Source organism: Magallana gigas, chromosome 3 (assembly GCF_963853765.1).
Source record: "Magallana gigas chromosome 3, xbMagGiga1.1, whole genome shotgun sequence".
In the NCBI taxonomy this organism is placed as follows: Eukaryota; Metazoa; Mollusca; class Bivalvia; order Ostreida; family Ostreidae; genus Magallana; species Magallana gigas.
The window spans coordinates 34,097,289-34,219,184 of record NC_088855.1 but is presented as its reverse complement, the minus strand read 5'-3'; the positions used below and the strand labels follow the sequence as shown (position 1 = coordinate 34,219,184).

General features: G+C 33.1%; 9 protein-coding genes across 13 annotated transcripts; 4 read left to right on the top strand and 5 right to left on the bottom strand.

Annotated features, from left to right (window-relative positions):
- Positions 1-1,501: 1,501 nt before the first annotated feature.
- Positions 1,502-4,979, bottom strand: LOC105342113 (ankyrin repeat and SOCS box protein 8). Its single transcript, XM_066079385.1, has 4 exons — positions 4,850-4,979; positions 4,575-4,734; positions 3,821-3,946; positions 1,502-2,527 (listed from the first exon to the last, which is right to left on the bottom strand). Exons 1-4 carry the CDS (start codon positions 4,916-4,918, stop codon positions 1,860-1,862), a joined length of 1,023 nt encoding a protein of 340 aa, XP_065935457.1. The 5' UTR covers positions 4,919-4,979; the 3' UTR covers positions 1,502-1,859.
- A 59-nt stretch (positions 4,980-5,038) lies between these two features.
- LOC105342114 (dehydrogenase/reductase SDR family member 1) lies at positions 5,039-20,408 on the top strand. 2 transcript variants are annotated; one of them, XM_034481653.2, is made up of 10 exons: positions 5,039-5,060; positions 6,803-6,927; positions 7,235-7,302; positions 8,016-8,159; positions 8,986-9,065; positions 9,278-9,410; positions 14,666-14,827; positions 15,147-15,237; positions 15,493-15,573; positions 19,555-20,408. In XM_034481653.2, the coding sequence occupies exons 2-10, from the start codon at positions 6,819-6,821 to the stop codon at positions 19,677-19,679; spliced, it is 993 nt and encodes a 330-aa protein (XP_034337544.2). In that variant the 5' UTR covers positions 5,039-5,060; positions 6,803-6,818; the 3' UTR covers positions 19,680-20,408. The 2 variants fall into 2 exon arrangements, with proteins under 2 accessions (XP_034337544.2, XP_065935458.1); XM_066079386.1 differs by lacking the exon at positions 5,039-5,060 and adding an exon at positions 5,136-5,212.
- Positions 20,409-21,491: 1,083 nt separating this feature from the next.
- Positions 21,492-36,143, bottom strand: LOC105342117 (cleavage and polyadenylation specificity factor subunit 1). 2 transcript variants are annotated; one of them, XM_011448977.4, is made up of 37 exons: positions 36,002-36,143; positions 35,682-35,832; positions 35,565-35,601; positions 34,977-35,107; positions 34,640-34,720; positions 34,333-34,484; positions 33,962-34,105; positions 33,451-33,590; positions 32,729-32,839; positions 32,454-32,547; positions 32,192-32,279; positions 31,904-32,020; positions 31,599-31,653; positions 31,355-31,452; positions 30,676-30,924; positions 30,097-30,192; positions 29,620-29,761; positions 29,186-29,361; positions 28,763-28,905; positions 28,323-28,418; positions 27,862-27,940; positions 27,518-27,618; positions 27,143-27,242; positions 26,568-26,939; positions 26,189-26,305; positions 25,759-25,849; positions 25,546-25,630; positions 25,287-25,428; positions 25,125-25,193; positions 24,727-24,810; positions 24,018-24,194; positions 23,432-23,498; positions 23,233-23,280; positions 22,865-23,023; positions 22,360-22,489; positions 22,058-22,196; positions 21,492-21,904 (listed from the first exon to the last, which is right to left on the bottom strand). In XM_011448977.4, exons 2-37 carry the CDS (start codon positions 35,823-35,825, stop codon positions 21,857-21,859), a joined length of 4,302 nt encoding a protein of 1,433 aa, XP_011447279.3. In that variant the 5' UTR covers positions 35,826-35,832; positions 36,002-36,143; the 3' UTR covers positions 21,492-21,856. The 2 variants fall into 2 exon arrangements, with proteins under 2 accessions (XP_011447279.3, XP_011447280.3); XM_011448978.4 differs by having other exon boundaries at positions 30,097-30,189.
- A 306-nt stretch (positions 36,144-36,449) lies between these two features.
- Positions 36,450-44,250, top strand: LOC105342118 (U3 small nucleolar RNA-associated protein 4 homolog). The gene is made up of 19 exons (XM_066079384.1): positions 36,450-36,524; positions 37,554-37,670; positions 37,818-37,872; positions 38,124-38,243; positions 38,401-38,469; positions 38,760-38,844; positions 39,126-39,294; positions 39,689-39,764; positions 39,928-39,975; positions 40,308-40,479; positions 40,699-40,772; positions 40,970-41,069; positions 41,216-41,376; positions 41,511-41,706; positions 41,843-41,943; positions 42,224-42,319; positions 42,527-42,709; positions 43,548-43,640; positions 43,747-44,250. Exons 2-19 carry the CDS (start codon positions 37,567-37,569, stop codon positions 43,861-43,863), a joined length of 2,019 nt encoding a protein of 672 aa, XP_065935456.1. The 5' UTR covers positions 36,450-36,524; positions 37,554-37,566; the 3' UTR covers positions 43,864-44,250.
- Positions 44,251-46,276: 2,026 nt separating this feature from the next.
- Positions 46,277-47,460, top strand: LOC105342119 (collagen alpha-1(VIII) chain). Its single transcript, XM_011448981.4, has 2 exons — positions 46,277-46,776; positions 46,962-47,460. Exons 1-2 carry the CDS (start codon positions 46,365-46,367, stop codon positions 47,423-47,425), a joined length of 876 nt encoding a protein of 291 aa, XP_011447283.4. The 5' UTR covers positions 46,277-46,364; the 3' UTR covers positions 47,426-47,460.
- An 8-nt stretch (positions 47,461-47,468) lies between these two features.
- Positions 47,469-50,891, bottom strand: LOC105342120 (glutathione S-transferase omega-1). Its single transcript, XM_011448982.3, has 5 exons — positions 50,576-50,891; positions 50,190-50,295; positions 48,973-49,195; positions 48,709-48,835; positions 47,469-48,385 (listed from the first exon to the last, which is right to left on the bottom strand). The coding sequence occupies exons 1-5, from the start codon at positions 50,601-50,603 to the stop codon at positions 48,147-48,149; spliced, it is 723 nt and encodes a 240-aa protein (XP_011447284.3). The 5' UTR covers positions 50,604-50,891; the 3' UTR covers positions 47,469-48,146.
- Positions 50,892-52,710: 1,819 nt separating this feature from the next.
- LOC105317162 (adenosylhomocysteinase A) lies at positions 52,711-57,573 on the top strand. Its single transcript, XM_011413703.4, has 9 exons — positions 52,711-52,850; positions 53,389-53,579; positions 54,209-54,337; positions 54,568-54,667; positions 55,127-55,239; positions 55,453-55,660; positions 56,284-56,489; positions 56,695-56,889; positions 57,189-57,573. The coding sequence occupies exons 1-9, from the start codon at positions 52,823-52,825 to the stop codon at positions 57,318-57,320; spliced, it is 1,302 nt and encodes a 433-aa protein (XP_011412005.1). The 5' UTR covers positions 52,711-52,822; the 3' UTR covers positions 57,321-57,573.
- A 5,248-nt stretch (positions 57,574-62,821) lies between these two features.
- Positions 62,822-64,198, bottom strand: LOC136273372 (neuropeptide Y receptor type 4-like). The gene has a single exon (XM_066077790.1). It carries the CDS (start codon positions 64,166-64,168, stop codon positions 63,002-63,004), a length of 1,167 nt encoding a protein of 388 aa, XP_065933862.1. The 5' UTR covers positions 64,169-64,198; the 3' UTR covers positions 62,822-63,001.
- Positions 64,199-81,654: 17,456 nt separating this feature from the next.
- Positions 81,655-97,705, bottom strand: LOC105317163 (probable G-protein coupled receptor No18). Of its 3 annotated transcripts, none has more exons than XM_020062748.3 (2): positions 97,483-97,705; positions 81,655-83,329 (listed from the first exon to the last, which is right to left on the bottom strand). In XM_020062748.3, the coding sequence occupies exon 2, from the start codon at positions 83,316-83,318 to the stop codon at positions 82,020-82,022; it is 1,299 nt and encodes a 432-aa protein (XP_019918307.2). In that variant the 5' UTR covers positions 83,319-83,329; positions 97,483-97,705; the 3' UTR covers positions 81,655-82,019. The 3 variants fall into 3 exon arrangements, with proteins under 3 accessions (XP_019918307.2, XP_034337541.1, XP_065935455.1); XM_034481650.2 differs by lacking the exon at positions 97,483-97,705 and adding an exon at positions 95,369-95,495; XM_066079383.1 differs by lacking the exon at positions 97,483-97,705 and adding an exon at positions 95,404-95,483.
- Between the last annotated feature and the right edge of the window lie 24,191 nt (positions 97,706-121,896).

The following is a 121,896-nucleotide window of genomic DNA, read 5'->3' as shown; positions in this document are numbered from 1 at the left end:
ATTAATGCATTGTTAATACTTATAAAAAAACCGTCATTTAAATAACTCACTTTATTGTGAGTGCAATGACTCAGTGGTTAGAGCACCAGACAAACGGTAACCTTACATATATACGCTTTTTATGTTGTGGCATCGATATCACCAAACCACATGGCAATATATTTTTTTTTACTTATCGTTTGTTAAAATATTTAAAACTTAATATAGTTAAAAATTGTGCTTTTGCAAATTTATATTATAATATTATAAAATAGATTTAATTGAAATTTTTTTTTATATTATGACTAAACCAAATGCATGGGCATTTGCGCTATCTTATCTCCCACCTTTTTTTAAAATAAACTTCTTTTTCATAGTCATGCTGAAAAAATTTGGGTCTAATTTTCAGCATTGCAAAAATGCAGCAAAAAAGGCATATATGCCTTTTAGTAACAAATATTATCAAATATTATCCCATAAGCTACAATATTCACAAAATATAATTAAAATATATGCATGTGCTGTATAAACATGGAAGGCACTAAAGAGAAAACATTTTAAAAAGTTTCCTTTTTTGCACTATCATGAATAACTATTTATAAATGTTTTTAAATTCAGATTTTTTTTTTAATTATAGAGACTGTTATGTTACACAAATGCAATTTATATGCAAAGATTGCCTCTTCAGTACCTCTGTCAAGGAAAACATATAACAGAGCCTTTCTTTTGTAAATTTATTCTGTGGTTTTGTTAAACAACCTTCTGCTAATTAGAAGACTGTCCTTTAAAATCTCCCTCGACCTGATTAGTGAAAAATGCTCCGACGTGTCACAGCAACATAACAATTTAAAGTCACTTCCAGCATGCACAATATGTTTTATAAATAATATTTAAATTATAAAACTGCATGGAAAATAACACAAGTTACGCAATTGTCCATTACAAAAACGTTTTTGTAACCAACCTGTATCTTAAATGCTGTACTGGTTCCAAGATATATGTGCGCATTTAAGACATTTTAAAATAGCGAAATCATTCATTCTTAGATATCATTGTTAAACAAATAGCTAACGAGTACAAAAGTTTAAATAAAAAATTGAACAAACAAGAGAGAGAGAGAGAGAGAGAGAGAGAGAGAGAGATACGGAGAATCAGACGTTATTAAATTTGCACTAATTTATAAAATCATTATCTTGAGGCCCACTCCTTGTCGTAACATCATTAATGGATGGAAACGACTTGCATTTAAAATAAATTTTGAGTTCTTAATTTACTTGATGATTCATGAACTATGAACTAGGAACTATGAACGATTACCCTTTAATGCATTAACGGTCGAACTCGCAATGGGTGTGTGTAAAGGAGGGTCAGACCTACCATAAATCTTAAAAAGCAAAATACCTCACAAAAACCATCACCGATTGTGTTGGTGGGTACTGGGTAGGTGAATAAGTCCTAACATAAAATTCTTGACATTATTATCAAGACTTTAAGTATCCCTTGAAGTTTTTAACGCTGTCCATGAGAATGGGGGAAAGACGGTCATTTTATTTATGACGTAAATTATAAAACAATTAAGTTGAATAGTACAATGCATGTAAATTTGTAATTACAAGAAATGATCTCATGAATAACTACAACATAATTATCTAGTTATTACAAAAAAATGATTTTTCAAAGTATGACATCTGTTATTACGGCATTACTATCTCTTATTGAAATCACATTGTTATAGCCTAATAGACTAGTTAGAGCAAAGACATCAACTTAAATCATACATGTATTTAATCTAGTAAATATACTTGTACATGTTACCTTACAGGGTACAATGTCAGAGAGGGTCTTAAGAATACACATTTGAAAGCTTACTTTTTAAATGTTCATGCTAAATCACATAAATTTAAATAATTTGCTAATAATTTAGGGATGGGTAGCTTATATATACTTCTAGGGTTACAAGTGTGATTGTTCTGTAAAATGTTGCGAATACTAAGTCTGCAGAGAACTTTCAGGTCTTTGGGTTGATACAACCAATCATTTATAATTTTACAAACATCTTTAACAGTCCTGTCAGTTTCCCTCTCAGATTTTCGACTCTGACACATGTCCATCATCTCACTGTCATTACACACCTCATATCCACCGTTTAAAAGAATGTTAACACACCTCAGCAGACTTGACTGTGTTTTTTTACTCTGCTCCGGCGACCCCCGCTCATCATCTGGAGTAAGCTCATCAAAATCTAACATCAGTCTCAGAGGAGAATAGTCCGAGTAAGAAATCGGCTTTGCACATCCTCCATATCTGACCAATGATAAAACAGCGTCACTGTAATTGTACAGCATTGCAATCTGTAGAGGCAACATGGACGAATCGTTCCTGATGTTGTAGTCGGCACCGTTCTCTAGGAGAATGTCTATCACCTCTGGATCATAAAACTGGGAGTGCAGCGCAAAATCCAGACTGCAGGACTTGGAATTAAAGTTCATACTGCCTCCTTCCTCCTCATTCTCAAACATCTGTCCAGAAAATTTGTTTACATCTGCACCTAATACATAGAACAAAAAAATTATTCATTAGAAAACAAAAGATATACACTAACAGAAACATTTATACATACTAACAGAAACATTTATACATGTAATGTACTAACTGGTACTTAGTAAAAGATCTGTATGAATTACAATAAAATGCTTTCTTTGGTGCATTCATGAGGGATATAAAAGTGGCAACATTGCAGAAAAAAAACATAACTCACCTAATGATCCCTAACTTCATAACCCACATAAATCATCAAAGAAAGCATTTTGTTGATAATATTTACACTTTTATTTTAACAAATTAATAACTTGATTGTAATATGTACATGTAAGTAAAATCGACTAAATTACTGTTAATGTACATCGATGTGTTAGCTAAAAATACCACCTGAATTGTCTTCTACAGGAATTTGAATCTGACATCATTGTGATTATTTCGTACAGTCCGTACCAAATTTAAACAAGTGAAAAGCTGTCAATATGACAGCAAACTGGGTTTTATTTTATGTTAACTGTATCCATAATCCATGTCAACCCTGAATTAATAAACACTACCTACAGTATCCAGTGAAATATGCAATATTTTGCAAAAAAAATGACTAAGTTCAAAAGCTGGTATTTTTTTCAGAAATTATCAGAAACCAAAATACTAGCAATATGTGCACCTCTGATATACCAGTATATACAATTGTTCTGCAATAGAACCACTTCCTATCTTGAAAGCTGTAGGAGGAGTTATCGATAAAATAAGGGTACCCTTTATGTAATAATTTTGCCAAACAAAGACTAAGTTCAAATGCTGGTATTTTTTTCATAAATTATTGAAAATCAAAATCCTAGCAATATGCACACCTCTGATATATGTACAATTGATCTGCAAAAGAGCAACTTCCTATCTTGAAAACTGTAGGAGGATTTATTTGTACAATGAGGGAACCCTTTTGACAGCCGCCTGCCCGCCCGCCATTTTCACCATTTTAATTACCGGATTTCTCCGTTGGAAAACCCGGTTACAAAAACCACTCATTTGATTGTAATTATGACTGAATAATAAATTTGCTTTGTCTAATAGAGTTCAATCAGGTTTGGACCATGATGCAATCTATGTGACTGCAAACTTAATCAAAATTTGTCAATTTTCAAACCTACTAAGGCTACTTGAATCACCTTGTTTCCATTTTATTTAGCATTTGACAGCACAATACCAACCTTAAATCATATGTTTAGATTGGAACCATGTTGTCTCTCTGTGTATGTCAATTACCCCCATATAGTGCATGAAAGAAGTATTATAGTTATACCTGCAGAAATCAGATGCCGTAGTAGTTCCTTGTTACAACTTTTACTGACAGCATAATACAATGGAGTCACCATTCTCTTTCGTGTGGGATTAGAATACTCATATCCTACACCGTTGACATCAGCTCCTGAATAAAAGGTATTCAATAAGTAAATGTTGCTCATTTTACACATTGTAAGGAAGTACAGGCCGGGTCTCTGATTTTTAAAAGTGTTTTTCTAATATCGTGCCTTTACAATTTATTGATTTCTTCATGAAGTTTTATAACTTTGTAATTAAATATGTTCCTACATTCACTTTTGCTAACTTTAAATTAGGGCACTTTCAAACATTTTTTGAAAAATTGATCTAAAATGTCACTTTTACTATAGTGACAAGATTACACCCATGCAATATTTCATTAATTTGTTGTTGTGACAGTGCTTGCAGCCTGTACAATATGTTGACAATGGTATGGTAGGTATAATGGCAGGTACATTGACAGTATGTTCAGAGGTATAATTTGAGATGCTAACAACTGCACTGTATTGTATTTTAATACTGTTTTAAATTACTAACAGGATGGGCGAAATCGACAGACCAGACAATAATACAGGGTATGAACCTAGACCCCCATAATCTCTTGTCAGGTGCTCTAGAAACTGAGCTATACAACACAGGTGATCAAATCAAATTACCATAACAAAAAGTAACTGAAAAATACAGTTTTTGGAATGTAAACTTTAATTCTTAAATAATAAAATATGTAGTTATACCTGATGCTATCATCTTCTCTGTGACATCTTCTCTATAACAATATTTGATTGTCAACAAGAATGCTGTCATTTTATCACCTATATCATGCAGTCTGTCTTTCCTTTGATAATGAAATTTCTTTTTCATGCTTAACTGTCTATTTGATACAAGATCCAAAATCTGAAAAGAATTAACGTTAATGAGACAAAAAGTTGAATGCTTTCAAAATCAAAACCAATTGCACGAAAAAAAGTCGCAATCACTTACGTACTGTCCAATTATATTTACATCATACCTTATTATGATCTTTATTTTTCAGAGCTGTTATAAACTCCGAACTAACCGAAGTAGTTGATGTTGTCATAGTTAACAAGATAAGAAGATAACATCAGAAATGTATCGAGTATGTCCTACTTTCGATTTTAATGCATTCGGATCTCTCTTATGTTACTCTTAAGTTATTTGAAAAAGACTAGCTATTCATTTTAGACAGTGATTCAAAGAAGGTATGACTGAATACATATTAGGAAAAAAGTATAAAAACGATGGCGTGTAAATACGCAACTTAGGTAAACTTCGAAACATTACAGAAAAACATTGCATAACAGCAGGCTGACCTACTTTCAGTTTATCAGCTAAATTGATGGCAAACGAATAGGTCAGTCATTTGATCATGGCCAGAGACGTAAATAACGTTATGTTGATAATAATAATAATGTTATTTATGTCTCTGATCATGGCTATACATTTTTCTGTGATATTTTGCTATTTTAAATATATTTACATATGTGATAAGTACTTTAAAAAAGAGAATAATTAAAGAATCAACTTAACATGCATCTATAGATCTGCATTACGTACAGTATAGTATATATAACAGTGTCCAAGGTCCAATCACTAGATTTACCTACGTATCTTGAATTACCTAAATAGGTTTTTTACCTACATGAAATAGGTTTATTTAGCTACTTTTATGCAATTTCGCTTTTTATGTAAAACAGACAAAACGTGGCAACTAGCTTTCAACCTGTATCTGTACTGCATGTGTAGTTTACAAAGGCAACCCATCGCAAATATAGTTTAAACATCGCTGCTTTGGAGTAGTTTTAAGCAAAACATGAATTTCCATTCCACTTTGTGTGCAATGAGGCATAGGTAATTGTGCATTACTTCACGTTGTGCTGAATTAATATATATTAATCAATTAATTAAAAATCCGACTGCTAATTAACCAGAACTGTTCTTCTTTGTTATTTTATTTATAAGTAGCTATTTGTTTGTTTGTTACACATAAACAGTTATTAATAGCCTCAAAGCTTTAGAATTTTTAGTGTGATTGCGCTGAAAGCGCAAAATTTTCAAGAATTTTTTTTCATGAATTGTACGTTTTCAGATATCAGTTCAAAGTTTGAAAATTATTGCTCAGATGCTCAACTAAAGTATGACTGAGTAGCTAAATAAACTTACTCAGGTAGGTAAATAAATTTAAGCTATGTACTACAGTTGAACTTGATATCTTGAACACCATTATCTCGAATACAATGGATATGTCGAAGTGATTTGTTAGTCCCAACAACTTTTAAAAAAAAACCTCTTTTACCCTTGATATCTCGAATACTCGGATATCTTGAAGTTTTTAAACAGTTCCATCTAGTTCGAGATAATGAAGTTTGACTGTATTAGGTAATTCAAGCTACGTAGCTAAATCTAGTGATTGTACTCAACTGGAACCCCTGTCCTCAGATCTGCCACTTGTTTCACCATTTCCTATAATAATATTAATTACAATGTATTATACAAGTGGGTATATTTTATTGCAGAAACATACCTGTTGTATTACCCAAAACCAAAACACATACACAAAAACAAACAACAAACAGACCATTTTTACAGCTGTTGAAAAAAAAAACCAAACCAATTATTTCTTATATATAATTAATAAGTTGTAATACTGTGAATGATCTATAGGCTCAGTACTGCAACGCTCCTACTAGTATACATGTACTAGTGACTAGCTAGTGGGTTAACCCTTTAGCTCAGTCGGTAGAGGTTGGTTTTTAAACTGAAGGGTTCGGAGTTTGAGCCAAGTCGTGGTCATTCCTCCTCTATTAATACAGAATTATTATTTGTTAAGGTCTACCGTAATAATATTTTATTAACATTATTTACTTTGGGACAAACTTTATTGAAGAAAAAAGTGTCAGTGAAGGAAAAACTAAAAAATTACTTGATTTTCTCAATTTTTAAGGTACTTGCAATATTAAATGATGTCCCTGAAGGGTAAAATATGTCTCGTGACTGGGGCTACCAGGGGTATAGGACATGGTATCGCTGTGCAGCTTGGGGAAGCAGGGGCCACTGTCTACATTACAGGTAACAAAACATACAGGTTTTGAGAATCTTAGGTATATAGTAATTAAAGTTTTTAATTTGGTTGTTCAAGGATCAATATTTACTAACTATATGGCGATGGCAGTTATGAACTTGTAACATTGAATTACTGGGAAATAAGTTTTAAGAAATATTACAAGTTGTGACCAGAATGTTTGAAACAAGTTGATTTGAACATAATTTATTGCAATACTGTATGATAGAATTGGTTATTGAAAAAATAAGACATACATAGATATGTAATTAATTGCATAGGTGGATCTAATATATGCATATATTTTACGTGTAGGTAGAACATTAACAGCACCAGCTGGAGATAACAGTGTGGGAGGATGTTTAACAGATACAGCAAAGGAGGTAATTACCATCTAATTTTCATGTACAGTACAGTAAAACATGATTATAGCCAACATGCTTATAAAGAATTGACGCTTACAGTGAAGTCATTTTCATTCCCTGTAACTTTATTATATGTTTATTATATGTTGTAAACTTGACGGATATAACGAAATCGACTTATAATGAAGCAAAACCGCCCGTCCCTGGCACTTTTATAAGCGTGTTTTACTGTACGTTACTGTACTACATTGATTATATATATAACTGAGGTTTTTTTTTTTACAATTAGTTGATCTGAAGAGTACATGCATTAAGAGAGGGATTTTATTATTGCTAAATTGGCAGGCATGGATCAATCAATAGATCTATGCAAACACAACAACAAAAACATGATTATATAGGTTGATCACTTGGTTGCAAAAAAATAAATAGACCAAACTATATCTGAATTTGTTTATGCAGTTTAATAGAAAAACATTAATTTACATATTACATCCCTCATTGTGAGCCAAAAAACAAACTTAAAATTATTCATGTTTTGTTGTGATTTACATGACTGTATGTATGAACTTATTATTTCATTTGATGTGTGATAATCAATATTTATAAGATGAAAATATTCAAAATAATATACAAGTATATGTACACAAACTTTTCATTTTCTAATTTTAAATTTATTGGGACATATGATATTTTCACAACATGATACATGTAAATTGTTCTGATTTCAGATTGAGGCACGAGGGGGGAAATGTATTCCAGTACAGTGTGACCACAGCAAGGATGAGGAAGTGGAGAAATTATTTGAGAGAGTCAAGTCGGAACAAAACGGACAGCTCGACGTTCTTGTGAACAACGCTTACTCTGCTGTGACAGTGAGTGCATGTATCAATTTTTTTTTTTAATATAATGATATATTTTGTTTATAAACATACAATATGTAATTTATATATCATTTTATACAGTTCACTGTAATGTAAAATTAATATTACATCCATTCTAGTCACAATAATGAAATACTTGTTTTAAAACAATTTCAATGTAACATGAGAGAGAGAGAGAGAGAGAGAGAGAGAGAGAGAGAGAGAGAGAGAGAGAGAGAGAGAGAGAGAGAGGAGAGCAGAAATGCAGATGTAACATGTTCTTTTTTTACTTTAAGACAAACAAAACTCAATGTTAGGGCCATTATTTATACACAATATCTAAATCATTACATGTACCAAAGACCAGCTGTAATATCAATGAAAAAAGTATGAATATATGGCATAAATCAGAACTTCAATATATTATGTAAATATTAACTAATATTGGTGTACAATCAATATTGGAGTTAATTAACTTACCAGGTAATGAACAAGGGAGATAATTTGTACATGTAATATATGAACTTTTATATCTAATTACCGGGTACATACATTTTGACATAAACTTATAATTATATAATGTATATTTACTATTTAAACAAAACCTTAAGTTTGATTAAAACCATCCCCTTCTCCTTACACTCGTCTGACACATGTAAGGAGAAGGGGGAAGGTTTTAATCAGACTTACAAACCGGTTAATCCCAATTACAGATACATATTCTTCTGATGTTTTATTTCTACAGTTAATTTCCATGAAGGAATACATAGACATTCAGATAGACAGTGAGTTGACCAATTATTGACAGACATGAACCAAAGATTTTTCAATTTTTTAGGCAATTATGAAAAACATTGGAGTACCATACTGGGAGCAACCCCTCGACATGTGGGACACAGTCAATAATGTGGGGCTCAGGTATAGATTATGTTTTTTACTTTTGAAAAAAAGCTATTAAGCTTCAATTATGACTACATGTATTTACGTGCATGTGTAAAAAAAGGGTCATTGCTGCTTTAAACTAAGTTTAAAGTCAGTAATATTTTATATTTCTTTCATTTTATGTAAGGTTTTATTCCTGTATTTTTGTGTATGAATAAATGTACAGTAAGAAATGAATTCAAATCCAGAAACCACTACCTCTGTGCCGTTCATGCTGCCAAACTAATGGTGCCTCAAAAGAAAGGACTGATCATCAACGTTTCTTCGGTCGGAGGACTGAGATACCTGTTCAATGTACCCTATGGAATTGGAAAGGAGGCTGTAAGTATTACGGCAAAAGCATCCTTTCAAAAAGAGAATATTTTCTAGCAATGTAGAAATTATCATTAAACCATGCAAATATTTAATATAGTAAAAGTGGGTCAAACTTTATGAAATTGATTTATATGAGATTTATATCTATTACTTTAAGATTAGGAGGGGGAGTGTTGTCCATTAATATGAATAAGCATGGATGCACAACTGTATTGTATATTTGCATTGCTTGTAGTCATGCTATGATACATAGTTTTTTCCTGGAGGTTGAAAGGACTGATGGATAATATGTTGGGGGGGGGGGGGGGGGGGAGGGGGTAATTGTTATGAGGCCTTTTTTCACTTTATTAGTTACTTTACAATGTTAATTTAAAAAGTTTGAATTTCAAATTTCCTGTGGAATTTGGGGGGGGGGGGGGGGGGGGAGGGGGAGGAGGGTCCTAATACACCTCCACACCCCTATAGATTCATTTATATGCTTGTTTTGAATTAAGAATATAGAATTTTTTAGCTCACCGAGACAAAGCCAGGGGGAGCTTAGGCTATACCCTCGGCGTCGGCGTCGGCGTCCAAACCTGGTTAAAGTTTTTGTTGCGGGTCCTGTATCTAAGCTATTACTTATCCTATCTTCACCAAACTTGCATGGATGATGCATCTGGACCTACTTATGGACTTGAAAGACTTGGAAGCTGAATCTGAGTCCTAAATTTCAGATGCTGGAGGAGGTAAATGTTGTTGGACCAGGTTAAAGATTTTGTTGCAGGTGCCCTTTGATAGCAATATCTAAGTTACTGCAGGTCCGTACTTCACCAAACTTGCATGGATGGTGTGTCTTATGATACTGATGCACCAGACAGGCTTGAGTGCTGAATCTGAGCTATAGGTTACAGATGCTGGAGGAGGTTAAGGTTTTTGGGGCAGGTTAAAGTTTTTGTTGCAGGTGCCCTTTGATAGCAATATCTAAGTTACTGCTGGTCCGTACTTCACCAAACTTGCATTGATGGTGTGTCTTATGATACTGATGCACCAGGCAGGCTTGGATGCTGAATCTGAGCTATAGGTTACAGATGCTGAAGGAGGTTAAGGTTTTTAGAGCTGGTTAAAGTTTTTGTTGCAGGTGCCCTCTGATGATTATATCTTAGTTACTACTTTTCCTAACTTCACCAGACTTCCATGGATGGTGCGTCTTATGATACTGATGCACCAGACAGGCTTGAATGCTGAATCTGAGCCATAGGTTTCGGATGCTGGAGGAGGTTTAGGTTTTTAGAGCTGGTTAAAGTTTTTGAAACAGGTGCCCTCTGATGTTTTTATCTTAGTTATTACTTGTCCTAACTACACCAGACTTCCAAGGATGCATACTGATGCACCTGACAGGCTTGAATGCTCTGTCTGAGCCATAGGTTTCAGATGCTGGATATGGTTAAGTTTTTTGGAACAGGTCACATGTTTAATAGATAATAGTACTATTTCAAACTTGCATAGTTAATTAAACTATAATATGAATGAATCACAGAGGAAGCTTCAGATGCAGAGCTTGATCTCCATTATCAAGGATGCTAAAAAATATATCATAGTAATTACAGGTCCTAACTTCACCAAACTTGAATGGATGGTGTGTCTTATGATACAAATGCACCTGACAGGCATGAATGTTGAATCTGAGTCATAGGTTGCGGATGCTGGAGCAGGTTAAGGTTTTAATTGCTAGTGCCCTCTGATGATGATATCTTAGTTATTACTGGTCTGAACTTCACCAAACTTGCATGGAGATGCGTCTTATGTATACTGATGCACCTGACAGGCTTGAATGCTGAATCTGAGCCATAGGTTTCGGATGCTGGATGAGGTTTAGTTTTTAGCTCACCTGAGCCAAAGGCTCAAGTGAGCTTTTCTGATCACAATTTGTCCGTTGTCTGTCGTTGTCGTCGTCGTCGTCGTCGTTGTTAACTTTTCACATTTTCATCTTCTTCTCAAGAACCACTGGACAGATTTCAACCAAATTTGGCACAAAGCACCACTAGGTGAAGGGGATTCAAGTTTGTTCAAATGAAGGGCCATGCCCTCTTTAAAGGGGAGATAATTGAAAATTATTGAAAATTTGTTGGTATTTTTCAAAATTCTTCTTCTTAAAAACTATTTGGCCTGAAAAGCTAAAACTTGTGTGGAGGCATCCTCAGGTAGTGTAGATTCAAGTTTGTTCAAATCATGGTCCCCGGGGGGTAGGGATGGGCCACAAGAAGGGGATCAAGTTTTACATAGGAATATATAGAAAAAAATCTTTTAAAATCTTCTTCTTAAAAACTATTGGGCCAGAAAAGCTCAAATTAAAATGGGAGCATCCACAGGTAGTGTAGATTCAAATTTTTTCAAATCATAGTCTCCGGGGGTAGGGTGGGGCACAATTGGGGGATCAAGTTTTACATAGGAATATATAGAGAAAATCTTTAAAAATCTTCTTCTCAAAAACTTTTGGGCCAGAAAAGCTCAAATTAAAATGGGAGCATCCACAGGTAGTGTAGCTTCAAATTTGTTCAAATCATGGTCCCCAGGGGTAGGGTGGGGCCGCAATTGGGGGATCAAGTTTTACATAGGAATATATAGAAAAAATCTTTAAAAATCTTCTTCTCAAAAACTATTTGACCAAGAAAGCTCAAATTGGCGGGTAACCATCCTCAGATAATGTAGATTCAAGTTTGTTCAAATCATGGTCCCTGGGGGTAGGGCGGGGCCACAATGGGGGATACATTTTTATACATAGAGAAAATCTTTAAAAATCTTCTTCTCAAAAACTATTAGGCCAGAAAAGCTCAATTTAAATCGGAAGCATTCTCAGATAGTTTAGATTCAAGTTTGTTCAAATCATAATCCCTGGGTGTAGGGTGGGGCCACAATGGGGGATCAAGTTTTACATAGGAATATATAGAGATAATCTTCTTTTCAAAAACTATTAGTCTAGGAATGCTCATGTTTGAGTGGAAGCATCCTTAGATAGTGTAGATTCAAGTTTGTTCAAATCATGGTCCCTGGGGGTAGGGTGGGGCCACAATTGGGGGATCAAGTTTTACATAGGAATATATAGAGAAAATCTTTAAAAATATACTTCTCAAAAACTATTTGACCAAGAAAGCTCAAATTGGCGGGTAACCATCCTCAGATAATTTAGATTCAAGTTTGTCCAAATCATGGTCCCTGGGGGTAGGGTAGGGCCACAATGGAGGATACATTTTTATACATAGAGAAAATCTTTAAAAAATCTTCTTCTCAAAACTATTAGGCCAGGAAAGCCCAAATCTGAGTGAGAGCATTTCCAAATCGTATAGATTCAAGTTTGTTAAAATAATAGTCCAGTGGTATGGTGAGGCCACAGTGGGGGGTGAATTTTTACATAGGAAGATATAGAGAAAATCTTTAAAAATCTTCTTTTTAAAGACCATTTGGCCAGAAAAGCTTTAACTTGTGTAGATTGAGGCATCCTCGGTTAGTGTAAATTCAAAATCACAGTCCCTAGTGGTAGGGCAGGGCTGTGATGGCGGTTTGAATTTTTACATAGGAATATATAGAGAAAATCTTTAAAAATATTCCGGGAAAGTTTTTCGGTCCAAAACTCAGTACTTAGTGTGAAAGCACAGGTTATGCAGATATAAGTTTGATGAAACCATGATACCCTAGAGAAAAGTGGGGCCACAAAATGGGGGGGGGGGGTATATAGGAATAGAGAAAAATCTTCTTACAGGTACAACAACAAAAGGGGCTTGGTACTTACCAAAAGAAAGAGGTGGATAAAAATTGGCAGATTTTCAATTTTTTTTAGCAAGATCTACTGTACTTAGTTGTCAAGATATTTTAATACTGTAATGCTAATTTGATCAGAATTAAGGCAATTGTTGCTCAGGTGAGCGATGTGGCCCCTGGGCCTCTTGTTTTGGAACAGGTCACATGTTTAATAGATGATAGCTTGCATAGTTGATTTAACTATATTATAAATGAAACGCAGAGGTTGCTTCAGATGCAGAGCCTGATCTCCATTATCAAGGATGCTAAAGAAATCTCCTACCTCACTCAAACCTGCTCGATAGATAGATGTGTTTGTTGATAAATGATATAACATGATTCCTATGATAAAGTATTGTATGGTATGAAACAATATTGTTTAATATGATACAATATAATATCATATGTAATATTATAAAAAGTTATATAATACGATATGATATTGTATCAATTTTTTTGATATTTTATGTTATGATATTGTAACATGATATCATCATGTATAGTATTGTATATTATGATACAATATTGTATAATATTATATTGTATTATTAATCTCTTATTTAATCACATGATACTATTACATAAGATATTGCAAAATGTAATATTGTATCCTATTTTACAATATTGTATCTTCTATGATATTGTATCGTACGATAGTGTATAATATGATATTAGTTTCTGTTATATAGAATTATATCACATGAAATTGTATAATATAATACTGTTATTTTATATATAATATCATATCATACGATATTGTATAATATGATATTGGTTTATAAAATGATATATTATCACATCACATGAAATTGTATTGTATGATATTGTAAAATATATTATTGTATCATATGATACAATATGTATAATATAATGTTGTATTATATATTTTACTTTATCACATAATATTGTATCATTTGATATGATACAATGTTGTATCAAATTATATTGTATCATATGATACAATATCATATTATGTTTAAAAAATGATAACAGTATCATACAATATCATACTATATTATACAATATAATATCATATGTTTCAATGTTATGATGTATTATGTAATATGATATTGTAATATAATACTATATTGTTTGATACATTATGATATTGTATTATGTGCAATTGATCAAATACAATAACATATAACACAATACAATGTCATATCATACATTACAATATCATATCTCATCTTTGTTTAATATGGTATTTTATTGTATTATATGATATATGTTGTAAATATGATAGGATGCAATATTTAATTTTATATTATTGTATTGATTAACATATGAACATATGATTATCATACAATTTTTTAACAGATGATATACGATATTGTGTCAAAACAGAATCCATGAATATCCAAGATCATAAAGTATGATTTTCATTTAATATGATAAAGGTGGTCTCATAAAGGTGAAGTCTCATAAGGGTGATGTCTCGTCTCGGTGAGCTTTGTAATCTGTGATTACCTATGTTTTTATTTTAGTGTGACAGAATGGCAGCTGATTGTGGTTTGGAATTAAAGAAGCACAATGTAGCTTTTGTTAGTTTGTGGCCAGGACCAGTCAAAACAGAGCACATGCTGAATGTTACAGAGAACATTGCAGAAGACAAAAAATTTGAAACTGCAGTCGGACCTGATCCACCAGTTTGTCATTTTCTTAAAAATTAAAAAAAAAAATTGTTGCCACTTTATCACTTTCTGTTTTGATATATATGTAATATTTTTATATTCAAATAAGAATAGCTTGAGAAAAGTTTGTTATGACACTACAAATAAGATTAGTGTTCCTCAAAATTAAACATATTTATGAATTTCATCACCTTAATTGATGAATTTCATCACCTTTGCTTGTCATCAGATATCATATTGAGATTATAATATTATAAATACAGAACTTTCTTAGTCATAGTACCAAAATTATTGTGCATTACATGCAGACAAAGATCATATTGTTAAATTTCAGATTAAGGTAGATGCCAAACTGATGAAAAGAATTTTGGAAAATGCAGAGTCTCCTGAATTTTCTGGAAAATGTATCGTTAAACTTGCAGAAGGTACATGTATATGCAATCATGAAGTATTTTCATAGTGTCACATTCATGTTTAAAACAAGTTTACTGTTAATAGCAGATATAGCCATATCAGCAAATCAATTAGATGAACCTTTGGTCTTCAATCAAAATCAAGACTATTACTAGATTGATGTACCATGCAATCTTTATGGCTGAGTGTCATCACAAAAAGATACATGTATGTATGCAGTTTGTGAAAAAGGTAAATATACCAGTACAAATATATTTCATTTTCAGATCCAGACATTATAAAGAAATCTGGTCACATTCTGATGACAGCTGAAATTGGAAGAGAATATGGATTGAAAGACATCGACGGTAAAACATATTATACATGTATACGAAATACCAGTGGAGAACATAATAAATTAAAGTTTTGTTTTATAGGGTTTGTATTTCAGAAATGTGTTGGACATGAAACTTATATAATTTTATTATGTTCTCCATTTTAATCCAGCTTTTTTGCATACCTACATGTACATTAAACATGTACATGTATAACAATACATGTACCGTACATCAGGTTTTTTCCGCGTCATGTTTTTACCCGAATCAGAAGCTAGAACGGTATATAAAATCTACATGAATTAAATTTTCACTAGTCCAAAGTCATAATGAAAATAAAATTTATGATTGTTTAAACCTGTGAAGTAAGAGGGAAAAAAGTATCTAAATTGTCACTCTTAAAGGGGCATGGTCACGATTTTGGTCAATTTTTTTTTCTGTTTTGATTATTTTCAATGCTTTAGGAATGCATTTCTAATGATCAAATGAAATTTGGGTGCCAGTCAATTATAGTTTTAAGCAAGATACAGGGCGCACAATTCTTCGCATTGTAAACAAGGCTCGTGCCCTGTTTTTGTTTACATAGGTTCAATATACCAGTAAAAAAATTTTTTTAAATCTTATTTGTCTATCTTGTTCATTTTAAGCATATATAAACAGTTCCTAACGATTAACACATTCATTTGAGGTCTTAAACTGGAATTTTCACTTCAACATTTAAAATGTAAACAAAAGCTTTGTTTACATCATGAAGAATTGTAAACTCTATATAATATTTGGACATTAAAACCATTTACACGATTTTCTCAATGTAAAATAATTACCGATAATTATTTCATAGATGCAAACAGTCATAGATCAATAGATCATGAACCGTTACATATATCAGTAGCTCAAGTATGATTAGACATCGGTTAAACAATAAGGCTTGTAACAATATACCTGTTATCTGGCACTTGTCCTCTGATCTTGCTATATCTACCTCTAACTAAACTTTCTGAACTCAGTTCATGGGTACTGTAATTTACCCAATTAGTTTATAAGGAAGGAGAGAACAAAATTTTGTATCAAATTTACGCTGATTTATTTTCTGCAATTTGGAAATCGTCGCGAACAAAGCGGAAATTGGATACACACGAAAAAAACCTTATATACGGTATTTCATCCATAAAGGTTTTGAACTTTTTAATAACATTATGATTGTTAAGGATTATTATGTATATAAGATTATAGTAGATTTAGCTGGAATCTTTATTTGGTGAAATATTTCATTAAATGCTGAAAGTTTTGGCCATAGAATGTAAAATTTTGTTATATATAAACCCATATACAGTAAAATAAACTCTGAAACACCCAAAAATAAAACATGGCAAAAATTTCAAGATGCCTTTATCCATAGTAAATCACTTTTTTAGCTCACCTGAACCGAAGGTTCAAGTGAGCTTTTCTGATCACCCGTTGTCCGTCCGTCCGTCTGTCTGTCCGTCCGTCTGTAAACTTTTCACATTTTTGACTTCTTCTCAAAAACCTCTGGGCAAAATTTAACCAAACTTGGTACAAAGCATCCTTATGAAAAGGGGATTCTAAATTGTTAAAATTAAGGGTTCAACCCTTTTTAAAGGGGAGATAATTATGAAACAGTGAAAATAGGGTGCATGTCTTTAAAAATCTTCTTCTCAAGAACCACTGCACCAGAAATCCCAATATTTACACAAAAGCTTGTATATATAGTGAAGATTCTAAATTGTAAAAATCGTGACCCCCGGACCAAAACTGGGGCCCCAGGCGGGGTTCAAAATTTAACATGGAAATACATTGGAAAAATGTTTAAAAATCTTCTTCTCAAGAACCACTGCACCAGAAATGCCAATATTTACACAAAAGCTTGTATATATAGTGAAGATTCTAAATTGTAAAAATCGTGACCCCCGGACCAAAACTGGGGCCCCAGGCGGGGTTCAAAATTTAACATGGAAATACATTGGAAAAATGTTTAAAAATCTTCTTCTCAAGAACCACTGCACCAGAAATGCCAATATTTACACAAAAGCTTGTATGTATAGTGAAGATTCTAAATTGTAAAAATCGTGACCCCCGGACCAAAACTGGGGCCCCAGGCGGGGTTCAAAATTTAACATGGAAATACATTGGAAAAATGTTTAAAAATCTTCTTCTCAAGAACCACTGCACCAGAAATGCCAATATTTACACAAAAGCTTGTATGTATAGTGAAGATTCTAAATTGTAAAATTCGTGACCCCCGGACCAAAACTGGGGCCCCAGGCGGGGTTCAAAATTTAACATGGAAATACATTGGAAAAATGTTTAAAAACCTTCTTCTCAAGAACCACTGCACCAGAAATGCCAATATTTACACAAAAGCTTGTATATATAGTGAAGATTCTGAATTGTAAAAATCATGACCCCCGGACCAAAACTGGGGCCCCAGGCGGGGTTCAAAATTTAACATGGAAATACATTGGAAAAATGTTTAAAAACCTTCTTCTCAAGAACCACTGCACCAGAAATGCCAATATTTACACAAAAGCTTGTATATATAGTGAACATTCTAAATTGTAAAAATCATGACCCCCGGACCAAAACTGGGGCCCCAGGCGGGGTTCAAAATTTAACATGGAAATACATTGGAAAAATGTTTAAAAACCTTCTTCTCAAGAACCACTGCACCAGAAATGCCAATATTTACACAAAAGCTTGTATATATAGTGAAGATTCTGAATTGTAAAAATCATGACCCCCGGACCAAAACTGGGGCTCCAAACGGGGTTCAAAGATTAAAATAGAAATAAATATGATAAATGTTTTAAAATCTTCTTCTCAAGAACCTCTGCACCAGAAATGCCAATATTTATACATAAGCTTGTATGTATAGTGAAGATTCTAAATTGTTAAAATTGTGACCCCCTGGCAAAAACTGGGCCCCCAGGCGGGGTTCAAAGTTTAACATATATAAGAAAAATGTTTAAAAATCTTCTTCTCAAGAACTACATTGCAACAGTTTGGGATATTACTATGCATACATCCTTGGCAATTGTAGATTCTAAAGTGTTAAAATCATGACCCCCGGACTAATACTGGGGCATCAAGAGGGGTTCAAAGTTTAACATAGAAATATATAGGAAACATGTTTTTAAAAAATCTTCTCGAGAACTACAATGTCATTCTTTGTGAGATTACTTTACTTGGATCCTCAAATAATGAAAAATTAAAATTATAGAAGCGATCTAATACTGGGGCTCCAGGAGAAGGGGTTCAATGTTTCACATAAAAAGATAGGAGGGAACATGTTTAAAAATCTAATGGAGGAGAACTACAAAGCTTCAATTTGTGAGATTACTATGCAAGCATTCTCAAATTGTAAAGTTTCTAAATTGTGGAAGCCGTGACCCCTAGACTAATATTGGGGCCCAAGAAGGGGTTCAAAATTAACATAGAAATATATAAGAAAAATGTTTAAAAATCTTCTTCTCAAGAACTACATTGCAACAGTTTGTGAGATGCAAGCATCATTGGCTATTGTAGATTCTAAATTGGTAAAACCGTGACCCCCCGAACTAATACTGGGGCCCCAAGACCCCCAGACCAATACTGAGGCCTCAAGTGGGGTTCAAAGTTTTACATAGAAATATATATCGAAAATGTTTAAAAATTTTCTTCTTGAGAACTACAATGCTACAGTTTGTGAGATTACAATGCAAGGGTCCTCAACTAGTGTAGTTGTTAAAGCCAACCATAAACCCCGGACCAATACTGGGGCCCAGAAAGGGGTTCAAAGTATAAAATAAAAATAACATATGCTAGGAAATAGAATGTTACAAGGAACTGTTGTTCAGGTGAGCGATGTGGCCCATGGGCCTCTTGTTATAAGTAAATCATTGTGGACACATTTTTGTGTGCTGCAGTATGTTCAAGATTTAAAATATATTTACCCATAACTGAAAGCAATTAAGATTTTATATAGAGAAGAATACAGTTTTATTGTTATGTTTTTAGGGCGTGTGGTTCAGAGTATGCGACAGGTGAATCAGTTTCCTGGGGTTCCTGGTATCCGTTGGTTACCAAACTGGGTGCGGATCCCATCATGGATGCTTGCTTTAGGTGGCAACAAATTTAAGTGACTGGATACCAAAATCAGTCTCGCACACAATCAAATGAAATTAGTTGTTTGTTGATCATTAATAACTGTGCATAGTTGTGTGTTTGATCCATGTCTATGGTGAAAAACAAAATGTTTAAAAAGGTTGTCCCTAAATGTTTGTTTACAATTTTTGATGCATTATTCTTTTACATTTGAAGAGTAAATTTTTTGCATTGTAGTATTAGAAATTATTAGATGTATTTCAATTTAATTAATTATAGAATAATTAAATCCAAGATGATCCTAAACTTGGTCTGAAGTTGTAGGAATTGCATGTATTTTAAAGACCTACATTCCTAATTGTGTACACTGAGAATGTTGTTCAAATGAATTCACTACATGTAGATCCCAATAGTATCCTCAATCTAAGCAAAGACTATGTTCTCAATTTGTTTTACCATGCAGTTTGTGTAAATATAAAATGTACATGTATTTACAGAAAGCTGTACAGAGATGTATGTACATGAATTATAAATCATATGACATAGTATTGTACTGTATTTAAAAACCATTGAACCTTACTGTGTGCTCAGGTAAGACACTTTCTTCAAAATCTTTTACCAGGTGGTTTGTGTGAATATAAAATGTAAGTACACGTGTATGGACATGTATTTAGAGAATGCAGTATTAATAGGCATGAATTATACATGTATGTTCTGTAAATTGTCTATTTTTATTCCATTAAACCTGACTACTATGCAACTTGAAAGTTTATTCATTATTTGTCACATACAGTTCTTAAAGTGTATAAATTTTGCCTTTGTGAAAAATATGTCAGCCATTCAGTCAACTAACATTTGAAATTTAGGCACAAAAATGAAAGCAATTTGAAATGCCACACCAGTGCACAATTTATAAAGGTCAATGCCATAATGCACAGTATGGTAATCAGTTTCAAGACAGAATTAGAAGATCTTTGCATACTGTGCCAGTCAAGATGACTTCAAAAACATACAGTTGTAATACCGTTCATGTATGTATTAGGATTAACAGATTTGGTTGGTTAGTTGCAACCACAGCACTAGTTGGGTAGGAATTCGTTAAACCGTCGCCAAGCACTGATGATAGAGAGAATGAAGGCTGTGTGTCATATACCTTTGAAATGGAGGTCTTAGCCATCATGATATAGAATGCTGCCTGAATGATTGCAAAAAGGACTTAATATATACATGTACAAGCAAGTCTATATTTAAAAGAAAAAATTCACCATCATCTGAGGAAATTTCAGAATGTGCATATGAACCTCAGTTAATAAAAGACTACAATTGCATAATCATTTACATGTATTATGTATATCTAATGTAATGATAGGTGACTAATGGGTATTTCCACAAATGCTTTGAAACAAAAAAACCTTAAGGTACCTCACTACACCTACACTTATACTTTTTAAGACACTACGTCACAAAATGGCGATTTAAATGTTTTGTTAAACTGTTTATATCGTTCAATTGTGTTGTATATCGTCGTAGCTCAGTGGATAAAGTTCAGGTATTGGGCTTCTGAACCACAGATCATGAGTTCGAATCCACCTGGAGCTTTTGTTCATGTTAACTGAATTAAATTTTTGAAAATGTAACTTTTCATCCAAAATTGCAGTTTTTTGCCTATTAGACTTAAATACTTCTTATCCATTATGATATCTATCATAATCAAGTAATTTTCTGCTGATTTGAGAAAATATATCAAGGTGTAGTGAGCAACCTTGATGAACAGCTGACTACAAAGTACAAACTTATTGAAATGTAAAATACTACCAGCTTCCTTTCTAAAATAACCAATCTTGAAACAATTCTCAGTAGTCATAATAATCTTTTATTCTTCAACAAAACATTTATGCCTGATTCAGGAACAGATCCTGAGGGAGTGGACCACAAAAAATTGTATGACAATGTACACGCATTTACAAAAGATGAAATTAAATGTGTCATGAAATATAAATGTTTAAAACACCTCTCTTGTGCAGTATTGTACTTGTATAGTCAATCTATAGAGCTAGGCTCCATTGAACAAAGCATTGAATACTATTACATGTATAAAGTTTGGGGTCATTCCATTGCCTCGATTAGAGACTTATGTACACATAGCACTTCACAGTCCTGTGGGTTAATGTCCTCAATCCTTGTCTTTCACAATGAATTCTTTGGAATAACATGTTCAGAAATGAGCAGTGAGACGGTCAATTTCCATCAAATCATCCATGATCTGAAACATATTTACAAATTAAAGTACTTTAAATGCAGGTTAGAGAAATTATTTATTCACCTGTTAGAGAAGAGCTTCTTATATACAATATAATTTTCATATTAACTTTACATGTGCATGTGTGTACATACAGTATATATATACTATACTGACCTGATCATTGGATGTTCCCAACCTCTTCGCTATCTCTATCTTTTCCATGATACTTAAGTTGGTATATTTCCAGAGAAGTTCTCCATCAAGTATGTTTTTCTGAGGATTTCTCAGTTCAGGAAAAGTTCCAATTACATGCCTAATGGAAAAGAATTTGTTTGATACAATTCATGTTTCAATACTAGGGCCAAAATGATGTTACATATATCAAATATTCATTACAAGACTAGCGCATATAATACTTTGATATACATGTACATTGTATTACTTTTGGCAATCATTTTTCATGTACATGAACTGACCTGTAACTTCTGGGGTTGAGGCCGGCTACGTGTGGAATGTGAGTGACCAGGGCATTCTGTAACATGAAGAGTCGTCTGTAGACCTTCTCCGAGAGAGGCAATACAAACCCCAAGCTGCCATCCAATGTTGCTGCAAAATATGTAAAGAGTCTTATATTCAATTAACAAGACAGATTATTTTCAAATGAGCAAAAAAGGAGAATTTTGGAATACATGTAGAGGTACAATCAAAGGCAAAGATAGAATACCTTCCTCTAGAGAAAAATTAGCTTTACACATTAACAGGGTATCAAAGATTACTCTCACCTATGCAAACATTTTTAACTGATACAAGTGTATATGTACCAGTAACTGATTTCACATGTACTGCAACTACATACTTGTACATGTACCTTGTATCAGAGATATATTATTTTTTTGTGACTTTTATCTACAAGATTAAAGTAGAAATTTCTACATGTAATGTCAAGAAATACATGTACTGTCAATTCCAAGTGTTACATACCAAAGTAGGTGATGTGCCTCTTCTCGGGAGCGCCTGTCATGCGTTTGTCTGAGGACGGATCGTAGAGCTTACAGCGAACTCGGAACATACTACTGACGTTGGAGCCAGCATTAAAGTCCGCTTTACGAATCAGTCGCTGTCCACCATGGCTCTCTCTCGCTAAAAAATTAATCTCAAATTGACAATCACATGTAAACACATGTATAATCTGTATTTTTCATGTCAAAGCTTCAACCACTGTTTTAATTGTATGGTAACACAATGTACTTTCACTATTTAGAAAATGTTGAATTTTATAATTAGCAGCTCTGTTATATTCAGAATAATAAATAAAATTAATATCCATCACCAGTGTATGATGACATTACCTTCTGGTTGATAGGAGTACACGACCAGGTTCTTCATTCTGTCAGACACTGAATCAAAAGATGAATAAAGAAATAAAGAATACAGTCATATATTATGATAAGACTATAACTTTTGATCAAGGTTTTATAAGAAGCTGTCATGTACATGTACAGAACACATGCTAGTCTGAGCCACTTGAACGAAAATTTGCATCCTTACCTAGGCAGCACAACTGTGTGTTGTCTATCAGAAAGTCTGCAGTGTACACCTCTAAAGGCCTGGGGTCCTGCAACATAATACAGCCTTCCTAACCACACTCTGTAAGCCTTGTTTATTATACATGAAAATACCAATGAAGTATACCGGTACATAAAAGTACATGTACCAATGAAGAAACAGAAATAATTGTGATAGCAGGGGTTTTTTGGTTGATTTTTTATATAAAATGGTTTTTTAGGGATTTAATTATGTTGTGTCAACCATAAGAAACATGCATGTACAACAAATATACTGATGTAACGTTTCCCCCTTACAGTGCCCCTACTGACCCTGCTGACAATGGCATACAGTAATTTATATAAGCTTTCTTTCTGACAATGCCCTTACTGACCCTGCTGACAATGGCATACAGTAATTTATATAAGCCATCTTTCTGACAATGCCCTTACTGACCCTGCTGACAATGGATATTCAGTGATTTATATAAGCCATCTTTCTGATAGCACTACTACTGACCCTGCTGACAATGGATATTCAGTGATTTATATACACTGTAAGCCATCTTTCTGATAGCACCACTACTGACCCTGCTGACAATGGACAGGACTTTGTGCTCCTCCTGGTACTGGTAGACAGACACACTTTTGAGAATGTCCCCGGCCAAGATGATGTGTTTGATGGTGACCAGGGTGTGAATGTAGATGTGGGTGTCAATGAAAGCCACACCCATCAGATCATTGTCCTTTAGCTGCCAAATGTACAACTGAAAAAGAATTTCATTCATTATTCTAACAATATAATTAATCTATAAATAGAATGTCATTACACTTCAATGTGGGATGTACTGTGATTAAACAACTTGTGTGTGAGAAAACCTTTCAAGCTCATAAAGAATCTCTTCATAATTTCATAAATAAAATATCATAAATTATGATAATTAAACCAATTCCTAAATGTCTGTTTTACATAGCAAAGATTATCTACAACAGACTTAGGAATTCTTTACAGTTTGTCTGTTCTGTTATATTTAGCTGCAATGATGTACATGTAGCCCTCTCCGATTTAGAAAAGTTGAAAGAAAAATACCATATTTATGATGAATAAAATACTTTTGGGCTGAGGATCAAAAAAAAAAGAAAAGAAAAAAAAATCAAATCAGGTGAGGGCTACATTATTGCAGCTAGTTATATTGTTCTTCAATCATGAAAATAGTGTATGCACATTTTCAACAGCAACAATAAATTGTCAAAAAACATGGGACATAGAACAGAACACAAATCTATCTCGCTGGCTACCTTCTGCCCTATGGCTGTGATCAGGAGACCGTTGATGTCCGCTAGAGCTGTGACTGGTCCCTTCTGTTCCTTTTCATACAAAGTCTGCAAAAAATGAAGTTAATTTAATAAAATGCTAGATGCAGGAATTATAAATGATACATGATTTGATTAAACATCACCCGTTACTAAATAAAAAGGATATAGTATATAATGAAGTAGATATACTTGTACAACAACTTTACAGACAAAATTTTTGCAAATTTCTTTGATTACAATATGTATAGAGAATAATGAAAGTCCCTAGTCCGTGACCAATGTGCCTCCGTGTGCATGGACTAGGTGGGTAGGTATGTATGAAGGTAGGTATGTAGGTACAATTTTTTTTGCTTTATTGTTGTTATCTTTAACATCCTCACCTTAATTTTGTGCTTGGTCAGAGGCATGCCTGGTTCAGGCACAACTTCTATGATATCTGCAATGATTACCTACAAAACAAATTATTTTTGAATTAGGAACACCTATTCGATGTACAATAATATATACATGTAATTTGTGATATGAACTATAAAATTGCATACCCTCCCTCTAGATGTGACCTCCTCCCCTAGTGACAGGTTGGTCCCCATCACAATGTATGACTTGAACCCTGACAAGGTTTCTTCAGATCTCAGTCTAATGGTCTTCATGCTCACTACATGCTCCCATTCTTCACATTCAATTCTTCAAAAAAAAAATATGAAAGAATTTGAGAGCACTGAAATTGACAAAACATATTTAATGGTATATAGTTCAATGATATTTGAAAGAAGGCAAAGAAAATACATTTTCTCCACTTACTTTGTATTTGGCACAACTTCCCACGATGTAGGACTGTACAGTTGTAAGGTGAATCGCGGAATGGTTGGATAGATGAACCTCTCATCTAGAAATCAAATATGCACAAGAATAAAATTCAAAAGCTCAATAAATGACAATGTCTGTATCTTATATTGAGGATTGTAAGGGAAGTATTTCAATCATTATCATACAAAAGTACAGGTGTGTTCTGACCTTTCTCTATGGTATCCCACTCCCTGTCCTCTGTAGTGGTCTTTGGGAGCTTGTTACAGATCTCTGGTGTGCTCGTCACTACAGCATATATCTACAGGTACAACATAGATGACATTTATTTACTTATTTACATAATTTAAATGTTCATGAATATCTTTTTTCAAGTTTCATACTGTATCTACTTGTATATTAGGTTAGAATCTGAAATATATGCAAATGTATGATTCTCAAGTTGGTTATTACATACTATATTTACATAAAAAGAGAATCTGAAAAACGTGTAGGTTTACATGTATTATAAATTAACTCAAGGTAAAGAAAAACGTGTAGGTTTACATGTATTATAAATTAACTCAAGGTAAAGAATCTTAAATTGTTACTGCAAAATCCTCAAAATACTACAGATTAAATATTTATTCATGTCCCTTACCTTATTCTCAAAATGATAGGCCACAAAGTGAGGTGTACAGCGGAGGGGCACCTTGCGAACGGGCCAGGGGGCGTCATAGGTCAGGTGGGTGGGCAGCACACTGATTCGCAGCTCTCCCTGAGATAAAAGTAACCATGTCAAGTGTAAAAGTAATCATCCATGTAAAATCTATGAAAAAAATTCAAAATACATATGCTGCAAGCACAGTACAGGCAGCATACCATGTTTAAAAGTAAACTTATGAACCTAAAATTCTTATTTTTAAAATAAATATTCACAGGTAAAACATGCATACTGTCTATATACATGTATTTAGGAACTCTTTTAGTCAAGTTACAATAAGTCAACATGGATATAATTACAGTAATAAATATTATACCATTTTGTTGAAATATAGAAATCCATGAGGACAGTTGATGTTGTGGAACTCTGAGAAACACCAGACTGGGCCATCTATCCCCATTGGGTGGATCCTTAGACTGCCCCGCGATGTGACAAATATCCAGTGGGGATAAGCACCACAAACAAACACCCCACTGTAACCAGCTACGTCTTTGAAATATCTCATTTTGCCCACTTTCTTCTCTTCCTTTTGGAACTCCTCTGGATCCTTTTTCTTACTTTTTGAGCGCTTCTCTCTCAGAATGAGATCATGTTGAATTTTCTTAAATCGCAGCTTCAGGTGATTGTCAATAGAGGACTGGGGATAGCTGAACGCCTCGTAGATATATAAATCATCCTCAACTCTGGCCTGAAAATAATTCATATCAGGTATTTAGTAATCATTACATGAAAAATTCTAACACTGTCTGATACCAACACAAAACATGTTGGACTAAACAAATTTTGCTCTAGTATTCTTGCATAATCATTTAAAACAGGCAAATTAATATTAAAGTTAACTACATTTCCAACAGTTCTTGATAGTACCAGTACTCAAGTATTATAGCTTACCAGAAGATGTGGGCGTGAATCCTTATACCCTAGGCCAACCATCAGTAACTCCTTCAGGGCGGGGCACTCTGCATTCACCTTCTCTTGTCTCTCTCCAGAGCTATTTCAAAGCCAAAACATGTACATTGATACTGAAACTTACTTGTTCAACATTTAAACTGATTCTTAAATATGTTGACACACATAATGAATCAAATACCTAGAATTACGGTAAACAATTTTCAGCAAATCTGAATTGAGAAGTTACATGTATTAAACTTGAAAAAAAGAGAAATACTGAATTGAGACCTCATTCAAATTCCACTTTGAATTTGTGACTATAAAAGTGTGTAACTTGTAATACACATTTAAAATGGTACATGTATTAGAATGTACCTTAATTTATCTGTGACCTGTACAGAGTCAACTAAGAGCTTTTGACCCATTGGGAAATTCTTCACATAGTACACCTTTTTATAGTCAGGGATACTGTATATCTACAAAAGACAATGTGACAAGTAAGACAAGGTGCTAATGATTATGATCATTATACATATCAATACTTTTTCTAAAATTTGTCCATCACATTCTCTTACGTACATCATATTTATACTGTTTTAAAAAATTTAGACTAGTTTAAATTTTAAATCACCCAAAAGAGCTAGATGTGGGAAGAAACGTTCAGAAAGGCATGTCACCAAATTTATATTTAACAGAGCAATGTACGTGTAATTAATGACCTCTAAGACTCCGTTCTCACGACACAACAGAAGCCAGTATGTGGGTTTAGCCTCAGTCTGTTTCTTCTCCTTTGTGGGACTGAAATTAAATTTTCATGTAGTTTATACCACAGTCATCAAGATGCTAAATAAACTACATTTCAATTGCTGTAACTCCTAAGGTACATGTAAATCAACTGATGGCTTACAGCCATTGGAAGAATCACTTAAAAAATATACACAGTAGCTATGTATTCCATATCAAAATTTACTTAAATTAACACTTATTGTACATCATTTACAGCAATGCGTTGCATGTACACAAAAAGGGCATTAAGAGGCCCACACAAACTTCTTTCAATAACAGAATTACAGCATCCATTATAGCACTCCCAGTCTCTTTCAAAATCCCACATAGTTGATTATGGGGCATTTTTTACAAAGACACAAATTATACATTTTATATCACATAGAAGGCCTACCTTTCCATTTCTGCAGTCTGTCCCATGTTAAATGAGCTGTTGAACACATTGCTTTCGGTTTCTCCATACAAAAGCTCATCCTCCTCATCTGCCGTTCTAAAATAGCACATTAAAAAAGAGGTTCATCAGATTTTTTGCAGAATAAAATCTGAACACTTAAGATTTAACTAACAAAAAAGTTTTTGTAGACATGTTACACATACCAGGATAATACATGTATTTTAACTTAATCGCAGTATACAACATTATTTCTAAGCTCAAACAATTCAAAATTGAACATACATTCATGAATCTTTATTAAATCTTATCTACAGTATCCCATCCATGCATTATTCATTATTAATGTCCTTCTCTACAACCGTTCCTCTTGCTATAGGTCTCTCTACCCCCCCATTCCCTGTACCAACATGTATATACAAGGCATCCGATGAAGAACTTACTTGGCATCAATGCTGAAGGACCTCTCGGTCACTGTTTTGGTTGCCTTGGTGTCTGGGGTCACCTGGACGTCTTCCATCTGATTCATACAGGTGAACAAACCACTCACATCTTTGTAGGCACTGATCACTTCTACCTTGGAGTGCTATATCAAACGAAAAGAACTTACATATATAAGTATACATGTACATATGTACATTTAATGAAAGTATGTTTTTATGTTCTCTGTTTGTGGGACAAAGTCTAGTGTAGGTATACCTCTTCCTTTTTAGGTACAAAGTCACTGTGTGAAAATAATCTCCAAAAAGAGAAATGAATCATTCATCTTATCTGTTGTTTGTATCAGATATCTTTTTTTTGAAATCCTCAACATTCTGACTCAATTTCTAACTAGAAGCTTAGCTATAGTGGATTATGTGACCTACCTGAGATATGGACGGCTTCCCCACCACTAGACGAACCCCTAGCCCCACAGACTCGGTCCTGAGGGTGAACATCAAGATCTGACCCTCCTGGGTCAGTAACACAATGTACGGGTCAGCCAAAGAGCACTGCACCACAGGGGACCCAGTGTCCAAGGGTATGTGTTGAATCTGTCTCACTATAAACAAATGAAAAATCTTCACGGAAGTTTCTAAACATCAAAGAAGAAATTGCAAGTCATTTTGCAATTGTAAACTTCTTTTTTTTATTTTTTTATTTTATACAAAAGTCAAGTAATCTGACAAGATCACATGACCAGCTGCTCTGCTAGAACAAAGTTTTCATGAATAAACTTTGACATACATGTACAAACAAGGCTAAACAAAGAGTATTAACTTGAAGTACATGTAGTATTTTTTTTTGAATTGACACTCACCTCCTTCCAGGAGCCTGAGACTGGTGTCGGACACCTGCACAATATACCGGTCCCCACCAATGTTACCAGCGAATATGGTAGTGGTCTGAGTGCTGAAGCCACTGTGGTCCAACTCATTCATTTCCTGACCAGTCTCCAGAATCTGTTGGTTTTTTGAAAAATATACAGTACATTCAACAAATATTGCAAAAAGTCAAATCTCAACCATAACTCAAACACAAGGCCTGTAACATACCAAGCCAATGCTCTTACTGCTGAGCTCACAAGACCGGATGAATTAAATGTCGCACACCTGTTAATCAGGTGGCAAACAAAGAGCAGTTATCACTTGCACAACGCAATTGCCACTGCTTAAATTAAACAATCAGATGGACATAAAAAATACAATTCTTTGCCTGTAATACATACCGTACATTTATATTTGGCAAAAAACAATTAAATTAGCATCAGATATAAGATATAAGAAGAGATCAATACCATGCTAGAGTCGCTGCGACTCAGAATGAGGAAAGAGTGGCCTCCCTCTATATTATCATCGGAATCGTCCTCCATAGAATTCTCCTTGTCTTCCTGCTGAGCCAAATATATTCATTTAATGGGCAATATATAAAATTAACAGGTATTGGAATGATTTTTTTTTTGTATAGGTTGGGGGATAAAAATAAACATTGCAATTGTTTTAGATTTTATTCAGTATCAAATTAAGGGAGTCCAATTTACAACATAAAATTAAACTAAAATGTGTAATCTAATGACGTAATTAGTAAACCTTTTATTGTAAATACATGTGTTGTACTGGTAGTCATATGCTATTTGTAAAAATGCACTAAATAAGATACATTTTACAATTTAAAGCATACCTGTCAACTTTGCATTATTATATTTCTGTAAATTTGTAACCTTATCCCGTATTCTGCATAAAATTACACATGTATATATACAAACTCTATATGCAGAGTACATGTACTTCTTATCTTTAAATTTCCTTATACTTGATATAAATTGAACACAGAAATATACATACTAAAAGACATGTACCGATACAAGTATACTTACTGACTTCTCTTTTGGGACAAGACTTTTCACTGTCCACATATCCAGACAGCCCGGTAACTCGAACGTTGTGACAACCTGGGGGCGAATGCTTCTCTGTAGGACAGACAGCGCCCCGTTCTTCCCGTAGCCAGAGGTCATGACCATCTCTATGTCTGGGTCCTCACAACTACTGAACTCCTCCGACAGGAAGGCTGGCTCACCCATCACAATGTTCCCACAGGGACCAATATTCCAGATGTTATCACAAACCTACATTAACAAATTGTACAGAAAGTTTAATTTATTATTTACTTATTAAAAGTTGGGAAATTATCTACTATGATTTATTTCCATGAGCTTTCTAGTTTCACATAATCTTTGTTTTTAATGTGCTAAATAGTAGAACATCAAATCCCATGTAAATAACTTGCTTAATTATTTAATCTTTTACTAAACATTTCTTCTTGTTTTAAACTGCTAAAGAGAATTATATGGCATCCACTGTTTCAACACCGTCAATACTTTAGTGAAATTGGTTCTATCAAAATAGTCAATTCCTTTATGTACATGAACATGGTTTCAAGCAGTTATTAAAATCATGTGTAGACAGATATACAAAGAACTAAGTAGATTGAGGAATTTTAAGTAAAAAGATCTGATCAATTTAAAATCCTTGTACAATGTACATGTATCTGCAAACCTCAAATGTGTAGCTGGTGATTGTGGTACTGGTCGGGTTCTCAGCACTGCCGTACACCTCTAAATCATACAGGTTCTCTATCTGAGATACATCAGATGCTACAAGGGAAAACAGCTTTAAAAATTTCATACGCAGCATATATATATATATAACTATGTAAATAAAAATGTTGGAAACATTTTTAGACATCATATTAAGAAGAATATTTCAGAAGCTAAGCTGGCTCTATAAAAGTAATTCATACCTATTTCAGTTGAACCTTCAACTTTCTTCTTCTTTGCAGCTGGCTCATCTTCCTTCTGAGTAAGAAAAGGACATTCAATATACATTCATATGTAATAATGTACATGCTTATTTCTGTGAATACTGGTATATTTTCCATACACTAGTACATGTGATTAGATGGAACAAGGCAGTCAATGCCTGTTGCAGTTATGTTCTTTTAAAATATTCCATAATGTGTTCATTTGAAAATGAGTAAATAAGACAATTTTCTATATTAAATCAAAATGCATGCTTGTTCTTTTATTATCAACTTGAATTATCTACCTTTTTATCCAGATCTCCATTTTCTAAACTTTCAGACGCCTTTTCTGTGTATTTCAAAAGAAGAGAATTTCCAAGTCTAGACCCAAGGAAGAGGAACCCATCTTCACATATACACATCTGTTCAAAGAAAAATGTACACTTGAACACATCAGTGTTTATAATAAAAAAAAATTATCACTCCATCATTTCATATCCTACCACCAATCACAAACGCATGCTACCTGTACAATGAACATGTATTTATATACAACATTATTCTGTATATTTCACAGGATTGACATTACTTACACACGACGTCAGAACACTGGCAGCTGATTTATCAAAGTTAAAACTACGAACACTTCTCATTCCATCCACAACCAGGGTTAAAACATACCTAAATATCAAAACAATATACATGAATAAGAGTTTAGCTATCACTTCAGCTATCAAAGTGGGTTTTTTTAAAAAGTCTTTTTAAGTACACGTATGTACAATGTATGTATATGTGCACGGTTAAAGTATCCATAAAACTCTGTTGGGAGAAGTTATAGCACTGAGTGCAACTCACAGTTCTCCCCCTTTGAGGGATAGGACAATCTTGTCATAAGACATGAAGGCGGCCTGACAGCAGTCCAGTGCAATCCTCACACCCTCCTGTACACCTGTCACAAAGAATACAACACTTCATTAACAGGTAAAACTATCATCTGTATGCATCAGTAATCTAAATGTGTACATAAGCATTCAAAAAACTTTTTTGACAAATATTGATCACATAAACAAATTTTTAAATTTATATTTCCATTTAAAAAACAAAGATGCACTAAGGTGTGGTGTACTGACGTAGTGGGAACAAGGTGCTCTGGGCTGAGATGCTGTTCAGGGACACTCCATAAGGTGGAACACTCTGATTCAGATACAGCAGGGAATTCACAGCGATGATTATAACTCCACCTACAATCACGCAATAATTAAATATCTATTTGTAACACACCATTTCACTGTTTAAATGAAAAAATTTACTCTTGAACTTTTTGGATGACACCTCAATGGCTTGCACCATAAAAACTTTACAATCCTGCATGATGTAATGTTTGAATTTTGTACAATTTGTTGTTTTTTATGAGGACAATTTGTCTTAAATTCTCCACTTGATAAAGGAATGAATTAAATAGCTACAAGATTTATACTCATATAAATTTACCGGTAGTTAAACCAGTTTATGCTTATTATATACTGATTCATACATTGTCCAACCAAGTTTATACTTGTAAATTCTGTAGCTATTGAATTACATGTAATTGTCAATATAACACTTGTATGTAAATTAGAGCTTAGATATAGAAAAGAAACTTTTAAATAGTATGTCCCTGTTAATTCATTTTTCACAGGTGATCATACATTTTACATTTTCCAAAACATTTTGATTGAAAAAATACTACAGACTTAAGTTAAAGAGTTAATTCGTTAACTGTTGAAAATTCTGTAGAAATCTAGTACATGTATTAGAAGCTTAATAAATAAAAATATAAATATGTAAAAACAATCAAGCAAAATTCTTTTACCAATTGGTCTGGGAACAGCTAGGACTTGACAGCAATCAAAAGGGAGACTACCCAAGGACCAGATAACAGGGTGGACCTTCTCCTGAAGGTTGAGAGAGATGGCAACAATACTGCAAGTGTCAGCCCGCACAGCTGTTCTCCTACAAAGTCAGTAAGATTTCTTATCTACTGCATTCATTGTATGCATATTTGGTTTTATTGCTGAAACACATGAACAATACATGCAAGTGCCTGTTTTACTGCACCTGCATTTATCACATTGTGTGTACCATACATGATGAGCAATGTACATGTATACATATAAATAAAAATTTTCTACAGTGAAACTAATTGCATGAGCTACATGCACATGTTTGAACATTTACAATGATGTAAGTTTTTCTCCTACAATGTATGAATGAAACTCCTTTATGTAATGTAGATACAATAAAACTCATCTTATGATACTGGTACATGAACATACAAAACAAAGCCAAGATCAGTTTCAAAGATAACCAGTAATCAAACTTACCCTGCCCAAGTTTGCAGAGGTTCAAACAGAATAAACACAGTTGGTTCATAGTAACCATGGAGAAATTGAAAGTCCTTGACATTGATAATCTTCTCATCAAAGTTCCTCAGGTCAATGATGTAGGAGGAGAGAATTGGTGACTTACTGAAAATATCATATAAGATTTGTGTACCATATTTATATACATTGTACATGTACATTTTATTTATATTTAGCTTTATCTAATGAAACTCGGAGCAACCAAACAATTACACGAAAAACACAAATTAAACAATTTAATCTAGAAATCAAAAGTAATGTTTTACTGTAGTAAATTACAATCCTTTGGAGAATTTGTAACATCACATTTATTATCTCTAACTATGAAATACCTAGTGCCTGCTAAATTGTCCCCCTCTTCCACCATGACATCCCGCCTGAATGGCAGAATCACCATGTGGGTGCCATAGACAAGCATTGCTGCACAGCGTCCATCTGGGTCCACTCTAACTTCTGGGATACAGTAGTTGGTGAAAAATCCACCCTATGAAAAACATCACAATACATCTTTTCTTGCTAAGGGTGACATATCATTATTTAGAAATATGTAAAGCTTTTTCCTTCCGTCAACTTCTCTCTGACATAATATAAGTATTAGTGCAACTTCATAGATCATTTTTTCTATCAAGACTGTAATACCTTCATTGATGGCTCTTCAAAGAAATGCAGTGATGTTGTTTGTAAGTCGTGCGTTCCAGGATCATATTCCACTACAGACAACTGTTCAAACAAAGACCACAGTCTGAATGAGATAACTGTGTCAACAGGGGAGTAATATACATGAAAACTGGTGAATTTTTTTTTTACAATGTTCTTAAAATTTCTTTGATCTTTAACAAGTTGATTTTCACTGATCACATAAAAAAATGTTCTATAAAGTGACATCAATTAAGATCTTATATGTTGATACAAATGTTCATATAATTTATCATAATTCATAAAATGGTTATTTTCAAACTTATGAAACAATTGTTACCTTTGCCTCTGAAAAACTCAGTAATAAAGAATCTCTGAGAGCTCCAGGCAATTTCACATATTTCATGGACATGATGTTTCCAAACAAAGTAAATGTTGCAAGACACTCCATTTTCTGTTTCATTTTGTAATCTATTGGATTGAAATCATTATATATAAAGATTTTAAAAGATAGAATGTACATATCCGCTTTTATAATATCACCATCAACTTTTTGAAATTGATTTGAAAGTGTGATATTATCTCTGTGATTTTCTTAATCCACCACTTTCATGACTTTCTGATCACTTAGTCACAATAAACAACCTTCATGTTTTGGCACATTTTTAATTTGAAATGATTTCTGTACAAAACTTAATGGTGTTTTCTTTTATTAGCTTTTTTTACACCTTAATCATGTTAATGATGGAAGGGTATAAAATAAATTCATTGTTATCCCAGTACTAGTAACTTGACCCAAAGAGCTAAATAACAAGACATGATCCAGCTTTCCAAAGCCAGTAGTTCTTCTAAATATGTATTCAACGTATATATATTCAACATATGAATGCAAAGAAGTTAACCAGAATGAATAGTTTATTATATCTACCTGGCTTTCTTGGTTCATCTTTTTCATTCTTTTCATCCTAAAAATGATCGACGATAATGTATGATTTGCTTAAAAAAGTTAAAATTTAAACCCAAAATGCATAGAAAACACACCTACCTCTGGATCTGGATTGAGTCGATAGACATACAGCTTGTTCACAGCTGCAAGCACCAAATTTCTTTCTGATGTGTTAAAGAAATTACAATACACACAATGTTCTATCCCAGTTGGAGGATGAGTTTGTTTGTATATTGAATACATCCTTTAACTACAATTAAAAAAAATAATATACATTACTAGAAAAGTGAAACTAAGGAAGATACAAAAATAAAACTACATGTCACTCTCAGGTGTAACAAGTGCCAAATGAACTAAAATAGGAACATGATGAATGCTAACTTTCCAGATTTGTTTGCTTTTTATTGAAGAATCAATACCTTTTTCAATGAGGGCTTGCTTCAAATTACCAAATGCAACTCAAAATAGAACTGAAACTTATAACAGATTTCATAAAACAACATTTCTCCTTGTTTTCAGATGTTTTCTCTGCACGCCTTTCTTCACAGGCGCCATATTTGTTATTCATTATTTTCGGATTCCTTGCAATCAAGTAAAGCAAGGTAGTTGCAAAGAGACCTGTTATCAAATCATTTAGTAAAATTCAATTATTAATTTATACTGTTTTTCCACATGGACCAATTTAAATAATTTTAAATAGAAAAAATATTCGAAACTAAAAATTACTTATGACAATTCGTTCTTAGAATTTTCTTAATATCATACGTCCCTTTTTAAAATTATATTCTTAGCATTAGGAAAAAACTTTCATAATAAATCATGTCGACATATCTCATATGGATACATAATCACATATAATGTCCCAGCAACGCCATTTGTTTTACAGAAAATCTGTGTAAAAATTAATAAAAATTCAAGATGGTCGCCTACAGTAAGAAACATGTGCGTTAAATCTTCATACTTCTATTTTGTACACTTTAAGGGCTTAAACAAGTTCAAAAGAATCATGAATGATTCAATACATTATGAATAATCCATTTTCAATTCAGTATAACAATATACTGCATTCATCATCATTTATTTTAGTTAAATATCCATACGCAATCGGGTTACCAAATCTTCAGTTGTTAAGGTGTTACATGCACCCCTGCGAATGTTATTGTCATTTAAATTTTAGACCACGTGGTTTTATTTGACCCTTTCAGTTTCGCAGTGCCTCTTGTTCATAGTCTATTTTAGAGAATCTAGGCAAATATAAATTCTAGAGGTTTATTGATCTTAAACTTTATCTTCATTAATTGGTGGATAAAATGTGTTCTAGAAATAGATGTGACAATACAAAAAATAGTTTTTTCTGCTGTTGCGACAATTAACATGCGTAGTAGAGATCCCACCCTAAGAATGAATTTTCGATCCGCCCTGATCTAGTAATAACATCAATAGTGAAACAGACTGTACTATTTTATGCAGAATGTTTCTTGAAAATGGCTCGATACACTAAGCTTTTATGCAAAATATTCACCCATTATTTTTAAAAAAAAACGGTATTGCACACCACAAGCATCAAACATGGCTATGATTTTATTAAGCAACCGAATGTTTATATTATCAACCTCTCTACACGTGGTTGAACACGAACGATAACTCTGTTCTGAATATCATCGTTTAATTTAAGAAACCACTAGATTGTGAAATAAGACATACATCTTAAAAGGTGTTGATGTCTTAACATAAATCAAAGTAGAATATGATATGAAAATCGACCAGCACTTACGTATTTTGAGAAAATTATCCGAACACTTATACTTCCGCTCGAAATTTCACAGGAACTGAACAAATCTCGGTGAAGTCTCGTGAACTTTCATTCGAGCACCTCTGGATTTATTACATACTTAGCAACGATAAAGAAAACATTCCGAACACATTCGCAGGGGTGACATGTATTTCTCATGAATGTTTATTTTTCTCTAGAACTGAAGCAGCGATGGGGGAATTCAGAGTTCATCGAGTTCGATTTTTTGAGTATCAACCAAAAGCGATTCAGTGTATTGTTTATGGAAAAGAAGTAAATAAGGTTGCATTATCCAGGTAACACACTTACAGCTGTCAATCTATCTGTGATTCCTTAAATTGAATATTCTGATACTAATCTTATACATGAAATACAAATTTACATGTCGAATGAATGTAAAAGTGTGAGTACATTAAAAAAGTTTTTTATTTGATCTTTTATAGGTCTGATGGATGTATTGAGACTTGGGACTTAAAAAATGATTGGTATCAAGATAAAGTGAGTTTGATTTTGAAGATTATTTAAGAGTGTTTGAATTATTAATTTCAAAGGCCGACATGACATCTTAAGATCTCTATATCCTTAAAAAATGGGTTTAAAAATGTCTTTGATCAAAAATCAAACTCAAAGATTTTGAATTGGGTTCAAAAGAAATAAATAGATTGGATTCCTAAATATTCTGAGTTGATTTGCCTTACCTTCTGTATATAAAATCCAGCTGCATTAACTAGTACTTTATTTTAATTAAGGTAATACAAGGGAGTGAATCCAAATCAATAGAGACTTTGTGCTGGCAAGGAGAGAGATTATATTCAGCTGGTCTGGATGGGGATGTGGTGGAATATGACCTAAAGAAGCTAGAACCTAAGGTATTAATTAAATCAAAATGAAAGGTATTGTTAATGAATTAAAGATTTTTAGGTGAGATTTACCAAAATTTTCATCAGAAAGACAAGATTGTTAGTGTCAGTGTCATAGATTCTGGATTACATTTTATATGACTTTTTGGTCTTGTTTATATTGTAGGCCTCAGCATCATCTAATGCTGGACCTGTATGGTGTTTAACTACAGACTCACATGGGAAATTTCTGGCTGTAAGTATGACATTACATGTATTGATTATTAAAGTTAATGATCAGCATTATGGACAAATCAATACTTCCCAGTCAGGACTGTTGTTAAATATTTAAGAGCATTGTACACTGGAAGAAGCAGTGATACAGTTTAGATAATGTGTTCCAAATTTGTTACATAAAAATCATAATAATTATTGTAATTACATGCTACCTTCTCCATCTTGTATTATTATTCTTGAATTCATTCTCTAGAAACTAAAATTTTATCAATTTCATACAAAGCAATATTGCTTCCTTCCATTTTGTAGGCCGGTACAGAAGATGGTTGTGTGGTTTTGTTTGACACAGACTATAATTCTCTACAGTATTACAGATCTTTTGACAAGCAGGAAGGTATATAAATATATGTACAGTATTTTGTTTGAAATATCCAAATGCTTATTTTCAAAGTTTATTTCTTTCTATTAAGAACTGAAATGCAAAAGAAGAAGAGTAAAAAAAATTCTTTATTCACCAAATACATGTATATCATTCGATATTGATATACAGAACTGCACAATAGAAAAGCCAAAAATACATTGGGAATTTCTTTATATGAAAATCAATGACTTTGACATCAAGAAGTGCTGAAACCATTTACCTATTCATGTTACAAACTAATTTTTTTTTAACAGGGAGAATCTTGTCTATTGCTTGGAACACCAGTTTGGAGGTCATCCTTACAGGTGGTGTTGACAACATGAGACTGTGGAGTGTTAAATCAGGTCACGCTGTACAGAGAATGACTCTGGGGAGGGTGGAGAAGAGCAAGGAGACCATCGTGTGGTGTGTGGCCATCCTCAGGTACTGTATGAAGAAAGGAAAGCTTAATATGGTCATGTAATACCCTGTGGTATTGATTAGTATTTTGATAAATTTTGTAGTTCAAGTTGATCACAATTAAGCTTGTTTTGATATGTATATACTGAAACAAATTTATTAATTATGACTATTCCAAAGTTTTCAGAGACTCAGTATTCTTGAATAAACATTTTACCTTGCACACATAAATTTTTGTTTAAAGTATAAGTATGAAGTACAGCATTTATTCCTAAAACAGCTCACAATATTTTAAAAAGATATTTTGATTTGTGAAGAGAGTGTCAGAAATTTAGTTATTACATGTTTTAGAAGCATTTATTATTGTATAAGCAATGTACATGTATCCTGTATTTGTTTATTCATTCTCTCTCTCCAGTGACATGACACTGGTCAGTGGAGACTCCAGAGGGAGAACCATATTTTGGAATGGAAAACAAGGAACTCAAATAAAGGTTTCAATAAATTTTTTTTATAAAGAATCTATTTTGATGCCTTTTTGCATGTGAAATATCTACAATTTATAACAACTTTCACAATCATAATTTAAGATATGATGGTACATTTGTATGTGTTCTCAATGAAAGCGTAAATGACATGCCGTGGTTTTCTTTGTAGAGCTTTCAAATGCACCAAGCTGATGTTTTGTGTTTAGCTGTTCACCAGGTATGAGGCACGCAATTTGTTTTCAACGATCTAAGATTACATGCCAAATACATATTTGTATAATCTAACTCACCTTGTGTGTGAAAATTTAATTATCAATGACCAATGTATTGCTACAAAAATAATGTTTGATAAATTACATGCTTGAATTTGTTACTGTTAACTTTTCATTTATTGTACAAGTGGATCAATTTTTATTAAAACTTTGTGGTAACTAAAATCATATGTACAACATTTGCATTCTTATTCCGTTGGTGTTAAATTTATTAAACCCTTCTAAATTCCTGTGATAATTATTCTGTCACATGAGTCTCCTTCGTATGTTTTTGTAGGATGAAAAGCAAGTGTTCTCCTCAGGGGTGGACCCCAAGGTGGTACAGTTCCAGTACACCACCACGAGTCGAGAGAGCGACTGGAAGATGTGGGTCAGAACCAAAATCTGGTACCAACACACCCATGATGTGCGGGCTATGGCTGTTACCCCCACTGATGTTGTGTCTGGGGGTAAAGATAAATATTTACTCAATTTTATAGTTCTTGTACCATAAGGATGAGCAATTCAAGTTAGTTCATTAAACTAAGCAAAAACTACTTAAATCTTATGACCAACTATCTGTATTTCTAGGTTTTGTTGATGTTTTTATTGCATTTAGTCTATATGCATGTACATTTGTAGTAACTATGGTCAAGGTTTGTATCTGTATTCTGTTTTCTTCTCTTTAGGTGTGGACACAACTCTTCTAGCTAATCGACTTGGTAATGAGAAAAACAAAAGAAAAATGAGATCAATCCCCATGGTAATTCCTTGTATTTAAACTAAAATTGTTAAAATAATGTATCATACATACAACTTTGAGGTACATGTACTTGTAAATTTATTGTCATGTGGTGGTTCCTCACAGTACAAACATACATGTAGTACATGCATACTTTCAGTATTTGTTATAACATGAAATAGTTTCTATGGCTTACCTTTAATTGCAATTGTTTACAGCATCAGTTGGTGGGCGTGGCAAAGGACAGAAATGCCCTCCTGCTGCAGTACCCCGACTACCTGGAGCTATGGAGACTGGGAAACACCAGGAAAACCTCAGGTATAAATCATGCTTTATCTCATCAGTTCTGCAAAAATCTTTTGATTTTAAAGAATTTTGAAAAACACATGTCTCAGTTTCCAGGTAAATAAAGTTTTGTGGGTTCTTGTATGAATAAACATGCTGATGATTTTCCTTACCTGTAGAGAAAGATGGGGAGGTTTTACCTGAGGAAATCCCTCCACAGAAGCTGATCCAGCTGAAGACAAAAGATGGGCAGCATATTGCCTGTAGTGCAATAAGTTCTCGTGCAAACTGGATGTCATACTCAGACATAGATGGCTTCAAGCTGTACAAAATAACAATGGTGGGAACATGAATACTTGTTGTAGATTAACCATGAAGTTCCTGCAATGAATGATTTTTATAAAATACACCATTATAAAAATAAAATTTCCTTGTGGGTAAACTATGATATTCATTTTGTGTGGTTTTTTCTAGACTGGCACAGAATCCATCTCACCATCAGTTGATCTCAGGAAGGTGAAAAAAGGCCTTCCTTCCTATTCAGCTCATCGGATTGTTTTCACCCCAGATGAAAAGTTCTTGGTGATAGCTACATCCTGTCAAAAAATTGTAGTTATCTCCCTTGACGAGGACTCTGTGTCTCTGTATCATGCATGGGATGATTACACAGGTATTTTTTAAAAAAATTTTTAAATGTATGTGTGTAGTGAGAATTAATATAAGCTTTGAAAGATTCACGAATATTTTTTGTCTCCCTGTAGTTTAGTACAGTTTACATGTATTTAATATCCTTATTTGTTTTACAGAGGAGTCTATACACCAGCTGAGTGTCAGCCCCAACAGTAAACTGGTGGCTGTAGCTGACCTGTCCTACAAAATAACAGTGCTGGGGGTGGAGTCCAAGGAGGTAATGTAATTGGTTTCACACTCATCAGCAACAAACAAAATGGCCTTAGTATATCAAATTGAAAGCTTAAATGCCATTACTAGTGTGAAAATGGTATCAGCAAAATTCCATCAAATAATGTAGCCTTTGTATGTTAGATTGATTACTTGAATATAGATCAATTTTCTTTAAGGATTCAGTGTCCCATTATATATATGCAGTACCCACTAGACATCAATGTTCAGACTGTTAGCACCTGCATGAATGTGCCAATAAACAACCATATATTTTTATTAATCAGGTTGTGTCTCAGTTGCCCAGCTATAAATCAACAGTAACAGCTATGACCTTCACTCCAGACAGTCGTAATCTGATCACTGCACATGCAGATCAAAAGGTATGGATAACTATATATGTATGTATTAAATTTAAGAATAATTATATTTGAGCATCTTCCAGACTGCTTTTAGTATATGCTAAAGCCACTGAAGGACAGAATTGAAACTTTAATCAAATTGCTGTTATTCATGTACATTATGTACATTTATATTCTGCTTACCAGTAATTTCAATTTGCTCTTGCAAGTTTGAATTTCTCCCCACAGATTTATGAGTTCGATGTCGAGAAAAAGGAATATAGTGATTGGTGTCGGGAGGTGTGTAACAAGTTCCCGAACGCCTGGAAGAAGAGGCATCAGATCATCCACCATATCTCCACCTCTCCACGCTATCCCGATAAAATATTCTTTTGTGATCTAGACAAGTTTTTCATCTTAGACAAAACACAGGTAAGTTCACTGCCACTTTTCTCATACTTTTTAGAAAGTTTTATTAATGCATGTCCTGGTTATATGATTTGAAGTGGATTTTAATATTACATGTATACTGGATACTGGATACAGGCACGTAGCATCGTTTTTGAAAGTGGGGGGGGGGGGGGGTGGCAGACTCATCCAAAAAATCTTGATAAGCAAAAAAACTTCAATTTCAATCCTAATTTCCTTATTTTCATATCAATTTTTTACATACTCCAAAAAAAGGGGGGGGAGGGGGGGGGCAACTCCATGTTAATTCAATTTTTTATATGTAAATTTCAAAAAAATTCGTTGCCGCGAGAAAAAGTGGGGGGGGGGGGGCCAGGCCCCCCCTGGCCCCCCCTGATGCTACGTCCCTGGGATATTCTTAATTAAATGCAAGGAATTAATTTCCGTGTAAAATTGCAAGAAGCACTCTTTGCGGATTTTAAAATCTCGCCATCATTTTCTGAAAGTTGCGAACTATAAGAAATAAGGAGAAAATTTTCACGTTCACGGTTTAATATTCTCATGATTTGATACAGAGCAGCAGGATTGCGGAATTAAGTACCTGCGCAATATACGGAATTTACAATAGTCAGAGCTCTTAAATGTCTGTACTGGAAACAAAAACTGCTTGATTTTTTTTCAAAGTGCATTATTGAAAATGGTGCAAGGTCCCTGAGAGTAAATTTACCTTTTTTGTAATCAAGAATTTCACATATACTTGTATATGCGTTTTGTAAACTTTCATTTACATGTAGTTCATAAATAATTTCATACATAGTAATGATCTAAAGTACAAAACTGTATGTGTAAAAAAATTTTGTAGCCATTCCCAAGCATAGGATCTAAACCTTTCAACTTGGTAGCCAGACCAAATTCTTCCAAAGTGTCTGCATTTCATGTTTGTACAAGATTTCGTGTAAGTAATCTCCATAAGCAACAGAAAGTATATTCAAATTTTATTGATCTATTTACATTAAAATATTTTTAGTTTATTTCATTTGTTTCATAAATTTGTTTTGCAGTATCTTATTCATATGGACTTCGTTAATGATGATTGGGTTGTTATGGTAGAACGCACAAAACTAGCAATGATGGAGTCGCTTCCAATGGCAATGCAACAAAAGAAATTTGGAACTTGAGGAAAATGTTCTATATTTTGTGTATTGTGAATTTCAAAACTACATTTTTAAGAAATTGAGGAGAACCATGCTGTTCTATCAAAAAACATTTGGGATCTGTTAAATGTCATGCATGCATGCTAAATTTGATCATGAGGAAACATGCATTGATTTATGTACTATGCAACATGTGCTTTACTGAAAGTCACCTTCAGACAGATGGGATTATGTTTTATTTGTAACTATTTTCATTCTTGTGATAATGAATGCATACACACACATTTCTTAAGTATGTGTCTATACAATTTCATGTACATACATGTACATGTATTGATCATATAGCCATGATCTGTGTGATTAACTGATTAACCTACAATGGATCACTGGGCAATAAAACTTAAATCATAATCAGTTTTTTTTTGGTAGGATACTCATGGTCGTTAAAATTATCTGTGTGATATAAAGTTTTCATACGTACTCGAATAGGTTTCGGGTCACGTGATCAGGTAATATAAATAGTAGGACCATGCGGTGGCGTGGCACTCTAAGTAAGATCAAATTGAATGTGAAATGGAATGCGGTATTTTGGGCTGACATATGGTTTTAAATAATTATGTGTGTTTGTGTCGGACGAACGTAGTGAGGGAGAATTTTTATTTTTGTGTCTCTGTCTCATTGTCAAAATGACAGTACTGTAGATAGGGATGAATTCAAGAAATGCCACTATAATCAAGACGTACTCCGTAATTTGCAATTAACGGATCTTCATAACTTTTTCAATTCAAAAAACAATTACTGTTCAGGGATTAACTTCTTAAACCTTAAACAATAAAATGCATTTCTGGTGCTTCATTCCGGTATGAGCGTAGCTAGTATTGCAGAAAAAAATTCTGCAATGATCGCTACCACCATGAAATTGACATGAATCATCAAAAATAGCATTTTATTATTTATTTATATTTACATATTTGTAAATGTAAATCAGTATGTTAAATAGAAGAAATGACCAATTATTCCTATATTGGAGTTAGAGTCTGACATGATTATTTCGTGCAGTTTGCGATTATTTTAATTTTATAGGATGCTGAAGGTTTCGACCGATCAATAAACTGGTTATATAGAACTGGATCATATAGATTTCACCACTTTCAGTTTCTATGTACATTGTTAAGAGCTATGAATCATAATCGGTTTGCCTAAATACTGGAGAACATACTTGCAAGTCTAAGGCCAGTCCATGCAAGTCCGTGGAGTTCATGCTTTAGTTTCGATGATCAAGAAATCACCCGCACAAAAGTCAACAGCAAGATTACAAACAGACACAATTAAAAACTATGTAAAAAGAATTACAGTTACTAGATTTAAAGTGTCATAAAAAAGCTTAACAATGCATCTAACAGTAGTTAAGAATGCGTTTATTCTTACGATGAAATAGGGAAAAAAAAATACTTCGTGGATGTAAGTATACACTTATAGCTTGAATTACCCTTTAGAAACTCATTTTCATTAAAAAAATTATAAGAAGAACAACCAACACAAAATGTATTTGTGTAAATGAAAGAAAATTGTATATAATATACACTTCGAAAGGTTACCGGAATATAGATCAAGTGACATACGCTGTGAATACTAGTCATTTCGGTTTAGAAAGAATCTTTCCGTGACCACGCTACGCTCAGCTCACAATCGTAAAACCGAGTTCGTAGGACATCTGTCATTTAACGATAGAACGTTCTATCCAATTTCGGTTGAATTCGGTGAAATAGAATGAAATAAGAGTAAGGGGCGGGGCTTAAGGTTTTGTCGGTAAGTCGTGTTCGATATGTATTCATTCTGGCGTTCAAACTTTGCAAGTACATGTATACCGGTGTAATGGTAATGTGCCCTGAGCATATATGACAAGCTGCTTGTCAAATGAAAACTTCAGAAGTTTTCAGATATGGTTGATGTTGAATATTGCAGAATATTGGTGTTATTTAATATTGCAGATTCTGTGTGAGTGACGTTCTGTATAATGCAAGACACAAATGCTAAAAATTAAATATTGTTTTTTGTTTTTGGTGTTTCTTGTTCTTGTTAAGTGCAAGTACAAAAGAATGAAAGTTTAAAGGGGCCGACTACTAAGAAGACAAGGGTTGTTTATTATAGATATTTTTTTGTATCTTTTAATTTATACATCAGTGTATTGAGGTAAACTGAGTTCCTTGGACATGTACACACTAGTAGTTAGAAAAGGAAAGAATATTTGTGGATTTTACCTTAAGGGCATTCAAATGTTAGATAAAACTAAAAATTTATTGGAATCAAACGTAAACCGTACCATAAATAAAGAGGTATATTTTCCCTATGTCGTTTTATTTAGGATTGAAGAGTAACTTTAAAAAATGACCCTTAATATTTTTGTGTTGATGATGGATTTGGTTGACTATATAAATGAACTATTAGATATTGTACACTACGCGTGATTTCTTTCTTACGATGTAAGGTCACCAAGGTACCATTTAGATAACGAAAACGACATTATGATTCTTCACAAATTATTTGTTGTGTTGGTTTGGCTCGTGATAAACTTTTTAGGAAAAGGACGATGTGAAATGTCTATAGAAGATCTGCACCGGGATGTACTGGAACTTCGTAAGCTGATTGGCGAGATGACCACAACGATCGCTACTCAGAACAGTCGCATCGCCTATCTCCAACGCACCCTCAATCGTCAACGATCTTATTGTCATCGGGAGAAACTACAAAAAGAAGTTCAGGACACCAAAGGTTCCATAAATTATAGCGTTGCAAAGAATAACCCGAATACAATAGTAATGACGAATAATGGGTCGGGTGTCGTATCCAGCAATCGGGGAGACTTCCGATCATCCGGACGTCGACCGTCAGTCGAAACCCCACAACTTCCGTTTCAGTCTTCTCTTGTTCGTAAAGGTACGTAGAGAACAAGTTTGGTTGACGTTTTATATACCATGAAAAAACCAATTCGTCAATCGAAACATCGCTCGACCTTTTCTGTCAAGTCGAGAAAATGTTTTTTTTTCTCGACTTGCATTGACGGAAAAGGCCGACCAATGTTCCGATTGACAATTCGTCTCATTCCACCCTTCACTCTACAGGGCGGTTGTTGATCCCCCAGCCCACTCAGCCACCACACCCCTCACACAACGCCACAGCCTTCTACGCTTATCTGTCCTCTGACGTTGCCCACCCTGGACAGGGACAGATTCTGAAATTCGACGCCGTGAAAACAAACGCAGGAAATGGGTACCACCCAAACTCAGGGATTTTTATCGCCCCAGAAACCGGTTATTACGTCTTCAGTTGGACGTCAAGGATCAAACATTACGGTAGCACGGGCGAAGACCATGCTTTGGAGCTTATCATAAACGGTCAGATTTTTGGAAGTATTTATATGAAGTCTCTGACAGGCGAAGATGGACAGGCGACTGGTTTAGCCACTGCGCATGTCAACAAAGGTGATGACGTTTACATTCAAACACACCACCAGGACCCGGGGTCTGGAGCTATACGGAGTGACTTTTATGGAAGATCTTCCTTCACAGGATGGAAACTGTACTGAAAACCATAAATGCTTTAAAAAGACATAACAATTGAGTCATATATTGTTTATTTATATTTATTTTTTTACGATTTTCTACAAGAAAATCACGTACATGAATCAACTTAAGCAACGATTTAATTTCTTATTTTCTAGCTCCCTTGAAGCTTCACTATTGGCATAATGATAAACGTTTATAGTAGTTTTCATCCCCATGAGCTTCAAGTGTAGACAAATGAAAGTTGCATGTATATTCATTTTAAATTTTTTTAACACGTTTTCATAATTAATCGTTATTTACTATTTTGTGCTGCATTTCACCATATTTGTTTAAAACGAGCTATAAAAGATGAAAATGGAAACAGGGAAAACATCAAGGAAAATGTGGGGAGGGGGGATGAACCTGCATGCTATGTCATGGTTATTTTTTAACGTCAGCTGCCTAATATTTTTTGCGAAGATAATCTTGTAATCCGTTATCTCACCTAGCTGCGGCTTGTACACATTTTGCAAAATCCATGTCTTACTTTGATCATACTTATCACAATAGAAAACCTCAGAACCAGAGGCTCGGGGAACAAAAATGTTATCTATATACATGTATGTATAGTATATTCGTAAAATAGAAATCAAGTTTGTATAACTTATAATTGGATTTCATTGGTGAAGGATTAATTGTCATTCTGCCTCATTCAAAGTTCTGTCTGATCATGGCCTAACCAAACGAAAGTCTCTGCAATCACTACAATCCAACGTTATAGTTTGGTGCGCCATTTTTCACACTCTGGTAGAATTCAAGATGGTTTTCTGTACTAAGACGACATTTCTGTACAGCAGGAAAAGATATCATCCTATCCATGTAAGCAGTCAGGTTCGGCATTGATCCATCAGATATAAATATTTGATTCACCAACTTTTCCGTCGCATGAAATCGCTCAAACCAAGGCCATACCATGAAATCTATCATACGAGGTTCGCTTCCTGCAAAACGATAATTTCGAAGTTAAACTCTTTATATCCGAAGTTATGTACATGTATATTGAGAAATATTAAAACTTATGCCAGGTATTGATCGTCTCGGGTATGCTTTGTTCCCTACCCAAAAACTACAGTGGTGGAAACATCGCACCTCTATGCATAATAAAATAGTCACAGAATTATTTGTTGTATCTAAAGTTTTGACAGATGTGACTAACCAAATGTACAGATTAAGCACGCTGAAATACATGTAAAATTAATGTTTAAATTTATTATACGTTATAGTAAAAACAATTTTGAGGATGTATATGTGTTCATTGTCTCACCTCCAAAGAAATCCCCTCTTTTTTGTATTTCTTTGTCAAATTCCATTAGTCCTTTTTTCAAGGTTTCCGCTGCCGCTGCACAATTTTCTGATGGACCAAACAGCATCTTATAGTACTGTGTGGTAACCTGAAATTAGATACGTTTAAAGGAGAAAGACCTCTTCCCATGTTAGAATGGTTCAAATCACCTATTTGCCTACATTCTTCAAGAAAATAAAACTTAACACTGTAGTTGAAAATTTTGTAATATACACCAACACACACCTGTCCAAAATGTTCCACCAATATTCTATCTCTTGCCTGCTGGTAAGGGTCATCGGGGGTCAGCTTGTTGCCCGGATATACCTGGTCCAGATAATCACAACACACTGCAGACTCGTAGACAATTTTATCGTCCTTCTGAATAGCGGGAACTTTTCCCAGAGGATTTATTTTCTCCAGAAACCATTCCGGTTTTTTGGAAAGGTGAATATTAACCACTTCATTCCTTTTGAATTAGAAAATTTAGCATTTGAGGACATCATAAAATAAATATATCTAACAAGGCAAAGGATGTTGTTTGCCACCACTTTTTTTTTTATCTATAAGATCTTTTTCTAGAATAATCGGGAAGAAAATATGTAAATAAAGCGGATAAAGTTCCTATAATAGGACGGACAAGGACATTCCACGGACATATTTTTTTATATCGATTTTAGCTCCCCCCCCCCCAAGTCCAACATTTAGAACATAGATAAGAACTGTTGTATGCATACCAAAATCTATTTGTTTTGTTATTTTTTTTTTTGGAACAACAATATCATTTTTAAATAGAATTGGTCTGTACTCCATATGCTAGTGTGAAAAATATAATATGTACGCGTCAAAACTTAACTGTGAAAATTATAGCCATGTATATAATATGCATCCTTAAAAGTCAACACCCCCCCCCCCCCCCCACCAAAATACCCCCATAACAATTATCTGGTTTCTACTGGAACACGAGAAAAACGGTGATCTAAACATAACTCCTTCCATAAGTAAACAGCTATTGCATTGATTAATATACATGTATACTATACATGTATATACATTTAACAGTTACAGTACTGTGATGGTGACTGTCACCGCACATTGACGGTAAAACAATATAGATCATTTCCCGTACTGAAGAACGGGAAATTATTTACATGTAAAACAAAAATTTTTAACATCAAGTGCCTGTGTGTCGCGGGTAAAACTCAGACTACATGCGATATAACATATATCGCTCTGTTATGATATCTATATTAAAGATAAAGAGAAAAACACATTTTTTACATAAGAGCGCTACCCTCATGTAAAGATATGAAAAAACCTAAATTTTTAAAAATACAGCTTTACAATTTTTCTCAGTTTCAAATAGAAAATCTCATATATACATGTACAATTGCTTGAATAAACATGCTTATAGTTTGTACATGTATATCTTTAAATATCTGAAAATGAAAGTAAAAACTTACGGAATGTCTTTGTGTGCTAAAACAAGTCGGGCTCTCTCGGCATAGGGACAGATTCGGTTGCTATAGATTCGGAGGGTACCCGCTTTTAGGGGAGGGAAAGTCGAGCCTATGAATTGGTGATGAAAAGCATTATGGGTATAAAGTCATCTTCACAACGTCAAGGTTTTGTGATTACGGAACTCCACACAAAGGCGGAGTGTGGAGTTCCGTGATCACTAAACCTTGACGTACATGAAGATGGTACAGTATAAAGTTGTCACTCCAAACATTGTATTTGTTTACATTATGTTTAAATAGCGTTTAAAACCTGTTACATGTATCGTCGTTTAATATTACAGCGTTTAATATCAACAATACACATATAATGCATAGAAATGAAAACTTACCGGAAGATAAAGCTTCTGATGTAGACATTGTTTTACTTCAGCTCTCTTCTCTATAATACGTCGATCGTCGTCTGGTTCTAAATCTTCACCACAGACGCGCGCATAGAGATTACGGCGATAGGGGGCGGGTCATACAAATATTCGGACATTTAAAAAATAAAGACCGAGCGCCTTTATCTTTGAATTCGCAGTGTATGGATCACTGTCTGTGGAAGCGGCTCCGAAATCCCAAACATTTATCCAGATCAGCAATTATATGTCATTTTCAAAAAAGGACAACTTTAGCTATACACAGAGAGCACAGGCCGACGTCAGACTACCAAATATAGTTAAAATGCCACTCATCAGCAAAATCGTCGGATTACGTTACTTAAAGATCTAAACTAGATGAGGTATGAAGCTACCGAGGCATGCCTTGTAGACTTCTCATATCATCTATGGCCGCTCCTTCTACGAAACGTACTGACAATAGTGATGATTTCAGTGTTCGAAGACAAGGGTTGCGTATTTTCCTGCAATACTTGCTATATTCCTTCATACCCATATGAATCGCAATTTAAAGCAACAAATTAATATGCGTTAATACTGCATATAATTTTTTGTTTGAAATTTTTATTGATGTCTGTAAAATTCTTTTGGTACTGTTTATGCGCAGATTATTTAAATCGATATCGTTCATTACACGTCGCTGGTTTTACGTAAACGTAATTCCAGATGAACTTTGTACGTGTATTAATGCCGTTTTTAACGCTGTTTTTGCTTAGTTGAACACCCGACCCAAAATGGGTCAGTGTGATGATCCGTATATAAGAAATCTGTAAGGAATGCGCCATATCCATGATTCATTTTGATATTTATTGAATAAGTTACGGATATATTAGGTAAGGGGAAAGGATTTTTTTCTTATGCATATTTATTAACGATACACTTTATAAGTGTATATCTGGGCATGACCGCGTTAAAAGTAAACAAGAAAAACAGCACATGGGGAAGAGGCATATCAGGAAGTTTATCCACAAATTAAATAATGAGGATGACATAAAATTATTCCTTCAAACTTGTTTTTACGAAAGAAAAACTATAATCAATGAACATATCAGCTCCATGGGATATTCGGTTTGATGGATAATTTTCACAATACATGTATTCCAAAAAAAAAAAAAAAATATATATATATATATATATATATATATATATATATATATATATATATATATATATATATATATATATATATATATATATATATATATATATATATATATATATATATATATATATAAAAACGGGCATTCATACCTGGGAATCGGCATTTTATATACGCTGTAAGTGACGGTTTGCTCATTACCTATTTGTTTTGAAAGTTCGTAATTTCATAGTTGACAAGCTTTATGTTTATGAATTTTAAACTGTAATTGAAATACCATAATTTATCAGATAACCTATACTACAAAGTATAGTTTCATGCGCGGATCCAGATTTTTTTCCTTTGGGAGGGGGGGGGGGCTTTATTTGTTTGCCGGGGGCAGGGCAGGCACGTAGCATCAGGGGAGGGATCGAGCGGGGGAGGGAACTGGTCCCACTTTTTATCGCAACAAACAATTTCTTTTTACATTATAAAATCAGGTACGTATATACTTCCCTGATAAAATGAAATCGAAATTAGGAAAAGTTAGTCCTCTTTGAAAAAAGATGAGTCCTTGCCCCCCCCCCCCCCCGACTTAAGAAACGATGCTACGTGCCTTAGCGGGGGAGGGGGGGGGGGATCTACTAGTATTTTCAGTAAGTCAACCATTTAAATTATCCTCCATAGGAGGTCAGGGGATCCTAACTATCCTATATGGTTGAAATTATTTGCTCAGTTTTGTGTTGGTGTGCCTAAATGCAGTGCTCGCGTATTATTTAATTCTATCTTTGTGTATTTTAAAGGAACTATACTGTACTTTTATAAATTGTTTTATTAATTTCATTTTTCTTGAAAATTTTCATTCATGTAAAAATAATATATATTTCAACATTAAAGAACATTTCCTGCGTTATTATGCTCCATAATATTCCGCTGAGCCCTTCGTAGGTTTTTATCATTTATTCAGCTTTGCGACCACGCAAACTTATTCTTAGCGGAGATTATTAAACTGGTTCTAGTTTCACCATAATCACGTGACCATTTATTTTGTATAAATGGGATTCGCGTCATGAATTCTGCCTCTATTAACAGTGAACACAGTAGTGTAAAGACCGTTGAAAATGTCAGGAAAGCCACCATACAAAGTCGGTATGTATGAAAAGCAGTAGTCTCAGTATATTGATTTACATTAGCATTCAATGGGCGTACTTGATAAGTGAAAACACGTGTTTTCACAACATGCCGGCCGGTGTGATATTTTAATGCTTCGGAAATCCCCTTTCGTTATAATTCTTTAATATAAAATTGCATGCTTTTACATAATTAAAAAAGAACCCGGGACTTTTGTTTCTTGCTGTGATATCTCAAATAATATATATTATGTGGTAGTGCAAAAAATCGGAACCCATTTTAATTATAATAATTTGCTTTTTCGCTTGATTTTGAATTCAGACACGATCAAAATTCTCAAATGCTGTCTGATGTAGAACAAATTCCCACCATTTTTGCAAAATTGGTTCGAATTAGATCTGTCATCACATGGCCTTTTATAGATATTAAGTCTTTATTCAATAATGGTAATTCTATGTTGGATATTTTAAGGCTTTATTAGGCACACCAATTTCATGCAGTTATCTTGCAATTTTCTAAATTCAGCTCCCAATAAAATGTCATTGAATCATTGTAGCCGATATCAGCCTGGCTGATTGGGGCCGAAAATGCATTGAGATTGCTGAGAATGAAATGCCAGGCTTGATGCAGATGAGAGAAATGCATGGTGCCTCCAAACCCCTGAAAGGAGCTAGGATTGCTGGTTGTCTTCACATGACAACACAAACTGCTGTCCTCATTGAGACCCTCACAGCTCTTGGAGCTCAGGTTAGTGTCTTGAATAGCTGTCTGCATGTGTATATTCAGAAAAAAATGCATGATGTGTCCAAAGAGATGTGTTGGAAATTAATTATAAATTATATCTGATCTACTTTTTTTGTTCTTCTTCCTTTGTCACTCCCCCTTTTCTGATTAAAACTAACCCCTGACCTTTGCAAAGTAGAGATTTCATAATAGGAAAATTTTAAAGATCAAGGTCTTAGATATATGAACATGATAGTTGAAGTCCAAGGCCATTTCAGTACTACATGATGATTGAAGTAAATCATAGTGGATACATCGGTCACCTTTCAATATCCCTGTGCTCAGGGACATAGTTTTAAAAAAAGAAAGCATAGCTCTCAGTCAGAACTTATCTGAAGGATCTTATTTTAGTAAACGTATATAAACTTTATTGCCAGTATCAAAGAGATGTACCATGTATTTCATATTTCATATACCAAATATTGTAACAACTTTTTGAAATAAAGTTTGAATAGAAAATTTAATTTCTGAGAAAACTCAAATGCCATGTTTCATGTATAAAGAACCTTAGAACGAATTGACTGATTTATTTTTTGATTGATATTCACAAGGTACATGTGTAACTAACTATTAATTAACTTGTGCTTTTCTAGGTCCAGTGGAGCAGTTGTAACATTTTCTCTACCCAGGATTTCGCTGCAGCAGCCATTGCCAAGACAGGGGTTCCTGTGTATGCATGGAAAGGAGAGACAGATGAGGAATACATTTGGTGTATTGAACAGGTACTTTCAGAAACTCTGCTATAAAGAGGAATTTAATTGTGTCTTATTGGATGGACATATTCACAAGAGTTTTTTCATAGAAAATTTGACTAGCCATGCCAAGTTGTGGATTAAACACTATATGTTCTATACATTTTAGTAGTGACATAAAATTATTCACATTGGATTATGAAAAGTGGTGGAGTGTGAAATAAGTAAGTTGAGATATTCTGTTATTTGTTTTTTATTAGACACTGGTATTTCCCGATGGTCAGCCCCTCAACATGATCCTTGATGATGGAGGAGACCTAACAAATCTTGTCCATGAGAGATACCCACAGTTCCTGGATGGTATGTGTGAAATTCTGGTAGAACATTTCGTTGCACAGTAATGAAGTAAAACAGATTTTTAAAAAGCAGATAAAGTTTAACACTACTTGTAAAAGCGAGTGTTGGCCATATTCTGCTGGTCTCACCTGTTTGGACATACATCTCACATTGCCATGTTACTTGATGGCAATGAAATTATCAAATTTTTGTGCACTCTCCTAAGCCAGGAAAATACAAACATCAAATACACAGGTTAATGCATAATTTACAAACAGAAAATGCACCTATAAAAAAGAAATAAGTGTACTAAATCTAAGACCTTAAAAGGATTGCAACATTTCTGACTTGAGTTTTAGGGGTGCAGTTTGGTGTAGCGAAATTGGAGGGTATAATTATGAGTGATGTTCAGCTTTAACAGAAGAATGCAACAAAAAATGTATATAAAATGCAAAGTTAACCAAAAGTTGAATTCTGTCTCAGGAATTAAGGGGCTCTCTGAGGAAACCACTACTGGTGTTCACAATTTGGCCAAAATGATGGCAGCTGGCAAGCTAAAAATTCCTTCAATCAATGTTAACGACTCAGTTACAAAGGTAGGATTGTCATGCATGTTTAATTTCAAACATCTATATAAACTGCATTGTAATGTTCTATTTGTCTCAACAATATTTTAAAATTGGCAAGCTGTTTTACCTTGTTGTAATGGAAATAAAGGCCATACGAAGATAGATATTTTCAGGCAGAGATTTGTACTTGCCTGTTCATGTTGATCAATTGTTTTAGCATTTCGACTTGTATATTTACAGAGCAAGTTTGACAACTTGTATGGCTGCAGGGAGTCACTTGTTGATGGAATTAAAAGAGCCACTGACGTCATGTTGGCAGGAAAGGTTGCCATGGTAGCTGGATATGGCGACGTTGGCAAAGGTTGTGCACATGCTTTACGGGCCTTTGGAGCTAGAGTTATGATTACAGAGATCGATCCAATCATTGCTCTCCAGGCTGCCATGGAAGGTAACCTTTACTTTCAGTTTAATCACAATTTATTGTCTATGATACTTTGCACAGCTTGAAAACAAAAGAAACACAAGTTTTGTGTTCCATTAGTATAACTGAGAGGGTTTTTTCTTATCAAGGTCTTAAGGTGGCTCACTACACCGTGAAATATTTTCTCAAATCAGCAGACAATTACTTGATTATGATAGACATCATAATGGATAATAAGTATTTAAGGCTAATAGGCCAAAAAATGTGCAATTTTGGAATGAAAAATTACATTATTCAGTTAACACAAACAAAAGCCCCAGAGGGATTCGAACTCATGATCTGCGGTTCAGTAGCCCAATACTTTTACCACTGTGCTACGACGATATACAACCCAATCGAACGATATAAACAATTTCACAAAACATATATATCGCCATCTTGTGACATAGTGTCTTAAAAAATATAAGTGTAGGTGTGGTGAGGTACCTTAAAAGCTTTATTTATTCAGTATTGTGCAGTATGTTTAACTTATTTTGTTGTACATATATTATTTTTCACTTTTTTTTTTTTCAAAAGTTTTATCCTTTTATATGTTGCATTTGTAAAGCTGGCAGTCTTTGCTAGTTGAAAATATGACATTATTTTTGCAGGCTTTGAAGTCACAACTGTGGATGAGTGCATCAAGAAGGCCAGAATTTTTGTAACTGCCACTGGATGCAAATCAATTATTCACGGAGAAATGTTTGAGCAAATGTTGGAAGATTCCATTGTTTGTAATATTGGACATTTTGATTGCGAGTTGGATGTTGCTTGGTTGAATGATAACTGTGTGAAAAAAGAACAAATCAAACCTCAGGTAAGTTTTCTGTTGCATTACCAAAGAAATATGTCCTCAAGTTTTTATTCAAGACCTCCAATGTTAAATTTAAATTATCAAATTTTCACAAGTAAAATTATATGAATTATTTTTTACCACAGTAGGGAATACATGCAAATGGCATTAGTTTATTAATGGTTAAAATTGCAAATAGAAATTGCAAGGATTTTGATTTCATCCACAGGTTGACAGGTATACGCTGAAGAATGGTCGCCATATTATCCTGTTGGCCGAGGGTCGTCTTGTCAATTTGGGATGTGCCCACGGCCATCCAAGTTTTGTGATGAGTAACTCCTTCACCAACCAAGTCTTGGCTCAGATTGAACTGTGGACCAAGCAGGGTCAATACAAACTGGGAGTGCATCTCCTTCCCAAAAAGGTACTTCTTGCTTTCTATATCTTCTTTGAAAAAAAAAAAGATACATGTAGTTGCAACGTTGACCAATTCATTTATATTTTGGTTATTAAACCAGGTGAGCTATAGATGTTTCAAGAGTAATTCTGAGTGTTGAAAAGCTAATCGATGTTTACATTGTAATGTATATGATGTGGTTTTCTCTCCCTGGTTAAGATTAATGTTATTTTATTGTATTTCTTAGTGTTAATGCAAGTACATGTCCTAATTATGAAGGTTTTGTCTTGTTCATGGTATAATGTATCTGATTTGATTTTCTCCAGCTGGATGAAGCTGTCGCTGCAGCCCACTTGGAACATCTCGGTGTGAAGCTGACCAAGCTCTCCGACGATCAGTCCGGATATCTCGGAATTCCTAAGGATGGTCCATTCAAACCTGAAATCTACAGATACTAAATGACAATTTCATCTGTTTTTGTAATGGAGACCATGTTCCTCAATCCTCAATCACTATTCATTTTATGAAATCATGACTTTCCTATCATTAACATGTGGTTTACATCAACAAAGTGCTGATGGCGTTGATGCATGAAGCGTTCATATGTTAAACACTTTAACATATAGATATTGTTATATTTATGAAGGCAGATGTTTGTTTTTAATCAGAAACATTGCTGAAGTCGTATTAAAAAGTATTAAAACTTTCAAATTTCGTATTAATGGTTTAATTTGAAAAGTAGGAGAATGAGGCAGGTAAAATGCCCATATCAAGATGGATAAGACTGAAAACTTAAAGTATATAAACATCTGATTATTCTTTAAAAAAAAAATGTCCAAAACTATGTACTGGTATATTATTTAACATAAAATCAACTTGTAACCCTTTTTAAAGATGCTGAACTCTGTGAATGTATTGATCTTAACAGGTTTTTGAGTGCCAAAATCATCACTTACTGCCATTTTTCAGAATGAAAGTAGTAGTGTCTTAGTAAAGGTTAAAACACTAGTCCGTAGATTACCGTATAGAACAAGTCATTTAATTAGGTGTAACAAAAATTTAGATTATTGAGAATCAAAATGTGTTCTTGACAGTTATAATTGTCACGTTCGAATTATGATTCCCCACACTGGCAATTATCTAATTTTTTGTAAAGGAGAGTTCGCCAGAAGTCGTAATTTTTAAAATATTCTGACTATATTTAGAAATTGTTCGTTTGCAAAATTGTGTATTATAATATTAGGAATAATAAAAAAAAAAATAACAAAAAAAAAAAAAAACCACAACATAATTGCGTAAGTTCAAAATAATAATCACAAAAGTTCCAAATAAAAAGACTTATTTTTAAAAGTACTTTAAATGCAACAATGCTAAATATTTATTCTTGAACCGGATTGTTGAAAGAAATTTATATGTCTTATCCTATTTTTTGTTTCTGTCCATTCTATAATAGATATTTTACTGTCTTTAAATCATACAGAATTATATAGGTGACTGTAAATTTTATATATGTATTTACATCCACAAAGTATCATGTTTCCCGCTATAATGATTGTAATTAATTAACGCACGCAAGGAAATCAAAGGAATCCAAAGTCCACCTAGATGTCGGCGAAAAAAATAGATGCTTTATTTGATATTCAGATTTTTGTTATAGATACATAGTCTATCTTTTAAATCTCAACTTAAACTTAAGTAACTTCTTCATACTTCAACTGCTTATTTACTTATTTTCATGGATTATCTCATGATCGATCGAAACTGAAGCTGCACAATCAATATAATAGCTTTTCAAAAAGCTTGCCTAATTTAACAAAATTATTCTATTGTAAGCATGTATCAATTACTTTATAAGAGATAAACATTCATAAAGGAAACGTTGCAGTCTTTTTCCTTGATTTAAGTACATTGACATTATTTGCAATTAAATTATTTCAAAGTATCAAGGTAATGTAAGCTTGAAAGCGGAAATGAAATAAGTCAAGTTTTAAATACATGTTATTACTTTGAAAACTACATGGTCATTTCTTACCATTGTTCGTTTGAAGCATCTCTATGAAACGAGAATCTAAATTGTGAAATTTCTGACCCGGGCCTCGTGGTCGGTGCCAAATATGCCAAACATTCAAAACAAATCAAAATCCTCGACTCACACATGTGGAAAAAACACATTTGCAAGGTTTCGAAGTCCATGAAGCTCTCTACCGAAATTGTGAAATTCATGGCCTCTAGGTCAGAGGTTCAAGCCCAAAAGGTAAGGCAAATATGACCATATAAGTGAAAATGTATTATCTAAATCTTTAAAAAATCTGCTCTACTTCTATATACATTTGAGAAAAACTAAATGCATGGTTATAAATTATGTGCAAGAAGCCCCCTTATGAGATTGTGGAATTCATTGCCCCTGGGTGAAATATTAGAAAGTATTTTTCTATTTTGTAAAAATTGTTTTATATTATATTATAATCGTGATTAAAATCTAATTTTGAAAAAATTAAAACAACGATAAACTTAATAATTATTTATCTATGTGAATGTACAGGTATTTTTTCTGAGTATACAGCTATTTTGTCTTCAAATGTGGTTTTGTTGGGGGAGGGGGGGGGGGGGGCAGTATTTACTTTTTGATCGCTGAAAATTCTAATTCTCCTAAGTGAGGGTGCATTGGTGTGGTATTTGAGAGGCAAAATACAACTACTAGAATATATTATAGTAGTAATTTGATGGTCTGTTTCGACATGATAGATGAAGAGTTTGACGTGGCACATCCCTTTCCCGTTCGTTTGAATCCGGAATGCCACGTAACAGGATTATGTGATCAACTAAATACAATGACATTAAATAGCAATTTGTAAAGTGACCAATAATCTAGTTAGGGTTACAAGTGTTTTTTTGTTTTGTTTTTTTTTTGTTTTTTTTTTTACACTTTATTCGTACTTTGACAATTAATACACAAAATATACATTCAAATCATCGTTTCGATAAAAATCATGAAGATTATTTAATCTTTGTGAAGGATATTTTCATTTGATAACAAAAAAAGTTTGTCAGAATTAATTTGTTGGTTTACAAACGGATAAGACGTAAGGAAAAAGTCGTTTCCTACTTTTCCTTTTTTTTTCTCACTATATGTTTTTGTTTGGTTTTGCTCCAATTTTTAAAGCGCGCTTTATATAGCTTCCACAGACGGAAGACATAAATTTTACTATGTAACATGAAGACTACCTACTTATCTTTGCCAGGACATGTGAATACTAGTGAATATTTCAAGAAGTTGATAACCCTTGCTACAGATTATGATCTTATTTATCTTATCATATGCAGTAAGTGGCTAAAATGTTTATTTGCGCACTTGAGATAACTGACAATGTTACATATCTCCTGTACACAGTTATAACATCATCGGGTACTTGTTCAGTTACTGACATGACCTTCACTCAACTTACATGTCGTATGGGTCACCCCATGATAATGTCAATTATTTACTCAGTATATAGGCTGGTAAAATTTTCTATATTATTTTCCCCAAAAATGTCCTACACCTATTGAGACAATATTAATACCAGTGCCGACGAAAAACCTCGATTAGAAAAGGTAGCTAAATGCATACAACATGTACATGTATATGCATGCAATGCTTTACAATTCAATATAAACTTTCCATCGATGCCACATCTTCGAAGGGGTTGGTTTAGATTCAATTGGAAGCAAATTAACGAACTCTGTCGGAAGTCTAAGAAACTGGGCCGATCAGCCAAAAGAATCATGAAAAGACTTTGGATCTGACAACTTTGTTTTAAAATAGGCAAATACATATGGATACACAAGCGTTTTTTAAAGTTCAGATATTTTTTATACCACGGCAGATTGGCAGTAAACTTATAAGGTATAAATAATAATACCTGAATTTGTAAATGAACAAAATGTACGTCTGTATGAATAAATGATGTATGCATAAAACGAAGAGGTTGAATGTTCAATTAAAAACAATCTTTTATCTGAAATTCTTATTTGGGACAGTGATAAAAATTATAGTGAAATACCATGATGGTGGGATCTCAAAGTATAAACAATTTCTCTAACCTTTAAAATCATGCTCTCTAAAATTTAAAACCTTTAAATTACAGCCTCATTATCTTTCCCACTATTAAAATATATACTATCTCTCTTTTTCTTAATCTTTCACAATAGTCAATAAACTGATACACGGAACACCTGTGTCTAACAGCAAATTATTTTACTGTGGTTTTACATCCTTCTTCCGTGTTAATTCCTTGCTCTGTTTTCTTTAATGTGCAGTCTTCTTAAATTTTTAATATTTTCATTATTACCATGCATCTTTTGATGGTTTCGCTGCATTTTTTATCGAGTATAGTTGTTCCCCAAGGCAAATTATTTTCTTCTACAGATATATAATAGTTATTGCTGTCAATAGAATATGGCTTTGTGTCAGTCTAAATATCAAGCCAAGCCGAATCGTTACCAAGTGTGAATTCATTAACTTCGATTTTTGAATTTATATTTTATAAAGGATGACTTCACTTGATTCGTTGGCTAGTGGTTGCATTATCAGTTTTCCGTTCATTTTTCTTTATATTATTGGAGTACTGCATGATATACTCACTCAGCATAGCAAATATTGTGGTAAAAGTTGCCTCTCTTTTCCCAACATGTAGTAGAGCTAGAACATTGAAACATTGTGAAGTATGAATATTATTACGCAAAGGAAACATGCCGAAACATGTCCATTCCGTGAGAAGAAAGAAATATCGGAGGGCGACAATAGTTGTTTCTTTTCATAAAGTGGACAATTTGAAACTTGCAGCCTACTTAGGTCAAAGTCTAGTAAATAAAATTAAGGTACAAAATTACAGGTTTGTTCTATTGTGTTCAGAATTAACTCTTTTATAATTTAAGAGTTTCTCTCTTGCAAAAGACAATTAAGTAAACATCCATTGCATTGTTTTTCATTGTCTTCTTGTTGGAATGTCTCAAGTAGAATAAGTGGTTGCTTTCATTACAGGTGATATAATTCATTGTAATTGTTAGCTTAGTGGAAAATTACAGATACATGTAAGTTCATCTCCATGGATACCAGTATAAAAAGCATGTAACTCGAACATCACTTTCTTGTTAGGTTTTCCTCATCAGATGGAGAAAGTGTTGTTGTTTTTTAAAACGCAAAACACTTCAAAGAAATTGATGATCAGGCATGCAATACAGATGGCAGTCTTAATTATATTTTGGTTTAGAAAGAGAAAATTTGAAAAACAATCAAGTTTTGACCTTAGAATGGATTTTTTTTTTCGAAAAAGGAATTTGTTAAGGCCAGTCAAGACATCGCCATTTAAAAGAACAAACAACGTATACTACAGAAAGTTAGCAAGACCATTCACGGTGAAAAAGAAAAGAAAATATCAAATTATCTTTTGAGGGAGATGTAAAGAAAACAAAAACTAATGTGATTACAATCCGTGCACCTGGTGAAATTGAAATAAAATCAGGAAGTGTCTCTTTCAAATTTAAATTTTGAAATTAGAATCATGTGATTTTATCATTCATGAATAACAATTATTAGTTTTGTGTCTGTGTTATTGTATATTTAAAGTTAAATTTTACCTACACGTATAATGTCAAATAAGTTGTAGAAAAGCGTCTACTATTTTTGATAATAGACAGTTTTTATGACGTATTGGACGGTTACAGGTAACTTGGTTGAATGTATTGATTTTAAGCATTGAAAGGTATAAAAGGAACAAAGTAAAGGATGATGTAATTCTTATGTTTTAATGTATAATATAATTGATTAAAAAGCTATACGGAATTTTAAAGAATTCACCGCAGAGCACTCAAATGATTTGTACCATAGAAAAGAACAAGATTTTTTTTTTATTGAACTCTTATTGGAATACAACTCAATTCACATTTTATCAGCAAATGTTAAGTAATTGATACCATCTCGAAATTTGTACAACATAAATTACTTCTAATCTTCTGAATTTTTTTATCCAACTTTCATTTTTTTAAATTTTATTTGCAACAGTACACCATAAGTTGATTAAAACTTTCTACCGCAACTTCCCCTCCCCCCGAAAAAAGTGGAATGCTTAGTTATACAACGTACATGTACTTGCTAACATCAAGTATTGGAGACAAGACCAGCTGTTTTCCGTATTGCTGTCATGAATGTTGGATTTATGAAACCATATATGAAAGGATTACACACAGTGTATACAAAGTAAAGGTAGAACACATAAACATTGAACTCAATGACTTTCAGTTTCATCATCCACGCTGGTAAAAACGCACAAATGAAAACAAAAGCAACACCAGAGAAGACTACTGCTGATTTGAAGTACCTTGTATGTCGTTGCTTTTGCTTCGACCTATATGACGACCTATATAACGATGACATTTCTAGCAGCTGACATCTTGTTAAACGTTTTGAAGTTTTCCCGTTCGTTCGACTCACTTTGTCGGAGCAACAATTGCTTCCCTCTGTCCTTTCAGTATTTTTTCTAATGCGCGTACGATGGCCCAGCAAAAAACAATATATCCGTATGTAAACACAAACTATAGTTATACCACAAATGGCAAACATTGATGAATATATCTTCTCTGTGATATGATGATAAGATAATCCAAATTCCTGAGTAAGGCCACAAACAATACTGTCTTTATTATTTGTAGCATTGGCAAATTCCTCAACAAGTGATGTTGAATTCGGCAAACACATCACATTAACATTTCTTGAATTTCCCATCAATGACAACGTATTTTCTTCACCAGTAGGAATAAGAAAAGTTCCATAGTTCAGAGAACACAATATCCCAGTTGATAAAGACACGAAAAGTATGCAAATAAGCACTTTCTTTAATGTGGATTTGATAACCACTTGGTTGATGTTTTTACAAATGCAAAAGTACCTCTCGATTGCAATGGTCGTCATCAAAAATACCGAGAGGGGAATAGTGGAGTTCGTTAAGAAGTGATATATCCTGCACAGTGAGGTAAAAGGTACATGAAAGTTCACTAATTCCATAGCAACAGTTGCAGGTATTGTTATAATGCAAGTCAAAAGGTCAATGCAAGCAAGATTTTGAATCAAAAATATGTGGTGTTTATCTCTATGTATTTTCGCAATTCCACAGAGTACCACACCGTTACCAATGCCCCCGATGACAGAGAAAATTGATAACATAGTCACAACAATCTGATTTTCTGATGGAATGTGTGTCGTGGAGCTCCCAGTCATGACTGATTTAAGTGGCAAAAGATCGCAAGTTATACGTATGTGATTGGTCATTTGTTGAACAATAATGCTAGCATCTAGGCGCGTGCGTTTATCTCAATAGAATCAGGATTCACTGAAATAAAAACAAAGTACCAGAACGCTGAACTTTAGGTAGACGACAAATACTCATCAGAACAATGGTAATATGACTGTTCTAGTAACTCATACCCAGACAAATCAGCATTTTCGAGCAATTTTTTTTTTGGGGGGGGGGGTCATCCAAGTAATATTTTTTTACCGTGCTAACTTTTTAAGCATGGTTTATATAACACATCTCGGAGTCAATGCTCACTAGTTATACCACTGTTCTGATATGAATACACAAATTGAGCCACGTCAATATTCAACTGTAAGTTGACGTCTACTTGGTACAAAAATGTATCCCATCATATGGCGTACCAAAACAAAGAGTCTGTTAAAATTTCAAGCATCTGCGATTAAAAGTTGCTAAGAAATCTTTGACGAAAATCTGTTCGAAAATTTAGCCCCAAAATTAAAAAAATCGACATATATCAGAAAATTGACGTCTGATTGGTAAAAAAATGAATCCCTGCAATACTTACACGCGAATCCAAAGAAATAACATCCCCAAACATTGAACCCCCCCCCCCCCCCCTCTTACGAGTCAAATTGTTTCCACTGTACCTTTCTTCACGGCTAATTTTGTTTCAAACACATCGTTTAAATTTATCTACATGAAATAAATATTGATTAAACCGTTCCCTCTTAATAGGACTTAAATTCAGATGGAGCAACTTTACACCTTAATGTAAATTAAATTCAGCTTTCCACTCGTTAATGGATTGCATCAGTCTACTAAGACTGCGCACCTTGACAACTAAAAAAATGTATATCATTACAGTTGACTATTATAGTAATGTCAACCAGATTACGTGACGATATATTCCCTTGAGTCTTTTTTTTATGTAAAAAAGGGAAATTTTATTTTCAAATAAAATTTTGGGGAAGACATTATCTTCAATGCGAAATTTAAAAAAAACGACAGACTTCTTATACTCATGATATCTCTTCATTATAATCTGTTAATGAAAATGTTTACTTTCTATTAATTCTTTGTTATGAGAGGATTTGTATTAATATCTAGACTTAAAAAACACATAAATCTATATATTTTTATCAACGGATCTCTTATGTTAAGCAAAAAAACAACAAAAAACAACAAAAAACCCAACGTCTAGTTGGTTTCATAAATCAATCAGGACCAATGAACTAGAGTCTTAATATAGTCTGGCTATCTTTGTTCAGTTCTCAAAAGGCTGAAAATAATACAATAAGCAACTTTAACCTTTCGCAGCATTTAAGGGTATACCGGTATGCTGTACTTTCTTAATTTCTAAAACTGTATTTCTTTACCACAAAACTTATAATTGTTTCATCTAACGAACAGAAGATAAATGATCAACCATAAAAATCAACACCAATTTAACCTTTCACCTCCAATCATTTATTTAAAAAAATTATCGTGATATACAAGAAATTGGATAAGGTATATTTACTGTCTAGTAAAGGCAAATTATGTACATATCTAAATAATATTTACGTAGCGCACACATTTACATATAAAATGCAATCAATGGCATTATTTAGCTCTATCTATCTCGCAAAGCTTGATAATGTTTTTCATTTCTAATTTTCACATATGGAAGCTAAATACATTTTTAAATCAATTTTTTTTTCGATGAAGTCAGATTTAAGAAAGATTTAGAGAAAGGTTCAATTAACATTACAAAACATACCATGAAACCCAGCATCCAAGTCAAGTATTGTCAAACGTGTGTCCTGTAGCTTTCTCTTTAATAGGTTACTTCGAAGAAATCCAAATGAATTATTAACTTTCGCGCTTTAAGAATATAGGACTATTGACGGTCATTAAAGAAAATATTCTCGACGGGATAACCGTATGGTCAGAGAGAGAGAGAGAGAGAGAGAGAGAGAGAGAGAGAGAGAGAGAGAGAGAGAGAGAGTCCATAGGTAATACTGTAAATCCGTCAAAAATTGGGAAATAAAAGTACAATTTTTGACTGGGTTTTCCAAAGGAAAATTCCGGTTATTGAAATAATGAAAATGGCGGGCGGGCTGCTGCCAGACAGAAGGGAACCCCTACTGTACGGATAACTCCTCCTACAGATTTCAAGATATGAAGTAACTGTTGTTGTTTTGCAGATCAGAGTTGTGCATTTTATTTAAGTTTTGAATTTTGATAATTCATGACAAAAATACAAGCTGTTTAAAATTTATTGGCCATTATATTGCATATATGGTACCCCTATTGCTCGGATAACTCCTCCTATAGTTTTCAAAATCAGATGATAATGTCTTGCAGATCAATTTGACATATATCAAAGATGTGCATATTACTTGGATTTTGATTTTGATAATTTAGTCATTTTTTTTTAGCAAAACATTGCATATAGCTTACCCCTTTTGAATGGACAAATCTTCCGACTGTTTTAAATGTAGACAGTTGCTGTTTTGCAGATCAATTGGATATATGTTAGAGATGTGCATAATACTTGGATTTTGAATTTGATAACTAATGAAAAATACTACATGTAACTGTTAAACGTAGTCATATTAGGCAAAATATTTCATATAGAATACCAATTTCTCTGGATAGGTATTGTTTATCATATCAGGGTTGACAAATGGATTATGAATACTGTTCACACAAAAGAAAAACCAGTTTGCTCTCAAATTGACAGCTTTTCTCTTATCAAACATTTTATTTTCTAATGGTTTAATGCGTTTTACCAAGAAACTGTAAAATGCGATAACAGTGGTTCATCGTTTACCTATACGATAACATCATTCATAAAATAATGTTTATTAACTGTAATTAAATTTCATTTGATTAGTAAATATAGTGAAATTTAATAAATTAAAGCTGTTTCATTCAATTTGAAAACATATTTTATGAAGGCTGTAAAACACTTGTTTTATAACATATGTATATTGATATGCAGTGTCGATTTTCTTGATCATTTCAGCAATGTTTCTCCCCCAAAAAACAATATCTAAAATATGTCTTCAAAACAAAACACACTGGCAGAAAAACAGACGAATTCATAACCGATGCCTAGAGTCTTTCATTAAACACTGACATTTGCAAACAATAATTTTGATAAACCTATAAAAATTTTAAGAATAGAAGGTTTTTCATTAGACTGGTTGTTTGATCTCTATATTCGCTCAGCCGATGTTGATTTATTGAGGGAATTTCTGAAATACATAATAAATACATTAATGTCACTATAATGGTATGAATAATTAAGATATCAAGAACTTCACATATAAATAGTATATATTTGTATAATTTAACTGGGCATTCCTGTGTGTCCTTTGGCAAAAACTAGAACTCTTTGTTCTTCTTTTGTTTACAGAGCAAGTACAAACTTTGTTGCACCTAAACAACGAGATAAATAAAGAAGCAAGTGCTCTGAACAGAACAACTGCACCACTTCTCTTGTAGAAACTAACAGAACAAAGATGACGGAAAGAAGGCAGAGCCATGCTGGTATTAATAATGTAATAGAAAAAAAATCTTAAGAGCAATGGTACATGAAATTTAATAATGCATATGTCAGGGATACATTTTTTTATCTACAAGAATAAAACTGAAACCTTTTCTTATTTATTTACTTCTTTTTTTTCTTGACGTGAACTGTCTATCTAGAATGTGCCCTCATTACTCAAAACAAGAGCTGCGTATACTTCAACCCCTTTTTAAAAAATTTTGAATTATCTTTTTTATACCTTTTTAGAAATAGTCAAGAGAGGCTGCAAATATGCATATTATCATCACAGCTATTTTTCTTTTACGATTGCATCATCAATGGTTGAAGTTCATCCATTAATACAATTGTCGTGGAGAAAAACTTACAGTTTTTCAATATACTTATTCATCTCTGAAATAGGTATTTAAATTTAGTAATTCAAACAATTAAAATTTCATTTCTTTGAAATATATTTTATGATAAATTTAACTATTACAGAATTTAATGATTTTGGTGCTTTAAGAAAAAAACGTTCAGAAATTTTTATGTATTTTATTTTAGCTTTTGTCTGGTTACTCTGAGGTGTCATTTTATTTATTGCACATGTCAACTTTATTTTATCGGGTATGCCAAACTTAAGGTTTCTTTGTTCTTCTGATAAAAGTTTTTCGAACGTGGGCTTCACAAGATTTTTGAGGTAATTTTGTTGTAAATGTTTTTATAGCATCCATTTGATTTAGTCCATGAGTGATAAGTTCTTTGTTACGGGATTAACGATGCCCCTAGAATTATTTACCTGGCCAAGTGTTGTTTAATTAGTTGCGTCACAAAGACTTATAGATTAAGTGGACACGCATTGACCAAATGTTCTTTTGTAATCTAATTCTCTTTTTTTGACAACCAATATCTCCAGAATCATTTTGATTGGTTAAAAAGGACATCTTAGAAATTTGATTCAAACAGGTTGCGCGTCCCGGCTGGTCACTTTTCATCATTGAATAAAACCAGCCGGACGTTTGCTTTATTCCTGCCTTCTTTTAATCTATCTAGGTAACTTTAGTTCTATTTTTCTTAAGTAATTAATTATTGTGGTTAAACTTTAAAATCATTCTAATTAAGAAATTTTAAAACTTTTAATCTTAATTTGTCATGTAATCATTTTCAACTTTAGATTGAAAATTAATAAAAGACACAATTCAAAAATGTATCATTAATGGTCAACTTATTTTGATAAGTTTTAATATAGTTTCAATAGCAGTTGTAATTTTATGCCATTTATAGTATAATTTTGAAATTTCATTTTTAATTGGAGGGATAGGTATAGTGGCATATTTCTGACCCCCCCCCCCCCACATGTAATATTAATTATGATAACATGCAAGAAAATAATGTCAACATACAAGATAATTATGTCTACATGCATATGCAAGATAATTATGTTGACATGCAAGTTACAAATCTTTTAAGAAATCGGATTTTTATATGGGTAAAATCACTTACTTACCCCGTATTTGACATCAGAGATATGCAAGATGCAGTATAATAATGACAGCATGTGACTTATTCTTCTTGATGTGCAACTTATTTGAGTGAACATGCAAGTTAATTATGCTAACATGCAAGAAATGTATGTCAACATGCGAAATAGTTATGTTGACATGCGACTTACATGTGTTAACATGCGAATTAATTATGTTAAACATAAATAATTCGCATGCCGACATAATTAAATCGCACGTCAACATAAATATCTTGCATATAAACATAATTTACTCGTATGTTGAAATAAATATGTTGCATCTTGCATCTATGATGTCAGAGTCAGGCATTAGTAAGTAATTTCACCCATATAAAAATCAGATTCTCTTTAAAGATTTGTTACTTGCGTGTCAACATAACTATCTTGCAAGTAGACATACATGTAGTTATCTTGCATGTAGACATAATTATCACCAAAGATGATAAAATAATTTACTTTTTCTGCAAAGATTAGTGGGAAAACGTTCTATGAAAGTAACGTGTTCGAATGCATTTGCGTACGAAGCCATAGAAAGGCTAGTATATAAGGTGTTTAATAGTAAAGGTCATTCTAGCCAGTGTAACGCAGCATACGAAGCTTTAGTGGGTTTTTTTTTTGGCTGACAGCATGGCGACATCTAACGATGGGTTCTTACAAAGATTCTCACATTTAAGCAAAAGATATATGAAGAACAAAGACAGCAGCACGTGTTACAGTTGCCTAAGAATAAAGCAGCAAATGACTAAACATTCGTTTAGAAGAGGAAGATAAACGAATAGCAGTACAAATTTATCACTGGCGTTACAGAAAAATTGATAAAAACCAACGCTAGTCTAAGCGAAGGAGAACTAGAAATGGCCTTCAACAGCATTTCATCAGAGCTAAACGTTTAACATAAAGTACAAGATAATTTACTTTTAACAGGCATCGATATATCAATATCGGACAATGCAGCTCTAGAAGGAAAACATTTGAATATATGGTGAAATCTAGAAGAAAAAAACAGCAAAAATATATGTCGCCAATTAACAGATGGCCATTTTCTAACGAACAAACCAGCCATTCCAGCCAATTCAACACACGTCCCCCTAGGCTGTATTGACACATTTGTTAAATATTAGATGTTCTGTTCACGTTATTTCCAATGCTGTGTACGCCATCAAGTGTGCGCATTTAATTATAGGGCACGAAAATCCAACAGAACACTCCTTCGTTGTAAATGTAATTGTACATTGTAGAAGCTTACTAACGTAACAAAAAGGCTAAACTTAACAAAAAAAAAGAAGTCTTCACGACCAATGATCTAATTTTTTTGTGTAATATTTATGCAGAAAATATCTATTTTTGGGAAGTGCGGGATTTATGCACAATTCTTCTTTCTTGGGGAGATTTTTACGCTATGATGAAGTTCACTATTTGTTTGGATATCACATTCATTGATGGATACGTCAAAAATGTCATCAACAAAAGCAAAACCAATCAACATAGACAAGAAAACGAAATTCCAATTTCGGAAGGTGTTACTTCGGTTTGTCCAAAAAAAATGTTGCAACGTTATATTCTGTTCATTTTTTGTCAAAGCACAATTTACAATAATAAAAAAACTTAGTTACTAACGAACAAGAGAGTGCATATTATAAAAACTGAAATCCATTACAGGAAACGTTAATATTAGTTTATATTCCTTGCGATCAGAAGATGCTAAAACAGCAGCAAATTCGAATGTGAACGAGTAATGTTAGGAAGAAACACGGAAGATGGGCATCAGATTCGTCTATAAAGACGATTAATGTGTGAAGGACAGCGTACTAAACAGACTTACCATTAAAAAAAAAAAATTGGGATTGTGTTTTTAAAAAAAAAAACCTTAATTATTTAATATCTTTTCATTAAATATTGTTTGAAGAGAGGAAAATTTGTTAAGTAAAGTTTGAACAAGAGACCACTGCCTACTGATAAAAAGAGATAGGCATATGTGATCACCTCGACCTCAGAATAAGTATGTTCTTTTCTGTACAGCTATTGGTAATGATATTTATTTTTAATTCTAACAAATTCCCTGCCTCGTCGTTGCTTTTTACGTCTCCATGCATTTCAAAGAGATGCCCGCTAAATATCATAAAATGTTCTGGTTTCAGTTAAGCCGAAAGACTGCAATCATTAACTGGTTGTAAACTGACATCAACAAGCATCATTCTAACATTTCTTGCTGTCTGTGAAGTGAATGTCCTGAGCTTTAGTTTTAATCTTCATCCAAAATTTCCCGAACCTATAATTCTGTTTAATTTACAAAGTGATGACTTAGTTAGAAAACGCCAATATGAAATAATAAGTCGCACGTCATTTAGATTTAATAATGAAAAAAATCTTATTACGGAGGATAAATTAATATAGATAAAAGATATTAACAATTATGTGTGTACAATATTGCTCATATTACTATTTATGTAGCAGAATTTAACATGTGGTCTAAGGGTCAAAGTTTAAGTTTGTTGATATATGAAAAATTATTTCTATTTTATTTACTATAAAATATAATTCATGTTAATATTTGAAATAAATTGCACTTTTTCAAATACAGTAAATTCATTTTAAAATTAAAAGTATACATTTATTTTTGCATCATTTTTGTTTTACCTAATGAATACATTGCTATCTAATAATTTCATAAGAGTAATTTAGAAAATAACGAAGAAAAAATCTAGTTAAAGTAAGATATACATAATTTGTGCTAGCTAGCTAGTTGCCAATAAAATCACAAAAATACCTTGAAATGATTAAATAAAAAAGTGCGCAAGCTTATTGCCTAGAAAATGACTCGATTGCATATTACATTTTACTTTAATTTTTTTTATATTGAACTTTCAAATGAAAACTATGCGTTATTTTACATGTTTTGGTGTAAAATTTAGTAAGTCAACACAGATACTTTTAATATTGCTAAAGCAATCCTAGATTTGGGTTTTTCTTTTTCATTAAAGTAAGAAAACCCACATAGACGTTTCTAAGGACCATAACATATGATTCCATCTAGTGCTTTTCTAATTCAATGTCTTTAATATTCCGCGTTATAGCCAATTTATCCTAGCACAGAGTACAGACGTAAATCCCCACACACATTTGAAAAGACCTATTTTTCTTCAGATTTGTAATTCGGTTGATGGTCGATTTACCATTAAAATCACATCACACGTGGCATTTTATATTACCAACTTTACAAAAGACTATGCAAATATGTTTAACTTCAATGAAAAAGGATATTCCTGCTCAATTAAATGAGCTGATGATGACTTATAAATATATATTGAAAACTTCCAACTGTTTTTCTGATGGAAGTTCTTACATTTCCAGGAAATTAGACTGATCACTAACTCTTTGTTACGATCAGCGTCGAGCAGGCAGCGGAAACAACTTGGAGAATAGCACAAGATTAGAAAAAAATTACTGTCTGGCTTTCCTAAAAACATTTGCGCATCAAATTTCTAAGCACATGTAAATATCTAAAGAACAAAAAGTGCTTCAGCTATGACTTGTTACTTTTAGAATTGTTATGCAATTCAATCAACCTTTAAACCTAAAAATCAGTGTATCACATTAGGTTGAACACCAAACATACACACTTTGTGTGGATTCCCTTAGAAAAAGATTAAATTGCTGTTTCATTACGCAAGTAAACGTAGACACATGTAATATATATAAGTAAACGTAGACACATGTAATATATATAGAGAGAGAGAGAGAGAGAGAGAGAGAGAGAGAGAGAGAGAGAGAGAGAGAGAGAGAGAGAGAGAGAGCATATTTGGTATGTATTTGTACGCCAGCTCTTAAATGGATAATGTCACGATTTTGGTCAAATTTTTGTTGTTCGTAATTCTTTATTAAGCATTTCTAATGATCAACCAAAGTTTGAGTGTCAATCGTAGAGTTATAAGCAATTAAGAGCACACAATTCTTTGTTATGCAAACAAGGCTCGTGTCCCGTTTTTTGTTTACACTGGTTGAATAAACCAGTAAAATTCTTTTTCAAGCTGAGTTTTCTATATGCTATTTTGTTTTAAGCATCGTGTGTTACAGGTATGTTGTAATAGCGGTCATTTTTGATACAGTGCTTCAATAAACCTCATCTACTTTTTGTTTCAAAACATACAACTATCATCCTCATTGTGAATTTATTTTAACTTGCATGTCATTTTTTTTTATTCAGGACATTATTTTTTACTCAGATCGAGGACCGTTATATATTTTGTCTATCTGCACAACAAAATTTTCGCTATCGTATATGTATATGTAAAAAGTTTTCGTCGTATATATGTACATGTACAATCGGTAATCTATGGAATCTATGGACTGAAATGTATTGCTTTTTAATAGTTCGTTGATCAGATGTTCCATACTGATCTAAATTCCCCTCGAATTTTGAATCGATTCATATTTTTAAAAAAACCTTTTTAAAACTACCAGACGATACACGGGAGGTTAACTTCATGAATTATCAAAGCATACATTTGTACATCGTGGAGCTTTATAGGACATGTTGTCAAGTAAAGCAATTTTATATATAATTTTCAGCATTGAGTCAAACTCCCCTTTTATAAACTTCAACTTTACAGACAGCCAATACCAGACCAATTAAGTAATAAATATGCACGATATTCACCCGGTGAAAATAAAATGGGACTTTATTAAACTCGAATACACTTTATTAAACTCGAGTACCGGTTAAGGCCCTAAGGCCTATAGAGCCAATCACTTACACTTTTGAATTAAACAAGTAAATATCATTGAAATTAAACAACATTAAACTGATGTATTGACGACTGCCAATATTAATTTTCCTCGCAGAAGGCGTTTTATAAAAAACACTGAAATTAATTTTGCTTTGAGATATTGTTTATAAAAAACTCTTATTTTTAATAAAGCCTTGAATGCTATTTGATGTGTCTTCATTTTGTACATGCTTATCCGAATGCAAGTGTAAACTAATTTGAATTGAGTTTGTTGTTCAGTTCATTAATTAAAATAATATCATATTACAACTGTCAATATTTCCAGCGACTTATGCCCCCAAAGCACTTGAGTGACAGCCAGCCAATATTGCCGATAACAAATGAATATATACGTAGACCATCCTTTTAAATTGACTTGCCCGTTGTTTTCAACCTAATTGAATCATAGTTAACAAAAACGTCAACAAACGAAATTTGGATGCTTTTCACCGACTTTATTTTAGGTCACCTTCAGGTAACATATATATCACTATCTGGCTCTACCGAGGATTTACATTTTAACTTTCTTAGTTTCTTCTGTGTTAAAAATAAATATGCGTATCTCAATCAAATTTGTTGTGTAGCATATATAGGTGGCGGCATTATAAATTCCCAATGTCCTTACACCCCCAACCAACAAACATACACACACAGTGGTGGAGGCACATATTATCAGTCACCTGAGTACCGTAGCCCATATATAAACTTTTCGAGTCTCATAGAGGCATTTCAATAAGTTTCATCCTGGAGTAGAAAATTTAAAATACTGTAATGATGACCATCTCCCTGAAATCTTTAAAAAAGGACTATAAAACCTATAATTTTAGTGAAAAAGATCATAACAGAGTGCACGACCTAACATCGAAAAGCTGCAAGACTCATATAGAAAGTAATTTTCAAGACAGGTTGTATGTTTATATGGTTTCAGAGATAAAACTAAAACAAGGCGGCTGGAATACATGTTCTATTCAAAACAACCTACCATCCCCCATTCCCACGGGTAGACAGAAACTCTTTGTAAGCGTTTAACCAACCAAAAAAAACCTAAAACAACCTCCACACCCCCCCCCCAAAAAAAAAAAACAGCTGTAAAAAGCTTTTTTGTTTTACTCACTTTTCCTATTCAAACTTTTCCATATTCAAACTTTACCATCTAGCATTTAGACGAAAATCATTTTACATGTACTGCTTATCGGTGATTTTGGTTAGCCACTTATTACTTTACTACTAACAATTCATTTTTTTTTATTCAGAAAGCTCAAAAACTGTTAGTTTAAAATGATAAAAATACTTTTTGATATCATACAATTTCTTAATTACACTATATTTAATGATTAATTACTAAATATGAACCAGCAAGGAAGATTACTCCATTATGAAGAACTTTGTTTTTTTTCTTTTCTAGATATGTGAATTTACTCATTTCTTTCACTGAAATTCCTGGGCAGAATAAAATATTAAGACAAAATAAAGTATCCCCTCTTCTCAGCCATAACCCAGGTGGCATGAAATATTATTAAAGATGACGGCTTAATGTTCTTATCTAAATAAGCATTCAGTTTTTATTCTGTGTCAGTAGACATTGTTTAAACATTATAGAAATTAACACTAAATGACAATTTTAGCCAGACCCTGCATTAAAGCTGCCATGAATTCATAAAAGCATTTGGTCGCCATATTTGTTTCGATCGCTCCTCTACTGCTACTGGGGTATTTATACCGGGCGAGAAAATTACGGTCCGTTGCTTTCTGATCGAGACATTAAAGTTGCACAGGCTTCTAAATGCATAAACTACACATTATAGTAAAATGTTTGTAATGAAAAATATAAAAGGAAAGAACAATAAATAAAATACAAAATATATTTATTCTTTAAAAAAATCCAAGGTATCCGTATCATTGTGCACGGAAATTGTTGCCATACTTCGCATGCACATCGAACACGTGTGTCGTTCATACAGAGTGCATAACGCCTGCATCTTTTTGAAATCCCCGGCATCACTACATCCAACACAGTAACTAGATGATAGTTAATCCAAGAAAGTAATAACGTAACATCATTTTCATCGGTTTCTACAAAAACGCTCTGTTTCTAAAAACCATGCGATCATTGACATTGCCCGATCTGCCATAGTGTGTGGTTTACGCATGCGCGATGCTATAACATACACAGGAAAACAGTCTACAATTATCGAGGATTTTTGAAGTTGCTGTGTCTGGATTTCAGTCAGTCTTGTTTCGTCGTTCATTGGATATTCATATTATTTTTGTTCAAAACGCGTTTCTACACGTCTTTTCGTCCAAGTTAACGTGTTTGGGTGCATGAAATACCTGAATGCGGTGAAGCATGAATAGTGCTCATGCGCGGATCTAGAGGGGGGAACGGGGGGGTCCCGACCCCCCCTGGAAAATGAAAATTTATTAAATTTACATAGTAAAATTATCGCGAAAATATGCCTCGGACCCCCCCTGGCAAACACAATTATCCTTCGGACACCCCCTGGAAAAAAATTCTGGATCCGCGCATGGTGCTCTCGGCCTTATATATAGGGGGTGTGTAGCAATGAGCAGAACAATAGAAATCGACAACTAATACGGCGGTAGTCAGAGATAAAAGGAAAATAATGCGTATTTATGAATTCATGTCAGCTTTAAGAACCCCAAATGAGTGTTTTGGTCCCGTCTTGGACTCAAATCCCTACATTGGGAGACTTAAAATTTAGATAGATTGCTTTATTTTCTTTCTTTATATCAGTCAGGTTTTATTCAGTATCAGCAGAAGTAAAGAAGACGATTTTTAAAATATTAAATGCATCAACACTACATGATTATATCCCCGCCCTAGAGTCAGAACCCTTAAATTAGGGGACCCAAAATTTATAATTATTTGGTAGAGAGCTTCCTGGTCTACAAAATTACGAATTTAATTTTACTTAGAGGTGTATGGAAGAAGAGAATATAGTTTTTTAAAAACATTAAATGCATAAATACTACACATTTATTTTAACCCCACCCTAGAGTCAAAACCCATACTCCAGAGGATATGAAATTTACAATTTTGGTAGAGGACTTCCAGGTTAACATAATTATGAAGTCAGTATTTTTTACAGATGTGGAGAGTAGAGAATTATATGCATTAACACTATATAGCCATATTGCCTATTCCCCATCCGTCTTTACGACCTGACCCTTTGACCCAAGAAAAATGAATTTCACAATTTAGGTAAAGAACTTATCAATTTATATGAGAGTAGAGAAGAAGATTTTTTATAAGAATTATTACATTTTTCTAAATGGCCATATTGGCCCCACCCTTGAATCTGAACCTCTTACCCAGGGGCCATGAATTTTATAATTTTGGTAGAAGGTTTCATGAACATTATTATCATACTTACTTACTTTGTCTGGTGTATAACTCTTCATTGAAGATGGTGTTCGACAGCAGATGCGCAGTAATCTGCAAAGACCTCTGTCCTGGAAGGTTTCATTCTAGTTCGAGATAGCTTTCGTTACTTTCAAAATATTCAGCACCATATAGGGGGACCCTAAGCACCTTTTTATATTTAAAGGTTGCATATGAGGGTGTAAACTGTGTCACCAAGTTCATGCGCGGATCCAGGAAATTATTCCTGAGAAAGGGTCCGACGTTTTGAGTTTTCCAGGGGGGTCTGAGGCATATTTTTGGTAATTTTATAATTTAAATCTAAAGAAGTTTGAATTTGCACGGGGGGGGGGGGGGGGGGTCCGGACCCCATAACCCCCTCTAGATCAGCGCATGAAGTTTATAAGTGTCACAGTTCATATTAATTTATTTATTTAATGTTCATCAGCGCGCATTGCTGATAGAACGCATTGCTGTATGTATGAATGAGTGCATGTGTGAATGTTGTGATAAGTCACGAGGTTTTTCCATTTTTAGGATTTAGTGACTAAAGAGGGAGCTCTACTAAAATCGTGAAATTTATGGCACAAAGTAACAGGTGTTACATGTAACAATAGGGCTCAAGTAGTTATGTAGTGACAATTCATATTTCTCAAAACCCTCTTCAGTACTGAACATTCGGTCGACAAAGCAGGCACCAAGTTATGAGCAAGGTAGCCTCTGCCAAAATTATGAAAGGACTGCGAACGATAGCAATGTCTAGCCGCCTAACTAAAGGTCATTTTTTGAAAATTGTCAAATTAAAGTTATTTTTTTTTATAATAATGTATGTATTACATTTATATATATTTTCATTAAAAATGAATGATTTGGTCAAACAAAGAGATAATTTTATATTGTATTTTGTAATTTTTTTAAAACATCCCCCCGTGAAAAAATTCCTTTTGAGGTGTTTTATGTATTGTTATCTAGGATATTTATACCAAAGGATTTGTTGTTTCACAATGGTCACACTGACTAGAGGGATTACGAAAATTTTTTGAAATAAGCTGCATAAATTTTTATGACCTTTTTGCATTTAAAAAAGACAATTTCTATAATAGTTACAGTTTGATTCGAAATTAAAACATTTTGAATATTAAAATTTTTATAGATGAATCCAGTTTGCCTTGATATGTATTCAGTATCATTTTGACATAATGAAACATGGGGGTTAGTGATGTCAAATTTTAGATGTATGGCTCCAAAGGTAAAATTCTCGCAAAATTTGGTCCAAAAAATTTAGATATTTTCTATATATTTGCATAATTTTATGCGTCTACCACTCTCTCAAAATTTAGTTTTGTACAAGTCACACAGGACCTATAGAACATGTCACAAACCTATCAAATGTTAAAAAATGTGAATAATAAATAAATTATAATAAAATAAAGTATAATAAAAGAAAGTATACTGAAAATTCATAAAATTGCTTGTTTCTGTCATTTTCGACTAAAAAAAAACTTTCGCACGAGAACATTGTCCCCCCCCCCCCCCCCTCCCAAACTTGTTTGTTTCTTGAATTCAAATGAATTTTCTTTATGAATGTTGTGTAATTATGAAATGATGATCTTTCTTTCAGGTTTAAATTTAAAAAAATTATATTCCTTTAAAATATAAAGAACATCTGTGCAATGAAATCAAAACGTGTGGAGTGAGATACTTTAAGGAGGATTTACGGCCATCTTGTACGAAAATGTTAATATTTCTTTAACTGACTTGTTTCTGCCCTAATCTGACCAAAATTTTTGTCAAAGGATAAAAAGCAATAGATATAAGGTTTTATATGTTTTGTATGGTAATTACGCATACCAAAACAGAACAGAGCAATGCCTTTTGTACTCACTTAGAACTGCGCAGCTGCAGACTTAAATTAAATATTTTAAACATCTGAAAAAAATAAAATAAAATGAGGCCATAGTTGTCCACTCTGCAACCATTTGGTTTTTAAGGAGGCTGGGTGGTCCACCAATTACCAATCAGATATGCCTTAAACTGAATGTGATATGTTTGGTCATAACCTAGCATTTAGTGTAGAATAAATAAAAAAAATTAACATTTTTCTATATCTCTATATTCAGCTCTTCTTCTAACATCTAAAGAAGGTACATATAGTCCAAAAATAGCCACGACCATCCACCCGCAAACGCTTGAGTGCTCTTCAAGGCATATCTATAATAGTCTTTATGTGTTCTAAATTCTCTTTATTTTCAAAATACATTGATGGACAGGAGAAACCCTTGCTAAACTTGTACACGGTTTTAAAAATATCCGAAAAATGTGCATTTCTTCTATGACTAATATCTACGTGAAAGTAGAGCTCAGGTCTTGGCAAATACAAATTAAATCCGGTTGAAATACTGGATTTTGAAAACTTTTTGTTGCCTATAATTGATTAAAGCTAATAGCAAAAAATAAGTTGTGATTTGAAATATAAGGTTAGGTACAACGTTTTACAACATCGAAAACAGAAGACAGTTATCTCCCAATTTGCCGATATTGAAGTGCCAAAAAATTAGTCCACAGTTTATATTTAATCATTGAATGCAAATTTTTAGATATCGTCGGTCCTATAACTAACCAGGCTGTGCAGAAGAATTAAATAATGCAAAATTCTGTTATATATATTTACTTTTAATTTTAATGTTAATGAGTATGAAATAACTATTGAAAGTGATTATAAAGTCATAATATACGTACGCTATTCCGCAGGTATATGAAAATAAGATTGAACATAACATATTTTCAGTGCAAAGATATGGAGGAAATACACAGTGAATGTAAACATAAAGTATAATACATTGTTCTTCTCTCTATACAGTCACATACTTTAAAACTGATCAAAACTGAAACTTAGTCTCAGAAAAACATGCGATAATGATTGTTTAGCCATTGCGCCGACGGCAGACAGAACCGGATTATCTCCTTTTTCAAGAACCTATTAATTTACATATAATATGGTTTCATATAACAATTCAAATAGATTATGTAATCAAACTTGAATCCAAAGCAATGCCAAATGCTAGACATTTTATATAAAAATATATTGATTATATATTATAATAACATTGAACTTGAGACGTGTTTCTAAGGTGACGATGTCGTCAATTATTTTTGTGTAATAAATACTGGAAGACAGAGTATGTAAAAGAATACAGTGTAAACTTCTATTATTACAGAAAATACCACAGGCCCATGGACCATATTGCTCAACTGAACATCTGAACAATAACCATAATAAAATCAGCTTTATGAGGTCATATAAAAATATCTGGAAGATGTAAAACAGAATACTAGTAATAGATCGTGTATAAAAAGATTTTCAAAATTTTCTCCAGATATCCTCAAGTTAAACGTTGAGCTCTTTAGTAATAGGATGATTTCATAGTCATAGCACATATTGAGCATTGTAGTTCCAAAGAAGATCCTGTTCAAATATACACATGTATATACATGTATAAATCTACATCAAACTATGAATTCCTTAAAGGACCTAAGAAATGTCCAGGGACAACAGTCTAAACAATTGTCGAGATGCTAACATATAAGAAATATCATATATTATAAAATTTGAGTTTTTTAGAATAATTTAAAACTTTTTTCTATGTAAAATTGGACCCCCCCCCCCAATTTGGCCCGACCTTGCCCCTAAAGATAATGATTTTGACAAACTTAAATCTACACTATCTGAGGATGCTCTTCACTAAAGTTAATAATAGTTTTTCTAGGCTTTAGAAGAAGATTTTAAAAGAATATATATACTGGGGCCCCATTATACCCCCAGGGGATCATGATTTGAATCTACACTACCTCAGGATGCTTTCACACAAGTTACAGGTTTTTTTGGCCAATTTGATTTTGAGAAAAAGATAAAAACCCATTCAATTTTCATTTTTTGTTCTTTATAATCTCCTATTGAAAAAGAGTGTAACCATTCATTTAAACAAACTTGAATCCCGATTTCCCAATGATGCTTTGTGCCAGTGTGGTTAAAACTGGTCCAGTGGTTCTGGAGAAGAAGTCGGAAAAAATTACAGACAGATTACGGACAGACCGACGGACGCCGGACAAAAAGTGATCAGGAAACTTAAAGGTCAACTGAGTTTTCAGCTTAGTCGAACTAATAGGTAATAATGGAATAAAAGATACCTGTCAGAATTTTTTGAGATATCTTACCGTTAAACAACTCATAGCTTTTGTTCTCGGCTTCTTAAATATTCCGTTAAATGTGCAAAATCATAGAGCCTTAAAAATGAGGAGACAACAATTTTTATCACTTTAATAACTCGACAACAAAATTATATACATATTTATCAAACATATTTATAACATTACAACAAGTAAATATTGTAGAATTCACAATAATAGTTTATAAAATGATAACAAGAGTAAAAGTGTCATTATTTCTAAAGTCAGAGTTAAATAATGCTATCTGATTCGTTTACCATTATTAAATATTCATCATTTTTTGCATTTTAAAAATTCACATCTAATTTTACAAAATTCATGTATATTATAAAGAGTGTTTTTAGTGTCACGTTGCTATTTTTCTTGTATATATACATATAACAAAACATAGAGATGTAACTCCACCAAAATATTCACATTTGTTAAAATCAGAGCACCAATTGTACAGACAAAATTACATTCGTAACTGAGTTTTAATTCGCTTTCCGACAATCGCCATTTTTTGTCGAAAGTCGGGGTTCATAAAAGCATAAATGAAAGGGTTTGCTACGTTATAGACGAAGTACATGTAAAAGGATATGACGTTGAACGGAACAAGCCTGTGCTTCATTAACCACGCCGGCAGGAACGCTGCGATGAAAACAAGAGCCACAACAGACAGCACGAGAGCTGTTTTAATGTTATTAACACGTATCCTCTCTTGCTTCAGACGAAACGTTGAGGTAGCATCTGATTTTCTGTGATTTTTCTTTTTCTTTTGCCGCAACTTTGGTGTAATTTCGCTACTTTGTTTTGGTTTAAGATGATTTTCGTTATTTTGCTTTGCCAAAGGACTGTTAAGATTAGCGTCTTTTTCAGCATCATCGACAGTGGTATTTTGTGTGTCCTGACTTATGTATATAAAGTCGGTGTTTTCCGACTCACCGTGTTGCTTGCTAAACGTGCAACATGGAAACGACTCTGTCCTTAGCCGTCGTTGTCTTCGGCTAAGGATGAAATGATAGATGATAACGTAGAGGATGATGACAACGATTCCACAAGTAGCGTAAATCGATGCATATATGATGTTATATACTTCGTAAAATGTTTCCCCCAAGTTTCGTGGATTTCCACACAACAAAACCGGAGCAGGAGCACATTTCCCTTTTTTAAATGCAAGCAGAAAAGTATCATTCGGGGGAAGCAGCGCCTCCAGGGCTCGAATCTCGAGCGTTTCGTTTGTAATGTTCCTGTCCATTTCTTTTGTAACAACGCCAAAGTTCAAACAGGACACAAAACCTATAATTAATGCGAGAACACTAAGGGAAAGTACGATAACCTTGGCTCTGAACTTTGTCATGATCTGAATGAAAGGCTTACAGATGCAATAGTAGCGATCTACCGCTATTGCTACCATCACAAACGCTGAAAAAGGTATGGTTGATGTCACGAGAAAATGATAGGCTTTACACAGAGGATCGTAAGGCACCCTGAACGTCGCTAATTCCATGGCTACAGTGGCAGGAATCGTCACCAGACACGACGTGAAGTCGATTCCAGCCAGTGTAAGAATAAATATCGTTGAAGTCATTTTAGGCTTCAACATAGAAAAACCATAAAGAACCAGTGCGTTGCCAGCAACTCCAATAACTGAAAAAATAATAAGCATCACAACAGCTGCATATGCCTCGTCTTCCAAAGGATCGGATTGATCCGTCACACACTCTTCCATTGTATAAGGGGCACCTGCCATCTCAGAGCCGTTCTTCGACATCGCGCAGGGATCTACAATTTTAATAGAATAATTTGAAGAATAAAAGGAAGACTCCTGCAAAGAAAAGTTTTTTTTTATTTATTGATTTCAGTCAGATATCACACGAATATACATCAACTGGATACTAATAAAGCATGCATTGCTTAGATGCATCCACTACAAAATTAATGAACTTTCTTAACAGAACTTTAATCTTCTTTTAATGTGTTGGAAAGGTACAGAGAAAATAATCTGAAGTCCATCGGAGCACTGTCGTATATACGCACTTGTAGTATTTGCAAACATTCAGCACATTGTGAAATTTTGGAAAAGTAAATTATGATGAACAGTTTGAAAAACGACTTTAGTGCATGAATTGTAAAAAAACATTGCTCACCCGGCTATCAATAAATTGTAAAGCGCGTTCTCTCTCTCTTTAAAGTATTTGTGCAAACTTTTAACGCAGTCTACTAATGAATTATAGAAGAAAAAATGGGTTGACGTACTAATGCATTTGACACACGCTCTCATGCAGTATGTGCTTATTGTCTTGATAACTTCTGAAAGTGACATTCAAATTGTAAACTTTATTCTCATATTATAAACCCATGGTAGCATTAACCAACTGAATGATAAACGTGTACCTTTAATTGAGTAATTGAATATTTCGAATGATTTTTATTTAATGCACAAATTGAAATCAAGGTTAACTTGATAACATTTTTTACAAGGATATTTCATTCGTAAAAATGAATATTCTCAGTACATGTATGACATAATGACTATTGATTTTTATAAATAACAAAATCTGTGTCCAAGCACGCTTTAATATTAACGTAGTTACCTTCTAAAATTCGCGTACATACATATAAATATTGCATGAAAATGTTTTGCTTATTCAAATACTATTTCTCTTAGGACTTATGACGCTAAGTCTAATATATCGGCCCCGTTAAAATAATAAAAAAAAATCAAAAACATCAAACAACAAATCTTCAATCTGTTCGCCGGAATAGTTCATGCTGGAATATAAATATAAAATATTAAATAACTGAATAAATCTCCTGGCGTTGCTTAAGCTTCGAGTTTTTGTTATTTGATATAATATATCGTATTTCAGCTGTTATTTATAGATAGATATATAGATAGATAGATAGATAGATAGATAGATAGATATATACACACACACAGTACCGATCAGACCCAATTTAACAGAAAGTAAACCCCAACTAAACCCTGGGTTTACTTTCTGGGTTTAGTTCGGGTTTACTAGAGTGGACCCAAAGTAAACCCAAAGTAAACCCAGAGTGGACACAGAGAGTAAACCAAGTCAGAAGTATACCCCTGAAAGCAGACGATAACTGTGTATTCGGAATATGCATAGGATAGGAATTAAAGGCAGTAGGATGGTAAGATAAAATACTAGTCTGCTTTACACTTCAGTGCGTACAGTTGACCTCAAAAGCAATTTCAAAGTAAACCCAAAGTAAACCCCGAGTGGACCCAAATTTTCAAAAAGTAAACCCAGAGTAAACCCCAAGTTAACCCAAAAAGTAAACCCGGGGTTTAGTTTGGGTTTGCTCTGGTGTTAGGTTGGGTCTGATCGGTACTGTATATATCGTATTTCAACTCCGTTGCTAGTATTTATCTAATGGAGATATTTAGTACTATTTGCTTTTTTCTGGAATATCAGAAGCAAAATGATTTTTCTGTCTGACAACAAAAACATTAACCAAAGAAGATAAGTTAATCGGATCTGACACACACATTATTATAAAAAATGTTGTTTCAAATGCTTGAATGTCCAGTGGTCATGTATTTCATAATAATGTGATTGTGACACTACCGCTTATCCAACTGAGTTTTTAATATGCCCGCGAATTTGCTCCGGCGTGGGGGAAAACTCAAATCAATCAAAAGAGTTCTTAAATTAGAGGCTTTGAATTCCGCAGTTGTGTCCAAGGCACATTTAAACCACAGTGTATTATATTAATCTAGGACATACATGTATATACAGATTTTCCACCATTTAATTTTTGTTATAATAATATCTTCATACGGAGTCCTAGCGACAAAAAATCTAATGTTCAGGTACATGCACTTTTGCTTTTTTATGGTCATGTTGTTCGCTAAATTTAGCTTAAATCACTTTTCAATTTTTTTTTTACCAAAATCCCATTTGGATAGGGTTATGAATTTTACTATTTATGTTCTAATATATAAACCAAACTTCAACGAGTAATGGCACATTTCTTTCAAAGAAGAATTTAAATTCTCAAAATGATATAAAATGACGACTGAATACCCAGGAAAGCAAAGATGACTCATGAACTATACTTTTAAGAGATGAAACTTCTCAGTGAAATTGGTATTTGTTTATTTTTGACACTGTAAAAAATTGAGGATTTCACGTCAAAATTTACCTACAAAGGTTTCCTTTTTTATGGTTTCCCATTGTTACTTTAATATAAAAATACATTCATTCGCCTTGTTAAAAGATAGGAAAAATAAGTCAATTTCTTTTTCAAGTGTAATTATGAGAAACCAAATGATGAATTTATATTAATTTTATTTTGTCAACTTCGTTATTATTCGTGACACCTTAGTGCTAGTGTTCCTGAAATTGAATTTTTAAAATAACAGTTAATATAAATTTGTGAAGCGTCAACCAACATACAGTATTTAAAAAAAATTATCCATGGAACGATTGATTTTTTTAAAAGTAAAATTGAGAAGACATCCATTTTATTACATAATTATTAATATCTTCAGGTATATGATAGCCATTTTTCACACATACATCTTTTTATTGCGGTTTAATTAGTGCAAGGTCAAAATAATGGCAGCAATCAATTTGTTGATTGTGTAATGAAAAAAGATCATGCCTAAAATGCATGGTTTTACATTTGATTGAAAAAATTTGAAAGGCATAAACTTAAAAGAAATGTTAAAAAAAAACCCTAAAAATCTCATTGATTTTTTTTAACGTTGGAACCAAGTCGTGACTATTCAAAATTTATAAACATAGATATTTAATTATTTATACGTGTTATGTATATTAAAATCTTTTAATCAAAGTTTATATTACTTATAATAATCCCATACCAAAGACATTTTTTTTTGGAAAATATAAAATGTAACAATCTTATTGATTTAGTATATGTCTAATACCACCATGACAGTCCGCCCTTCTTTTGGAATAAACTTTTTATTATTTTTCTTTCATTTTTTTAATTTATATTCTGAAAATGCATTTTTGTTAAGAAACAACAAACATATGTTAACCCTAAAAGTTCTACGTTTCATTCATTTTTTTAAAACAAATTGCAAAGGTAGAGCTTTCCATGCAAACCAAATTGTTATGCCACTTGTGATTTTGGAATAATTATTCACACATGCAATACACCCCTTCTCGCTCTAAAGACTCTTTTTTTCTGCATTTTGAAACTTCCAAAGATTAAGGAAAATCTATTACTATTGTACAGAGATTTCAAAAAAGAGTATCTCGAAATTTATATCATAATATTAGCTAACCTGAACCGAATGCTTTTTAAACAACGTTCTGTTTATATGGTAAATCTTTACATCTTTCTTTTCTTCAGAACTACCTTATTGCAGCCAATTTTAACCAAACTTGGTCTATAATTGTTTGTTAAGGGACCTTTAGGAGATCACAAGTAAAGGTATACTATTTTTAATTGAAACAAATACGCAGAGAACATGGACGAATACTAGTATGGCTCTTATAATATTCAATGTCCGTTGTCGAAAGATACTTAAAAAGTCCGAGATAAGTATGATTTGTTTGAGAAAACCAAACAGAAAAAACAAGCTCGAAAATGTTTCAATATTTTTTCTAAACAAGGATTCATCCTTTGGTATAAGAAAGGGTCTTAACAGTAACGAAGGGTCGAATCGCTGGAAAAAAAACCCCAAATCAAACAAGTGTATTAAAAAATCAGATATTTCATATTTATTTGAAAAGTGACGCTTTACAACTGGAGGCAAAAACAAAGAGGAAAATACACCCACGGTATCTTGAATATGAATATAATTAAAATAAGCGCGCATGAGAGAACAATAAGCTGCAAAACTGTAGCTTCATGGAATATTATAGTAGACGGACCATGGCCCGTCACCTCGAACTCCCAGTGGAGCTACAGTTCTGCAGCTATAAACTGTTTCCTAGTGAGGATTCCAAACGATGACGGATATATTAGCTGATACATTTTGAGATACATGTATATTATTTCAGTTTTGGTGTGAAATTGAAAAGTCCATTTTTGTTCAGCTGGGCGATGCTTGCCATACAACTTTTTATAACAATGATTATTTATCAAGTATGAGAGCCGCATTCTAAACTCCACATTATTAATAATCCAAGGCTTACTGGGAAAATTGATCTACTGAAAAGCAAATGCTTAGCTCTGAGTCTTTTGCAGTATAGACATGGAGCAGGGTCATTCAGATATGCCGTTATCAATAAATAATGATTGCTAGCATCCGTACGAGGGGTCATACTGTCCAGAATGAAATAAATCATTGGGATCCAAGTAACGAAGAGGGACCAGTGATAAAGGAGAAAAAGAAAATTCATGCAAACATGTGTTTAACCCTTGTCTATACACTTCTCAGTGAGTAAACCTCGGGGAAAAGCAGGGAAAAGTTTAAATTTTCTTAGAATCCTAGGTGTTTTTCCCAAACCTGAGAAAGATTTCAATTTTAAATCGAAGGAGATGTCAGAATTAGAAAAAGGTTAAACAGGACTAAATATTGAACTCGTAAGTTTGCAATTTATTTGTTTTTGTTTTCCAATCTGAATTGTCCGTAAACATCGTCTTTGACCGGTTCAGATAAGGATTCCTATGCATGAAAATAACATTGTTATATATGTATATCTTGGCAAAGTTACATTCAGTACCCAATCTGAAACCAGAAATAAATTTGATAAAATTATACTCTACGAGTTTCCTTTTTCAGAAACAAGATTTGTTTAATTAATACTCAATCTTTTGATATTGATTAATTTACTATTTCCAAACATCTTGTTCAATTTCAAGGGATGGATTGAATTTTTTCTCTACTTGACTTGTTTAAAAAATCGGCAAATTTACTTACAAGAATTACTAAAAGACGGATGAAGGTGTTAATAAAATTTTGTTAGGCAAGTACTGTTACAAAAGCAGTAATAAAATCTAATTAAACATTAGATAATAGATACATGTACTACTGTGGTATGTGTGGAAAATATTAATGCCAAAAACTTAGTGTTTCTTAAAATCATAATTAACATCGAATATGTGAAACAGTACTTTATATTCCATGTGATGCAAATAACGTTATTACTCCTATACGCCCAATCATGTTGGCGTTTCCATCTCTTTTTGCTTCATACACGTTTTTCAATATATACATAAATACTTCTGTGTCTAAACTTCATGCATTCACTAATTTTAGCATAAGAATGAAAAAAAGCCTAAGAACTACTACCGGCAGTATGTTTTGAAACCTCTTATAAGCCTGGTTCAGAGACTCGGTTAAAAAAAAAATACGGTAAGGTGCTCCGAGAATTTCCAAATGAATAAAAGATGTCAGATTTTATAATCATAAATCCATATGAGAAATTAATTTTCTCTTGTCAGTTTATTTGTGTAAAAGAGTAGACATATATAAAAAAAATATATTGGTTTTTTTTTTTGCTATGGTAAACTAGTATTTCAGCATTTTTAGTTTTTAGAGATAGGTATGTGTAAAGAAGACAAAAGGTTGTCGGGAATATTCGACAGACGATACATAAATACCCACAAAAACAGTTACCTGAACATTCAATTTGAAGCCGTCGATGGTGCATCTGTTCCATAATTAGATATTTAATATTTATTTTATCAAATACATCGCATGGATTTTTCAACCCATTGTTTAATAACATGATATGTTGTACACTCAAAGACAGATGGGTAGTGCTTTTTGGAATTTGAATTAAAGATTTCCATTAACCAGTCTGTTCGACCAATAATCCCACCTATTGCCGTTCGCACAACGCAACCGCAATTAAAACAGCAGGTTTTTTAAGAAGAAAAAAAACCTCAATCCGTATGCGATTTGGTTTTATTTCCCATGCATGACAATTGCCAATTATATGCAATTTTATGCCAGCGAGAAGTGTTTTTGTTGTTATTCTGTTCCAATCTATTTGCATAGAGACTCCATTTTCATAGGAAAGAATTTCATTTTTTTTTCAATTTGGTCTGTGTGGTTGATCGTAATCTTATTCACTTGGATTGGAATGGTTTATTTTCTCAATTTTTATCCACTATGAATAATTATCCAAAGCTTAATGCAGAAATTCGAAACCGCTGTTTTTCATGTTTTAGCGAAAAAAAGTTATGTCCTTATAATGTTTTCTATGTTTAGAACTTTTATCATCTAATTTGACATTTCCCCAGAGAATAAACGTCCAGTAACTCGTTTTGTCTAAAAATACTAATAACGACTAACAAATCCCTCTACTCTCGCTTTTCTCTATATTTAATGATATAATATAATCTCTTAAATAAATAAAAAAAATATATATATGAATGATTTTTTTTTTTAGATCGTAAGCAATATTACTGATTGTTCTATTCTTATTGTCATGAGCTGATATTTAATAAGATTTCCTTTGCACATGCAATACATCGAACTAATGGCAAGTTCCTCCATGTTTGATAAATATGAGATTTATTGTTGCATTATGTACGCTTTTTACACCGAGATGTATCGATATAGACTGCCATATCACAAATAGATGTTAGGTATAGAGGAAGGAGCTTTCACTTCGAATTAGGAGACGTGGGTTGTGAATTTTGCTTTTTATTTATCCGTCTGTGTTTTCAAGCAAGTTATTTTGTTTTCGTAGAAACTACCTTGCAATTCAATATGATGCCGCTAGACTCTCTGAAGCCAAGGCCACGAGGGATTTTTGGTCAATAAACTACTCTGCTGGATCGCAATATTCAGCGCGTTCTTATTTGATGACAGATCATAATCGTTAAATGAGGGATAAAAAATTGATATGATGATAAAATATCTGGCTTATTAGAAGGGTAATGAAAACTGTGTTTATTGTCAAGCTCTCTTGCTTGGACGTAGCGCGTTGTCGGGAGAAGATATTGTGGTAAGTCATTGAACACTGGCATATTCACTTCGACATTGCTCGTTTGCGTGTACTGTAGGGCTTATATATGAGGCATAGATATGTCTGACATATTAATATAGACGTTTAATAAATATTCTAGAAATAACTTAAAATAATAAAATTCACACCCACTTTGCTACCAGTTACATGCAAGAGGCAGACGATATGTTAATTGTTACCAACAAAATGACATCAACGTATACCAGTGTTATTAGCAAATCAAATGCTAAGCATGTCTTTAAATTACACGTACCAATAAACAATTTATTTTTGCTAGCAATGTCGTCCACAAATCGTGAAAAACAGGTAATCATTGTTATATGACAGTTTTCATTATCACCTCAAGGCTCAGCAACATATATGTAGCTCCCTTTCAAACAGAGGGAAAAAGCAGATGTCTTGAGTGGTATGACCTCTGTTTGGTTTCTGCGCTAAACACCATTAACGATGTAGTGTTTTGTTTGATCACAGTGAAAGGTCAGCAGTTTCGTTACCATAAAGTAAAATGCGGCACAGTAGTTTTGCACATAGCTATGGTTAAAGTGAATTGATTACAAACAATGTTTAGTGAAATTTTAATTTAGGAGCAAATGAATTCTATTATTCTGGTTCCAGTAGTAAAAAAATGGGATCTCATACCTTGTTCTTTTTTCCTTAATTTTTATATCTGAGGGGGGCTGATGAGGGAGATTATTAATATATTTTTAAATATTTTTAAAAGATCTTATGATATAATAATTTTTGGAAGGTATTGGTATATCAATCAGAAAACGTTGTTAACATGGAGTTGGAGCATTTTGTGGTTATTCAATTCATACTTACATCAGTGGCAATATTATTTTGCACAATGATGATAATAGTGATAGTTCGTATATAAGGTTACATCATTTGCTTTATTAATAGTCTGTGTCGCTGGTTGACGGACAACGCATCGTCTTCGTTCTCGCTCTTCTGGAAATAACTTTGTTTGCTAACCATGTTCAGCAAATTCCAGGTGAGCAACATAAAACCCACAACAAACACCATGCCCATCTGTTCTGTGTTTGAAATCACCTCCCTGGTAGATCTCTATAATTTTTCTCCGCTGATAAATGTATTGTATGCACACGTAAATGTTTTATACATATGTTTGTGGGCTGTTTATCTAAGTTTTAGGCATAGAAAAAATCTGGATACAAAACTACCGTGCCTTTGCCAGGAACAGTATCGTTCACCATACTGTTGGATTATTTAATAGCACTTTTCTATCACGTAATAATCCTTCGTCATGCTTTCAATTAACGAGATTAAAGAAACTTAAACTCCACACACTAGCAATCAAATTTTCAATGGGACAAAAGAGCTATGTAAAAATAAATGGAGTTCTCTCATTTTAATTAATCAATCGAGCTTAATGATTCAGATGTATATAAGGAAAATTGCATCACAAAAAATTGCAATAAAAATCCTTTTAAAAGTTTTATAAATGATTTATTAAATCGATTTAAAGCAAAGCAAACGGGCACTCTGTTTATTCCATCATATAAAAGACATAAGTAGGTCAAAGAGTTTTCTTTGAAGAATCTCGTACCTTTTTTTTTTATTTTAAGAAGGACGATCAAGAAAGAAATATACCTTAATCAAGAGATAGTCTTGTGAAGTAAACTATCTAAAGCAGTCAGAAACTCAAGCACTAAGCTAATTAATCAACTCTTTTCTAGATATAAATAGCGATTTAAGTTATCATGCTGTTCTTTAATTGCCCGAGTAGTATAAAAACATTTGTGCTTCATGTAAATTCGCTTTTCCCCCTTCAGATATCTGAAATTAATACCGAATTCTTTGTGTACGTTTCAAATTTTTATATTTAAAAAAATATCAAAGTGCTAATCATATGTTTTTGAGAAAACATCGGTTTTGTAATAACAGCTCGTTTTATCTTTGTAATAGTGATAAATAAACGATAAGTGTATCGACTTTGGTGAGCAGTTCAAAGAGTACGATTAAATCATCTAGTTAATTAAAGACTTTCGTTCGTTTTTATGCTTTGGCAAAAAGGATGTATATAAGCACTTTTAGAGAGAATCCCGTGGAAATAAAATCGATCTGAATAGATGAATGGTCGTCTAAGAGAACTGCCGATCACTTTTTGATTTTTTTTTCTCATGAGTTAATGAAGGCTCAAAAAAAATATTCAATTAGATAAAAATGTGCTATATGTTAGAATCAATACATAAAGCAAGATGCTCCTTAGAATTTTTTCGACACCCCCCCCTTCCCCTCAGCAACTTGAAGGAAGTTTCTAGTTTGATTTTTCCTTCCCAATGTCTACTAAAATTGAATTAAATGCGTACTGAATGGAAAAACATTCAAAACAAAATCAGTCTAGGACCACTGAAATACAAATAAAAGAAAAATTGGTGAAAAATTGCAGTTTGGTCATGTCTGTGGTTAGAATTTGATTTAGCGGTAATTGTTCCTAGAAAATGAAATTAGGCGCCTACCGATTCTGTGATTTGATACGCCTGTATACGTTCATATAGACCGAATCTCCAAAATCTGTCAATCTAGAGTGTCTTAAAAATCCAATATTTATCCTAAATAAGATTGAGAAGACGACATTCTACTTCAAACGAAATTGTTTTAACCAGATACATGTACAAAGGAAAAGGATGGAATTTTAATTATATTTTGATTAAAATCTCACGCAAATTCTATTTGCAAGACAAAACCTATTGTTTTTTTTTTAATCCAAATAGAATCTTCTCCATGCATCCTGTATTGTAAAATATGATGGAATTATTTCGTTTCCTGCACTATACAAGATAAAACATGTCACGCGGAATACGGTTGAAATTGAAAATCGTTGCGAGTTCTTTTTAGTCGCTAAAACAGAAAATAATCCCTCGAATAATTTCCGCGGTATGCGTACGGTATATAGATATTCTGATTTCTGAAATTGATCATCACACAGATACCAACCGAGTTGTCCTTTTCATCTTATTCGATACGCGAGGCAGCATACATATAGAATTCATGACAGGCCGTCCCTTTTGACGGTGAGCTTCTGTATCATTGAATGCCATGGACTATTTTGCGCCGAGGCTGAGCCACCTTTTATGAAAGTGACAACGCTGATAAATTTGTTTTTCCCGAGTAGAGTGTGATCAGCTCTAAAAGTAATCCGTCTTTTTGTTATCCAAAATGCCTCCGCGCAAACGTTTTAATTGAAATTTCACTTTTATTTATATTTATCGCTGAGCTATAATTCGACCATTATTAGATATCTAACGAAGCCCCGTAGTTTGATGAAACTGTTTACATGGAGATGGATAGTGAGTAAATTGCAGTAAGTCCCGATATCTTCCCTTAATCGTCCAATTGGTATGGCAGTAAAGGCATGCATTTGCATGATAAATATATCATAACATCAAATCTATTTGACTACAGTGTTATTTCCACCTTTCATGCCTCGTTGGAGACGATGACATTAACGCATCTATCTGTGAAATCAAGCGCACCAGGTTCCTACTTTGTTGAGCCTCAGTCGCTTTTCCTCTGTCCGTCGAGCGCATTAAGTGCATCAGGGACAAGGAGATTAACGGAATAAACACCAACTTAAGGCATGAGCAGTTTCTTGTCTTACGCGAGAAAAAAATTAGCTATTGACATTGCTTTCTGTTTCTTTCGACATAAAGAATTAGAATCAATAAGAAATCTCTGTACTAATCAAATCCCACACTAATGGGTTAGCATAAAACTGGATTTCTGATGAAAATAGTGTTTACTGAATCCTTAAGTTACTGGAAAGATTATTGGAGAAAAAAAATATAGTCGCAAAAATTTCGCCTCGCTAGCAGAAGATACTGGCAATCAGAATAGCCATTTACACTTCAGAGATTTTTTTAAGCAGGATTCTGATAACTTAACTGCGTGTACTGAAAATCCAAAGATTACGGGTTCTAAATCATTAAGTACAAGTTTTGTTGTAATATATTTTCAGACAAGAGTTTCGATTATACAATGCAAAATTATATAAAGGGAATTGTTAAATGTTGCAAAAAATCTTATTAATACAAAAAGGTACATCCTGCTTTTACGAAGCGCTCGAGCTAATTTTTATCAAACGGGAAATATATTAACCAGGAAAAATGCTGAAAAGATGTGTACCTTAAAATTATATTGTATATTGGCTGGTCTTTCTGCTTCACTTGCTTAACTTTTTGTGTTAAGAGCTTAACGTTAACTAATTTATTTATCAATTTGCTGCGACGAGTACATCAAAATAATTCAGACCTCATGATCAAGCCCATAAAAGTGCCTATGTGCAAGCGTCACTTTCATATAATCTAGTTAGTTTGTTATCTGCACTATAGCATTGGCATTGGTATAAACGATAAAATAACGTTATTACGACGTGATATAATATACATAAAATGATAAGAATAATCTGAATGATCTCAAAAAACAAAATACTAATATATATAAAATGTATATTACCTGAAATATTGGCGAATTTAAATTGGCCATTAATAATTAGTTTCTGTTTAAAACGACTTTAAATGTGCCCATTTTTTATTTTCACATAAAGGAGTGTATTTCTGAGGGAAATTAAAGATAGACGAATAAGGTTTCTAATAAAAAGCCAGTTCTACTCAAAGTACATAAAATATCGCCTTTACGAACATAATGATCAAAAATAGTTCGGAAAAACTAATTAGACCAATAAAAATACACGAATCGTTCATATTAATTCTAATTTTCCCGGAGTTACTGAAGAAATATTCAATTGTCTTTAAATCATATTTTTCTCATAAAACTTAGAAAATAAAAATGTTTGATATCGGCAAAAGCATTGCAGTTGCAGGATTGAAAACTACATGTATAGGAGCTGTTCTACAGTCATTTTCCTTACCTTAATTGCCTTAATTAGCCGATTTCCTAACTCACAATTTAACGCTGAACATTGTATTCTAACAGCACCCGTCACAGCTCCTTAGCACTCACGTCTACAGAATTTCTGCGCGGTGTTGTTATATATATAGTGTATCATTGATTTTAGCGAATGATGCTAAAATCTGATTGGAAATTTTTCTCTATCTGCGCTGTCTTCTGAAGTTTTGTAGACAGTATATTGAAAAGCGGATACAAACTCAGACGACACTTATAGCTAGTCTTAATTAGTTTCGTCCTTTGTCTATTTCACTATACGGGCTTCCAAAGAAAAAAATAAAACATAATACAAATAGGTTTCCTAATTAAGTTATCATACATAGTACATTCTTATTGTACACAGAAATGTGAAAGCTTTTAAAACTTCTTCAATTGTTGTTTTTTTTTTCGAAAACACTAACTTTCACATCAATGTTGCAATAAAATTTTTAAAGGTACCATCCTTTAATATTATACAACCTTCCTTGATATCACTTAATACACAGCACAGTTCAGTTTGTCAGTTTGGGTAGGCGTTAAATGCTTCTGATTTTGGAAGTAGCCATGTCGGTCGTTCTATTGTGGTTAGAAAATATCAATGAAGACATGTTCTAGTGAGAAATGTTCATTGTTTTATAGAAACGAGATACAAAGTATTCGGAACAGCATATATATCCGTTTCTTGAATCCAAGAGCTGCATCCGTCGACTTTCATAAGACCGTAACCAAAACAAATATACTTTGTTTCAGCTTACATTAACATTACTTCAAATCATGATATTCTAAACGTCAAAACGAGTTTTAACAAAGAACACATAGATTTTGACGGAGAAATTAAATTAACATCAAACATTTTTTTTCAAATATAGAGTTTAATAATGTGATATGTTTTTCTGGTTTTTTTCCAAACACTAACCTACACACAAATGCTGCATTTAAATGTTCAGAATCATTGTTCTCTTAAGCTTGTGATGTGCAACTATACGATGCAAAATGGGTAAGCAATGCTTGATGATAAACCGTCTACTGAAATTTTAATCAGATAGGAGCGATCTTGGTGAATACAAACAAGTGAAATTTTAATCGATACCCGGTGTCAATCGCAGTAATTGAAATGTTCAAAAGGAGGTCAAAACATCGATTTCCGTCATTTAAAGACTTCAAAGATATTTCATATTCTGAGCCGACGCACCATGGTAGACGAGATACATGTGCAATCCTTTAAAAGACTGTATCGATGCTCGACATTATCTCTTCTCTCCTATTGATTATAAAAAAAAATCTTATTTGTATCCTTGACAACAGTGTTCTTTAGAATATTCTTCTTTTCTTTTTAATTTTTGTATAGCATTTTGATTTTTTCCCCCAGAGAAAACATATTGTTTTTGTTCATAACGAATCGCAATATCATTTTCTGCTAAATTGATTTTTTTGGTTCTTTTATCTCAGAATATTTTAACACAGGTTCCTAATTGAAACAAATATGAGTTGTTAGAAGAAAACCACAAGGGTTTTTTTTTCAATTAAAGAAAAAACAAATTTCACTTCCCCATTACCTTATTATGAGACTTATGCTACAAGATGTTCTTATTATGAGAAGACATCAACTATAAAACACAAAATAAACAGCAGTTGAACTAAATTCTTCCGTTTTTTAAAGGACGTAACAATGAGTAGATGAACTATATGATGCAAGTATGGTCGACCCGATACATCAGTACATAGAATAAAAAACAGAATAACTATTTTCAAAGATATCATTAATTTTCATGCTTTGAATTTAAAATTTGAGTATTTGACCATAAAACAAGCCGGTTTATCATGAAACAAGAATACATTTGCTTTGATTAAATGTTGGATATAGGTTCGTATGTATTTTAAAACACAATTAGAACCACAATTGTCAAAATCTTTACTTTTTAATTACACGTATGCATTATTTTTCTCAATAAATACCAAACAGGTCACATGCGACCTTGCCATTAACACAACTTTCAACTTTGGTAGTCCAAGAGCAGGTGGACTTATAGGCTATAATGTACCACGTACTATCTATTACCGTAGAGATAATTAATAACACGTGGTTAAGAAACTCACCAATATTGGAATCTCGAGCGACGGACTACGGCATTAACAGGTCAAGCTTGTAGCGCCAGTCCTCATCAATTTTAATGTCCTTCCTGTGTGTGCCACGTCATTATAATTCATACGTTCACAAAATCAATCCAAAAGTTGGTCCTCTATGTTGACCTAGAAAAGCTTTTCTTTCTTAACTAATGACGACGAGTACGTGCCTGCGCTAGAAATCGCGCTCAAGATGAAATCTTTCGTATGTGCTCGACATTATATAGGCACCGCCATGTTTGTTGATTCGTTGTATCTATTATACAACAACGCAGGACTTTGGCGTGTATTTTTAATTGATAATCTATAAGTGCAAGTCATTGTTTTGAAGAAAGAATGAGATGAATTGGTGAAGGGTGTTGGAAGTTAATATGCATTAGAAATACGTGAATACATATATTGTATGACAAAAGTGTCGCTACGCCATGTTTCCTGTAAAACAACGATTTGGTTATGAATAATAAAGCAATGATAGTTTGTGTGAAATTTATGTAAAAACATTTTGTCATGGCTGTAATGTACGTTAATAACACAGAACTAATGATTAAATTTTATTAAAATTAGTAAACTTGGAATAAATATAATATATTAGGTATATAATAATGTTAGTTATAGCTAACATTGAACAGTGTTGTACAAATTATTAGGACGGAGTATCTATTCAAACCAATTGGAACCACAAACTGTATTTCAAAATTAAATCTGTTATGTAATCCCTACCTTAGATTGTAAGGCCAAAAACCATGCTCCTACTGAGCAGCATTTATTAGGTCAAAATTGTTTAATGCTGGACTTGATGAATTAGGAGAACATCAAGAAATATTGTTTTCAATAAACATTTTTCCACCATAAAACAAAAGAATAGTAAATGTACACTGTCAAGAATAGTTTGCTATTATTGATTATTCTTCACAATGTTATATTTTGTCATATTTGATAGATAATGTATCAGAAATTGTATCACAAAGTATGCTCACTATAATACTATAATCTATACTACATTCCTCAGCTATTGAGTCTAAAAGAAACCAAGACATGCAAGAAATGAATGGAGATAAACTTTGTATAATCACACTGACACTGAAGATGTTTTTCACTCACGTTATGCTAAGATGTTCAGTCTACAATTTATATAGATTAAGATGTACATATATCAAAAACTGCTACGTAAAAAGTCATCTGTGTTCATATCTGTTCAGTTATTTAGTTCAAGCAATACCAAAGAATTGTGTTACATTAATTTGCAACTTTGTTAAAGAATTCGTTGCCTTGTCTTAAATCAGACAAACTGTGATTCAAATTCTTATACCATATTCTTATTTTATATTAAAATTCATATGGTTAAGATATATAATAATTGTTTATATGATGATACAGATGTATGTTGTTCCCCCAGTGAGAATACACGCTCTGCAAAGACCCAGCAAAGCCTACTCGCTTCGGATTTTGCATGCCTCACATATTGTTTATAATCAGTATGTGTCAGAATAAGTTTAAATGAATGAAAATAATTATTAAAAAGTTTCAGTATACTTTGGTTAGGGATGTCTAACCGATTAAATCATAACAAAGTAAAAATAGACATGACTAAATTGATGCAGTCTTTGATCACGAATTATATGCACTCCACAATCCAATAAAAATATTTGTTTTGATTTGGACTAGAATATCTCGATGTCATTGGGGGAATCTCGTCACGTGATTGCCTTATGAATTTCTTAACACGGCAAGCGTCAAAATTTACACGGCAACATGGCGGACGTAACGTTATTTGAGCTGAATTTTTCAACGTTCAATATACCTTAAATTTTTAACCCCCAAAATATTTAGAGTGACCCCCTTTGCCCGTGACGTAATATTATGATCTTACAAAGACATCCAGGTTTGCACAGACGACCGACGAGGAAGGTAAAAAATTAGAGATTTAATCTATGAATTTAATTGTTATATATTATCGTTTGTTTGTCTACATATAATACTTTGGATCCTCGACAAAACAAAACACTTATTATGTTTGTTACTGACTGTTTACAAAAATTTTTTGGGGTCGGCCTCGCCTTCTATGGACTTTACCGACCACACAAATTTCTGTAAACAGTCAGTAAGTAGAGGTACTGTGAGCAAGCTCATAATTGATACCCCCCGCTAAGAAAAAACCATAACTCGTGTACTTTTTCTATTATAGAAAATATTGGATGAATCTATTTTACCTTCCATTTTCTATAAATAACAACTGCTCTATTTTTTAAAACTGTTAATGCTAATATGATTACACAAACCAATTTTAATTCTTTAAATTCCATTTTAGTTCAAGTTAACTGTTAATGCACTAGGACATTTGCATCCTTGTGTTAACACACATGACTCGAATCAAACGAAATTCCTCATGTCAAGCAGCCATTTAATATAAACATTTTGAATTATTGGTATACTGAGCCTGATTTTATTCCTAAATTTTTTCCCCACACGTTCCCCCCCCCCCCCCAAAAAAAAAATACATCGGGACAGGCCATTTTCAGAGAGACGGTGATGAGAATCTAAAAAATAATTCTATGTGCCTGAGAGAAGCAAGCTTTGTGTCAAATTTTAGCTTCTAATTATTTCCATTAATACAAGACATGACACAGACAGGAATTAAGCATTTTTTAAACAATGACCTTGAACTTCCTCAATGACCTTGAGTCAAGGTCATGACACACACTCAGGTTATAAGTAATCTTGATGTGAATTAAGAACTTCCAATATTTGTCCATTAGAAAGATATGGACTGAACATGAATTTTGCGCTTTTTTGCCAATGACCTTGGCCCTGCCCAAATGACCTTTGTTCAAGGTCATGACACACCCTTAGGTCATAAGCAATCTTTGTGTGAAGTAAGAACTTCCAATGTTTCTCCATAAGAAAGATACGGACCGAACACGAATTTTGCACTTTTTATGTCAGTGACCTTGACCTTGCTCGAATAACCTTGAATCAAAGTCATGACACACCCTTAGGTCATAAGCAATCTTTGTGTGAAGTAAGAACTTCCAATGTTTCTCCATAAGAAAGATATGGACCAGACACGAATTTTGCACTTTTTCTGTCAGTGACCTTCACCTTGCCCAAATGACCATTGGTCAAGGTCATTACACACCCTTTTGTCATAATCAATCTTTGTGTGAAGTAAGAACTTCCAATGTATTTCCATAAGATAAATATGGACCGGACACGAATTTTGCACTTTTTCTGTCAGTGACCTTCACCTTGCCCGAATGACCTTGGGTCAAGGTCATGACAAACCCTTTGGACATAAGTAATCTTTGTGAGAAGTAAGGACTTCCAATATTTCTCCATAAGAAAGATATGGACTGGGCACGAATTTTGCACTTTTTAAATCAGTGACATTGACCTTGCCCGAATGACCTTGGTTAAAAATCACGACACACCCTTAGGTCATAAGCAATCTTTAGTAAGAAGTAAGAAGTTCCAATGTTTCTCCATAAGAAAGATATGGACCGGACACGAATTTTGAACAGACAGATGGACGGACGGAAGGTGATTCCTATACACCCATCCCCAAACTTCGTTTGCAGGGGTATAACAAACATGATAAGTAATAGTATTTAAGGAAGACGTAATGTGCACTAAATTATATTTAAAACAAGTGAAAAGCTGTCAATGTGACAGCAAACAGGGTTTTCTTTTATGTGAACTGTATCCATAATCCATGTCAACCCGTATCCAGTGAAATTGAGTACCCTATATGAAATATTTTGCCAAAAATCACTAAGTTCAAAAGCTGGTATTTTTTTCATAAATTATTGGAAATCAAAATCCTAGCAATATGCACACTTCGATATATGTACAATTGATCTGCAAAAGAACAACTTCCTACCTTAAAAACTGTAGGAGGAGTTATCCGTACAATGAGGGTACCCTTTTAGCAGCCGCCCGCCCGCCCGCCCTTTTCACCATTTTAATAACCGGATTTATCCGTTGGAAAACCCGGTTAAAAATACATTTACAGTGTATTAATTATCCGCCCTAAACGCCGAATGCAGATATACTTGTAATTGTAGATTTATTTGAAGGGTTCATGCTTGGCATGACATAATTACAGACTTGCATAATGGCGGGCACTGACTTACATGACCGCTTATAATAAAAACAAAGGTGAGCAGGGCCGCATATAGATATTGATGCCATTGACTTCACTATAATTCTATTTGTAATAGAATTATATTGAAGTCAATGGCATCATAAACAATGTAAATTTTGTGATGCCCATTTCGTCTGTTTAACGGTTGGTCCACTAACATTCTTCCAAGAAATTGCACTTACTGAAATGAAATTTAGCATACAGGTTTATCATAAGAATATCTAGTTAAAATTATGATTTGGCTACAATCGAACACTTTTTAACACAGTTATGCCCCTTGGACTTGGAAAAATTCCGATTATTTGCAGTTTCCGTTCATTTTCTTTGACGAGGTTGCACATACTGAAATGCAATTTGAAATACACTTTTATTATAAGAATATCTAGGTCAAGTTATGTTTTGGCCTACATTATATTCTTATACGTTAAGAGACAATCTGTACCATTGTGAGATGTGTGTACTTGTATCCTTCTCCACTGTCTTTGTCAATAAAAAAAAGTTATGTTTTCGGTACTATCAAGCATTTTTTGACAGGGTTCTGCCCTTGGACTTAGAAAAAGGTAAAAAAAATTGCAGTTTCCGTTCATTAGTTCATTATCTTTGCAAAGGTAAACACATTGACAATCTCTCTCTCTCTCTCTCTCCTCGTTATCAGTTTTGGTCTCATTTTGTATAAGTCTAAACACTTAACAAAATGTCCAACGTTACTGTTTGTCAGTGTCAATACCTTAAAGGGGCATGGTCACAATTTGGGTCGAAAATTATTTTTTCGATTTTATTAAATACAATGCTTGAGTAAGGCAATTCTTATAGGAAACCAAAATTTGAGTGTCATTCGTTAAGTTTTAGGTGAGTTACAGAGCTTACAATTCTTTGCTGTGTAAACAAAGCTTTTGTTTACATTTTTAATGTTGAAGTGAACATTCCAGTTTTACTCCTAAAATGAATATGGTAAACGTTAGGAACTGTTTGTTTATGCTTAAATTGAATAAGAAGATAGAAAAATTAGCTTAAAAAGATTTTTACTGGTATATTGAACCTAAGTAAACAAAAACAGGGCATGAGCCTTGTTTACCTGGCAAAGAATTGTGAGCCCTCTATCGTGTTTACAACTCTACCACTGACTCTCAAATTTCGTTTGATAACTATAAATGCATTCCTAAAGCATTGTAAATAATAAAAAACGAAAAATACATGTAGAATTTGACCAAAATCGTGACCATGTTCCTGTCATACTAATATACCTACTTCATGAATTGTAAAACTAACTAGTTTCAAACTAAGCATCATCAGTCACGCCGACTTTCCACGGGTATCGTCTGCAGCCACGGTGTTGAGTCCTCATATATATGTATGTATTTATTCCCCAGACTCTGCTAGTGAGATTGGAGAGGATAAACATGTATAATGCCAGTGGTATGTGTAACCGTTCTTAGGCGAATAAAATAAAACTAGACTATTGTAGGGTTCTAAATTATATATTCTGACCGTTACGTTGCATTAATCGTTTCACCCCTAAAACAATACATAAAACATATAAGCACACCATTATAACAATACAAACATTATAGACATCACAAACATGTATAACATACATTTCCTTATAGGTCAATTATATTTCATTACATTTAATCGCAATACATGATAAATCTGAATATTATGCTAAATAATATTTCCAACTCTTAGAAACATTACTCTAATATATAGATTATATTAAAACTATTTACAATAATGAATTTCAACAAATAGTTACCAATTTATGGAACTGCGTGCACGACACTGCGGATCAGGCTCATTATATGACTTGACCTATTTATAATTTATACAATATGTAAGATCGTGTATACACAATTAAATATATATGACATATACTGCTCAAGGATATTTACATTGTACTGTATTCAAAACATTCACTCTACACACTCATACTTATTCATTAACTTTATTTATTTATTTTAATCTTTAACCTATAAAAGTTTAGAATTGTATTTATGTAAAGAATTATGTTTTAAAAGAATAACTTACAGGTCTGAGTCGGTATGCTTTGTCTTGGTCCAAATTTCAAGAACACACCTGTCTGGCTAGAAGTCTAGGTTGCAATTAAAGAATTACAAAAACCAGAATACAAAAGAATATCTCCCGCCAAACTCTATCAGTAGTGACCAAAACTGAACAATCACAAACCGTAAATATAAAAATACCTGTCTTCAAATGGAATAATCCAAATCACTGAAACAAATAACCTAAACAGGCTATACCATTATTTAGAATAGGGGTGTTTCAGTTTACACACACTTGTTAGTTTCAGTGCAGCGCAAAGAGTGAAAGATGGAAAAAATGAATGAATGAATGAATAACTAAATAATGCTAAAAATAAAACTAGGTCAAACTATCACATATGTGACGATCGGACAACGGATTTCAGAGAGCAATCTTTGCATAGTTACAATTTAATAATACAGCATGCACAGTTGCTGCAGGTTATATTATAAATAATGTACCGCTACACGCTATACTTATCGTACACCTGCATGTTATGATTGTTCTGGAAACTATGTTAATATTGTATTTAAATAGATAATATATTCCCTTTTGAACTGAAAATTGATATTCTGTTGGCTGACTTTCTTAGCTTTCAAAAAAAGCTAGCCCAAACTTGTTAAGAGATATTTTGCTTTTATGATAAAAACCTACTGCATTACACATCAATGAACTTATACCGAATAGAGACATAAACACTGTGCCAGATAATTAAGCCATTGCCAACGTAGCAGTTTCGCACCCATGTAAAAACCAGAATTCGAAAATTAAAAATGTGTCATACGATAGACAATTGCGTAAAGTGTTTAAAACCAATTTTGTTATTTTCATCTTTGATTTCTTCTTGATTAATCTTATAGGAAAATAATTTTCTATAGAATCTTTAAAATTTCAAAATTAAAGAACTTCCAAATTGAATTTTAATCCCAATAGGATGTGAACAAACTGTAATACGAATTTAAAATCCGATAAAAATCTTAATTTCATATAGAATAACTACTTGACTAGAATTAATACCTGTCGGAAATACTTTTCTCCTACAGGAAATACATTCCTGTAGAATTTTAGAAAATCTAATTGGATTTTCAATATTTCTTGTAGAAGAATCATTTCTCCTTTCTAAATATTATTTTTCTTTGAAATGATTAATATCCCACTTGTCAAGTGAGACACACTATTAACAAAAATGGTTATATACTCTCTAGGCCATCGTTTGCTATACAGTGGTGTTTTCCGAACTGCATCTTAAGCACCTTGGCACTGGCACAGTGTTCACCGATTTACAGCGTCTTTAAATATACTCGATATTCGGACTTAGCAGCTTTTGTGTGGCTCGACACAAACTTATCATATGTATGTTTTTAGAAGTTTTATATTTCAAAGACTGGCGTGAACTCTTTTTCAGAGAAACTGTAAAACAACGTTTACCTAAGTATGAACAAGATAGTTCTTCGACAAACTCCTATCACAACTACTATTAAATACCTTTTAATCGCCCCTATGTCTTAAGAATTACTATGAACACATGAATATTCTTACGAAATTGGTTTATCATCTAAACCATGCACAACTTTGAGAAAATTAGACACCTTTAATGAATCATGCAGTAACGCAGGCAACAAACGTTTAGTATCAAATAGGTTATCAAATTTTTATTTAAGATAAGATGTATTCAAATATCTCTGTATTATATACATTGTATAAAAATACCTTACTATCTTTATGTCACAACTTTAAATCAGCGTTCTTTCATTACCAATACCTATTTTATAAATTAAAAAAATACCCTTGTATCTTCAACAATTTCATCTTTTGTGTGGTGGTTGACAACCAATTTGCCTATTTGTATAACGTTACATGTAATAAAAACCGTCTGGTACTTTCGCTTGAAATTACAAGTGCAAATGGGCAAGAAACCAATAAGCACGTTATGGAGAACGTGTGTTTTAGATATTTGAAACCTTTTGCTTGGAAAACTCGATTATATACAAAAAATGTTGACTTCGGTTGTGCACCATTAATTTCAGGAAATAAAGAAAATCGATATCAAATGTATAATTCATGCAGTGGAGGAAAGCATTTTAAATATTTAGTTATTTCATTATATAACTGTTTAACCTTGGCCAGTCAGACATAATTTTACTCTTTTTAATGAATTAAACCAGAATTATATTATTTTCTGGACAATATGCGATAACAGTGTATTATGTTAAAGTCGAGTTGCGTAACGTATAATTATTTGGGAACAGGAAGTTGCGTAACGTATGATTATTTGGGAACATGAAGTCGCGTAACTTATTATTATTTGGGAACAGGAAACACTATATATTCGTCAGACGTTTTTGGACCTTAAGGTTTTTGGGATCTTTTTCCCTTTAGTGGAATTCATATCTAGTGCATTAAATAAATGACCACGGTACCTTAATTTAAAAGAATAAACATATAGTGTATTATACATTACTACCTGGATCTTAATATTTTTGTTTGGTTGTACCCCACTTAGTGGCTATCGGGCCCAGTATTTTCTAACCTGTTTTCAATATTCTTGTTATCCTGGTAGTCATGACATACTGTATGATGCAGGAACCGTCTTTGGTTTTCTCAGCTCAATTTCAAAGCGTTTTATTATTGACATACTAAACTGATGGCAATTATTATTTTTAAGGTATCTCTCATAGAATTTTTCTTCAAAGTTTCGTTAAAATGCACAGTCACTACATGTATGTATAGTCACTACATGTACCACTTTGACTGATCATGCATTGGACACAAACTGTGAACACCTAATTTCTCCTACTCTTGAGTCAGAAGTCGACGAGGAGTGCATTGATGTCATAAAGTGATAATTAATAAGCTTATTTATTAAGGTTTTGCATCCGCAGAAATAAGGTTCGCCTTCTCGTATGTTTAAACTGGTGGGAATGGACGATGTAAAATCATTCGAACAACACAGACAGCTCTCATCTACATGAAATTGATCATGTTTCGGAAATTTCATAATACAATGTAAATGGCGGAGACGGACAATATACATGAATAAGAAAGAGAATATCTTGACAATGTGCTTCAACAACCAATGACATAATCATGTTCTTTGAATCAAAGACTGAAGTTAATGTCCCTTCTGATAGACCTGATGAGAAGCAGTAGGCGTAGGAATCATGAAATATGGCGATAATGAACAGTTTTCATAATTAAAAGTTCAAAGGAAAAATACAAAACAGGAGCAGAGAAAACACGGACCTGTACAAAAATTCGAGGCAGGATCAGGTGCCATGGAGGAGTAAGCATCCTCTGCTGACAGGTCACTCGTGATATACTTGAACATTACGTTCCAATAAAAAGACGTAAATGTTTTAAAGACACACATTATTAATTTAACAAATATCTGTGAGCCAATGTTTGCTAGTGATACCACCACTCTGATATGAATGATATACAAAATAAGAAATGAATGCCACCATGCATGCCTAAACAAAGGGTGTGCAAAAACTTAAAGCATCTGCGATGAACAGTTGCCGAAAAATCTTTGACAAAAACTTCAAAAATTAATTAAGGAGATAAATAAACAATGTCGTGTTTTAACAGGAAGTTGTCTTCGGATTGGTACAAAAATAAATCCTACGCCATGTCATACCTAAACAAAGAGTTTGTTAAAATTTCAAGCGAGTTTCTGCGATTAATAGTTGCAGAGAAAATGCGACAGAAAGGTAACGGAGGGACAAACAGACGCACAAGGTTATAACAGTAAACCCTCTCTTCTTCGGAAGGGGGGGGGGTATAAAAATTATAGACTATACTAAATACATGTATTTGTTACATGTAGTATGTTGTAGCTATTAATTATGCATGACAAGTATTTTTCTGGGTATTATAAAACATCTAGGACTAAATATATACTAGGCCTAGCATGAAAACTACAAATTGTTAGAAATTACTTTTTCGATCAAATAATTAATAGTTTTGAATTTATTTCTTTAAAGGGGCATGATCACGATTTTGGTCAAATTTTATTTTTCTGTCATTATTGTTAAAATGCTTTAGTAATATATTTAATTCTAATGATCAACTAAAATTTGAGTGTCATTCGTAGGGTTATAATTAAGATAATCGGCCACAACTTTTTGTTATGTAAACAAGTTTTATGTTTTTTGGTGACATTGGTTCAATGTACAAGTAAAAATTGTTTTTCGAACTAATTTTTCTATCTGCTAATTCGTTTTGAACGTAAACAAACAGTTCCTAGCGTTTGTCACATTCATGTTTGGTCTAAACATGGAATTTTCTTTTATACATTAAACATGTAAACAAAAACACGACCTAAGTTATATTTCACATAACAAACAATTGTGAGCTCTGTATTTCGCGCATTTATCGACGACTGCCACTTGGTTGACTATTAGAAATGCCTTACTGAAGCATTGCAAACATTAAAAGCGGAAATATAAATTCTTAGCAAAATCGTGACCATGCTCTTTATAATCAATTAACAAATGGTCATGAATTGTTTATCGCTATCTGTTACACGATTTTATCATTACCTTATGTATTTAATTCATTTATAATTTAATATTTTTAGACAAAGTGTGTTTCGAACAATTTATCTAATGATAATAATTGAAACAATATGACCTGTATTTTTCTGAATGTTATTTTTGAGAAGAAATAGTTTTATTTTGATAAACATGCATTCAACTTAAACTTAAATTTTAGTGGTAAGAAAGATTAGAACACATCATTAATTGTTATCAAAATTAAGATTCTCTAATAACCAAATTGAAGCAAAACAATCTTTACAGGATAACAATAATGTTTTCTTTTGTTTCAGAGCCTCTTAATGCTTAAGCTTTTCCAGTGTACCTTACAGAAATTGATAAAGTACCCCTGACCCAGGGGCCATGAAATTCACAATTTTGCAAGAGATATTCTTCCTTATCAAAACTATGTACTTAATTCAATGGCATTATATATATATATATATATATATATATATATATATATATATATATATATATATATATATATATGATATTTTTGAAATTCTTCATGCATTTTCATTAAATAATCATTAGAGCCCTGTTCTTACACCAGAACCCTTGACCCTTGGCCATAAATTTCACAATTTTGACAGAGAGCTCAATGCTAATTACAATCAGCAGTTTGACTGCTTGAGGTCCAGGAGTAAAGAAGAGGAATTTTTTAGAATTGAACTAATTTTGCTGGTTTTAGCCACAACCCTCAGGTTCCAGGGAGACAGGGACCATGAAATTCACAATTGTTACTCCCCTTCACTCATAAATGTTATAAACCAAATTTGGTTTAAATTGGTTCATTGGTTCAAGAGAAGAAGCTAAAAATGTTCAAAATTTTACGAACGACGAACGAAACAGATAGCAATAGGTCACCCGAGTGACGTAAAAATAACTGATCGATGCAGTCAAAGGTGAACAAAAATGATAATAATTGTATAAATGATCGATTTTCTATTACAGACTACCAATTCTAAACTAAGGTTTTTTTTAAAATCTAACCTAGCTGTGTGTAACAGTTTTACTTGAGTTTAGCTCGTGTAATGCATTCCATTAGAACACTTTATTGTATACCCTTATAGACAGTTTGGAATTGAAATGCAAGAGTAACTATGTAAATCCTTGCGGAATGGTCTTGAGCCAAAATTATATCATCGGCGACGAACCGACAATCGTTCTTAACCCATTTTGGTTCGTGTATCCTGTTATGTCTTCTAGATTGGTTGTTAAACTAACGTTAGACTGACAGAGTTTAAGTCGGACAGAAATTAAACTTGCCACACAAAGAGAAAATGTGCAGTCGTCAGAAGAAAACTAGCGTGTTCCTCAGATATTTATGGCGAATCAATTGATTAAACGGCGGTGTTTCTACTTGGTTAAGATAAATTAATGACAAAGTTCTGTGCTAGTCTCCATAATGAAACAAACATGTCCTCTATTTATAAATCAAGACGACCAGCAAAGAAGGCCTTCACGTCATATTGACAGCTAGAGATTTTAGCATTCTAGGAAATTACTCTTGAATGGCTAATTCACCTAAAGGAGTTGGAAAACTGTAAGAGTTACTCGGTCTGTCTTAATGCAGTAGATGATAACTCAAAGAAACCAATCAATTGCCATTAATATAAGGCATATCACGCTTCTTGGTGCGTGGCGTAGCTCTGGCCTCGCAAGTTGCACACTGTAGATAAACTTCGATATCATTGTTTCGGAAAATTTTTCCAGATTGGATTAATTAAAAAATGAATTTATTTGGTCTTACACAGCGTAATATCAAGTTTATATTATGTTTAGGGGGTGAGGTTTTTGATTTTCAGAAATTTTTTCAGGTGGAATTGAACACCTCTGTAAATAAAAGTGGACAAAAAGTATATTTACATCAAAATACTTTTACCATTTAAGAACTGTGAAATTTTACAGTATTTGACCAAAAATATTTTTTAAATTTTTTTGGAGGATAAAAACCATTAAAGCCCCAGCAGGATTCGAACTCTCAAATTCGTAGTTAACGCTGAAAACCACTGCGTTACGCTTTTAGGTTACCCATTTAGGAAACAAAAATCAAATTATACTTGATTTTATAGAAGTACGTTACAAAATAGAGGTGTCCCATATATTCAATTTCATTCAATTTCTAAATAGTACTTACATTTACAACATAAAATATATCAAATGTATTTGATGTTTTCTTTTGTTTTTCCTTTTTAATACGCATCGAAAGTGATGAACCTCAAACTGATACATGTATTTTTTTTAGATGCGATTTTAAACTGGTAAGGGTCACTTCACTATAAATTCACCTATGACTTAAACGACACGCCTGCATTCATAACCAATATGTTTGAAAAATTTGAAACAAGTTTTAATTATCGGTATGAAATACCGGTATGAGAATCGCTCCTGTAGCGTAATTATTTAAACTCTAAGGTTTTCGATATTGTCCTCTTTACATAAGGATTCTTCATTTTTTTTGCCAGTATGATTTTTTGTAGGTGCTAATATCAACCTGATAGTTGTTTAAATTCAAAATTTGAAGACCTTTGTAAACCAATATAAAGATAAAAATACATGTGTTACATGAGAAGGTAATTCACTTATCTACAGTGAAACGGTAACAGTTTTGTGTAAAATTTTGCTCGTATGTTCATAGCGATAAGTGTTGTAATCTAAATTCCTGATCCCTTTTAACACAATCTTTATACATTGTTATTGTTGGCCTGAAAACCTAAATGTACACAATGAGTAATTTTTTATCGGTCACCATCTCTTATGAAATGCGTGAAAATATTTATAGGATTTATATTTTTGATATCATTATCTAATGTGCTAAATTAAATTAAGATGAATCTTTCTCCCAAGAAAAAATGGCAAAGTCTTTGATAAAGCTTGGATTTGGTCTGGAAACAATAATTCGTCGCTAGAGTTCGCCGTTTTCCCCGCTGTTTATAAATGTTTGAAATGCAGATACACCGCTCTATCATAACACGTTAAGTGGCAAAAGCGTCATTAACTAGTTATGATCTGACATTATTCTAAGTGCATTTCAGTATCGACAAGAAGCGCTGGATCGACACCAGGCTTTTAATGTACAGTCAAACAGGAGAACGCAATGCAGCCGTTATTCAAATTTTTTTTTATATAAAATTCGTGTAATAGTGCAAATTAAGAGCGGCTATCAGTCAGTGTGTTAAGTCAAGAGGTTTTCTATGCTTGACTCACATTAATTGTGGTTTTACTATAAAACAGGATCTTTGAAGAAAACATTTTAAATTTTTTTTCCAAGTCTATGCTACGAAATAATCTGGCATATAGCTGGCTTTAATTTTTATCCTGGCATTAATACAGAGAAATTAAAAGATATGGCTTTCCAGTTTTTGAGTTAGAAAAAAAGGAAAACTTTCTAACATTAAATCACATCGTAAAGAGTGCAAAGACGTAAGAACTTTATTATCTGAGAGCATCAAAAGAATACTCTGATGGTAAACATGCATTGCATCGCGCAATTTTGTAAGATATGCAATACTTTTTTGATGATCAGTTCAGGCTTTGCATGATCCAGATTTTAATTAAGATAAGATAAATCTTCCTACCATTCATTGAGGATTTTTGAATTCCGAAATAGCATTTGTCATGAATAAACATATTTAGTGCCAGATAAGCTTCTTTTTTTGCGAATTAGGTACTTTTAACATCGATGCAATGAGTCATCTACGTTTTAATAAAAATGGCTTCGATTCAAGCTATGCACATTTTTAAAGCTTGTTTGCAAACAGACTACCAATGTGACGAAGAAATCTGGAAAATTATCCCGTCATCGATACAAATTTATTGTCGATTTCACTTATATCTATATCATCATACTTACATGTAGCTAGTTAGATTCGACTAGTTTGACTTGATAATAGAATGAACACTTTGGTATCTTTGAATGAAAAATTAAAACAGCTGCCGATTCGTGTATGAGGGTATTTCTACGAGTATACATTAAACTCATATGTAATCAAGCTCAGTGATAAAAAAAAAACCCTAGGAAAATGCATTTTTAGAACATGATCATTGTTCAATTAAATTTTAATGATCTTGTAGACATGCAAAATTAATTCGAATGGCAATAGTTTGTAAACTGGGCAAATATCTTCCCTTTACGTTAAAACCAATTTATTGTACATATTTAAGAGCAATGCAAAGTTTAAAAAATGCATGTTTCATAAGTTAATTTTTTTCATGAGGATATTATATATTGAAATTTACACGAGCTTAAAATTAACACTTTTTTTTTTTTTTAAACTCAACTAACCTCTATGATTTGTTGTTAAATGTTATTTGCAATTGTACATACGATTTTTATGCTCCAAAAATCATAAATCTCAAGATTTCAAAGATAATCTAGGACTTTTTCTCTGGTTGTGACTTTATTGATCGTTTGTTGAACATGTTCCATTTCCATAAAATTAATTTTTTTCATTTCATTTTTGTAGCATCTAGCAGCCTGGAAATAATCATACAAATCCTGACCACATGTTACAGAATACTGTTACTGTTCCAGAGCTCTATTCAGAAATGATCATATTGAGGAATTTAGAACCATTTTAACAAGAACTTGGACTCAGTAGCATGTAACTATCGGTTTTTCTGCGTCAAAACAATTTGAAAATGACGCTGTTTAAAGTGAAATATACACCGGTTGCGTAGTCTTAGCTCAAAAGCCACACAAATCTTGTTGATTTCAAAGAGCCATGGATGAGAGGCCAGCAGTGAAATAAACAGGCCTACGTCAAATTGCTGTTTGACACAACTACCCAAAGTCCAAGCTCCTGTTAAAACGGTTCTAGTATATACTAGCTTACCTCTGTTACTGTGTCAGATGAATGTTGAAGTGTTGGCGAGGATTGAATGTATCATCTAGCACAACTGTCATTAGTAGGGAGTATATATAATGTATTGTGTAATATTTGAAATTAAAGTTATGATACAACAAGAGATCAGGAGAATACTCACTTCCATTAGTAAGGCCACTGTAGCTAGAAGTTATTAACTTATTTTAAATGTAAAAAGTAAAATAAAACATGAATGGATATTTTTTAGCAATCCATGGCAATGATGTAAAAATATTTGATTCTGGAGACAAATACATGTATAGTGTTTTAAATTTTATATCATGATAAACCAGTATGTTCTCTGGAAAGATGTTTTAAACATACTAACCAATATTTCGAGTTATGGAGAACACTGTGCAGAAATTCTTTTGCCAACATAGCTTATCTAAATATATAATTATATTTAATATATATAACTATTGAATCAAGAAAATGATATGATCATGCACGTGTTAATGACGATGTTTACATAAGAATCGAATGCATAAAAATTCCACTGATAATGTTAAAAAACCATAATATTATATCTTATAGAACTTTTTTGGCGCTATTATAAAACTAGGTTAATGACCTACTTTTTGAGTTTGTGGGCATTGGATATTTCCTTGAAAATTAAATTATTTTGCACTTTCGTCGAGATTTTCTTTATGTTGAAAATATATCTAAAATAAACTCTTTTGAAGATAAAACAATTAGATCGTTTAAGAAGACGGTGTTGCTCAGTGTAATAAATAGGATTTGAGGAACAGTTAGAACAAGTTCCAGTACGATTTTGTTTTAAAAATCACAACCCATTTTTAATTATTCAACAACAAATAAAAAGCTGTCGAAGTGACAGCAAACCAGTTTTCTTTTGTGTGAGCTGTATTAATCATCTATTTGTCAACCCTGAATCGATAAACACTACCTATTCAGAGAAATGGAGTACCCCATGGGCAATATTCAGCCAGAAGACAACCAAGTTCAACTGCTGGTAATTACTTTTTTCATAAATTATCAAAAATCAAGCTCCAAGTAATATGCACATCTCTGATACATGTACAATTGCTCTGCAAGACAACAAATTCCTATTTTGAACTGTAGGAGGAGTTATCCGTACAATTAGGGCACATTCAAATATGAAATATTCTGCAAGAAAATGACATGGCAAAAGAAAAGTTCAACAGCTGGTACTTTTTTAGCTCACCGAGACGAAGTCAAGGGGAGCTTATGCTATACCCCCGGCGTCGGCGGTTGCGTCGGCGTCCGGACCTGGTTAAAGTTTTTGTTGCAGGTCCTGTATCTAAGCTATTACTTGTCCTATCTTCACCAAACTTGCATGGATGATGCATCTGGACCTACTTATGGACTTGAAAGACTTGGATGCTGAATCTGGGTCCTACATTTCAGATGCTGAAGGAGGTTAAGGTTTTTGGAGCAGGTTAAAGTTTTTGTTGCAGGTGCCCTTTGATAGCAATATCTAAGTTTTTCCTGGTCCTAACTTCACCAAACTTACATGGATGGTGTGTCTTATGATACTGATGCACTAGACAGGCTTGAGTGCTGAATCTGAGCTATAGGTTTCGGATGCTGGAGGAGGTTAAGGTTTTTGGAGCAGGTTAAAGTTTTTGTTGCAGGTGCCCTTTGATAGTAATATCTAAGTTACTGCTGGTCCGTACTTCACCAAACTTGCATGGATGGTGTGTCTTATGATACTGATGCACCAGGCAGGCTTGAATGCTGAATCTGAGCTATAGGTTTCGGATGCTGGAGGTGGTTAAGGTTTTAAGAGCTGGTTAAAGTTTTTGTTTCAGGTGCCCTCTGATGGTAATATCTTAGTAACTACTGGTCCTTATTTCACCAAACTTGTATGGTTGGTGCGTCTTTTGATACTGATGCACCTGACAGGCTTGAATGCTGAATCTGAGCCATAGGTTTCGGATGCTGGAGGAGGTTAAGGTTTTTGAGCTGGTTAAAGTTTTTTGAAACAGGTGCCCTCTAATGTTATATCTTAGCTACTCCTGGTACAAACTTCATCAAACTTGTGTGGATGGTGCATCTTATTATACTGATGCACCTGAACGGCTTGAATGCTGAATTTGAGCCATAGGTTGCGGTGCTGGAGGAGGTTAAGGTTTTAATTGCTGGTGCCCTCTGATGATGATATCTTAGTTATTACTGGTCCTAACTTCACCAAACTTGCATGGGTGATGCGTCTTATGATACTGATGCACCTGACAGGCTTGAATGCTGAATCAGAGCCATAGGTTACAGATGCTGGATCAGGTTTAGTTTTTTGGAACAGGTCACATGTGTAATAGATGATAGCTTGCATAGTTGATTTAACTATATTATAAATGAAACCCAGAAGTTGCTTCAGATGCACAGCCTGATCTCCATTATCAAGTATGCTAAAGAAATTTCCTACCTCACTTAAACCTGCTTGATAGGAAGATGATGTTGTTGTTAAATGATATAACATGATTCCTATGGTAAAGTATTGTATGATATGAAACACTATTGTTTAATATGATACAATATAATATCATATGTTATATTGTAAAAAGTTATATGATACGATATGATATTGTATCAATTTTTTTGATATTTTATGATATGATATTGTATGATGATATTGTTTGGTATATTATGATACAATATTATATAATATTATATTGTATCATACGATATTGTATAATATGATATTGGTTTCTTTAATTTACATTTATATCACGCATTACTGTATTATATGATATTGTTATATTATATATTATCGTATCATACGATATTGTATAATATGATATTGGTTTATATGATATATTATTGTATCATATGATACAATATATATAATATAATATTGTATTATATAATATTTTACTTTATCACATAAAATTGTATCATTTGATATGATATAATGTTATATCAAATCATATTGTATCATATGATACAATATCATATTATGTATCTAATATTATACAATATCATACAATACAATATATCATACTATATTATACAATATAATATCATATGTTTCAATGTTATGATGTATTATGTATTATGATATTTTATCATATAATACAATATTGTATTATATATAATGATGTTGTATTATGGGATCAAATACAATAAGGTTTAACACAATACAATGTCATTTCATATTTACAATATCATCTTTGTTTATGACAGTATTTTATTGTATTATATGATATATATTGTAAGTATGATAGGATGCAATATTTAATTTTATATTATTATATTGATTAACATATGAACATATGATTTTCATACAATTTTTTAACAGATGATATATGATTTTGTGTCAAAACAGAATCCATGAATAACCAAGATCATAAAGTATGATTTTCATATAATATGATAAAGGTGATCTCATAAGGGTGATGCCTCGTCTCGGTGAGCTTTGTAATCTGTGATTACCTATGTTTAAATTACTTATAAAAAATCAAAATCCAAGTAATATGCACATCTCTTATATATGTCTGGTTGATCTGCAAAACATCAACTTAAATCTTGAAAACTGTAAGACTGTAAGAGGAGTAATGCGAACAATAGGGCTACCCTTTTTGCAGCCGCCCACCCGCCATTTTCCCCATTTCAATAACCGTATAAACCCCCCCCCCCCCCCCCACTTTTTTCCCCCAAAGTTAGACATAACTGTAGCCACTATCCTTTTTTTCAACTCTAAATTTGCTTCTGATGCCTGTTAATAAGACCTGCAGAAAGTATGAAACAATATCTTGACTATCAGATAGAAACTGAACTTTCGTTAAAATAATGAAACATCAAATGTTATGTCGATGTCAATTTATTTTTGTTACTTGGTATGTTAAGAACAAATTTTACTAATGACATTAAACCTGATAACAATATAAATATGACAAGAAGCACCCTTGGTAATTCCATAAGACCTGATAACAATATAAATATGACAAGAAACACCCTTGGTAATTCCATAAGACCGGATGATTCGGATAATTTACACGACAAATTAAATTGTTATCTTAAATAAGTTTTTGTTGCAGGTCCTGTATCTAAGCTATTACTTGTCCTATCTTCACCAAACTTGCATGGATGATGCATCTGGACCTACTTATGGACTTGAAAGACTTGGATGCTGAATCTGGGTCCTACATTTCAGATGCTGAAGGAGGTTAAGGTTTTTGGAGCAGGTTAAAGTTTTTGTTGCAGGTGCCCTTTGATAGCAATATCTAAGTTTTTCCTGGTCCTAACTTCACCAAACTTACATGGATGGTGTGTCTTATGATACTGATGCACTAGACAGGCTTGAGTGCTGAATCTGAGCTATAGGTTTCGGATGCTGGAGGAGGTTAAGGTTTTTGGAGCAGGTTAAAGTTTTTGTTGCAGGTGCCCTCTGATGGTAATATCTTAGTAACTACTGGTCCTTATTTCACCAAACTTGTATGGTTGGTGCGTCTTTTGATACTGATGCACCTGACAGGCTTGAATGCTGAATCTGAGCCATAGGTTTCGGATGCTGGAGGAGGTTAAGGTTTTTGAGCTGGTTAAAGTTTTTTGAAACAGGTGCCCTCTAATGTTATATCTTAGCTACTCCTGGTACAAACTTCATCAAACTTGTGTGGATGGTGCATCTTATTATACTGATGCACCTGAACGGCTTGAATGCTGAATTTGAGCCATAGGTTGCGGTGCTGGAGGAGGTTAAGGTTTTAATTGCTGGTGCCCTCTGATGATGATATCTTAGTTATTACTGGTCCTAACTTCACCAAACTTGCATGGGTGATGCGTCTTATGATACTGATGCACCTGACAGGCTTGAATGCTGAATCAGAGCCATAGGTTACAGATGCTGGATCAGGTTTAGTTTTTTGGAACAGGTCACATGTGTAATAGATGATAGCTTGCATAGTTGATTTAACTATATTATAAATGAAACCCAGAAGTTGCTTCAGATGCACAGCCTGATCTCCATTATCAAGTATGCTAAAGAAATTTCCTACCTCACTTAAACCTGCTTGATAGGAAGATGATGTTGTTGTTAAATGATATAACATGATTCCTATGGTAAAGTATTGTATGATATGAAACACTATTGTTTAATATGATACAATATAATATCATATGTTATATTGTAAAAAGTTATATGATACGATATGATATTGTATCAATTTTTTTGATATTTTATGATATGATATTGTATGATGATATTGTTTGGTATATTATGATACAATATTATATAATATTATATTGTATCATACGATATTGTATAATATGATATTGGTTTCTTTAATTTACATTTATATCACGCATTACTGTATTATATGATATTGTTATATTATATATTATCGTATCATACGATATTGTATAATATGATATTGGTTTATATGATATATTATTGTATCATATGATACAATATATATAATATAATATTGTATTATATAATATTTTACTTTATCACATAAAATTGTATCATTTGATATGATATAATGTTATATCAAATCATATTGTATCATATGATACAATATCATATTATGTATCTAATATTATACAATATCATACAATACAATATATCATACTATATTATACAATATAATATCATATGTTTCAATGTTATGATGTATTATGTATTATGATATTTTATCATATAATACAATATTGTATTATATATAATGATGTTGTATTATGGGATCAAATACAATAAGGTTTAACACAATACAATGTCATTTCATATTTACAATATCATCTTTGTTTATGACAGTATTTTATTGTATTATATGATATATATTGTAAGTATGATAGGATGCAATATTTAATTTTATATTATTATATTGATTAACATATGAACATATGATTTTCATACAATTTTTTAACAGATGATATATGATTTTGTGTCAAAACAGAATCCATGAATAACCAAGATCATAAAGTATGATTTTCATATAATATGATAAAGGTGATCTCATAAGGGTGATGCCTCGTCTCGGTGAGCTTTGTAATCTGTGATTACCTATGTTTAAATTACTTATAAAAAATCAAAATCCAAGTAATATGCACATCTCTTATATATGTCTGGTTGATCTGCAAAACATCAACTTCAATCTTGAAAACTGTAAGACTGTAAGAGGAGTAATGCGAACAATAGGGCTACCCTTTTTGCAGCCGCCCACCCGCCATTTTCCCCATTTCAATAACCGTATAAACCCCCCCCCCCACTTTTTTCCCCCAAAGTTAGACATAACTGTAGCCACTATCCTTTTTTTCAACTCTAAATTTGCTTCTGATGCCTGTTAATAAGACCTGCAGAAAGTATGAAACAATATCTTGACTATCAGATAGAAACTGAACTTTCGTTAAAATAATGAAACATCAAATGTTATGTCGATGTCAATTTATTTTTGTTACTTGGTATGTTAAGAACAAATTTTACTAATGACATTAAACCTGATAACAATATAAATATGACAAGAAGCACCCTTGGTAATTCCATAAGACCTGATAACAATATAAATATGACAAGAAACACCCTTGGTAATTCCATAAGACCGGATGATTCGGATAATTTACACGACAAATTAAATTGTTATCTGATACACTTTATACAGTGGCTCATACAGACAAGAAACACACAGATAACATCTCTAACCCAACATAAAATGCTGAAATGATATTGAACGCCCCCTTAAATTTGAAATATACCTTATACCAATTAACTGTCACAAGGGTATATTCGTCAATGTAAGTAAGGCAGCTCAGACAGACTTAAACTTTGAACTTACTGCGAGACCTGAGTAGAAGCTAACACTGGAAAGGTAACGGAATAACTTTGGAAATATACAAAGCTAGGGTAAAAAAACAGAATTAGTGCCACAAGCAGAATTACTATCTTAGAAATCAGGAGAACGGAAATCTGTAGAAAAATGAGTAACTTGCAGGCATTTTCAAGAAACTTTCCCAAGATATGACCTACATGTAAGTGTGTTCCTAAGATAAGACTTGCAAAAATGTTAGGAACATCCTAAGATCAACTTTCGACTCGTCTTCTTTAAAAAAATGTAGCTCGACGGTATCTTATAATTAGGAGCGTCTTAAGATAGGATATCCTTACCTTCTACAGCCATTCTTATTTTTCATATTTATTCAAACAGATCTAGTTTTAGAGACTTTTGTAGGTATAAATCATTGAACACTTTGTGTGTTAGTTCTTAAAAATTTCAAACTTCGCTTAAACTACTAAGTACGAAATACGAAAGCCCATTGAGCTCATTTTCGTAGGTCAAAAGAATATTTTTTTCGCGAATAAACGCGAAATCTTCGCGATATAACGCATTAGTTTCGCGAATAAACGCGTAACTTTCGCGAATTAACGCGAAACCATTATATAAATATTGTCATTTCATGTAAAGCCTTTATGAAGAGAGCCGATTGAAAACACATTTTAAGTTTTATATCATAAAATACTTATTAATATAATATCGCGAAAATAACGCGTTATATCGCGAAATTTTCGCGAAACTAAGGCGTTGTATCGCGAGAGTTTCGCGTTTATTCGCGAAACTTACGCGTCATATCGCGAAAATTTCGCGTTTATTCGCGAAAAAAATATTTTTTCCCTACGAAAATAAGCTCAATGGGCTTTCGTAACTAAGATTATCTTAACCAAATTTCGCGTCTAACATTTTGCAGCGGAAGGGGAACATAATTTTGAAATTCATGTACATGTACATCCGCCACCCCAAGGGCTATAAATCTTGCTTTAAAATATTATTCATTTTAAAACTTCTTCTTCTCCACCTCTGCACAATGAGCAGAAAACTAAGTACATGGTGTAAAGAGTATGGATACTCTATCAAATTGTGTTTCATGGCCCTAGAGGCAGGGATTTAGACCCTAGCGTGGGACCAATATGACCATAATGATATAATAAAAATGCATTAAATCTACGAAATTTTCTCCACTTCCTTATATATGTGAGAAAACTAAATGCAACTTATGTCAATGAAGCTTTCTACCTAAATTGTGAAATTTATTGCCCATGATTCAGGGGCTCAGCCATGAGATGCGATTAATATCACAATGTATTAAATCTTTTCTTCTCCCAATATATTGAGAAAAACTTAAAGCATGATTATTATGTCCATGAAACCCTCTACCAAAAGTGTGAAACCGTGGCCCCTGGGTCAGAGTTAAGGCCTTAAGGTGGTGTTAATTTGCCATTTAGTAAAAATGTAATGAATCTTAGAGAACCTTATTAACTTTATAACTTTCACAGTAGTGGGCGATTAAAAAATTGACAATCATGATGACCATGAAGCTTTCTACTTAAACTTAATTAAGTGAAAGTGAAATTCATGACCCCCGGGTCATGGGCTTAGGCCATAGGGTGAGGTTATAATGCCATATTAAAAATTAATAAATTCATTTTTTTTTTACTTCTGCGCTTTCAAAGGTCGGATGAGATAAACTCAATGTATTAATTATTATCAACTCTTCTCAAATTGTGAAAAGATTCACTGTCCATGGGGCAGGGACTCATGATTTTTTAGAAGGGGAAGGGGTATGGCCATATAGTGAACATGTATGTTTTGGTCTCTTGGCTCACTCTGTTAATCTATTGTATTATCTGTTAACAATTTTCCATTAAGCTATGGTACTCGGGTAACCGTCAAGGCCTGTGGGCCTCATGTATAACCTAACGAATATTTTTTGTATTTACCAAAAATATTAAATAAATCAAAAGATGTTATTGTAGTGAAGTATTCTAAGGAAGTGTTTAATTTAAAATAAGTACTTAGGCTAGTATATTCGATCACAAGAACTACGTTTT

Bases quoted from the DNA above. Each gene is read 5' to 3' on its own strand.
- LOC105342113 (XM_066079385.1), bottom strand. From the start codon at position 4,918: ATGACAACATCAACTACTTCGGTTAGTTCGGAGTTTATAACAGCTCTG. The intron at 4,735-4,849 runs GTATGATGTAAA...AATTCTTTTCAG, and splicing joins AAAATAAAGATCATAATAAG to ATTTTGGATCTTGTATCAAA. The intron at 3,947-4,574 runs GTATAACTACAT...CCTTTTATTCAG, and splicing joins AGAGAAGATGATAGCATCAG to GAGCTGATGTCAACGGTGTA.
- LOC105342114 (XM_034481653.2), top strand. From the start codon at position 6,819: ATGATGTCCCTGAAGGGTAAAATATGTCTCGTGACTGGGGCTACCAGG. The intron at 6,928-7,234 runs GTAACAAAACAT...TTTTACGTGTAG, and splicing joins GGCCACTGTCTACATTACAG to GTAGAACATTAACAGCACCA. The intron at 9,411-14,665 runs GTAAGTATTACG...TTTTTATTTTAG, and splicing joins ATGGAATTGGAAAGGAGGCT to TGTGACAGAATGGCAGCTGA.
- LOC105342117 (XM_011448977.4), bottom strand. From the start codon at position 35,825: ATGTATTCAATATACAAACAAACTCATCCTCCAACTGGGATAGAACAT. The intron at 34,106-34,332 runs GTATTTCATAGT...TGATATTTTCAG, and splicing joins GACAATTTAGCAGGCACTAG to TAAGTCACCAATTCTCTCCT. The intron at 32,548-32,728 runs GTCAGTACACCA...TCTTTGTGACAG, and splicing joins GAGCACCTTGTTCCCACTAC to GTGTACAGGAGGGTGTGAGG.
- LOC105342118 (XM_066079384.1), top strand. From the start codon at position 37,567: ATGGGGGAATTCAGAGTTCATCGAGTTCGATTTTTTGAGTATCAACCA. The intron at 41,070-41,215 runs GTATAAATCATG...CCTTACCTGTAG, and splicing joins AAACACCAGGAAAACCTCAG to AGAAAGATGGGGAGGTTTTA. The intron at 41,944-42,223 runs GTAATGTAATTG...TTTATTAATCAG, and splicing joins TGGGGGTGGAGTCCAAGGAG to GTTGTGTCTCAGTTGCCCAG.
- LOC105342119 (XM_011448981.4), top strand. From the start codon at position 46,365: ATGATTCTTCACAAATTATTTGTTGTGTTGGTTTGGCTCGTGATAAAC. The intron at 46,777-46,961 runs GTACGTAGAGAA...TTCACTCTACAG, and splicing joins GTCTTCTCTTGTTCGTAAAG to GGCGGTTGTTGATCCCCCAG.
- LOC105342120 (XM_011448982.3), bottom strand. From the start codon at position 50,603: ATGTCTACATCAGAAGCTTTATCTTCCG. The intron at 49,196-50,189 runs GTAAGTTTTTAC...CTAATTCAAAAG, and splicing joins TTAGCACACAAAGACATTCC to GAATGAAGTGGTTAATATTC. The intron at 48,836-48,972 runs GTGTGTGTTGGT...ATCTAATTTCAG, and splicing joins TGGTGGAACATTTTGGACAG to GTTACCACACAGTACTATAA.
- LOC105317162 (XM_011413703.4), top strand. From the start codon at position 52,823: ATGTCAGGAAAGCCACCATACAAAGTCG. The intron at 55,240-55,452 runs GTAGGATTGTCA...GTATATTTACAG, and splicing joins TTAACGACTCAGTTACAAAG to AGCAAGTTTGACAACTTGTA. The intron at 55,661-56,283 runs GTAACCTTTACT...TTATTTTTGCAG, and splicing joins TCTCCAGGCTGCCATGGAAG to GCTTTGAAGTCACAACTGTG.
- LOC136273372 (XM_066077790.1), bottom strand. From the start codon at position 64,168: ATGACCAATCACATACGTATAACTTGCGATCTTTTGCCACTTAAATCA.
- LOC105317163 (XM_020062748.3), bottom strand. From the start codon at position 83,318: ATGTCGAAGAACGGCTCTGAGATGGCAGGTGCCCCTTATACAATGGAA.